Consider the following 112,110-nt stretch of genomic DNA (forward strand, 5'->3'; position numbering starts at 1 on the left):
ACAGTAGAGACAGAGATCACCCACCTTCTGCAGAGTGAATCCAAATCTCTCTACTCAGAGCGACTACCTCTAAAGGAATCATGTGCTTCTTTGCACGGTGCTTCTCATATGCGTGAGCCTTTGCTGATTTTTATTAAGTGTACAGTCTAAACTCCTTTGTGTTTGGGGGAAATCATGGAGAGACATATGCCCTAGTTTGAGCAAAATGGGTTAGGACATGGAGAAGACGATTTTAAGGTGACAGAGCAAGGAGAGTTGGCATAGGTCACATATGACCACCAGAACACGTTGGTAGAACATGGAAAAGTGCTTTGGGGAAGCCTAGAAATTATTAGGTGAAGAGTACTCAGTAGAAGAGTAGAAAAGGGATAGGGACTTAGCTATTTTTATCCATATATTAAAAAGAATTGTTGCATCAGGAAAGCCACAAAGGTCTCAGAAACGTAGGTCACGTGTAATTTCTATCAACACATAATGAATGAGACCAAGGGCAATGTAGTCTCTGACTGTCAGAGGTGTTGAGAATGTGGCTGAAACCTTCCAGGGAAAAGGAGAAAGGGAGAAGTCTAGAGGGTAGACCAAGACTACTTCCAAAATCATCTTGAACTTTTACAAAAGACTATAATTCATCCCTGTGCTCTTAGAAGAAATAGTGGTAGTATGTTCCAAAAAAAAAAAAAAAAAAAGATTCCATTTTGTACAAATATGAGAGAACAGAAAAGTTTTATTATAATAACAATAAGCAAACAATTCAACTGGGTGGGATAGCAGTTAGTTTCCCAAGAAAAGGAGAGAACTGGTTATTCAGCAAATTGGTTGGTGTTGGTCAAAGAGTTTCTACAGATACATCTGAATATACCAAACATTGTTCTCTTATCTGTTGAATCTCTATCTTTCACTCTTTCTCGCATTTCACATAGTTGAGTTCTGAAAGATCTATCTTCCAGACAACTCTGTTCGTCAATGGGCAGATGATAAGGAACAATTGAGTCCTTCTGTAAAATTGTAAGTAAACAAATTTCCATTCATCTACAAAGAATTCTATAAACATCTCCATCTATAAGCTTAACTAATGCAAAGAATTGATCTTTCTCATAAACTATAAGGTTAAGATGATCACTGTGATTCTGAGGGTAAAATAAGTGAGACGAAACCACAGGGGGAGATTACCTACCAATCTAGAAAGAATCTAGAGGAGAAACATTTACTAGGGATAAACAGAGAAAGCTTGGGGTCATTTTCTTTGGTCTCCTGCATTCCTTCTCTCTGTGTCTCTGAGAAAGAATTCACAATTAGGGAGCATCAATACGTTGTGCTTTGGAGTTTCACAGATTGAGAGTTTGTCCCTCCCCTGTTAAATCAATCGACATATACCAATTCCCAGCAGTGAGCTTTACTCTCCTTAGTCCTGAGAGTCTGAGAGACAGAAAAACGAGAATGCTCTGACTTACATGGGGCAGGGCCAGCTGAAAATATGCAGGAAGTATAGACACATTTTCATGAAGTTGGATCTTAATGTTTAATCCTTGAACAGAGAGAAAACCAAAGAAACAATCTTCAACAGGGCTAAGATGAATTCAAGTATCCCGCTCTGATTCTCAACTTCGTGTCTGGCATTTTGCTGCCTTGCAGCACAGAAAGCCTCCCTTTCTGCCAACTCCCTCCTCATTTGCATCCCTTGCTTTTGCTGTTCTAGTTCATCCTCCAGCATTCTGATTTTCTCTTCGTACTCCTGTCTTATCTGCGCTTTCTGTCTCTCTAGCTCTGCTCTGTAATTTTCTTGTATCACTAGGATTTGTTTCTGAATCTCCTCCTCGACCTTCTGATACATGTTGTTCGTGAAGCACCTGCCTTTGCACTCTGCGACCACACGCTGAACCAGGACCAGCAGCTGCTGCCTCTGGTCCTCCTGCTCAGCTCCCGTCGCCCTGTTGTTGAACACACAGTAGCGGTCTCCGAACTTGTCCATCAGCTCTCGAATGACTTCTGGAGCTTCCTTTAAGTAATCACGGAAATCGGTGCCTTCCAAGTCATCTTTCCGGGTGAATAAGAGAATCATGTGTTTCCTAGCTCTCTCTCCAAACATTTCCAGGACCTTTTCCGTGGCTCTCTGCTCTTCCGGCGTGTATCGGCCCAGTGGGATGACGAGGAGGAGAGCATGAGGCCCTGGGGAGGTCAGGGCCATGCAGCGAGCAATCTCCTTGCAAGTGTCAGCATCCTGTACCTCTGTGTCAAAGATGCCTGGCGTATCCACAACGACGACTTCCCTCCCGTTCCAGGTGCTGTCTCCTTTCTTACAGGACCTGGTGATGGATACTGCAGAAAAGCCCGAAGGAAACACTTTCTTTCCGAGGATGCTGTTTCCTGTTGCACTTTTTCCTGCCCCAGTCTTACCCACTAAGACGAGTCTCAGTTGTGAATCTCTGGGGTCTTGGTTTCCAAGCCCTGGCACAACAGGAAACAAAAGCCGTAGTGTTAGAAGGAACTTCAACCGTCTCCCCTGCAAGGCTCCTGCCCACTGGTGCCCTTCTCTGTTGCCTGCTAGGGTCCTCCGCACTCAAGGGATGTCTATAGAAAGCCCTCTGGGCTCGTGTTCCTCTTGCAGTCTTTGGGGACTGCCCAGGTACTTTTCAGCATCCCCCCTGAGCTTCTTACTGTGACCTTGTGTAGGTAAGTAGCCCACAGAGGAGGAAACAAAATGGTTAAGAGAACTCTGAGCTGCTACTGGTAGCTGTTCTTCATAAGATAACATAGGAAGTAACACAAAATTGACGTTGCGTATTTTACTTCCTAGGAAAGTTCGAAGTTAATAATCAGAGCAGCAGAGCACAGCAACTGAAACCTTAAGTAACATACCAAGTCATCTGATAGCTCTTTCCGTGTTTGTATTCAGCAGGTCTCTGCATATCTCTTTAACGTGTCTATAAAGTCAAAGTCTGCCCGATTTGTTAGGCATAGACCCAGGACCGGCGGGAAGAGAAATGGCAATCACGTTTGAGAGGCTGTTTTCCCGAGAAGACAGACCCTGCCAGCCAGCCCTTGAATGTAAGACTGATTCCTGCGTGAGGAATCCTGTGTTATAACTACCTATTTCTGCTTTGAGACAATCCATACATTATCCCGCTTACACCCTTATAGACACTGTTACAAACTCCAATTCGTTTTCAGAGCTATCATCCCCAGTCACCCAGTTCCTCAGGCTAAAAATCTAGGCATCACCCTTGACTCCTCTCTTTCCCCTTCTTCCCATATCCAACCCATCACCAGGTTCTCTTGGCTCCAAATCCGTTCGCTTCTCTCTATTTTGAAGATCATCATACTAGCCCAAGTTACATCCCCGTCCATGCCTCAGTGGTCTCCTAACTGGTCTCTCTACTTCCGCTTTGGCCCTTTCAGTCTATTCCGTAAAGTGGAATACTCTTTTAAAAATATCAATCAAACAGAAGAGGGAAATTGCAGAACCTCCCACTCTGGCTTCCACAAAATCTGTAGTTCATCCCCATCTCCCACACACTTTATGGTGAAGTTTTTGCTGATCCCTGGATCCCTAAGGCAGAGTTTCTCACATTTGATAACCAGAATCCTGGGGTGAAGGAAGTAAATTTCCCAAAGCTGAGAACACTGGATACGGATGGCTAAGATTACCTACGGAAAAATGTGGATGGGAGTTCAGACTTAGCATCACAATGGAAGATTCCAACCTAAGGATATCCTGAGGGCATTGGTTGACCTTAGAGACAGGACGTAGGAAAATCATGGCTGGCGAGATAAAAAGGCCCCAAGGCCCAGTGCCAACACTGCAACAATTGGCCAGTGTTGACAGCAAATGGACGGCGATCTACGATAGGTGGCAGACACAGCCATGAATTATTCCCTCTCTGTACTCATGCCTCTTGGGAATGTGGATTTGCAGCTACTCTCATCAAGAGGCTGGGTCCGTTTCTCCAACCCTTGAATCTGACTGGGCCACGTGACTTGCTTTGGACAGTAAGATCGTGAAAACATGATCAGGCAGAGACTCCAAAAGTGCTGACTTACTGTAGTTTGCCTTCTCTTCCTGCTTTCGGAACCTTACAACTGCCCTGGACTAGCCTACTAGATGAGGGACACAAGGGCCTGTTATCCCTGTCCCCCTGGTCTGCCCAAGAGCTTGCTGACTACCAGACATGTCCATGAGGCTACCCAAGATTATCCAGTTGCATCCTGAACCACCAGCCTACCACACATGCATGAGTGAGTCTGGCTGAGATTAGCCAAGTTGATCCAGACCCAAAGACTGCCCAACTGACCCAGAAAACCAAGAGCCAGCTAAACGGTTGATGTTTTAGGCTCCTAAATTGTGGGGTGGTTTGCTAAACCAGCAGAAGCTCAAACGATATAATCAATGTCTATGGGTAAGGGAGTAGAGGCAGGGTTATGTGAGGAATGGCGTGATCAGTCTGTTGAATTTGTTGGTTATAGTGAGGCCACCAGCAGCAGGGAATTTAAGGAACTGAATGAGGAATTAATTACATCCACGTTCCTCCTTCCCAATCCTCTCTTGGGCTGAAGAGAGGGGCAGAGAAACAATCAGGGAGGCTACAGCCCACTGTTCTGGTGTGTCCACGCTGTAGGAAGTAGCACATAAGAAACCTCACCAAGTCCGGATCAATCAGGGTATTCTAACTCTCTTCCTCTTAGCTGTTTAGCTACATCACAAGAAGAAGGCGTAGAGGGTCAAGAGAAATGAGAGAGCAGAGTAAACGAAGGGAAAATAAGAAATGTGGTTGAAAATGTTTTGCTCTTGTGCAGAGGGGGGCTGACTGACGGGACAGGAGAGACCCAGCCCTCCTCCCCCAAGCCTGGCCGGCCTAGCCCCGAGCAGTCTCTCACCATGGCTGGTCCTGGAGTTGCTGGGGTAAAGGGCTGCCATTGTAGTTTGAATTCCTGGAAATAAAGAAAAACAACTATGTCATTTCAGGTAAATGGAGAGTAACTGGAAACTGGAAATGTCAACCTCATGTAACCAACAGTTTCTTTTTCTTTTCATAAACTTGCTTGCTACTCGATTTCTCAATACTTCTCCATTCTCTGTTTTCAGTCTCACTTTCAGATTGTTCATTTTTCTTTACACAAATGTAAGTGCTTCAGGGCCTTCCTCGGCACTGGTTCTGGGTGCCCTCGCCCACTCTATTCAGTGAATTATTGCTTTGAATGCCATTTGTACGCAGCCTGCAGCCTAGACCCTTCTCAGAGTTCCAAACCTTCAAATCCCCATTCAACTTGTCCAGTTGGCAACCTTATGGGCATCTCACAGAGAACTCAGACAAAATGGAGCCCTTGACCTCCATCCCCAGCCTGGTCCCCATTTCAGTAAACGGCACCCCCAAATGGCTCATGCAGAATCTTGGGGTCACATCCACAACACTTCCTTCCTCACTTGCTCATCGGTCTGTCACCAAATCCTATTGATTTTACTTCCAAAAAATGCAAAACTCTCCATTTCTCCACATCTCCATGTTAATCCAACCCACTGTCATTTGACTGTAAAGGTAATAGGCTCCCAACTGATACTGCATCTTCAATCCCTTCTCCACTCAATAATCAGACAGCTTTTTAAAACTGAAATTTGATTTTTTTTTCCTTGCTTAAATTCCCTAATGGATTCCTTTTGCTTTTTATTGTTCAAATAGTTGAAAACCCTTGGAATGGTCCAAAAGGCCCTGCATGATCAATTACTCTCTCTCTCTCTTTCAAAAGACTTGAGCCATACTGGTCTCCTCAATGTCCCCTGAATCCTCTAAGCTCCCTCCAGCTCCTAGACCTTTGGGGAATATTTCCCCCTCCCTGGAGCACTCCCACACCCATCCAATGCCCAGCTCATTTCTGCTCAGCCCTGAGGCCACAGTGTTCTGTTATTTCTCCAGAGAGGGCTTCTCCATCCCCATCACCAACCAACAAGTTAGCTCTGGTGTGGAGTTTGTGCTAGCCACACTCCAAGGGTTTCTACAGAATACGTACCACAATAGGAAGTTGTTCGTCTGATTTTTTTACTGTCTCCTCGTAGACTGTAAGCTTTGTGATGGTGAACCGTCTGTGTCTTGTCTGCCCCGTTATTCCCTAGGGACAAGCACAATGTTGGACAAAGCATGGATCTCAATAAGTATTTGTTAAATAAATGAATTGACTAAAACAAATCCCCCTGATTCTTGCCTCCTCTCTGATTGAGCTTTACGTCCAGCCTAATCTGGCTTGTGAAAAAGATTATCCTTTCCTTATTTTTTAAAAACTTAATTAATTTATTTTGCATTGGATCTTCATCGCTGTGCGGGGGCTTTCTCTAGTTGCGGCGAGCGGGGGCTACTCTTCATTGCAGTGCGTGGGCTTCTCACTGCAGGGGCTTCGCTTGTTGCGGAGCACAGGCTCTAGGCACGTGTGCTGCGGTAGTTGTGGCACGTGGGCTCAGTAGTTGTGGCTCATGGGCTCTAGAGCTCAGGTCTTGTAGTGGTGACACACGGGCTTAGTTGCTCCATGGCGTGTGGGATCTTCCCGGACCAATGATTGAACCTGTGTCCCCTGCATTGGCAGGCAGATGCTTAACCACTGTGCCGCCAGGGAAGTCCCCTATCCTTTCCTTATTAACAACACCTAGCATCCTTGAAACACGGTAATACGTTTTAAAGGTTTTCTTTCATTGCTACCTACTAACGTTGGGCAACAGAGAAAGCCATTTGAAGAACTCTTAGCAGATCAGATTTTAAGTAGGACAGGCTGAAATGCTAGTTGTTAAAGAAAGCATGTCTGATAGGAAGCCAACAAATACAAATTTCAAACACTGTTAGAAAGACAGGCACTTCCTCTGAAAGTGGATTAGGAATAAGAAGTAGGAAACAGCTTCTTGTAAACTGGGAGGAGAAATCACAGAATTTTTAAAAAATCAGCTTTGGTCACATAGTTGATGTTGGTGATTGATTTCAGGAGAAGGAGTAAGATACCAGAACTAGGAAAACAAAAGGTTTGGGGTGTTTCTTAAACACCATTAAGAATGGTGTTTCCATTCAGTCTGTGGACTTTCTCTTCAGCATTCTTTAATGCTGTTCTCTTTCTCCTAAATCTGATGTAAAATCAGAGGTCTGAACTTCTCTCCATACTGACACTGGATGGCTGAATTCTCCTCCTACTGCCTAAGGAAGAAGCACCCATGCATCCCCAGATTCTCCTGAACTGTAGATAGTAACATGGGCTGGCATTTCCCTCCTCCTATCTCCTAAAAGTTCCCCTTCCCCAACTCTGGGTGAAGTCCACGGCGGGACAGTTCCTGAGGAGGAAGGTCCAAAGGGGCAGCTCTGAGCAGATCATTAACTAGGTAAGACAGTCTTGGATCCTGACCGTGTGCTGGCTTTGTGACACGGGGCTGCTGACTGCGCCTCTTACATCTCCTAGTGCTCTTTTCACCACCAGCTCCGCACACAGCTAATTCTGTCTGCTCAGCCAACACAAACCGTGAAAGCTTCAACTTTACTTATAAATTCTATCAATGGTGAAAACAATCATTTTTTTCATACAAGTATCCTCTGAGCAGTGACTGCTGAAAGAGTTATCAATTTGTAGAGCTCAGCCTTCAAAACAGATTACTGCCTAAAATCAGCAAAGATGGGAAGCAGGAACCAATGAGAAATATATTCTGAGAGCAAGTTTGCAGGGAGTTTTAAGATATAGATCCAGAAGTCCCCCCTCCACCAAATCACACATTTCCCTCCCTCTCTTTCCACCCCCACAAACACCCCTATTCCCTTACCTAAAAAAATTCTGGGTCCTGCTCCCTCCTCTGACTTTGAAAGCAATGCTAAACCAGGAGGTGACACTAAGCTATCAAGAAGCAAGAGGAGAGAGGAAGTGAGGGGAGGAGCTGTCCAAACTTGCTCATGCAAGAGACCTGCCCACCTTATCACCTAGCAGCACCAGAACTTCCTGCAATGATGAGATTGTTTTGTGTGACTCCGTTTGGTAGCCCTGAGCCACATGGGCTATTGAGCTCATGAAATGTGATGAGTGTGATTGAATTTTTAATTTTATTCCATTTTGATTAATTTAAAGTTAAATAGTCACATCTGCCTAGTTGCTACCATATCAGACCATGCAAAGACTCTATAGGGAGGGAAGAAATATGGGTCATGCTGTGAAGTTTGAGAAAAAACCACTGGGTCAAAACCAGAGAGTTGCCACTCAGAGTGTGGCCAAGACGGTGGAGTAGGAAAACCCTGAGCTCACCTCTTCCTATGGGCACACCAAAATTACAGCTATTTAGAAAGCAATTATGACCTAAAAACTAGTAGAAAAGATTTCTCACAACTAAAGATATAAAGAAGGAACCACAAGACAGATAGGAAGAGGTATAGTCAAGGCCCACACACCTAGGTAGGTGACACATAAATGGGAAGATAATTACAATTACAAAGGTTCTCCCCAAGGAGCAAGGGGTCTGGGCCCCACTTCAGGCTCCAGAGCCTGGGGGATCCTGCACCAGAATGACGAGCCCCCAAAATATCTGACTTTTACGGCCAGAGGGGCTTGCACGTGGGAGAGCAAGAAGGCTGTGGGAAACAGAGACCCCATTCTTAAAGGGCACGGACAAAATCTCCATGCTCTGAGACCCAGCATAGAAGCAGTAATTTCAAAGGAGCCTGGGGCAGACTCACTGGCTGATCCTGGAGAGCCTCCCAGAGAGGCAGGAGGCAAGGAGGACTCCCCTAGCGACGTAGACTCTGGCAGCAGCTGTTTTGGGGAGTTTACTCTATGACAAGGACACCTGTCATAGAATGGAGTCTTCTCCATTCTTAGAGTCTTCCCTCTAGCCTATTCCTGCCAGGGGCTTACCTGCCCACCAGCCAATTGGCACCAGTCCCAGAGCCTCCCAAGCCAAACAGCCAGCCATGAGAGGACTCAATGCCATTCACCAGGAAACTGGCACCAGCCCTGCACACTCAGGCAGCCACCCCAAACCTGGGCCCATCCACCAGTGGGCCAGCACCAGCCCTGGAGCACCACAGGTCCCACAGCCAGCTGCACCGAATGCCAGCCCCACCCAGCAGCAGGCCAGCAGCCAGAGCACAAGCCAGGGCCTGGCAGCCAACGGGGCCAGAAAAACCTACAAAGGATCTACACAGCAAGGTTCTGGTTCAGATTTAATGGAGAGATCAAAAGCTTTACAGACACGTAAAAGGGAAAAGAGTTCAGCACCACCAAACCAGCTTTATAACACATGTTAAAGGAACTTCTCTAGGAGAAAAAGGAAAAGTCACCACTGGAAACCAGAAAATTACGAAACAGAAAATGCTCATTGGTAAAGGCAAACATAAAGGTGGGAAATCATCTACGCACGAAGCTCGTGGGAAGGTTAAAAGAGAAGAGCGGTAGAATAATTTATATCCACAGTAAGCACTTAAGGGACACACAAAGCAATTAGATGTCAAATATGATGTCAAAAACAGTAATGAGAGGAGGAGAGTGCAAAAGCAGGGATTTAAAAATGCGTTGGAAATTAAGAGATCAGCAACTTAAAACAATCATATATATATATATATATATATATATATATATATACACCTCATGGTAACCACAAACCAAATATCTATTATAGATACACACACACAAACACACACACACACACACACACACACACACACACACACACACGGAAAAAGGAAAAGAGAAAAAAGAAAAAGGAATCCAAACATAACACTAAAGATCGTAATCAGATCACAAGAGAAGAGACAAAAGCAAAAGAAATTTATAAAAACACCTACAAAAACAACACACAAACAATTAAAAAAATGGCAGTCAGAACATACATATCAATAATTACCTAAAATGTAAATGCACTCAATGCTCCCATCAAAAGACACAGAGTGGCTGAATGGATACAAAAATAAGACCCATATATATACTGTCTACAAGAGACTCATGTCAGATATAAGGACACACACCAACTGAAAGTGAGGGGATGGAGTCCCTCCCATCAGGAAGCTTGCACAAGCCTCTTAGATAGACTCATCCACCAAAGGGCAGACAACAGAAGCAAGAAGAACTACAATCCGCCAGCCTGTGGAACAAAAACCACATTCACAGAGATACAGACAAGATGAAGAGGCACAGGACTATGTCCCAGATGAAGGAACAAGATAAAACCCCAGGAAAACAACTAAATGAAGTGGAGATAGGCAACCTTCCAGACAAAGAATTCAGAATAATGATAGTGAAGATGATCAAGGACCTCAGAAAAAGAATGGAGGCAAGGATTGAGAAGATGCAAGAAATGTTTAACAAAGACATAGGAGAATTAAAGAACAAACAAACAGAGATGAACAATACAGTAACTGAAATGAAAAGTACACTAGAAGGAATCAGTAGCAGAATAACTGAGGCAGAAGAACGGATAAATGACCTGGAAGACAGAATGGTGGAAATCACTGCTGCAGAACAGAATAAAGAACAAAGAAAGGAAAGAAATGAAGACGGCCTAAGAGACCTCTGGAACAATATTAAACATGCCAACATTCACATTATAGGGGTCCCAGAAGGAGAAGACACAGAGAAAGGATCCGAGAAAATATTTGAAGATTATCATTGAAAAGTTCCTTAACATGGGAGAGGAAATAGCTAGCCAAGTCCAGGAAGCACAGAGAGTCCCAGGCAGGATGAACACAAGGAGAAACACTCAGAGACACTTAGTCACCAAACTGACAAAAATTAAAGACAAAGAAAAATTATTAAAAGCAACAAGGGAAAGATGACAACACACAAGGGAACTCCCATAAGGTTAACAGCTGATTTGTCAGCAGAAACTCTGCAAGCTAGCAGGGAGTGGCACAATATATTTAAAGTTCATCAACCAAGATGAACACAAGAATTCTACAACCAAGAATACTCTACCCAGTGAGGATCTCATTCAGATTTGAAGGAGAAATCAGAAGCTTTACAGACAAGCAAAAGCTAAGAGAATTCAGCACCACCAAACCAGCTCTATAGCAAATGCTAAAGGAACTTCTCTAAGTGGGAAACACAAGAGAAGGAGAGGACCTACAAAAACAAACCCAAAACAATTAAGAAAATGGTAATAGGAACATACATATTGATAATTACCTTAAATATGAATGGATTAAATGCTCCAACCAAAAGACACAGACTGGATGAATGGATACAAAAACAAGACCTCTATATATGCTGTCTACAAGAGACCCACTTCAGACCTAGGGACACATACAGACTGAAAGTGAGGGGATGGAAAAAGATACTCCATGCAAATGGAAATCAAAAGAAAGCTAGAGTAGCAATACTCATATCAGATAAAATAGACTTTGAAATAAAGACTGTTACAAGAGACAAGGAAGGACACTACACAATGATCAAGGGATCAATCCAAGAAGAAGATATAACAATTATAAATATATATGCACCCAACATAGGAGCACCTCAATACATAAGGCAAATGCTAACAGCTATACAAGAGAAAATCGACAGTAACACAATAATAGTGGGGGACTTTAACACCCCACTTACACCAATGGACAGATCACCCAAACAGAAAATTAATAAGGAAACACAAGCTTTAAATGACAAAATAAACCAGATAGATTTAATTGACATTTCTAGGACATTCCATCAGAAAACAGCAGATTACACTTTCTTCTCAAGTGCACATGGAACATTCTCCAGGATAGATCACATATTGGGTCACATATGAAGTCTCAGTAAATTTAAGAAAACTGAAATTGTGTCAAGCATCCTTTCTGACCACAACACTATGAAATGACAAATAAATTACAGGGAAAAAAGAAACATAAAAAACACAAACACATGGAAACTAAACAGTATGCTACTAAATAACCAAGAGATCACTGAAGAAAACAAAGAGGAAATGAAAAAATACCTAGAGACAAATGACAATGCAAACATGACAATCCAAAACCTATGGGATTCAGCAAAAGCAGTTCTAAGAGGGAAGTTTCTAGCAATACAGTCCTACTTCAAGAAACAAGAAAAATATCAAATAAACAATCTAACCTTACACCTAAAAGGACTACAAAACCCAACGTTAGTTGAAGGAAGGAAACCATAAAGATCAGAGCAGAAATAAATGAAACAGAAAGAAAGAAAACAGTAGCAAAGATCAATGAAACTAAAACCTGGTCTTTGAGAAGATAAACAAAATTTATAAACCTTTAGCCAGATTCATCAAGAAAAGAGGGAGAGGACTCAAATCAATAAAATTAGAAATGAAAAAGGAGAAGTTACAACAGACACCGCAGAAATACAAAGCATCATAAGAGATTATTATAAGCAACTCTATGCCAATAAAATGGACAACCTGGAAGAAATGGACAAATTCTTAGAAAGCTATAACCTTCCAAGACTGAACCAGGAAGAAATAGAAAATATGAACAGACCAATCACAAGTAATGAAATTGAAACTGTGATTTAAAATCTTCCAACAAATAAAAGTGCAGGACCAGATGGCTTCACAGGTGAACTTTATCAAACATTTAGAGAAAAGCTAACACCTATCCTTCTCAAGCTCTTCCAAAAAATTGCAGAGGGAGGAACACCCCCAAACTCATTCTACAAGGCCACCATCACCCTGATACCAAAACCAGACAAAGATATCACAAAACAGAAAACTACAGGCCAATATCACTGATGAAAATAGAGGCAAAAATCCTCAACAAAATATTAGCAAACCAAAGCTAACAATAGATTGAAAGCATTATACACCATGATCAAGTGGGATATACCTCAGGATGCAAGGATTTTTCCATATCCACAAATAAATCAATGTGATACACCACACTGACAAACTGAAGAATAAAAACCATATGATCAACTCAATAAGTGCGGGAAAAGCTTTTGAGAAAATTCAACATCCATTTATGATAAAAACTCTCCAGAAAGTGGGCAGAGAGGGAACCTACCTCAACATAATAAAGGCCATATACAACAAACCCACAGCAAACATCATTTTCAATGTTGAAAAATTGAAAGCATTTCCTCTCAGATCAGGCACAAGACAAGGATGCCCACTATTGCCACTATTATTCTACATAGTTTTGGAAGTCCTAGCCAATACAATCAGAGAAGAAAAAGAAAGAAAAGGAATACAAATAGGAAAAGAAGTAAAACTGTCACTGTTGGCAGATGACGTGATACTATACATAGAATATCCTAAAGGTGCCACCTGAAAACTACTAGAGCTCATCAATGAATTTGGTAAAGTTTCAGGATTCAAAATGAATACACAGAAATCTCCTGCATTCCTATACACTAAAAACAAAAGATCAGAAAGACAAATCAAGGAGACAATCCCATTCACCACTGCAACAAAAAGTATAAAATACCGAGGAGTAAACCTACCTAAGGAGGTAAAAGACCTCTACTTAGAGAGCAATAAGACACCGATGAAAGAAGTGAAAGACGACACAGATGGAGAGATATACCATGTTCTTGGATTGGAAGAATCAATATTGTGAAAATGACTATACTACCCAAAGCAATCTACGTATTCAATGCAATCCCAATCAAATTACCAACGGCATTTTTTACAGAACTAGAACCAAAAATCTTAAAATTTGTATGGAAACACAAAAGAACCTGAAGAGTCAAAGTAATCTTGAGGGGAAAAAAAAAGAAAAAACGGAGCTGGAGGAATCTGACTCCCTGACATCAGACTTCAGACTATAAAGCTACAAGAAACAAGACCACATGGTACTGGCACAAAACAGAAATATAGATCAATGGAACAGGATAGAAAGCCCAGAGATAAACCCACACACCTGTGCTCAACTAATCTATGACAAAGGGGGCAAGGATATACAATGGAGAAAAGACAGTCTCTTCAATAAGTGGTGCTGGGAAAACTGGAGAGCTACATGTAAAAGAATGAAATTAGAACACTCCCTAACACCATACACAAAAATAAACTCAAAATGGATTAAAGACCTAAATGTAAGACTGGACACTATAAAACTCTTAGAGGAAAACGTAGGAAGAACACTCTTTGACGTAAATCACAGCAAGATCTTTTTTGAGCCACCTCCTAGACTAATGGAAATAAAAACGATAATAAAGAAAGGGGACCTAATGAAACTTAAAAGCTTTTGCACAGCAAAGGAAACTATAAACAAGACAAAAAGACAACTCTCAGAATGGGAGAAAATATTTGCAAATGACACAATGGGCAAAGGATTAATCTCCAAAATATATAAACGGCTCATGAAGCTCAATATCAACAAACCAAATTCAAAAATGGGCAGAAGACCTAAATAAAGACCTAAAGACCTTAATGTCTTTCTCCAAAGAAGACATACAAGTGGCCAAGAGGCACATGAAAAGCTGCTCAACATCACTAATTATCAGAGAAATGCAAATCAAAACCACAATGAGGTATCACCTCAGACCAGTTAGAATGGGCATCATCAGAAAATGTACAAACAATAAATGCTGGAGAGGGTGTGGAGAAAAGGGAAACCTCTTGCACTGTTGGTGGGAATGTAAGTTGATACAGTCACTATGGAGAACAGTATGGAGGTTCCGTAAAAAACTACAAATAGAATTATCACATGATCCAGCAATCCCACTACTGGGCATATACCCAGAGAAACCGTAATTCAATAAGACACACGCACCCCAATATACATTGCAACACTATTTACAATAGCCAGGTCATGGAAGCAACCTAAATGTCCATCAACAAACGAATGGATAAAGAAGATGTGGTACACATATGCAATGGAATATTATTCAGCCATAAAAAGGAACGAAATTGCGTCATTTGCAGAGACGTGGATGGACCTAGAGACTGTCATACAGAGTGAAGTAAGTCAGAAAGAGTAAAACAAATTTCGTATATTAAGGCATATATGTGGGATCTAGAAAAATGGTACTGATGAACTGGTTTGCAAGGCAGAGATGGAGACACGGATGTAGAGAACAAATGTATGTAAACTCAGGGGCGAAAGAGGGAGAGGGGGGCATGAATTGGGAGATTGGGATTGACATATATACACTAATATGTATAAAATAGATAACTAATAAGAACCTGCTGTATAGCACAGGGAACTCCACTTTGCTGTACTGTAGAAACTAACACAACATTGTAAAACAACTATACACCAATTAAAAAAAAAGAAAAGAAAGTGAGGGGATGGAAAAAGTCATTCCACACAAAGGGAAATCAACAGAAAGTCAGAGTGGCAATACTTATATCAGCTTAAATAGACTTTAAAGACTCTTACAAGAGACAAAGAAGGACAATACATAATGATCAAGGGATTGATCCAAGAAGAAGAAAAAATATTGCAAATATACATGGACCCAACATAGTAGCACCTAAATACATGAAGCAAATATTAATGACATAAAGGAAGAAATTGATAGTAACACAATAATAGTAGGGGACTTTAATCCCCCACTTATATCAATGGACAAGTCATCCAGACAGAAAATCAATGAGGAAACACTGGCCTTAAATGACACATTAGACCAGATGAACTCAATGACATATAGAAAGCATTCCATCCAAAAGCCACAGAATACACATTCTTTTCAAGTGCACATGGAACATTCCCTAGGTTAGATCACATGCTAGGCCACAAAACAAGCCCTGGTAAATTTAAGAAAACTGAAATCATATCAAGCATCATTTCTGACCACAATGCTATGAGACTAGAAATCAACTACAAGAAAAGAAACTAAAAAACTCAAATACGTGGAGGCTAAATGATAGTCTACTAAAAACCAATAGATCACTGAAGAAATCAAAGAGGAAATGAAAAGAATACCTAGAGACAAATGAAAATGAAAATATGGCAATCCCAAACCTATGAGACACAGCAAAAGCAGTTCTAAGAGGGAAGTTTATAATGATGCAAGCTCACCTTAGGAAACAAGAAAAATCACAAATAAACAAGTTCACCTCACAACTAAGGGAATTAAAGAAAGAAGAATAAACAAGACGTAAAGTTAGGAGAAGAAAAGAAATCATAAATATTAGAGCAGAAATAAATAAAATAGACTTAAAAAACTATAGAGTAGATCAATGAAACTAAACAATGGTTCTTTGAAAAGATAAAAAAAATTGATAAACCTTTAGCCAGAATCATCAAGAAAAAAAGGGAGAGGGCCCAAATCAATAAAATCAGACATGAAAAAGGAGAAGTTACAACTGACACCACAGAAATATAAAAGGTTACAAAGGATTATAAGAGACTACTATGAACAACAATATATGCCAATAAAATGAACAACAGAGAAGAAATGGAAAAATTCTTAGAAAGGTACAATCTCCAAAGACTGAACCAGGAAGAAATAGAAAATATGAACAGACCAATAACCAGTAATGAAACTGAAGGAGTTATTAAACGACTCCCAACAAACAAAAGTCCAGGACCAGACAGCTTCACAAGTGAATTCTACCAAACGTTTATGAAAGAGTTAACAGCTCTCCTTCTCAACTGTTTCAAAAAACTGCAGAGGGAGGAACACCCCCAAACTCATTCTATGAGGCCAGCATCACCCTGATACCAAAACCAGACAAAGATATCACAAAACAGAAAACCACAGGCCAATATCACTGATGAAAATAGATGCAAAAATCCTCAACAAAATATTAGCAAACCAAATCTAACAATACATTAAAAGGATCATACACCATGATCAAGTGGGATTTATCCCAGGATGCAAGAATTTTTCAACATCTGCAAATCAATCAGTGTGATATACCACATTAACAAACTGAAGAATACAAATCATACGATCATCTCAATAGATGCAGAAAAAGCTTTTGATAAAATTCAACATCCATTCGTAATAAAAAGTCTCCAGAAAGTGGACATAGAGGAAACATACTTCAACAAAATGAAGGCCATATATGACAAACCCACAGCTAACATCATACTCAACAGTGAAAAGCTGAAAGCATTTCCTCTACGATCAGGAACAAGACAAAGATGCCCACCTTCACCACTTTTATTCAACATAATTTTGGAAGTCCTAGCCACAGGAATCAGAGAAGAAAAAGAAATAAAAGGAATCCAAATCAGACAGGAAGAAGTAAAACTGTCACTGTTTGCAGATGACATGATACCATACATAGAAAATCTTAAAGACGCCACCAGAAAACTATTAGAGCTCATCAATGAATTCAGTAAAATTGCAGGATACAAAACTAATACACAGAAATCTGTTGCATTTCTATACACTAGCAATGAACTATCAAAAAGAGAAATTGAGAACACAATCCCATTTACCATTGCATCAAAAAGAATGAACTACCTAGGAATAAACCTACCTAAGGAGATAAAATACCTGTACTCTGAAAACTATAAGACACTGATGAAAGAAATTAAAGATGACACAAACAGAATGGAAGATAATACTGTGTTCTTGGATTGGAAGAATTAAGATTGTTAAAATGACCGTACTACCCAAGGCAATCTACAGATTCAATGCAATCCCTATCAAAATGTCAACGGCATTTTTTACAGAACTAGAACAAATAATTTTAAAATGTGTATGGAAACACAAAAGACCCAGAGAAGTGGAAACAATCTTTTTTTAAAATTCCTTTATTTATTTCTCTTTATTTATTTTTGGCTGCATTGGGTCTTTGTTGCTGTGTGCGGGCTTTCTCTAGTTGCAGCAAGCGGGGGCTACGCCCCATCCCCTGCCTTGGCAGGCAGATTCTTAACCACTGCACCACCAGGGAAGTCCAGCCAAAACAATCTTGAGAAAGACAGTTCTGGAGGAATTACTCTCCCTGACTTCAAACTATACTATTTAAAAAGCTACAGTAATGAAAACAATATGGTATTGGCACAAAAACAGACACATAGATTAATGAAACAGAACAGAGAGCCCAGAAATAAACCCATGCACATATGGTCAAAGGAGGCAAGAATATACAATGGGGAAAAGACGTTCTCTTCAATAAGTGGTGCTGGGAAAATTAAACAGCTACATGTAAAAGAGTGACATAAGGACATTTTCCAACACCATAGCCAAAAAGAAACTCAAATTGTGTTAAAGACCTAAATGTAAGACTGGATATCATATAATCCCTAGAGGAAGACATAAGCAGAACCCTCTTGACAGAAATCGCAGCTATATTTTTTTGCATCTGTCTCCTAAAGCAGAGGACATAGTATAAAAGCAAAAGTAAGCAAATGGGACCTAATTAAACTTCAAAGCTTTTGCACAGCAAAGGAAACCATCAACAAAACAAAAACACAACCTAGAGAATGGGAGAAAATATTTGCAAATGATATGACACATAAGGGACTAATGTTCAAAATATAGAAGCAGCTCATACAACTCGACATCAAAAACAAACAACTTGATTTAAAAACAGGTAGAAGACCTGAATACACAGTTTCCCAAAGCAGACAAACAGATAGCCAACAGGCACATGAGAAGATAGTCAACATCGTTAATCACCAGGGAAATGCAAATCAAAACCACAATGAGAGATCACCTCACACCTGTCAGAATGGCTATCATCAAAAAGAACACAAATTACAGAAGTTGGTGAAGATGCGGGGAAAAGGGACCCCTCCTGTACGTAACTTGGTGCAGCCATTGTGGAAAACAGTATGGAGGCCCCTCAACGCTAAAAATAGAAGTACCATGTGACCCCACAATTCCACTCCTGGGTATATATCTGAAAAAACAAAACAAAAACAAAAGCACTAATTTGAAAAGATACATGCACCCCGATGTTCACGGCAGCATTATCTACAATTGTCGAGACATGAACGCTACCTAAGTGTCCATCAACAGATGAATGGATTAAGAAAATGTGGTATATATATAGACACAATGCGATACTACTGAGCCATAAAAAGAAAGAAACTTTGCCATTTGCAAGAACATGGATGGACTTGGAGGGTATTATGCAAGTGAAATAAGTCAGAGAGAGAAAGACAAATACTGTGTGATGTCACTTATATGTGGACTCTAAAAACTACAACAAACTAGTGAATAGAACAAAAAAGAAATAGACTCACAGATACAGAGAACAAACTAGTGGTTACCAGTGGGGAGAGGGGCAATATAGAGGTAGGGGACTAAAAGGTACAAACTAGTAGGTATAAAATGAGATATAAGGATACATTGTACAAAACAGGGACTATAGCCAGTATTTTACAATAACTATAAATGGAGTATAACCTTTACATATTGTGAATCACTATATTGTACACCTGTAACTTATATAATAGTGTCCACTAACTATACTCCAATTAAAAGAAAACACAATGAGATATGAACTCACACCTGTTAGGATGACTACATCAAAAAGCCAAGAAATAACAAGTGTTGTGAGGATGTGGAGAAAAGGGAACCTTATGCATGTCGGTAGGAATATAAATTGGGGCAGCCACTGTGGAAAACCAAATGGAGGTTCCTCAAAAAAATTAAAAATAGAACTTCATACGATCCAGCCATCTCACGTCTGGGTATTTATCCAAAGAAAATGAAAACACTAACTAGTAGAGATATCTGCACCCCGATGTTCATTGCAGCATTATTTACAATAGTTAAGATATGGAGACAACCTAGGTGTCCACTGATGGTTGGAAGAATAAAGGAGATACACACACACACACAAATAGTATTCAGCCACAAGAAAGAAGAAAATCATGCCATTTGTGACAGCATGGATAGATCTCAGGGCATTAGGCTAAGTGAAATAAATCAGACAGAAAGACAAATAGTGTACAAACTCATTTATATGTGGAATCTAGACAAAGTAAAAGCCAGGCTCATAGATACAGAGAACAGCATGGTGGTTGCGAGAGGCGGGGGCTGAAGGTGGAAGTGGGAGAAGTGGGTGAAAGGGATCAAAAGGTAAAAATAAGTAAGTAAATAATAAGTAAATAAAATGAATACTCGTTGCACTGTGTATACACATATATAAGCTCATTACAGGCTCATATATAAGCTCACATATATACATCAATACCAAGCTTAGAAATATTGTTTAACTGATTATTGAATCTACTGAAAAAAAATGCATGAATTTTATTTTATGCAAATTAAAATTCAATAAAGCTGAAAACTGCTGCTTGTCTCGCACTGTTTCCTGGGATGCCTGTAACATGCTGTATATTATGTGTTGCAAAAAAGGTTTGACATTTTTGAGAAAGATATGTAGAAGCATTATCGGTTTTTATGTTGTCGGGAATTCCCATAACAGCAAAAGCTTCTGATAAATAAGTTATTACAGCATCAGCTTTTTCAGAAGATAATGGAGGTGCCCATGAAAAATGAGAGTAGGTATCTACAGAATGATGAATATATTTTAACTTTCCAAAACCAGGATATTGAGTTACATCCATTTGTCAGATAGCATTAGCAGATAAGCCTTTAGGGTTAACTCCAATATTCAAACAAGGTTGATTAATGGCAGCACATTGCAGGCATGTACGGAGAATAGTTTTTGCTTGTTTCCATGTAAGATTAAATTTATTTTTCAATCCTCTGGCATTAGTATGATATCTGTGATGTTCTGCTGTAGCTAATTGTACAGTACCCACTAAAGTATCAATAAAATCATTTCCAGCTACCAATGGGCCGGGTAAATGAGTATGAGCACGAGTATGAGTAATATAAAGTGGTGCAGTACGTAGTCTAAGTATCTGTTGTAGTTGCAAAAATAAAGAGTGCAGTTCTGATCCATCATTTGGGATAAAAGCGGTCTCAATATTTTTAACTGTAAATTCCACATACTGTGAGTCTGTAATTATATTAAGAGCAGTTGGATAATCTTGTAACAATAGTATTACAGCAAATAGTTCTGCTTTTTGAACTGAAACATATGGAGATTGTAATACCTTTTGATTATGACTGTTAGCATATCCTGCTCTTCCTGTTTTATTGGCATCAGTAAAAAAGGTTGGTCCTATAACAGGATCTGATTGAACTATTTTTGTCAAAATCTGATTAGTCTTTTTTTAAAAATTGTAAACGTTTATCAGAAGGATAATGATTATGTATTTTGTCTATATAATGAGCACAGGCCATTTGCCAGTTATCCTCCAGCTGAAAAAGAGTTTGTATTTTTTTGTTTGAAAAAGGGATTATAAGTTTATGTGGGTCCTGACCACATAATTGTCTTAATCGTAACCTACCTTTAATAATAACATCAGCTATTTTTTGTACATAAGATTGTAATGTTTTTTGAGCTTTATGAGCTAAAAATATCCAATTTCTGAGATTACTGTGTTGTTGTAGTAATCCAGTAGGGGAATGAGGAGTATGAAATACAGTAAGTCCTAAATGATCCAGAGATTCAATCCGATTCAACTGTGCATCATGTATATGTTTTTCTATCCATTTAAGTTCTTGTTCCGCCTGGGGAGAAAGTCCACGGTGACTATTCAATGCTGGATCGCCTTCCAAGGTGTGAAATAAATTTTGTAACTTATAAGTAGGAATTCCTAGGCTAGGATGTAACCAATTAATATCTCCTAGTAATTTTTGAAAATCATTTAATGTTACAAGAGAATCTCGTCTAATTTGTACTTTCTGAGGAATAATCTGAGTATTGGTTACAATTTGTCCAAGCTATTGCCAGGGAGCACATTTTTGAATTTTTTCAGGAGCTATCTGTAAACCCCATTCTTTAAATTTCAACTCTGCTTGTTGTAACATCTGCTGTAATGTTTGCTGATGGGGATGAGCAAATAGAATGTCATCCATATAATGGAGACTAAGTGCCTCAGGATACATGTGATGTAATTCCTCCAAAGGCTGATTAACAAAAAATTGGCACATAGTTGGACTATTTAACATCCCCTGAGGGAGAACTTTCCATTGAAATCTCTGAGCTGCATGTTCTTGATTTAAGGCTGGTACAGTAAATGCAAATCTTTCACAGTCTTGAGGTTGTAATGGTATAGTAAAAAACAGTCTTTCAAATCTATAATCATAAGTTCCCAATTGCGAGGGAGCATTGCAGCAGATGGAATTCCAGGTTGTAATGCCCCCATTGGTTGAATAATCTCATTAATTTTTCGTAAATCTGTCAACATTCTCCATTTTCCTGATTTTTTCTTGATTATAAAAACAGGTGAATTCCAAGGGCTAGTGGATACTTCAATATGTCCTGCTATTAATTGTTCTTGTACTAATTGGTGTAATGCTTGTAATTTTTCTTGAGTTAAGGACCACTGCTCTGTCCATATAGGGGTATCCTTCAACCATTTTAATGGTAATGCAAATTTTCGAGCAGTGGCCCCTATCCTAAATTTGGATATCCAAGCCCAGTATAATCTTTCCCTGTTTTAGTTACATGTTGCGGTTCAGTAGCATTGTTTTTATTTTCTTCCAATTTAGCCATCAAATTTTCCAACTTTGAAAGTATATCAGAAATCTCATTCTGTTGAGAAAGTGGCATTTCATTTTGTTTGCTAGCTTGCTCCTAACCTTTATCATCATCAGAAAAAGCCCCTTCATCACTGGAATCCGAAAAATCCTCTCCTGTCTCGGACACAAGGGGAGGAGGAGGCGGAGGAAGGTCCTCTATAGGAGACTCACGGGGCAGAGTACGAAAAGCAGCAGTGATCGGGAGCAGGATTCGGACGCTGAGGACGCGCCCCATATTTACTTTCAGTTTCAGATTATGATGGTTCCAGGGCAAGGGAAATTAATTTACAGAGAGACCAAACACGGACAGATATAAGGTCTCCATGCTGATGAGCTCTTCTTAAGGTTCGCATAACCTGTTTCCAAACTTTTAAACTCAACTGGTTATGACTAGTAGGTTGAAACCAGTAACAATATTTACGTACCAGCGCAAACAATTCATCAATTCATCAAAAGATTCTGGTTTCACTTTCACTCCTGAACTCCGTAATAACTGTTTCAGGAGTTTAATGTACTGAAATTCTACTGAATGGGAATTCCCCATTTCAGTTACTCTACTGTTGCCGAAGGTTTCGCTCTGAGCGGACCAATTTCCCCTTCGGTCCCGCCATCACGCGATTGCTTACCTTCAGGTCCCTGTTCGGGCGCCAAATGTTGCAGTTTATCTTATGACAGGGTTTCCGAAAGCAACCTCATCACTCGAGATGAACTGTGCCGAAGCACAGCAGTAGAGGGCTGCCTCTCGCTCAGGCAAAACAGCGCCGTCTGTCCTGCTGTGGTAGCTTTTATTTACGCATTATCTATGTTTACATCTTAAGACTTGTTTTCTTAACATTCCAGAAATGCCAAAGCAGCAACATAGGCTTCTATTGATTATACAAGCAACAGTGGGCTTTCTTGAAGACATGCCGTGCTACGCGTCCTTGAGCTCAGAAGCAGCACAAGGACATCTCCGTGTGTTCCCATCATTCTGATTATACTGAAGTAGCACAAGGACGTTTCCTTGTGCTCTGATTATACTGAGGTCATTTCATGGATCAGTGCCCAAAGTATCCAGGACTGCCTGCAGTCCTGGCTTATTCACCCGCCCTCGGTTTGCCGAGGGGTGCCAGCCCCTTGCCTTGCAGAGGGGCTCTGGCCTATGGGTCACGTCTCCTTTCCATGTCCTCAGTTATTTCACTACACTTTAAAAGCCTAAACTTTATAAAGAAAACTTAACAAGTCAATTTTTTATCATTGCCCATTTGGAAGTAATAGCAACTTGAAATTTGTCTTAGAATTTCTCTATTTCCGAGTTGTAAATGGCCACAAATAATTCTGTGTAAATATAAATATGTAAATGTTGCTCATTCTCTCTCATTACATTTTACTTCTATTTAACAGGAGATCAGGGATTTCAGCGTCCAGATAGCAAACTGGCCATATGCCAAGCTTTCTGGATAATGAACTGAGATCAATTATCGACCACAGACGTTCTCTTTCTGCAAACCCTAATAAAAACCAGGATGTCATAGACAATTAGGAGTATAAGTATCAGAGACAAGAGGTTTCAACAGACTTCTGGAAGGACGCATCGGAGCAGAACACCCACGGCCAACATGGCCCCAGAGAGGCTGTCCTGAGGTGCCCGCGGACGTTGACGGAAGCACCTCGGGGAGGTGGGCTTCAGAAATTTCCGCTCCAAGGGGATGGGGCTGTAGGGCTGAAAGCAGGGCATTCGTGGAAGAAGTGAGTATGAGACACATGATCCAGTCATCTCCTCACTTCCCCCTCATTCAGAACCTCACACTTCAAGGTCCCTCTTCCCGAGTGGGTAATTGAAGGAATCTCCCCTAAAGGTTAGAGCATCTCCAGAGAAAATCCTCTGCATTCTGGCATTTTGCATTCCCTCTACATAACAGCCTGTCCTGCAGTCACCTCAGGTGAAGCCTGCAGTCGGCACCCTCACTCAGACGTGGAACTTCCAGGTTTTCTAATGATTTATTCCAAACTACGAAGAGGCAGTCAGGGAGAGCTGCTGTTTGACGAAAAACTGCGATATGAGAGACAGTTGAAAGAGACAACGATAAACAGCAAAAATAACCCTACAGGGAGCCATACGCACAGGAAACAAAACCAGGAAAAGACTAACCGAACATAAAAATCAACTTCTCTTTCAGATATCTAGATTACTAATCCTCCCACTGAAATCAACTAACAATACTGAAAAATATTACACACATTTTCTTAAAAGCACAGGTGAGCAGGCAAGAAAATAACCTTTCTCAGACGCGGAACTAAGTGAAGGTAGGCAAGTGGAGCACAGCAGCTAGCTGTCACTCTGAGGATATTTCACCAGCCCTGGAGAATTTAAAGTCTGCTTCTCAAAACCACATTGACAACAAAGACTGAGAGTTCTTGCCGCCAGCACAACCTCACTAAGAGAATTTGTAAAGAGTGTGCTTGAGGCAAGAGGAAAGTAATCACAGATAGTAAATCAGAGGTTGAAAAGAAAGAAGAAAGAAAGAAGAAAGAAAGAAAGGAAGGAAGGAAGGAAGGAAGGAAAGAAAGAAGGAAGGAAAGACAAAGAAAGGGAGAGAAGATAATGGTAATAACTTCTAGGGCTTAAAAAGGAAAAAAATACACAACAATAATGCATAGATGGGGTGGAAGGTGGGAATGGAGTTTAAATGTTCTATAGTAATTTGTTGTATAAGAGGAAGGTTAAAATATAGATTCCTTTTAGACTTTGTTAAGAATATGTGTTGTATGAGGAATATAGCCAATATTTTGTAATTACTGTAAATGGCATGTAACCCTTAAAAATGGTATAAAAAATTTAAAAATTTTGAAAAAAGAATATGTGCTGTGGCCACTAAGAAAATTAGGAAGAGTGTATATAATTTCCAACTGAGTAGAAAACAAAATAGAATGTGAAAAGAAGAACCAAATAATCCAACTTAAGGCACAAAGAAGAAAGAAAAACTATGAAACAGGTTGGACAAGTGGAAAGCAAAAAATAAAATATTACAAATGCATCCAAATAGATCATAAATTATAACTACGATAAATACATCAAAGATTTCCGATCAAAAATAAATATTGTTTGGAGTGGATTGCAAAGGAAATCCAAATCTAAAACATGAAACTTGAGATAGGTTGAAAGCAGAAGTAGAGGCAAATACAGCAATCCGATTCTAAACAAACAAGAACAAAATATCAAATGAGATAGAATTTTCATTCAGTGTTTCTTGCGAGCCTGTTATGTGCCAAGCACTGTTTTAGGCAATAGCAAGGTAAAGATCCTTGCCCTCCGGGCCTTTCAGCGTTCCTTGAAGGGACAGAAAAGAAGCAAAAAAGGAATAGTGTGTGAATTATAAAATAAGTATAGAAGATGTTCACTTATGTAAGAAAAAACAATCAGGGAACATATGGTAAAGAGGACCAAGAGTGAGAAGGCAGGTTAAACGCCAACAGTGTGGAAAGGGAATACCTACAAAGTCCTATTCTGCAACATGGCAACTTGCTGATTGCAAATCTCAGAGAATGCAACCCAATCTAGGAAGAGTTTTGGATAATCGAGATGCTTTTTAACAAGAAGAGAGAAATTTGAGAACAATTGCCTTGGATATTCCATTTTTTATATTTGTTTATAAATATAGATGAGACTGATGTTTAAAAATATAAGTTGGTTTGCAACGTCCTCGGGATCTTCCCAGGTGTCATCTGAAACCCGACGGTGAGGCAGACCACCCCAGGTGGGCAGCCGGCAGGTTTAATAAGCAAGGAACTTACAAGGCTTGTCCTGAGCGGCCACGAGGAGAATAGCTCTCCACCCGTGTCTGCCAGAATCGTCAACCTTTATACAGAGGCCTTCAGTGGGTTCGGTCCTGTCTAGCATCCAGATGGTGTCAATTTCTACTCAAGGCTGTATCCTTGGGGAGGCTTCTGGGAGTGGGGAAGCCAAGCAGAACACACATACCAAGGACAGCGGAGTAGGTGGGGAGCCCCCAACTGGCTGGGTCTAGTTCTTAGGTCCAACTCTCAAGCCCCGTGACCCGCTCTCGCGATGTCACAGGCTCGCGGCTCGCGCAACGCGCCCTGGCGGTCAGCGAGGGCTTTCGCTAGCACGGAGGTGGCTCCTTTGGTAGCTCCCTGGCTGCATTGGTGGCAGATGTCACAGCAACAATACAGTCACATGCAAGAGAAAACGCAGGTAAAGACAATGATTCCCCAAATCAATGACCAACTTTTTCTACCAAGAACCTATGATCGGAACCACTGATTTACTAGGTGCCCAGGTAGGGGGGTCGGATCACTCAGGGGCTTCACTTGTGCCCTCATGTGACTCAGTAAAGATGATACATTAACAGTCTCATCAGTAGGAACACACTGCATTCTGTTCGGACAATGGCACGGGTGCCTCCTTGCCAGGCAGGGATCACGTCCAAGGCCATTCTAGTTTGGAGAGCAGCTTTTCTCAGAGAAATGTCAGCGTTCAGTAAGGACAGGCTTTGTTGGCTATCATTCAAGACTTGCTGGGTGAACTTACCAAGGGCTTCTCTGTGTGTATACCTTCCAGAAAGGATGCGATTTTGCCTCTATGTTCAACAAATTACCCTTCCAATGAACTTTTGGTCGTTCCTGGATTATACACGCAGCACTTTACAAATGATGGCTCTGTCTCAAACGTGCCTCCTTTGACCTTGGGGCTCATTACTCAACATCTCTGGAACCCCTTCTGCTGGAGTCATCTTTGAACTTAAAAGCCACAGTGGAAAACAAGTCTCTGATTTGTAGCTTCTTTTTTTTTTTTTTTTTGCGGTACACGGGCCTCTCTCTGCTGTGGCCTCTCCCGCTGCGGAGCACAGGCTCCAGACGCACAGGCTCAGCGGCCATGGCTCACGGGCCCAGCCTCTCCACAACATGTGGGATCTTCCTGGACCGGGGCACGAACCCGTGTCCCCTGCATCGGCAGGCGGACTCTCAACCACTGCGCCACCAGGGAAGCCCTGTAGTTTCTTTTTATTTTCAACCAGAAGCATGCTTTCAAGTTGGGTCATTGACCCTGTTCACCAGATTGAGACCCCGGCACAAGGTAAATCCGTTCTCCATAGGTCAAGTTGTGATCTCTAAGAACGGTCGGAACTTTGGCCACAGCTCACACCATAAACTTGCTGTGACAGTCTCCTATTCATAGCAGTGAGCCTTACTGCCTGTCCTCTCCCAAGGACGGGGAGACTCCATGGCACAGATTTTTAGCTGGTAAGGCTCCGCTCGGATTGACCGTGAGAAAATAAGGCTCAGGGCTCTTAGGGACACTTCCCCCCCTTCAGATATTGCAAGCCCTACTCCATCCCTCTGAATCCTTTGACTGTGTGGGATGTACACATAAGTACCCCTCTGGGAATGTGGTCATGTCAAATTTCTTTCCATAATCTGCACGAGCAGAGCGCTTCCCTGGACTCCTGCTACACCACTCACGGGAAGCACGCAGCGCCACTCTTACAGGAAGAGGATTGGCAAGATCTTGGCATTCTTCTCTAGCGTGATCTGCTCCATAGCAAAGAAGGTGACCTGTGGCTGAGCCTGTGATTAAATAAGACAGGCTTCACGAAGAAGGGAGGGCAAAGAAGGAAGACATTTACTCTTGTCTCCTACTGGCCCGTCAAACTGGGTCCATCAGTGCCTCATGAAGGAAGTCTTGGATAGCTTCTGCCCTAAGCGCAAACCCTCTCCGGTCTCTGTTAGTCCCATTTGTGTAATTACAACATCCAACCCAATAATCAAACTCGGAATTTCACTGCAGGGTAAAGCGTCTCCTTCCCCTGGCTGGTGCCTGCTTCCGCTGAAGGACCAGCAGTGTGCACAGGGCTTCTTCCAGATATCTCTCCCCACCCTGCCCTTCGCCACCTCCTCCCCCCGTCACTCGCCTTGGTTGTGACCCCTCGTGGGTTGGAGGAGAAGAGGAAAAACCATTGAAGACAAGGCAGGTGTAATCTGGCTTTGGGGGATGGAAGCACACTTCGTGGCTCTTTTCCTCATGGGGCCCCATTAATGACTCCTTGCAGAGTCTCCCTGGAAATCTGCAATCACAAGTCCGACTGATAGCCACCATCTCCCCCCAGCTGGTCACTTCAACTCCAGTTCCGAGCACGGGTGCGATCCCTGGTGGACTTCCGGGCAAGTCCCCTCAGCCTGCCTTTGGCTGGCTCCCTCCTGTGTGGCCCGCATTGACTTATGGGGAGCACATACTTTTGCCCCACAGTCAGTGAAAGTTATGGTTGCTTCCAATCAGCCTCTTCAGTCTTTACCCTCTGACAAACAGTAACGTCCTTTTGGATTATATTTCCCACAGGAGCACCCGACTCCAACGCTGAACTCCAGAGGACACAGGTCAGGTCCTCCCAGGAATCTCTTACCATACACCACTCATGTCCTCTGGCAGCATCAAAGCCCAAGGGGCCACCTTACTTGCTGGGAGGTGAGAGGGAAGTGTTGTCCTGTTGGGTAGGGCACGCAAGTGGAGTCCCCGTGGAGCCTCCCTTATTAAATCACACGGTTACACATAGATCCCTGTCTTTACCAGGGAGCCAATTACTCTCGAGATGAAGCCCAAAAGTTTGCCAATCCTAAAGGCTGTTGTTCTTATGATCAGAATGTCCTCTTTTCAAAAGCCCTTTCCTCTTGACCTCTTCAAATACCTACCGAATTAGTTGAAGAGCTAAACCTCACCTAACTGGTTTCCAGCTCCTTCCTTGGCAGGACCTGCCCAGATCTTCTAGTGTATGCCTTTGGAATGTGGGGGTGTTGGCAATACTGAGGACTCAGCTGAAATTCACATTTATGTTAATATCCTGTCACATTCACCCCAGGCCTCTCACATAACCTTCAGTCGAAAATTTCAATGTAGGACGTTTACATTGGACCCGCCCTTTGACGTCTGCTACTCAGCTTGTCACAAACCTAATTCAGTACTGTGACTCCTGAGTCTACCCCAATGATCTTATCTGCAGACCCTAACTTTCCTGTTTCTGAAGAGAAGCATGATTAATCATTCCAGGCACCCACATGGACACATCCTATACATCCTTCACAGGAGATTTCAAGCCCTGAATTCTTCCTCAAGTCTTCTTCTATGAATCCTACTTATATTCCCCAATTATGGGTCATGGCTCTCACATATTTCAACAATTAGGAATGATGCACACAAAAAATGCTGGAATTTCCAGAGACCTCAGAACTCAGAACCACCTTCAGAGAAAACTGGGATGTAAGGATTGTGAAGATAGTCGAGCGGGCAAGAATTCCTTCGACACGGGAGAAGGTAATGTCGATGATTTTTATTTGATTTACTCATTTCTCCTCTGGGCATGTCTTACCTTCCAAAGTGGAATATAAGCTGCATCGTCCATAGGCCCTAACGTACGCCTAGATACACACAAGTTAATTGAATTAATAATGCTTCTGCAAGTTGCTGAGAGAAAATGTCATTTAAACGGCTCTTAAATGAAAGTGTCAGGGCAGTGCATGAATCGTTCGCTCTCTAGAGATAATATTGCACTGATGAATCACTCACAAGGAACTACCTCTAAATACAAGAATTGTGGTATCGGGAATAGCAGTTTGGACCAGCGGTGTTATGTCACAACATATATTATGAATGTTTTCTCACAATGGGCTTTTCTTCCCTGCTGTCTTTACTCCATTCATAATATTTGTGATGAACCTTAGAATGAGCAGGTATCTGGGATCCTATTTTCTCCAGATTTGATCTCGAATCCCTGCCTCCCTAAATTTCACCAGTGCAGTAAATACTCTCAGTCACATTCATGGGGAAAGCAAAGGACAGCTGTAAAAATTCCAACAATTTGAGTTTGGGTTATCTGCCATCATTATAAATGATATAGAATCATCCCTCTAACTTCGAAGGTTTGCAATTATTTTAGCAAGACAGAACCTTTTATCTGCTCACTGCCAATGTCACAGTCCATGTGGGTAAACTTGTCCCAGAGATTTCAACAGTCAGGAGAGATTTTTCTGCTGGCAGAAAACACTAGAGGGAATTGAAAAACAACAACAACAAAAGTCAGGGGATGCTCTGAAAGAGAAAAAGAAGTAGGTATCATAAGATGTATCAATCAGGATTCCAGCAGAAAACAGATGGCTCAGTATAATGAAGTAGTTGGAGGAGAGCCTAGTGCAGGGGCTTCCTACAAGCTGTGGTTTGGAAATGACAAGGGAGAGGGCTAGTAACAGTGAGGAAATTACGTCCTTACCCTAAGGGGTGAACAAAAGCTGGAACCCAGAAGGAGAGCTGGGTAGAGAGCTTCCAGGGGAGGAGTTATGAGCTTCCGGCTTAGGGTTGCAGCTAGTGGGAGAGGCCCCTGCAGGGAGAGAGGCAGGAAAACAGATACCCTGACCCTGCTTTTCTATCCTCAAGAGCTCTCCTGCTTGGATTCCCCATTGGCAGAAACGGAGCAAAAGTCAGAGAGCGAGAGATCCCACTGATGTAGTCCATATAGATCAGCCTCCCAGGCAAAAAGCTAGAGTGAAAGAAGGGTGAACTGTGGATCTGCAGACGCAAGAAAAATATTTGGCACAGAAGAGATTTCTAAGGTACAGCAGGGACATTTAAAGTTAGGATGGTACCTTAAAAAAAGAGAGAGACAGAAAAAAAAAATCAGAGGATTTATCAACGTCCACATCTCCATGAACCACAGAGGAATGGTGCCAGAGAAGCCTGGTGCTTCACTAACAGAGTACCATAGATGTGGACTGACATAAGACACATTACCAGTGGGGCTGACACTGAACGTATGCAGGCTTTCTTATTTGAATCTTCCTAAATTGACTCTTTGAACTCTCTGAAATAGATCATTGCCTGCTTATGTCAATTTCATAACCTCTTACATTCACTGGCATTGTGTAGAAGGACAGCTGGGAGCCGGGTATCGTGGGGAATGTGCTGGGAAGATATTTCATTCTGGTTAGCTCTCACTGCGTAACAAACCATCCCCAAACTTAGTGGTTTAAAACATCAACAATCATTTATTTTTCTCATGAATCTGAAAGGTGGGCAGGACCCCGTGGGGATGGCTCATCTTTGCTCTTTGCGGCTCCATCCGTTGGCAACTGGAGAATGCACTTCGGTGTCACCTCGCTTCCATGACCGGCAAGCTGCTTCTGGCTGGCAGCTGAAATATCAGCCAGGGGAGTGGGCCAGTGACTTCAAGTCCTCTTCATGTGGGTGACTGGGGCTTCCTCACAACATGGTGGCCAAATTCCAAGGGCAAGCACCCCGAGACAGCAAGGAGACATTTTCCCTTTCTAACCTTGGAAGTCACATGGTGTTGCTTCAACCACCCAGAATTTATCGAAGCGGTCACAAAGTCCATCCAATTTCAAGGCAGGGGACATAGACCCATAACTCAATGGAAAGAGTAACAAGGTCAGGGTCTAAGAAGACGTCAGAAAGAAGATATGGTTTCAGTTTATGGGTTTAGTCCTCTTTGGGAAATGCAAACTGCCTATTAACAAGTTATAGTAAATTGAGAAGTAAAAATAAAATTGACACTACTTCCAAAACATTTGCCATATTTTTGAAAGCACATTTTTAATCTCCTTGAAAACAACTTGAAATATATTCTCCTTGGCTTCTTCCCTTATATTTTTCATTCGTTCATCATGCTTCTGCATTAGCAATTTTATTTGTTCCTCCTTTGCTTCCTGTGGTCTATGGGCATATTCCTTTTCTACTAGTTTAATTTCCTTTTCTAATTGATCAGTGTAGATTTTCTTCAAGACTTCCTCCTGCTTTCTCAGCTTTTCCTCTATGTCCTTGTATATGGCATCGGAAAAGTAAGCCCCCCGGTTGTTCTGCACCATCTTCTCTATCATCTCCACCAGCTCCCGCACCTGAGCTTCCTTCTCAGCCCAGTCTGTACTGTTGTTACTGAAGGTACAGCAGCGGTCTCCACACTCCTGGAGGATGCTTCGCAGGTTTACGTCCGCAGTCTGCAAAAAGTCGCTTAGGCTGCGGTCCTCCAGTTCCTCTTTGCGAGTGAACAAGACGATCATGTGCTTCATGGCTGGTTCCCCAAACATAGCCTTGATCAACGCCACGGTTTTCTGCTCTTCCTCCGTGTAGCGGCCCAGCTGCATGACCAAGATGATGGCGTGAGGTCCGGGGCAGGAGGCGAGGACACAGCGGCTGATTTCCTTGCAGGTGGTGTTCAGGCTCTCCTTGGTGTCGAAGAGCCCTGGGGTGTCAACAACGAGAAGGTCTCGCCCCTCCCACTTCCGGGATGCTTTCTGACAAGTTTTGGTAACAGCCTGGGCAGCAATCTTAGACTCGAATTCCTTTCTCCCGAGGATGGTGTTTGCTGTGGCACTTTTCCCATTTCCAGTCTTCCCGACCAGCACGATCCTCAGAGCATTGTCCTGGGCATCAGCCATGTTTATATCAAGAGGCCCTGGGGCTTAGGTACCCACAAGATCTTAAGAAAAAGAAGGAGAGGGAAAAAGGGTCAATCTGGGCAAGTTGGAACCATTCCCAACTCTTTTTTTCTTTCTTTTCCTCCCTGCAAATATGTAATATTCTATTACACATAAACAGCTCAATTGCTGTGGAAGAAATAACAAAGTACTTAAAGAGTATCCCCACAAAACAGTCATGTCCAGATGGTTTCACATGGAATTAACTGAAACCTTTAAAGAGCTGATAATCTCAGTGCTACTTAAACAATTCCTGATCACATAAAAAGGAAGGAAAACATTCAGCTCTTTCTATGAAGCAAGTGTAATGTTGATCCCAAAAGCTAACCACGATTTCACCAACAAATAAAGAGATACACGTCTCATGTGTGAGTATTGATTCAAATATCCTAAATAAATTATTAGACACTAAAAAGCAATACACGTTGATTAAGTACTACTGTTTCAGAAATACTAGGGTGGTTCAACATGAGGAAATTGATTGTTGCAACACATCCCATTAATAGGTTAAGAAGAAAAGGAACTAGGTGCAGAAAAGACATTTGGCCAAATTCAACACTAATTCATGTTCTTTTCTTTTAAATAAATTTATTTATGTATTTATTTATTTTTGGCTGCATTGGGTCTTTGTTGCTGCACACGGGCATTCTCTAGTTGCGGCGACCCGGGGCTATTCTTCATTGCAGTATGAGGGCTTCTCATTGCGGTGGCTTCTCTTGTTGCAGAACATGGGCTCTAGGCATGCGGGCTTCAGTAGTTGTGGCTCACGGGCTCTAGAGCGCAGGCTCAGTAGTTGTGGTGCACGGGCTTAATTGCTCCGCGGCATGTGGGATCTTCCCAGACCAGGGCTCGAACCCATGTTCCCTGCATTGGCAGGTGGATTCTTAACCACTGAGTCACCAGGGAAGCCCAACACTGATTCATGTTTAAATCATAAAATTTAAATGAATAGATACTTCTTTAACATGATTTTACATAAATATAAAAATTTTTTTCATCGCTTTTTTTTTCATGCAACTAAAATAGTTGATTATAAAGTTCATTTGGATGAAGACAAAAGAAAATTAGCCTTGGCAATCAAGAAAAGAAAAATGAGGGAAGACTAGCTCTACCAGATAGTAGAACATTATACTTTGTATAATTAAAGCAGTATGATGTTGGTGCATGGATAGAGAGAACAGTGAAACAAAAACAGAAAATTCAGGAGTAGACCAAACTGATCATACTATATTCATTTATATTCAATTCAGTTATATTATATTACATTTATATTCAATAAGGCAGCATCTCACATCAATGGGAAAAAAGATGGACTAATAAGCAACACTGAGATAACAAGACAGAAAAAGATAAAACTGCATCCACCTCCTGACGCCATTCAAATTCCAAATAGATCAGAAATTTAAATGTAAAAAAAAAATCCATATGATAATAGAAGAAACATGGATAAATCATTGTAACCTGGGGGTGGGAAAATATTTCTAAGATTTGAAATAGAGTAAGGAAAAAGACTCCTAAATTTGATTACATAAAAATCAAAAAGATAATGTGAGGCAAACAAACAAGTAAATAATCCTCCATACACAAATTAAAACACAAATGTCAACTTATATAAAAGAGGGGCAAGGGGCAATTTTCCTTTTACACCAAGAATATCTATACAGATGACCAACAACCACATGAAAAGATGCTCAGCATCACTAATTATTGAAGAAATGCAAATCAAAACTAAAATGATGTATCACCTCACAGCAGTCAGAATGGCCATGATCAAAAAGTCTACAAATAATAAATGCTGGAGGGCTTCCCTGGTGGCGCAGTGGTTGAGAGTCCGCCTGCCGATGCAGGGGACACGGGTTTGTGCCCCGGTCTGGGAAGATCCCACATGCCGCGGAGCGGCTGGGCCCGTGAGCCATGGCCGCTGAGCCTGCGCGTCCAGAGACTGTGCTCCGCAATGGGAGAGGCCACAACAGTGAGAGGCCCGCGTACCGCAAAATAAATAAATAAATAAATAAATAAATGCTGGAGAAAATGTGTAGAGAAGGGAACCTTCCTACACTGCTGGTAGGAATGTAATTTGGCGCAGCCGCTATGGAGAACGGTATGGCAGATCCACAAAAAACTGAAAATATTGTTACCATATGATCTAGCAATCCCACTCCTGGGCATATATCTGGACAAAACTCTAATTTGAAAAGATACATGCACCCCTATGTTCTTAGCAGCACCATTTACAATAGCCAAGACATGGAAACAATCTAAAAGTCCATTGACAGATGAATAGGTAAAGAAGATGTGGTACATATATACAATGGAATATTACTCAGCCATAAATAAAATGAAATAATGCCATTTGCAGCTACGTGGATGGGCCTAGAGATTATCATATTGAGAGAAGTAAGTCAGACAAAGAAAGGCAAATATTATACGATATCACTTACATGTGGAATCTAAAAAAAATACAAATAAACTTATTTACAAAACAGAAACAGACTCACAGACATAGAAAACAAACTTCTGATTACCAAAGGGGAAAGTGGCGGAAGAGGGATAAATTAGGAATATGGGATTTATGGATACATACCACTATATATAAAATACAAAAGCAACAAGGATTTACTGTATAGCACAGGGAACTATATTCAATATCTTGTAATAACCCATAATGCAAAAGAATCAGAAAAAATATATATATAACTGAATTACTTTGCTGTACACCTAAAACTAACACAGTATTGTAAATCAACTATAATTGAATTACAAAATAAAAAAAGAAAGCAAAGAATATCTAAAAGTAGAGAAACAAAAGACCAGCAACACGATAAAAAATGGAGAAAGAGATACAAATAAACAGTTCAAAGAAAAAAATGTAAATATCCCTTGAATATATTAAAAGAGACTAACATTCACTTGTAATAGAGAAAAATATATAAAAACATAGAAAAATTAAATTAATTATTTAATATTACACTAAGATACGATTTCTCACCTACAGGTTTGGGAAAATCCAAAAGTTTGCTGGCATAATATACTGGTAAAAGGTATAGGGGAGACAAGTGCTCTCCCACATGGCTAGTGCGAATGGAAAAGCAGTGTAAAACATCTAGAGGAGAGCTTCCCTGGTGGCGCAGAGGTTGAGAGTCCGCCTGCCGATGCAGGGGATGCGGGTTCGTGCCCCGGTACGGGAGGATCCCACATGCCGCGGAGCGGCTGGGCCCGTGAGCCATGGCCGCTGAGCCTGCGCATCCGGAACCTGTGCCCCGTAACGGGAGAGGCCACAACAGTGAGAGGCCCGCATACCGAAAAAAAAAAAAAAAAAAAAAAACATCTAGAGGAGAAGTCAGCAATATCTCGCAAAAGTACATGTGCATTTACCCTTTGATTATCAACCTCAATTTTGGGATTTATCCCAAAGGTACACTGACAAAAATACAGAAAAAAATTATGCAGAAGGCTGTTTACTGCACGACTACTTGAAACAGCAAAAGACCAAAAACCTATCAAATGCCCATCAGGACGGGCCTGGTTGAATAAACTAAGGTACATTCACACAGTGCAGTACTAGCCAACTAAAACAGAATGAGATCTATCTTTATGTCCAGCTATGGAGACATCTCCAGGATATATCATTAAGCAAAAAAAGCCAAGTGGTGAAAATAATGAACAGTTTACTATCATTTCTCTAACCAGGAGGACCGGAGCCTACATATATAAAATGTAATATATATATTTTTTCAATCATACGTAAAAGCAATGGCAGGATAATCTGAAAAGTAAGCAGACAAAAAAGCTACTTATATGGGGATGGAAAAAACAGGGTGGAGGGAAGCTGGGAATAGACGCTGGGAACTAGACTACTTTGGATATACTTAGATTTCATAGATTTGATCTTGAAAGCATGTATTATACAGCAAAAATTATATTTCAAAATACTAGTAAAAAGCAAATGAAACAAACTAGCCAGATTGTATTTTGTGTGGTGGATGAACCACAAAAAAATTGGTCCTAGAGACTTGACAATGCAGTAGTTTCTTTGTCCATCCCCAGTAGGATATAGTTAAGCAACGCCCCCCCCGCCCCAAAAAGAAAACCTGCAGAAAATTGTTTTCGGGAATCCTATTCTTAGTTGTGTGTATGTGCGTGTGTGTGTTTGTATAGTTTTGAAATCCATTGAAAAGGCATAAAAACAATGATGAGCCCAGCAACAATGAGCACCCTTAGTGCCAGATTGTAATCTTCAAACGCCATTTCCTACCAAAAATTTAGGGCTCTTAGGAGAAAGTATGGATTCCAGGTCTGGGCCAGGCAATGTAAGAGTTGAGCATAGACCATCTTGTCATACTAGACAGCAAGGATGCTATGAAAAAAATTACTAGGATCCCATCAAAAGGGCTTAAGAGCCAACTTGAAGACGATCCCCAACAGGACAAAGATGAGACAGTTTGAGCATCAGTAAGAATAATGATTTCAAGGGATTGAAATATATCAAATAAGTTAAAATCTATGTGTTCATAGCAATGTCATCTTCTTAGAAGAAGTCAGTTGTTCCCTTTGGAGTATGCTAGGAGTATGTCATTCTGAACGTTGACAAAGGGAAAGAACAAAGCATTTATCTTGTCTTTCTTATATAACTGTGCCTCGTGGAAATGAAAGGATTGTTGAGGGGAAGTTTCTTTTTATAGGTTTATTCCATCTATTAAATGAAGAAAGAATGATAGAATTAGAATATCATAATTTGTGACCCTTAAGGAAACATATACTCAAGGTAATCATTAATATCTGAGACAACCAAACATTATGTGCCTTCTGATTGACGTTAACAACTGCACCTGTGAAGTACTCCCACCAAAACACCAGCCAAACTTTAATCTGACCAAGCTTCTCCCTAAACAGGATGCACACAAAACACTGGAACTAGAAGAGCAGGTGACATTTTGGGGACGTAATCAGCAAAGTGTACACTTCCAATTCTGCTGGACAAAAGACCTCCCCTTTCTTAAAGAAATTTTATAGCAAGAAACAAGGAAGGTAGAAACCTATGTGTTAAGTTAAATTTAAGAGATATCAGTGAATTGCAATTTATGGACCTCATTTGGGCGCAACTTCAAACAATTTTTAAAATTATGAGACAATCAGGGCAATGTGAATATAACTGGTAATTTTCTAGAAATTCTCGTTGCTTTTTGAAGTCTGAGTCTGGTAATTTTTTTAAATGGTCTTTATCTTTCAGACATACATACTCAAATATTTACTGATAAAGTGACACAAGGTCTGACATTTGCTTCAAAGTAATCTGGGGTGGCTGGGGAGTGGTGAGTATATAAATGAAACAGGACTGGCATAAATGGATAATCGTTGAGGCTTGGTATAGGTACATGGAAGTTCCTTATATTATTCCCTCTATCTTTCAATAAGTTAAAAAAAATTCCACAATAAAAAAAATAACCTGGGTGTAGTGTAACCGCTACTGAATGTATACTGTATACCAAGCACCCTAATAAGTATGTTTTGTATATTACAGTCATCCCTCCATATCAGTGTGGAGGGGGGATTGATTCCAAGACCCCAACGTGTTCCAGAGTCTGCAGATGCTCAAATATCTCAGGTAAAATGACTAGTACCTTTGGCCTCCATATCAGGGCTTTCACATTGGCAGATTCCACCTACATTGGAGGGAAATTTCCATCCTGTTTTGTTGAATCTGCCAATGTAAAACCAGGGATATGGAGAGCTGAATGTGTATTTATTGAAAAAAAATCCACATGTAAGTGGACCCGCACAATTCAAATCCGTGTTGTTCAAGGGTCAACTGTGTCCCACTTACTCGCAAAAATAACCTGCAAGGAAGCTAACTTTATTACCTGAGTTTTTTAAATGAGGAGACTGATGTGGCTCAAGAATTCTGAGACACTTGCCCAAGGTCATTGTGCTAATAGGTGTTGAGCAGAGAGGGGTCCAGTTCAAAGTCTGTCTGACTACCATGCTCACTCTTAAGCACTGCACACTACGGCCTCTTCTTGTTCCTTCTCGGACCCGTCATTCTGTAGTCCACGTCAGGTCAGAGGCAGATCAGGGGAAGACAGTCCACACTGTTTCCCGAATGGTGAACTGGTTAGCAAGACTATAATTAGGGAAGGCAAGGAGGGGGTCTCACACACATGTTTTTTTAGCATAGCTAATCCTCTCTGCATAGCACCCGCTCCTCACCTCATATGCCACCCTATTAGGGACACAGCTTCTCTCTGTGAAGTGTCAGAAAGCATTCAAAGTGAATTCTGCATTTCCTGTGTCATTAGTGACCTGGGTAATCCCTGGAGAGTCACCATGCTCTCAGGGGTTCTGATTCTTTTTCAGTAAAATCAACAAGGACCTACTGTATAGCACAGGGAACTCTACTCAGTATTCTGTAATAACCTATATGGGAAAAGAATCTGAAAAAGAATGGATATACGTATATGTATAACGGAATCACTGCGCTGTATACCTGAAAGTTACACAACGTTGTAAATCAACTCTACTCCAATATAAAATAAAAATTAAATTAAAAAAAAGAAACAGGGGTTTAGACTGGGTGGCCTCTGAACTGCCTTCCAGCTCTGAAGACCTGCCTTGGGGACACTCATTTCCTACTAAGGGAAAACTCTGGGTTATCAAGTGGTACTCAATATCTATCACAACAGCGACTAGACAGACGGTGCAGTATTCAGCAAAAGTTTGTCATGTTAACTATGAGATGTATGGACATTATGCTCATAAACATCTTTCCTCCCCTCTCTCCCCTCCCCCACCAGCACTCTGGCAGCATCCTCCTTACTGCGTTGCTTGCTCACCACCTGGTCCCTTCTCACGCCGGAGCCCACCCCCACGCAGACTCCCTGCATCCTACTGCCCCTCTCAGCTCTATCCTCTGGGGCTCTTCTCAGCCAGGCTCACCTTTTGAAGGAGTTGATGAGTTGTCAAGTTTTCTCCAAAGAAACTGTTTGAGCCGGTGCTTTTGCTTTAACTATGAGGGGGAAATGTTTGCACCCTCTGAAACCTCTGATCCAGGAAGCAGATTGGGTGGGGCTAGTGAAGGAACTGTTTGCCTTTAAAGAGACAGAAATATTGCGCCGTAACTTGGTGGGTGCTTCAGCTTTGACAAGTTGAAAGCTTTTTCTCCGTGTGCCTGGTATCACACCAACATCTCCAAAGTTATACTTGTTGTTTGGGGTTATTGTGGTGGGTCCAAAAGGCCCTTAGTAAATGACCTAAATCTTGCCCGGAAAGCCAGTCACAGTGTCTGATCATCTCTCCTGGGTGCAGTGGGAGACTGCAGGGCTCTTCGGGGAAGAAAGAAGTCAGACACGTGGCTTGGTGTATCCTCGGGGTAGCGCCAGTCTATTGCTGGGTGGAGAGTAGAACTTGTAAGTGATGAACTTGAATATTTAGCTGAAGAGATTTCTAAGTACAGTGTGGAAGGTGCAGCCTGGTTTCTCCTTACTGCTTATAGTAAAATGCAAGAGGAAAGAGACTGGAGTGATGCAGCTACAAGCCAGGGAATGCCAGGGATTGCCAGCAACCACCAGCAGCTGGGAACACACAAGGGATGCGCTCCCCCTGGAGCCTTCAGAGAGCATGGCTTTGCCAACATTTTCAGTGTGAACTCCCAGAACTATGCAGCAATAAATGTCTCTGCTTTGAACCTTCATAGTTTGTAATAATCTGTTAGAGCAGCTCTAGGAATCTAGTCCATCACCTTTCTCTTTTCCTCTACCTTTTCCCCTGCCTGCTTTCTGTTCCTCCTAACGACCCAAAGACTCCCCTCCTGCGTTACATGGTCTGAGCAGTGCAAATTTACTAGAATGTGCTCTTCCGCATTCTCTACCCACACGTCTGGCCCAGATGGACCGTGGAAGTCTCAGTGATGGGAGAAGTTGTAGCTTTCTCAGGAGTTTAGCTTTGAAATTCTCTGGAGACTCTAGCTTTTGTCAACAATTTACACAACACTGTCAACTGAAAAAAGTGCACAACCGAAAAGTTGAGAATTCTGTTTTATTCAGCAGACTTTCTGAGGACCTGAGGCCCGGGAGGCAGCCTCTCAGCTAGCTCTGAGGGACCACTCCCAAGACATAAGAGAGGAGCCTGGTACTGGCATCTTTACAATCGACACGGCGCTTTTCTCCACCACAATCCAGTGTCAGTAGATCGGCTTCACTGTGTGCGAGTGAGTGGACGCAAGTTTGCTTCAGTAATAGAAATCGTCTGTCACATAAATGCTATTAAAAATGCATTTGCATAACTGTATTTTCTTTAATTTGCTTTTCTATATCAGTGAGAAGATTTTCAACAAAACTGAAATTTAAGAGTTCTGTGTTTTAGAACTTTAGGGTTTAATTTATCATGCCTTCAAAAGCTTGCCTACGGTAGGTACTCAGTAAAGACCCTCTTTTAAGTGCACAGGTTAGACCAAGAGCAAATCTCTATTGTCACTTTTATTAGCCCCTGAATATTAGTTCTTAGTTTTCCTTTATATTGTATGGTCCTAGGTAACACTATCAGTTTCCTTTAGTTTGTTTAATAAATATTTCCCGAGGGGCAGGTCTATAAGTCCTGTCTTATAATGCCACCCAGGGGAAGTAATCCCCAGTGAAACATGTCTATCCTACAATATAATTAAGCAAAAGAGATGTAACCATCTTATATAAAGCCTATTTACATATACCAATATTTATTAACTTTCATCTCAATGTTATGATTTTATACCTTTACCTTTAGTTTCCATTAGGAGGCAATCAATAGGTCTCCTCCTCTCTGCGCTCAGACCTAGGTGGCGGCAACATGGCTAAATGCACCAAGAAGGTCAGAATGGTGGGTAAATACGGGACCCATTATGGTGCCTCCCTCCGGAAAATGGTGAAGACAATTGAAATCAGCCAGCACGCCAAGTACACTTGCTCCTTCTGTGGCAAAACCAAGATGAAGAGACGAGCTGTGGGCATTTCGCACTGTGGTTCCCGCATGAAAACGGTAGCTGGTGGTGCCTGGACCTACGACACCACTTCTGCCGCCGCAGTAAAGTCAGCCGTCAGAAGACGGAAGGAACTGAAGGACCAGTAGAAGGGCCACCATTTGAAACATTGCTAGCCTACAATAAATGGGTTAATTTAGGTAACAACAGCAACAAAAACAAAAAACAAGGCTTGTTCTTACAGGGACTCCTAGAAGTTTTTGTTTTCTTTTTATCCCCAACCATTTAATCTATTTTGTATAACAGACTCTGGGTTCCCAGGGACTTCCCTGGTGGTGCAGTGGTTAAGAATCTGCCTGCCAACTCAAGGGACGCAGGTTCGAGCCCCGGTCCGGGAAGATCCCACATGCCGCGGAGCAGCTAAGCCCGTGCGCCACAACTACTGCACCGCGTGTGCCTAGAGCCCGCGCTCCACAACAAAAGAAGCCACCGCAATGAGAAGCCTGAGCACCGCAACGAAGAGCAGCCCCTGCTCACCACAACTAGAGAAAGCCCGCGCGCAGCAATGAAGAACCAATACAACCAAAAATTAATTAATTAAAAAAAAAAAAAGGCTCTGGGTCCCCAGAGAGGAGTTGAGCCAAGGGACCCAGGCCCTGTCGTCAATCTTTAAACTTGACTAACTGGCCTAACCGCTGCCTCAGGTAATTGTTGTTCAGGTATCTCAGTGTAATTTTCCTTCTGCCCTTTACATATATAGATTATTATAGCTATACATATTTATTTATTTTAAACTGGGATAAATAGAGTGGACTTGATTGGGGCCTTTTAATGTTGGGGACCAGTTGGGGGGACCTTTGGGACCATCCAACCTCAGGTCATGTTCTATCAAAACCTCTTCCTTTAATCTTATCAACATTCATTTTACTTACCCATTTTTAAATACCAGTGATAGGGATAGAGTAGGATAGTTGCACAGGTAGTTTTAGAAATCCCACTAGGGGATTATAGTTAGAGAGGGAACTTCAGGGAACTTTGGGAGACCACTCTAAGTTAAAGATCACTCAGGAAAGCTATTGGAACATCATGAAACAAAGCAGGCTTGCTTAACAATAAAGCCATATATAAAAGCACAAGATATTCAAGGTCAGCAAGATACTGATTCTTAGGACCAAGTGGAACGGAGCAGAACACAGAACCCTGAAGTGCCCCCCGTCCCCAACCAGACTGTAGCCATGACATGAGCTGCTCCATCTTGAGCAGTACTGAATCTAGGGGCACAATTCCAGGAACTGGCCTCAAGAGAATGGGATTAACATTATTGCTCATAATAATCTATATCTTTGTGGGCAGCCAAAGAATTGTAGCTTTTCTGCTCATATATGTAAACAGGCAACTAAAATTGTCAGCAAAGAAGTGCTACAGACCCATCATGTCAACATCTTCCACTCTGAGAAGATGGCATCCTATGTCAGCGTGAAGTTACAGGAGCTGAATCTTTGCCCCTAATCCCACAGAATGGAATGGTCTTTGACAGCGGGGAATTGAAAACAGCTTTTGCCACTTTCCTGTTTGCCCATTTCTGTTCCCCTCTAACCGTAAAATAACCTAATTATAGGAATGAGATCACTAGGCAATTTAACCTAACTCCTGACTTGCGCTCTCCTGAATGCACACCATGCCTCATCTAACCTGTTGATCCTTTTCCTAGATTAAATGAAGAATGAAGAATGAAGTGGTTAAGGAATGACCAGCTCTCTGCCCCCAATAGCCCCCTTGGCAATCCTGCAGGCAGATCACACAGGCAAGATAATATCTGAAGAGATGGGCTTCCCTGGTGGCACAGTGGTTGAGAATCTGCCTGCCAATGCAGGGGACACGGGTTCGAGCCCTGGTCTGGGAAGATCCCACATGCCGCGGAGCAACTAGGCCCGTGAGCCACAACTACTGAGCCTGCGCATCTGGAGCCTGTGCTCCGCAACAAGAGAGGCCGCAATAGTGAGAGGCCCACGCACTGCAATGAAGAGTGGCCCCCGCTTGCCACAACTAGAGAAAGCCCTCGCACAGAAACGAAGACCCAACACGGCCATAAATCAATCAATCAATAAAATCTAAAGAGAGAGCCAGCCAGCCTGCACGCAATGGAGAAGGATGCAGAATCCAACTTCTTGCTTTGATGATTCACTGAGATTCTTGTCCCCCATTTTTCCCTTTAAAAACTGTCATGGCTGAGCAGAGTCTTCAGAATTGGTTTCTGGACATGAGTCCACCTTCTCTCCAGATTGCCAGTTCTTCTGATTAAAACACTTTTCCTTTCTACTAACACTTGCCTTTTAAATTATTGACTTCTGAGCAGCTAGCAGCTGAACCTGGGTTTGGTAACACAAGGACAGTAATATTAAGGAAAGGTGACATTCCAAAGTACAAGACCCTCATTATACCGAAACCTGAGATGATTTAACGTATTTGAGTATATGTTACCACACTTCTGCTGATCTGAATAGCGCCAGGACATTCCTAGTTTGATCATACAGGGTCAAAAACTCCCCGCCCTACGTGAAAGAGGAGCTAATGATGTAAGCATGACATCTACTCAAAGAATGAGGAAGAAGGTGGTCTTCTCTCCCTCCCCACTTGTCCTTGGGTTATAAAAATGTAGCCCATTTAGTTCTCGGGGCAGAGCCCTCTTGCTTGCCTACTTGTAACCTTAGTGAGGGTCCTATATTAATAAATCTAGTTCTTACCTGTCACATTGCTTCTTGCTGAATTCCTTCTGCACCGAGACATGAAGAACCTGAGCTTCATTAAGTCCTGAGATGAGTTGTGCAGTTTCAGTTGGAAGATTGTGGGTTTGAGTCCCAATTGAGGTGTGTGGTTTCACCAATAAAATATCTGTTTATAATGAGAGCTTTCTAAAAATTTACCAATTTAGAAGTTTTTCCAATTTCAAAGATCCATCATCTGGCCATTAATGAGATATAATATTAATAGTGATTCAAACCAATAAGATGCAAGAGGCTTCCCCACAAGAGCGTGCAAAGGATGCCCCTGAAAGAGATCCAGAGGGTTTATTCCCCAAAATAGTCTAAGAAAGTACAGGCTGAGGCAACACATGTTAAGATGGCAAAAAAAACAAACAAAAACCCTGAAAGTTGACACAGCCACAAGACTGCTCAGAATCCGAGTCTATTTGATTGGCTGCTCAATGTGCACCTATGGGTACCTTTTGGATGGCAGAGACTGTAACAGGAAAGGGCCAATTCTCACTCCATGTTGGATCTGTTTCTTTGACTTTAGTCTTTGCTTTTCGTTGCTTTTGTGATTATAATCACACATAATGGCCTGCTTCAGGGAACCCTACCCACCTGTGAAGGGCTGCAAGACAGAAGAAATGAATACATGCCCTCCCCAAGCTGGCCATTCCAGGAGATGTTTTGCAAGACTGACGGCCCTTTTTACTTCATTTCCTCCCCACCTCTCCCTCTCTATTCTGCCTTTCTACTTTACTTCCCTCTCTGATTCTATAAAAGAAACTGGCATCCAGACCCCGATAAGATGGTTATTTTGAGACACTAGCCTGCCATCTTCTCAGTCTGCCGGCTCTCTGAAAAGTCATATTCCTGGCCTCGACACCTCGTCTCAGATTTATTGACCTGTCATGCAGCGAGCAGAGCGAGCTTGGACTCAGTAACAAGACCAAGTTTTCAAAACACAGTCGCACACACCGAAAAGCCCAAAGAAGATCAGGTAGAACATTTACATTTCAAAGGCACAGGAAGAGAAATGCCAGTCCCCCCTTGAAGGGCTTTTGTTTCTTTAAGAACAGAATACTGAAAAGATGTTTTTATTAAGCCGGCTTTTCTAATTCCACTGCATAGGTAATAAAAGAGCCCCATCTTAGCCATTTTAAGGGTGAGAGTTCCTTTAATTTCCAATTAAGTAGGTACTTATAAGTATGAGCTCTGTACATACATGAAGCTGGCTGGAGTTTTAGTCGGAGGTTGGCTTTCTGATGTCCCTCATTTTTGTCTGAGAGAATCTATTTCCCATTTTAAAGTTGAATTTATTGGGGATAAAATTTACTAGTGTCCTTTTATCCTGACAAATTCTTGCGAAGATAGGCAATTTGAGGAAAGGTGTCAGGTCAGCCTCTTACCTAACCATTCATCCTAGACCACTCAGTATCCTTCCAACTGAGCAAATCCCAGTGTTTTTCAACCAGGCTGCCCTAGTATCTTTCAACTAGAAGGGGTCACTCCCCAATATCTTTGAACTGGGGAGCCAGGTAAAGACACTGCCAAATAAAACTCAAGATCATCAATCAATAATTGGGAGACCCGAGAACCACGAGGGACTCACGCAAATTCGTCTGGACCCTCCGAGGAGGCAGATGGGCACAAGTGGCCTCTGTTGGTACCGAGGCTCTGGTTCCTCGTAGAATTCAGATGGAGAGAAATTTGCTCTGGGGCGCTTTGTGATTGGTTACCAAAACTGTCAACCGGAAAAAAAAAAAAAAAAAAACAACCTAAAAGTTGAGAATTCTGTTTTATCCGGTCGACTTTCTGAGCACTTCAAGCCCAGGAGGCAGCCTCTTGGCTGTGAGGGGATGGAGTAGGATGGTTGAGGATGGAGTAGGATGGTTACACAGGGAGGTTTAGAAATTCCACTAGGGGATTAAGGATGGAGAGGGAACGTTGGGAGACAACTGTAAGTTAACGATCACTCAAAAAAGCAATGAAAACATCATGGAACAAAGCAGGCTTGCTTAACAATAAAGTCATAAATAAAAGCACGAGATATGTCCCAGGCCATTAAGTGAAAAAATGAGGCCTGCATCCTGCTGGTCGACATAATGATCCTTAGGACATGTACCTCTGCACATACCAAGGACAGAAATATAAGGGAAAGGTGACATTCCAAAGGGGAAGACCCTCACTATATTGAAATCTGAGCTGATTTAACATATTTGAGTATATGTTACCACCCTTCTGCTGATTTGAAGAGCGCCATGACAGTCCCAGTTGGACCATATAGGGTCAAAAGCTCCCCCACCTGGTGCAAAGGAGGAGCTAATGATGTAAGCCTGCCATCTACTCAAAGAATGAGGAAGAAAGTGGTCTTCTCCCTCTCCCCACTTATCCACTGATGATAAAAATGTAGCCCACTTAGTTCTCGGGGCAGGCCCCTCTTGCCTCACCCTGTATCCTTCACAGGCATCCTATACTAATAAATCCACTCCTTACCCATCACTTTGTCCCTCACCGAATTATTTCTGTGCCAAGACATAAAGAACCTGAGCTTCATTAAGCTCTGAGATGAGTTGTGTGGTTTGACTCCCAACAGGTAAGAGAGGAGCCAGGATGTATAGGAATTTTGCAAAAAAAACCCAGGTAGTCAGAACTTGAAAAGATTACTGTTAACTCAAAAAAAAAAAATCAGACAACAAGTCAATGAATTGAGTGCTTTTCTCTATCTGGGAAGATGCAAGAGTCTGGCTCATGGAAATCATGCCTTTGATATGCACCTTAGCTGTCTAGGGCCAGTATCCTGCTCTCTCCCATCCTGAGTCCCCTCAGGGGACCCGGTTGGGGGTCTGCAGTGGCTGGGGGCGTGGCAGCAGGTGGCCTGTTTATCTCCATCCTGAGTTCCCTCAGACTCACCGTGGGGGTGGGGAGGGCAGTGGTAGGCGCTGCTCACCTGATGGCCGTGGTATCCATTGTTTGCTGATAGGGCAAGCAATATTTTTCTTTCACAACACCAAAATAAAAACCAAAAAATTGTTGTTTTTGTTTTAAAGAGAAGCTGAAGGAATCAAGGCCTGGGAGTGCCATTTAAGGTCTCCTCGGCTCCGGACGCGCAGGCTCAGCGGCCATGGCTCACGGGCCCAGCCGCTCCGCGGCATGTGGGATCTTCCCAGACCGGGGCACGAACCCACATCCCCTGCATCGGCAGGCGGACTCTCAACCACTGCGCCACCAGGGAAGCCCTAAGGTCTCCTAAACTCTTAAGGGGAACAGGCTGACTGCCAGGATATTATGAGCTCAGTGAGTTATACGACCACCTGCCTTACATCATGTCCCAGTCCCACCACCAAGAGCCCAGCCCACACTTTTACAGAATACCAAATTCACACAAAAGAATTGTTTTATCTAAAAAAATAAGAAGAGGAGGACATTATCCCTTAAAATAAGATAAAACAAGCTTTAATGCATTTAAAGGTATGGAGGGCTTCTCCCCAGGCTACACTGGCAGTGCGGGACTACCACCTCTGTCTGCGTGGTTTAACGGCATTCAGCATCCTCCTGTGAGCCCATGACACCTGTCTGGTTCCATGAGACGCCGTCGTACACTCTCATTTAGCACATGGGCACCAGGTCTCTCCATTAACATATGAAATGCAGACGGTGGAAACATAGGTGGGTCTTGATTCTGCCACTAGCGAGATCTATGGTTTGGGGGAGAAAAATATGACCCCTCTGAGCCCATCACCTTTACAGATGAGACGATAAGGAAGTATTATTGAAGTCAGGTGCCTATCGCGGAATTGTATCACACTCTAATATTTGGGCCTTGCCCAGCGAGAACAAATCCGCAGACTCTCCCACTGGCACGGGTCATGAACCCTGGCCTGCTTACCCTTACTGCTTCTCAGCTATCCGTTGGTTATAGTTACAAACTTCCAGCAGTGGCGCAGAAAAGGGAGACCACCATGTGGGGGGCACATTCCTGAGGCTCTCGGCTTCAGGGGTTTGGGATGCGGGACCCATATTGGTACAGGCCCTCCCTTCCCGGTGTTCTTGAGTTCCGAGGGTCACCAGAGCAATGGATGGTTACAGACAGTTACATAGATCAGTTTTATTGACCACTTGGCTCCAATAGCCAGAAAAGCAGTCAGCAAGGAAATGGGTTTTTCACCCACAGTTTTCTATTTCTCTCAGGAAACCCACAGTTCCCTTCCTTCTTTGCCTACTTAGATTTCTTAGTCCTACACCTCCAAAGCCCACAATGTCTGCTTAGAAATCCCCTGGATTCTTAGCCATTCCATGATCCTAGTGGTGGAAGAGCCCGAGTAGGAGAACAAGAGCTGGGAAAGAATGTAGAGGCTGCCATAGTCACCCGATAGCCTTCAATGACTTGCTTTCTTTCTGCCGTTTGTAATTTGGTTTGCGTGATTTCTGCTCTTATTTTCATTTCTTCTTTTTGGTTTCAATTTGACAGCTTTTGTTGCTTCCCTTCAATCCTCCTGTAAAGACATTGTTCTTCAGTGCTTTCTTACTAATGATGGGTGCTATAAATAAAACTTTTACAAGGGGTAAGGGAACCACTGCGACGTAAACCTCAGCATATCACAGTACAAACTTCTTGTTTTCCGTAAATCCCTAGATTTTCAAGAAGTGGGAGACAGGATGTTCTATTGTACTTTCGCTTGTGCAGAGAACAACCCACATCCTGCCTCAGCTGCAGCCATTTCCTGCTCGCATTTCCTCACCACCCTGTCTTATCCATCACTTGAAATTGTGGTCATAGCACAGGCTATGAAAGGCTAGGTTACGGGGTCCAGGTCCCCTCTTGGTACCTGCTGAGTGTTCAGAAGGGAGAGGAGAAAGGCTAGGCCAAAGAGAAATCTCACCATGGAAACTGCACTGAACTCTCCTTAGGATTCTTTTCAGACCCCTCCTCAGGCTGCCCTGGCCTGAGGATGAAGTTCAAGGGTTTTCCTGTGAGTCTCCAAACCCACAGCAGGGCCTCATTGAAAGCAGGTCCAGCAGTCAGCACTTTTGACTTTGACTGAACGAAACAAAATAAACTCTGATCTAGACTTGAATAGGTGTGTATGGGTGTTGCTGTCTTTCAAAATCCTGACAATGAAGTTCTCAAAGCCTAAGTAGCTAATAAACAGCTGAGCAGCCTCATTGCTTTTGACTGTTGCTTATCATGAAAAAAATATAACTTGAAAATGGTACTTAATGACTCATTTCTAAGCTTTGAGAGGCCGCACGTGACTATGTGGAAATATAAGGAGACACTAACATTTTTCTTATCCTCTGCAAGTAGAGCATGTTTGTATTTAGTGGAAAACCAAGGATTCCAGATAAAATAGCAATCTGGAAGACAATGGCAGCTGCCGCCTAGGTCCCTGTTAACTAATGTTCATTCAACTACAATAAAGAACAACAAGAAGGGGAAACTAAACTCCACAAAACCCATGCACTCAGCAGGAAGGAAGAAGAGCGGAGCTAGCGACATGGCCAAAGTTTAACTTAAACTAATGACAGGGTGTCCAACTCCAGAAAGCATTGTGGGGAGCCCTGCAAGCTTATTACTGGTGAAAAACCATAACCAGTGGAAATTCTTTTTAAAGAAAGCAAAGTCTCTAGACGTTGTCCTAAGATCATATAACAAGTGAATAGACATTTATTGAAAAAAAGTCTACTGAATCTGAGTAAGAACAGTGAGAGTCTGTATCGTGCTTGAGCCGTGACCCACTTTCTCCGTCCCCAACCCATCCTCAGCCCAGCTTGAAGGAAACTCCATTCTAGGCAGGGGTGGCCGAGAAGATGGGGCTCCCTCTCCCCTCAGCTACCCAGCAAGAATATAGTATAGTACCAACAGGGCCAGGCTGGCAACATTTCCCATCCCCTCCAACACTGAGCTGCAGAGACGAAAGTTCTGGTGAGTTCCGCCAGCAGTACCCTATTGCTCCTCTATCCATAGGGCAGACACTCTACCCTAGGCATGACAGGCCCCAACTGCCCACACTCCAGCTCCCTCTTAAGATGGAGGTTTCACGCTAGGAGAGGCAAGTTGAGAACTCCAGAGGCTACCATCCCCTGCTCTGGGCTTGGAGCTGTGCCTCCAAGATTTTGTTCAGGATGAAAAGAAGTTCATAATAACAGAAAACTCTAAAGCCCTCCCCAAAGGAAGCAATTATTTGAAATAGAGTGTGGGAAGTTCAAGTGAAAGCGTATTTCTGAAAATGATAAAGATTTTAGAGGAGACTGCAAGACGTACAGAGAAACAGAAAAGTGTGATCCTCGTACTGGAAAAAATCAGGCAACGAGAATTGCCTGTGAGAGGGCCCAGATGTTGGATTTGAAGACAGAGCTTCAAAGCAGCAATTATACATATATTTAACGAGCTGAAGGAATCACACTTAAAGAAATAAAGGAAGCTATGATGACAATATCTCATCAAATAGAGAATGTCAATAAAGAGATAGAAATTATTTTTTATAAAAGAACAAAATAGAAATTCTGAAGTTCAAAAGTAGGACTGAAATTTAAAAATTTACCACAAGGGCTTAATGACAGATTTGAACTGACAGTAGAAAGAATCAATGAATTTGAAAATATAACAATTATAAACATATGAACTTAGCAACTGAACCCTGAAACACATGAAGCAGAAAATGACAGCAATCAAGGCAAAATAGACTATTCAACAGTAATAGCTGTAGAGTCCAATACCTGACTAAGAATAATGCATCGGTCAACTAACCAGAAAGTCAAGAAAGAAATAGAAGATGTGGCCAACACTATAAATCAACTAGATCTAACACAAGATACTCCACCCAGCCACAGCAGAATACACATGCTTTTCAAGTGCGCAAGGAATATTCTCCTAAGTAGATCATTTACAAGGGCATAAAACAAGCCTCAATAAATTTAAGAGGCTTTAAATCGTACATAGTGTGTTCTCCAACCAAAATGGAGTAAAATTAGAAATCAATTAAAAAATTGAGAAATTCAGTAATATGTGGATATTAAACACCATCTTAAATAACCAATGAGTCAAAGAAAAAATCAAATGGGACATTATAAATACTTTGAGATGAATGAAAATGAAGAAACAACATAGCAAAATTTATAGAGCTAAAACAATGCTTAGAGGGAACTTTATAGTTGGAAATACCTATATTAAACAAAGAAGATCTCAAAACGATAATCTAATATTTCATAATAAAGCAGTAAGAAATTAAGAACAAACAGTGTAGAGCAGTCAGAAGAGGGATATAATAAAAGTTAGAGTGGAAATTAATGAACTAGAGAATATTAAAACAATATAGAAAATCAACAAAACCAAAACTTGATTCTTTGAAAAGATCAACAAATTGACAAATCTCTAGGTAGTCTGGCCAAAAAAATAGGGAGGAAAATTAAATTACTAAAATCACGAATGAAAGAGGAAACACTGGTACTGAGCTTACAGAAATAAAACAATTACAAGGAAATATTATGAACAATTTATGCCCCCCAGATTAGGTAACTTAGATTAAATGGACAAATTCATAAGCGATCAAAACTGAATCAAGAAGAAATAGAAAGTCTGAATAGACCTATAACACTTAAAGAGATTCAATTACTAATAAAAAATATTACTACAAAAAACAAACAAACAAACAAAACACCCAGGCCCAAATGGCTTTAGTGATTAACTCTCCCAAACATCTAAGACGAGTTAATACCAATTCTTCACAATCTCTTCCAAAAAATAGAAGAGGACGAACACGTCTCAACTCACTCCATGATGCCAGTATTATACTGATATCAAACCGGAAAAAGACATCACAACAAAAGAAACTATATACCAATATGTCTTATGAATATAGAGGCAAAAATCCCAACAAAATACAAGCAAAGAGAATCCAGCAATATATAAAAAGGCGTGTACACCATGAACAAGTGGAACTTATCCCAGAAATTCAATATTGGTTTAAGATCAATTAATGTAGTAAGCCATATCAATAGTATAAGGAAAAATGATCATTTCAATAGATTTAGAAAAAGCATTTGAGAAAACTGAACACAGGTTCATAGTAAAAACACTCAACAAACTATGAAGAGAAGGAAAATTCGACAACCTTGTAAAAGACATCTGTGAAAATTCTGCAGCTAGTACCATACTTAATAATGGGAGACTGAAAGCTTTCCTGCTAAGATTAGATATAAGACAAGGATATCTGTTCTTGTCACTTCATTTCAACTTTGTTCCAGAGGTTCTAACTAGAGCAATTAGGTAAGAAAAGACACTGTTCAAAAACGAGGTGAAGAGGGATGCAAAGATGGTTCCATAGCCACAAATCAATCAATGTGATTCACCACGTTAACAACATAAAGAATAAAAACCATATGATCGGAACAGGCTAGAAAGCCCAGAGATAAACCCACGCACATATGGTCACCTTATCTGTGATAAAGGAGGCAAGAATATACAGTGGAGAAAAGACAGCCTCTTCATTAAGTGGTGCTGGGAAAACTGGACAGGTACATGTAAAAGTATGAAATTAGAGCACTCCCTAACACCATACACAAAAATAAACTCAAAATGGATTAAAGACCAAAATGTAAGGCCAGACACTATCAAACTCTTAGAGGAAAACATAGGCAGAACACTCTATGACATAAATCACAGCAAGATCCTTTTTGGCCCACCTCCTAGAGAAATGGAAATAAAAACAAAAATAAACAAATGGGACCTAATGAAACTTCAAAGCTTTTGCACAGCAAAGGAAACCATAAACAAGACGAAAAGACAACCCTCAGAATGGGAGAAAATATTTGTAAACAAAGCAACTGACAAAGGATTAATCTCCAAAATATACAAGAAGCTCTTGCAGCTCAATAACAAAGAAACAAACAACCCAATCCAAAAATGGGCAGAAGACCTAAATAGACATTTCTCCAAAGAAGATATACAGATTGCCAACAAACACATGAAAAAATGCTCAACATCATTAATCATTAGAGAAATGCAAATCAAAACTACAATGAGATATCATCTCACACCAGTCAGAATGGCCATCATCAAAAAATCTAGAAACAATAAATGCTGGAGAGGGTGTGGAGGAAAGGGAACCCTCTTGCACTGTTGGTGGGAATGTAAATTGATACAGCCACTGTGGAGAACAGTATGGAGGTTCCTTAAAAAACTACAAATAGAACTACCATACGACCCCAGCAATCCCACTACTGGGCATATACCCTGAGAAAACCATAATTCAGAAAGAGTCATGTACCAAAATGTTCATTGCAGCTCTATTTACAATAGCCAGGACATGGAAGCAACCTAAGTGTCCATCGACAGATGAATGGATAAAGAAGATGTGGCACATATATACAATGGAATATTACTCAGCCATAAAAAGAAATGAAATTGAGTTATTTGTAGTGAGGTGGATGGATCTAGAGTCCGTCATACAGAGTGAAGTAAGTCAGAAAGAGAAAAACAAATACCGTATGCTAACACATATATATGGAATCTAAGAAAAAAAGAAAAAAAAGGTCATGAAGAACCTAGGGGCAAGACGGGAATAAAGACACAGACCTACTAGAGAATGGACTTGAGGATATGGGGAGGGGGAAGGGTAAGCTGGGACAAAGTGAGAGAGTGGCATGGACATATATACACTACCAAACATAAAATAGATAGCTAGTGGGAAGCAGCAGCATAGCACAGGGAGATCAGCTTGGTGCTTTGTGACCACCTAGAGGGGTGGGATAGGGAGGGTGGGAGGGAGGGAGACGCAAGAGGGAAGAGGTATGGGAACATATGTATATGTATAACTGATTCACTTTGTTATAAAGCAGAAACTAACACACCATTGTAAAGCAATTATACTCCAATAAAGATGTTAAAAAAAGAAAACAAAAAAAACACCATATGATCATCTCAATAGATACAGAAAAAGCATTTGACAAAATTCAACATCATTTCATGATAAAATCTCTCAAGAAACTGGATACAAAGGTAACAAACCTCTAATAATAAAGGTCATATACAATAAGCCCAGAGCTATCATACTCAACAGTGGAAAGCTAGAAGCTTTTCCTATAAGATCAGGAAAAATACAAGAATGCCCACTCTCACCACTTCTATTCAATATAGTACTGGAAGTCCCAGGCAGAGCAATTAGCAAGAGAAAGAAATAAAAGACATCTAAATCAGAAAGGAAGAAGTAAAACTGTCTCTATTTTCAGATGACATGATCTTATATATAGAAAATTTTAAAGACTCCACTCAAAAAATGTGATAAGTAATAGGCAAATCCAATGAAGTTGTGGGATACAAAATCATATACAAAAATCAGTTGCATTTCTAAACACTAATAATGATTTATGAGAAAAAGAAATTAAGAAAATAATCCCATTTACAGTAGCATCAGAAAGAATTAAACACCTAGGAATAAATTTAAGAAAGGAGGTCAAAGACCTGCACATGAAAATTATAAGACATGGATAAAAGAAATTAAAAGACACAAATAAATGAAAATGTATTCATGCTCATGGATTGAAAGAATTAATATTGTTAAAATACTACCATACTACCCAAAAGTATCTGCAGATTCAATGCAGTTCCTATCAAAATTCCAACGGTGTTTTTCAGAAACAGAAAAAACAATCCTAAAATTTGTAAGGAAGCACAAAATATTTCAAATAGCCAAAGCGGTCAGAGAATGACAAATACTGTATGATATCACTTTTTTATGTGGAATTTTTAAAAGCCAAATTCATAGAAATTGAGAGTAGAATGGTGATTACCAGGGGCTGGGAAATGGGAGAAATGGGGAGATGTTGGTCAAAGAGTACAAACTTCCACGTAGAAGATGAGTAGGTCTGGGGATCCAATGCACAGCACAGTGATTATAGTGTAATTCTGTATTATCTACTTGAGAATTGCTAAGAGAGTAGATCTTACATGTTCTCACCACCAAAAAGAAATGGTAATTATGTGTCATGATGCAGGTGTTAGCTAATGTTATGGCAGTAATCATTCTGAAATATAAAAGTGTATCAAATCAACACATCATGCACTTTAAACACATACATTGTTATATGTCAATTATACCTCAATAAAGCTGGAGGGTATGGGCAGGGGGCAGAGTGGGGGGGGGGTGACCAGGTGGAGTTCAGTGGGAGTTGGGTTCTTCACTAAAGAGCTGGCAGGAATGGGTGAACATCACACCCCAGCCCATTAGCTTCAGATGAAGTTAATCCCCTCACTATATCCGTGGAAAGTCAGCTCCAGAAGGTTGAAGTGAGTTAGGCAAGATCACACGGTTTGTTAATAATCTAACCAGGTCCAGGGCATGTGTCACCAAAATACTTCTCTCCACACAATGATTGGCTATTTTACTCACCTTTCTCATGACCCTCCTAAGAGGAGAAACAGTCACTCGAGTTGGAGGTACTAACAGAGATGGCTAGGTTAAGCCCTGTATAAAGATTTTCTGTCTTCTGCCGGCTGTCCTATTTTTAATAGCTGGAAAAGCCCTCCTTTTCTTTCAGAATGAAGAGACTTTGCGTGTGATGTTCCTAGCAGGTAGGACCACTTTGGTGGCATTGTCCACTCTGAGGTTCACTCAGAGATTCCTCTCAAATTCCTGTCCTGGGGAAGGAAGGCCATTTTATTTTGTTTTTTAAAAATGCCTGAAAAGCAAAAGAAAACTGGAGATAAGATTGCTGGTCAAAGGTCAGAAACAAAACGAGTCCTCAGAAACCTAAAGTGCTCTTCCCCACTGAGGTTATAGACCCTGCCAGGGACAAGATGCTGGTGTCACAGGAACCTCTGGAAAACAGTACCATAGCCCAAAGCAGCGGGTGGGATTCGCAATGACAACATTGCACACCCACCACCTCACTGGCCAATGTTTCTGTCTCTTTAAGTCATCACCACTGGGCGCCCCCCTCCCTGAGCTTCCTGAACTCTGAGGTCTGAGAGGCACAGAGACTTCCTCCATGTGTGGAGAGGAAACCGCCCACTGCACCCACAGTCCGAGGGCAGGCGGTAGGTCAGGAGCTTCTTGGAGCCAGCGTTAGAGCCTGTTGCCAATCCTGCAGGAACGGTGAGCCCAAGGGAAAAGGAACCAGCCCGGAGCAGGACCTGTGGGGAACAGGAAGAGCTCTGCCTGTGTGAAGCTGGCTGAGTGAGCAGCTGCGTTCTAGTAAGTTTGTGAAAAGGGGGCAGGATCTAGAAACGGTAACTTCATGTGCCTCTAGGTTTGTAAGGTTGTTCTGAGTGTCAAACACAGTAAGTTCAGAAGAACAGGTAATCTTCTCGAGCTCTGCAGCGCACATGCTCTTCTTTGGGACTAAATTCTCTCTCCTTCCCTACTCCCTTAGTCCTTCTGCTAGAACTACCGCAGAAGGCAATGAACACTCCCCAAATGCATGTGCAGCAAATGCAAAAGATATTCCTGGGGACTTATAAGGGAAGCTAACCTCAGAACAAGTTACAAAGTGAAAATTCTGTATATATCTGAGCTGAACCCTCCTAAAACCTCCACTCTCCTTAGCGCTATCCACAATAGTGCAAGAGACAGCTAAGGTTGTGAACTTGGTCCTCAACCCTTGCCCTACATGATCACTTGAACATCTGCTCCCCACCCCAAACTGGGCTCTGTGGGCTGCTCTGGTGTCAATTAAGGGAGTTTGTTGATTTCTAGACACAAAATAAGGAATCACATTATGTGATTTAGCCCTGGGGTAAACTTTACAGAAGCTTTGGGGGGGTGGGGTGATGGGGGTGGGGTGGGTAACGGAGTGGGGGGGGCAGCGGCAGGAGCGTTACTGCAGAGACACCCACAGCTTTGGCTTGAGCTCTAGGCAAACCTACCATCTGAGTCCTTTGGCCAGAGACAGGTTACTCAGCCAGCCTCTCCCTTTGCTTTTGCTTCGTTGTTGGTGCCAATAGGGGGAGAACACAGTTACCTGTAGGAACCAGGTGGGTGACCTGAAGAGGTAGAATTTGAAATGGACGTTGAAACACAGACAGGACTCAGGCAGAAATGTGCGGTGGGATGAATGGTCCTAGGAATGAATGCACAAGGTGGGTTGGAAAAGGCCCTGAAATCTGCTGTTTGTGGAGGGGCTGACTGGGGAGGGGATTAGGTGGGAATGAGGCTGGAGTAGACTGAGGGGAGACTGTGCTGTCGTGTTCAGGCGCTCGTGTGATCAGGCAAACTTGACCACAGAACGTTTAATTGTATTAAATAATGTTGGAGTGGGTATTCTACTTCAAAAAGCCTCAGGTTTGAGGCAAGAACATAAAGAGCTGGAGGGGAGCATCCCAGTCTCTCCAGCACACAGATTATATTTAGACTTATTTATTTACTTACTTTTTACTGAAGTATAATTGGCTTACAATATTATATTACTTTCGGGTATACAACATAGTGATTCTGCATTTTTATACTTATGCTCCATATAAAGTTAATATAAAATATTAATTAACTATATTCCCTGTGCTGTGCATTACATTGGTGTATCTTAGTTATTTTATACCCAGTAGTTTGTACCTCTTAATCCCCTTCCCCATCTTGCCCCTTCCCCCACCCCTCTCCCCAATGGTAAACACTAGTTTATTCTCTGTGTTTGTGAGTCTATTTCTGTTTTGTTATATTCCTCTGTTTGCTTTATTTTAAATTCCACATATAAGTGGAAACATACAGCATTTGTCTTTCTCTGTCTGACTTACTTCACTAAGCATAATCCCCTACAGGTCCATCTATGTTGTTGCAGATGGAAAGATTTCATTCTTTTTTATCTTTTTCATTCTTTTTTTATGAGTAATATTCCATTATATCTACCTGTCTGTATATATATGACACCTTCTTCATTCATCTGTTGATGGGCACTTAGGTTGCTTCCATACCTCGGTTATTATCAATAATGCTGCTATGAACATCAGGGTGCACACGTCTTTTTGAATTCGTGTTTTCGTTTTCTTCGGATATATACCCAGGAATGAATTGCTGGATGATATGGTAGTTCTCTTTTTAATTTTTTGAGGAACCTTCATACTGTTTTCCACCGTGGCTGTACCAATTGACATTCCTGCTATCAGTGTACTAGGGTCCCCTTTCTCTACATCCTCGTCAACAACACCAGTTGTTTCTTGTTTTCGGATGACACCATTCTGACAGGGGTGCTCCGTGCTTCCTGTACCTGATATCTGTTTCCCTTTTCAGGTTGGGAAAGTTTTCAATTACAATTTCACCACATACATTTTCTACCCCTTTCTCTCTCTTTTTCTGGGACCTCTATCATGTGAATGTTAGCACACTTGACCTTTTCCCAGAGGTCCCATAAACTCTCCTCGTTTTTTTAAATGTGTTTTTGTTTTTGCTGTACTGATTGGATGATTTCCACTAGTCTGTCTTCTGTGTTCTTCTACATCGCCTAATCTGCTCTTAATTCCTTCTAGCGAATTTTTCATTTCAGTTATCGTATTCTTCAGCTCTGACTGGTTTTTGCATTTTCTAATTCTCTGCCGAAGTTCCCACTGTGTTCATCTGTTGTTTACCCAAGTTCAGTTAGCATTTTTATTACTATTGCTTTGGACTCTTTGGCAGGTAAATTATTATCTCTGTTTCATTAGGGGTTTTTTCCTGGGGTTTTATCTTGTTCTTTCATTTAAAACATATCCCTTTGTTTTCTCATGTTGTTTGACTTTCTCTGTGTGTCTCTATGAAATTAGGTGAAACGGTTACCTGTCCAGGTCTCAAAGGCATGTCCTTGTGGGTAGCAACCCTTTGCAGTGTGCCTGTCACCAGTGGCTTTGGTGGGAGAGCTGGATCTGAAGTGAGCGGGGACTGCTTCTTCTCCCACAGTGTGCTGGCGGCCACCACCTTGGTGGGAAGCAAGGCTGGAGGCAGAGGGCTAGAGCCAGAGCCAGGTGCCAGCCAGGGCTTCTCCTCGGCTCAGGGCTAGTTGTTAGCCTATTGTGGAAGGAGTCAAGGACCAAGGGGCTGGGCAGGAGTCCTAAGGGAGTTGGGCTTCCCCCAGATGTGATGACAGTCTTCACCTTGGCTGGGGGTGTGGCCAGGGCCTGAGAGCCTGAGGCTGCACTTCTGAGCTGCCTCTGCTTTTTCCTCAGTGTGTACCCCTTGGTTAGAGGCAGGATAGAGAGCCAGAGGGGTTGGAGCCACACACCGGAGCTCTCTCTGCTCCTTCCCTGGTGCACACATGCCCACTGGCAATGGCAGCCTCGGCCTTTGTGGGGGGCAGTGCTGGAGCAGTAGGGGCTGGAATGGGAGCCTGGAGAGGGCTGGGAGGTGCTCTGGGGCAGTCCCGGCAGGCTGGCCAGAGCACCAGGCAGTCTTCAATGTACTGCCTCTGCACTGGGACTGAGAGCAAGCATGCTTGTGCTCTTCAAGACCAGAGTGTCAGGTTCTTACAGCCCTCCAGTAAGCCCTACTGATTTTCAAACCAGCTAAGGGGGCTCATCTTCCCAGTGTCAAGCCCAGGCCTGCGGTGCCTAGTATGTGGCTCAAACTCCCCACTCCCCAGGGAGGATCCCCAAGCCTGGGATAGCCCCTTCCACTTCTAGGTCCCCACTAGGGACTCAGGTCCCAACTAGATTGCGTCTCCTCCCCTGTACCAGACTCCACGTGGTCCTTTCTTTACAGCCTTGATTGTGGAAAAGCCATTTTGCTAGTCTTCAGGTCATTCTCAGAGAGAGTTGCTCTATACGTAGCTGTAGCTTGGATGTGTTCATGGCGGCAGGTGAGCTCGGGGTCTCCCTCCTCCACCTCCTGGATCCCACCTCCTAGACGTATTAGGACGAGCCAAATTTTGTGGTTTTCTGAGCACAGAGTCAGGAGCTTTCCAGGTCAGCTTGGGAAATATGTCTGTTTTCTGATTTCCAAAACCAAAATTCCAAGTTTCTTCTTGTTTCCCAGGCCAACAACCCTAAGGTAGGTCTTAAGTCAGTGAGCAAACTTTCTTGTTCTCAGGGTTTGACAAACCCCCCACCCCACCCCCAGATGCTGAACCTCCAGGGAAAACTTATTTTCTACAACTTACGTCACTGACATAGAATTACCTGGGAAAATGAACATCAAAAGCTTATTCATTGACATAGAGTAAGTGTTGTCATCTCCCCTCTGCTCTGTGCATTTCGAGGCCCTGAAAAGACAGCACAAGCTCACCAGGTGTTCTCATAGTATCGTCCCAACCACAGACCGAGCTCTTCCACTGTCTTCCCTAAATTCTGATGCTCGGAGAGGGCAGGAACTATGACATTTTCACTGTGGTGTCACCAGCATTTGGGGCTTTGCCTGACACCTAGTAGGTAGTTTTACCTACGAATGAATAATGAACGAGTGAGCGAATGAAAAAATAAATAACTTGTGTTGGGGACACTTTCAGGGAATCATGAGAGGACAGAAGACAGCAAGAGATGAAGAAAACGCCTATGGTAAGAACATGCCTCACAACGCGTGTTTGCCCCCAGGTATGAGCTCTGGGTAGTAAGGGGGATGGGCTAACTCAACACCGAACAGAGAGAAGCCCCAGAGGTTTCTCGATGCTGGGATGAAACAGCAAAGAGCCCTGGGGCTGGCATTTGACCTAGATCTCTGCCCCTGACCTGCTGTGAGATATTGAGTTCTTTGACTAACCTGCACCTCCGTCCCTAAGGTAAAATGAATAAACCTCCTCTGATCTCCACAGAAGGGGGTGTAGAGGGAATCCAACTATATACTAGAGGGAACATGACTCACCAGGTAGATGGTGTTAGGGAACAAGGATGGAGGGCTAACCAGGTATCTTATTAGGCAGCAGGTCTAAGAGAGAGGAGAGGATGAGGAGGGAAAGAGGGAGGGGAGAAGAGATGGTCTCATCTTATCCTCCCAACAGCCCTGTGAGGACGGCGCTACATTAATGATCCCATTTGTGCAGGAGAGGTTTAGCACTTAGATTAAGCATCTTCCCAGGGTTACACTGCTGGCAGGGGGTGGGGCTGTGATTCAAACCCAGGGTGTGGGACAGCAGACAGCCCTCGTGGCCAGGCCCACTGGCCCTCCTGCCTATCTTCAGTAAGAGGGTATCTGGGGAAGTAAGGCAGAGGCCACTGAAGTTGTCCAATAGGGAGCAGCTCTGCGCAGTGTGGATGACAGGTCATGTCACACGAAGTAATGGCCTGTATCATACAGGGATGTCCTCTACAGAAACGTTCACCGGGTGCTGGTGCACCTACAGGTGTATGTGTGACGCCAAAGAGGGAAGAAGTAGACGGGTAGAGATCCCCCGGAGTTCACAGATCTCCGACCAGGGCACTCGGTAAAGGTTTGGTCCGAAAAGCAGAAGTCGAAGCACTCTGTTCTCCTTTGTTCAAAGGCATCCAGGGGACCCGGGTGCCAGGATATGTGCTTTCAGGTTCGGGAGCTTACAGATCATTGGTGCTCACAGGTTTAGAAGCCCGCGAGTCTGCCCTGCAGGAGCCCAGGCTGCGGCTCCTCCTGGCCGGGAGGTCAGGGACTGGGAAAAGCGCCACGGGAAACAGCATCCTGGGCCAGAAGCGCTTCCTCTCCAGGCTCGGGGCGACGTCGGTGACCCGGACCTGCGCCACGGGCAGCTTCAGGTGGGCCAAGTGGGACGTGGAAATCATTGACACCCCGGACCTCTTCAGCTCCAAAGTCTCCCAGACAGACCCGGGCTGCGCGGAGAGAGGCCGCTGCTACCTGCTCTCGGCGCCGGGGCCCCACGCCCTGCTCCTGGTGACCCAGCTGGGCCGCTTCACGGCCCAGGACCAGCAGGCCTGGAGTGGGGTGAAGGCGCTGTTCGGGGACGGCATCGTGACGCGCACCATCGTGGTCTTCACCCGCGAGGAAGACCTGGCTGGGGGCTCGCTGCAGCATTACGTGCGCGACACCGAGAACCGCGCGCTCAGGGAGCTGGTGGGCGAGTGTGGGGACCGATTCTGCGCCTTCGACAACCGAGCCGCCGGCGGGAAGCGGGAGGCGCAGGTGATGGCGCTGATGGGGCTGGTGGAGGAGCTGGTGAGGCACCACGGCGGCGCTCCCTACACCAACGACCTGTACAGCCTGGCGCAGGCCCTGGGGGGCGCGGACCCCGCGGAGAGGCTGCGCAGGGTGGCGGAGCGAGTGGCCTTCTGCGAGCAGAGGCGGCGGGAGCGCTGGCCGCTGACCTGGCTGTGGCGGTGGCCCAAGGCGCGGGGGAACTGGCGTAAGCTGGGCGCGTGCACCCTAATGGGCGCCCTGGTCCTGCTCTACCTGCTCTGCAGGCACCGGCCAGAGGCCGTGACAGGGTGATATTCAGTCTTGCAGGTAACCTGGCAAGAAAGGAACTGAACACTTGGGTCTGAAGGGGGATTTCAAAGGAATCAGAGTTTTCAAGAGTTTCATATTTCCTCCAGTAAACAGTTTTAAAATAAAGTTGTGCAATTTTAAAACGTCCTTAAAACGTAGTTAGCTTGATGTTTCGGTCCTCTCTTGAAAAATAGTGGAATGACTGGTGATTTTTAGTAGAAAATGGGTTCATAGCAAAGGGAAAACAGCTATTTTTATTTTGAGCTTGTGTTTGTTTGTTTAGACACTGCCTTCCTCCCTTTGGACCGCTATTTAAAAAAAAAACCCAAAAAACACAGATTGCATGGCTTAGAAACAGCAGACATTTATTTCTCACACTTCTGGAGGCTGGAAGTCCAAAATCACGGTCCGGTTGGAGGGAGAGCCCTCTCTGAGATTGCAGACTGCCAGCTTCTGGCTGTGTCCTCACCTGGATGGAAGGGGCACTTTGGCAAGGGCACTAATCCCAATCATGAGGAATCTACCCTCATGACCTAATAACCTCCCGATGACCCCATCTCCTAATACCATCCTCTCCAGATTAGGTTTTCAACATGTAAATGCTGGGGAGGGGGACACAAACATTCAGAGCATAGCCTGCACTCTCTCTTCTTGATGTTTTCTGGTTCTTATGGGTAGATATCTCCCTTCAGTGATCCTTGTAATTTTTTTTTTTTTTTTTTTTTTTTTCGGTACGCAGGCGTCTCACTGTTGTGGCCTCTCCGGTTGCGGAGCACAGGCTCCGGACGCGCAGGCTCAGCGGCCATGGCTCATGGGCCCAGCCGCTCCGCGGCATGTGGGATCTTCCCGGACCGGGGCACGAACCCGTGTCCCCTGCATCGGCAGGCGGACTCTCAACCACTGCGCCACCAGGGAAGCCCCTGATCCTTGTAAATTTTTATTATCATCAAGGAAAGAGATGTCACAGTCATACATATTAATGTTTACTTCTGATACATCGGTTTATTTACCAGTACAATGGCTTAGTACCAAGAAGTTAAATGTAACTACACTGAAAATAACACAGTTTCCAACTTTCTAGCATGTATTATGGTTCATGTCTGTCCAAAATGAAGTAAGATTTGGGGAAAATAACATGCAATGTCTTCAATGTAGTCATCTATCTGGATTTTTAAATAATAATAATAATAAAGCGCCTGTCTCAAAATGGAGAAGAGAGGGGTGGCAGGGTCATCGGCAGAGAGCCACAGAGCACCGGAGGTTAGGTGTGGCTGTACCGTGGGGTTTTTACAGGGGATGGGCCAACCCACATAAGTCTGTGAATGCCAGCCTTACGTTGTGTAAGCAAACGCTAGGATCTGTTTATTTCCATATTTCTGAATGTGACAGAACACTTTAAAGGAAGTCTTTCTATCAGCCATGTGCTAGTTAGGAGGTGTGGATACAGGAGGAGGCAGATATCCCAATACTACCAGGGCTCAGGGGTGCTAAGGGCCAGGAGGTTGTGCGCAGGCATCCTAGGGCCATCCCAGCTCCACGTGGAGAAGGGGCCTATGCGCATGCACTTCGATGGCACCTCGGGTTAAAGGCCTGCAGAGACTCAGGATGACTATGGGCTTAGAGTGGCCTGCAGTTGGGTGGGGGGGTACCTGAGGGCCATAGTAGTGGGGCAGGGAGTTGGGCTCTGTGAAGCCTGGCTGGAAAAAAGTCCATTATCAATTCCTGCCTTCAGCGTCGTGCTGGGCCCATGCAGGAACTCTCAGCCATGGAGGCACTCTTTCCACACCCTGAGGGCCCCAGGAAGGGGACGACGTAGCGGAGACCGCCTGTGTCCGCAGCTTGCCCATCCAGGGCCACGTGCGCATGAGCGTGCGTTGTAAGCCAAAGACTTCGCTTACCATGGGGTTGATTGTAACCTGCTTGTTCTTTCAGCTTTCGTTTTCTCACGTCAGGGTGTCCACATATGCCCTCCAGTTTCTGTCATTGCTTATTATTTTTGTCTTGTTTGTAAATGGACATGTGATTTTTAAAATAAATATGAGTGTTAGGATTGTAAAATTCTCATGCGGACTGTAGCATATAGAAATGTGTAGGATCAGAGGAAGGCTTGACATCCGTGGGTAAAACACCCTGCTTGGGGCATCACCAGGACCATTGTGGGGGACAGTGGAAAGAGCAGGAGATGTGCAGAGGGCTTGTGTGACAGAGCCGGTCCCCTATGAACTTGCTCCAGGACCTTGGGCACAAGGGGATTCAGCTTTTCTTGAGATGTATATATTAATATTAATCCTTATAGCTTTCATGTATGATGAAGTAACATGAGTGAAAGCACTTTGTAGGTTAAATTCCATAAGAATATAGTACAGAAACAAAAAGTCTAAGAAGAAACTTCTCATAATAATAATCCTCATAAATAAATCTCATACTTATAAATACATAAATTTCACACTCATGAATACTCCGCATTTATTCTTCATAATAATAACTACTCCACATTATTCTATATATAGAGTTGGGAGCTAGCGGTAATATAAGGTCGGCATGATTAGTCATCAAATATATTTACAAAGTGCAGTCAAAGTTGTATTTGTTCTCTAAAATATTGCTAGTTTCTAATCCTTAGATTTAGAACTATGCAACATGACTCATAAGTAAATGGAAGACACGATTTTTAGTTTTTAAAATGTAATTTAGGGACTTCCCTGGCGGTCCAGTGGTTAAAACTCCACGCTTCCACTGCAGAGGGCACGGGTTCCATCCCTGGTCGGGAACGAAGATCCCGCGTGATGCGCGGGCAGCCAAAAAAATTTAAAATATATACAATTTAATGTTACACATGTAATACAAGATAGATCATAAAACAAAATAATATAAGACTGATCATAAAATAGAAAACAGAAGCTGTAGAGAGAACACTATAATATAATAACAATTTATTGCCTTAATATTTTATGATGAAAAATACCTCATGAGGTATGAAGGGTAATTATCATTAACAGCCTTTTATTTGAAGAGGAAAGTAATGTACTGAGAGTCAAGTGATTTTCTAAGGGCAAAACGTGGCAAATCAGAACTGGAACTTATTTTTCCTTATTGTCCTATAGGAAGAGTTTCCTGAACCAGACACAGGGTCAAAATGCTATAACTTCTCAAAAACTGTCTATTTGAGTGAATATATATATATATACATATATATATCTCTACTACTTACATGTACTCTCATTTTCTTTCCTTTTTTTCCTCACCTTTTCTTTTATCTCTTCAAGAATAAAAATTCATTGATCGTGTGCTGATGAAGTTTCTTTCATATTTCCATGCCCTGCTGCCTGGATCAACTGTCATTTTATCTAAAGAGGTTCATATTTGACTTACTTCTGAGAGTTGTTTTTGGTCATGATGAGTTTTTCTTTTTTTTTTTAATTAATTAATTTATATGTTTGGCTGCACTGGGTCTTCGTTGCTGCGCATGGGCTTTCTCTAGTTGCGGTGAGAGGGGGCTACTCTTTGTTGCAGTGCGCGGGCTTCTCATTGCAGTGGCTTCTCTTGTTGCGGAGCACGTGCTCTAGGCACGCGGTCTTCAGTAGATGTGGCTCACAGGCTCTAGAGCGCAGGCTCAGTAGTTGTGGCACACAGGCTTAGTTGCTCCATGGCATGTGGGATCTTCCTGACCCAGGGCTCGAACCCATCTCCCCTGCATCAGCAGGCGGATTCTTAACCACTACGCCACCAGGGAAGCCCCCAAGATGAGTTTGTCAAGCAGAAGATTTCAAACAATGCATACCCTCTTACGTAGTCTTGTACAATATTCAGTATTGTACAATATTCAATTCTTGTACAATATTCAATATTCATCACCTGGCTGGGCAGATGCCACTACGCCTTCCAGAGAATATCCTATGGGTTGAACTCCCTAGAAGAGGAATTCCTATAACTCCTTGGGGAAGCCAGAGCTAGACTATGACCCAAGACTCTTTTTTTCTGCCCCGGGAGCCTTTATCTGATAGTGGCAATGTTTGACTTTTCTTATACAACTGCATTTGCGCTTGCTTATTCCAGCAATAAAATATTTTGAGATTTTTTCTAAATTTGTCTTTTACCTCTTTTTTTTTTAAAAGTAGTTGTCTTCCAAAATGATGTAGTGTTTTGTTTTAATTATTATTTGGGGTCTTCATTATTTTTATACCTTACATTCAATCTCCTTCTCGGCCCATTTCTTATTTATTTTATATTTCCTTTCACTCTACACCATTAATTTTAGGCACTCCTTTTTACTTTGGAAATAGTGTTAAATCGTGTATATCCCTTGATTTACTACCTCTGAAAACACCTAAGATCTATTCTTCCACATGCTGGCGAAATAGCTCATGGATACGCTGAAGAGAACTGCTTACCACTCCTCAAACATCACACACACACCCCCAAGAAGAGACACCCAGCCCCAAGAAACAAAAGACAAGGGTAGTCACTTTCTGCCTCCCAGCCCTGGGGAGTTTCTGGAAAGGAGGAAGGCTCCATTCTAACCTGTTCCACATCTGGGCTCCAGCTTTTCACGAAGGTAGACAAGTCCTCCTTCCTGAAAAGCCAGTGATTCTTTCCTGTGCCAAAGAAAATAACTAATTTTCTCAGTAGATCTCTTTGTAGGTGCTTTCACAGGGAGACTCAGGTCAGCGTGGTCTGTGTTAGAGTGAGAGGTACTTGGACTCAACAGGAGAGATGAAACGTTGATCTTCCGGGAATGGTGGCCGGAGAGCACGACACGCCCGCGGAGGCAACAGGGCTCTTTAGCAACGGGGGAACTGGGGGGATTGGGGCCCGTGTTCTTCTCTTTCACGCTCCAAACATCACTTCTTTGCACACGTCTTACAGAGGAAATGGGAGTGGGCGAGGGGCTCGCGGGCTCCGACAGGAAGCATCCCATTGGGGGGAAGCACGCTCCGAACTCGCTGCTTTCCGGTTTCCGCAGCAGCAGTTTCGCCCCATCCGGAGGGGGTGTCCCCAACTGCGGGGACAGGGGGTGCACTCCGTCAGCCCCATTTTCCTTCTTGCCCTGCAGCCGTGCCCTGGAACCTTCGGCCGCGCGCTCGCGCCGACCCGCCGGCACCCAGCCCGCAGCGCCGCGCCTGGTAAGGGGAACCCGGCGGGGTCCCAGCGTCCTGGGTGGAGGCCAGGGAGGGGGGGCGCGTCCTGGAGGCCGCGGCTGAGTCAGGGCTACTGATTTCTCGTGGGATCTGACACCGGTTACCATGCTTCTGGGCTCTCCCATCAGTGAAACGGGGCGCCGATGGTGAGCGTTATGGGCAACCGCGGATTCCTAGCGGGAGGGAAGCGGCTTCGGGAACCGCTCACCCCGCGTTCACGGCCCACAGCTTTCCACAGCGTGGAGGTCTTTTCCGTCTAGTTGCCTACTTCTTAGCTCTTCTGACTTTCATAAGCTTCACGGGGTTTCATAAAGCTTCACTAAGATTCTCATCCCATTTGACAGATGAGAAAACTGAAACTCACCAGGTGCCCTAACTAGGTGGGGCGGACGTCTCAGTTTTAGCTCTTCACTTCCCCGTACCAGCCCCGCCCCATCCCTGACAAGCACCACGCCCCCTGAGGCCTGGGTACCGAGAGTCTATTCCTAGGGGTCCACAGGACAAGTTCGGGGTCATTATGTTCCCGCCCTCATTGAGCCACGTGCTCCAAACGGAACCTCTCAGTGAACATTGTTCCATTGATCTTCTGAAAACCAGCCCATTCTCCCCCAAATACCCACACTTTTCCTACAACACGATGTCGAACTCGACCGCATGGCAGACAGATTCCAGTGTGTACAGGAACCAACACTTTGCTAAAGCTCCTGTGAGAGCCGCGTTATGAAATCACAACGCTAAACTCTGACACAAGTGATACCAGGAAACAGCGGGAGGGGGCAGATGGGCGAAGGAGAATATGAATCAGGCAGACAGAAAATATTTTTATCTTTCCTAAAACAGCATGAGAGAGCCTGCTTTCCAATGGTTTGATAAAGTAAGGTGCCGTCAAGATAAAATCAGGTTCGTGTAGTGTACAAATCAGGAGGTACATTATATGCTCATTGGCTTCAACCTCCTACCTAAGCTACATCCTCCTGCTGCTCCTGTCAGATACTCTTATAATCTCTGCCCGCATGCTGCCCGCGACTCTCTCACGAATCCTGATCCCACCTGGGGGAAGATTAAAAGGGTTTTCCTTGTGGAGAAGAAATCTGCCTCCACTCGCGATTCTCCCTCTTCTGTCTACCATGTGATTGACACGTGTCACGTTCCTTCGAGTTCAGGATGTTTCCCGATCTTTTCCTAGGCTTGATTCTGTCCTTTTAATATTCTATGACTCATTTTAGCATCTCCATCAATATCCTTTCTGACTAGCCTCTGCACACTTTATTATTTGTTAATATCTGTCCAAAATAATCTACTCCTCTGTGGGACGTGTCTCCCCCGGCAGCCTGACCCACTCAGAAGACGGTTCAGGAGGACCGTGCGCGCCTCTGCTAATGTAACCTGAACTTTGACTGGCTTTTGTGAGGCCACAGAGCTCCATTTGGGTCACACTGATCATCAAGTCATGGGAAAACACTAGATTGCTTTAAACTGAAATACTTCCATTCCGAGCAACTTCTGGCCCTGCGATTTTACCTTTGAATAATCTTTTTTTTGCACTCAAGATTTTGCAATACAGTTCCCTTTGTTAGTTTTAGGGTAAGCTTCCAGCCTGCCTGCCTCAGTTTATGTCCTGACCATGGATGGCAGCATGGTATGTGGTGTTCCAAGAGGTTCATTGACTATATAATCTCTTCTCCATCCTGATAAATCTAGGAGAATACACAGGCAAAATGAGCCATGTTTTGGTCTTAGCTCCATGGAAGTTGTGTGATCGTGGGCAGGTCAGTTGAGACTCAGTTTCCTAATATTTTAATAGAAATTTTAATACCTATCTTGATCACATCATAGGGAATTTAGGAGAACGATTCAAAGAATGGACATGAAAGAAACTTGAAAATTACAAACGGCTGCACAGAGGATTATTACCATGGTAAAGTTATCATCAACATTGTCACCACTGTCGTCATCGTCTTTACCACATCGATATATTGATTCCAATATATAGCAACTGCCGTCTGAAGTAGAAAAGATGTCAGAGGATTTGAGCAGTTTTAGCAAAAGCTGGAGTGTTATTGACCAGAGGCCAGGACAGCGTGTGGGAGAATGTGGTGAGGAAAATGCTCTTCTCTGGGCTTAAGGAAAGGAAAGTGGTGCAGAAGGAGAAGGAAAGGAAGGAAGGAAGTTGCCTTAATAAATTCTGAGCATGTGACAAGGGCTGGTTTCCCTAATGAGGGCCATTTCTAGTCTTCCCTCCTGAGTGAACAGAAGCATGTGAAAGAGGCAGAAATAACAGAATCGACCTGAATAGCAAATGAACTATGAAAACCGTTTTGAATTCAATGTTAATCAATAAACTGCACCTTTAAACCAATTAAGACATCCTAAGATACGCCCATCAGGGTGACCAAAAAATTAAAAGTCTAATATCACCAAGCGTAGGTGAAGATTTGGGGGGATTCTCACCCATGGCTGCTGCCAGTATGACTTAGCACAAGCTTCTTGGAGTCGTATTTGGCAGTACCTTGTCAGGTGGAAACTACATATCCCAGAGAAATCGTCCATGTGCACAAGGAGACGTGTAGGGGGATTCTTCTGCAGCGTGGTTTGTAGTAGCAACCACATATTTTGGCACACCAAGTGTTTGTTAATAAAATTGAGTTGGATAAAATGCTACATAAATAATGTCACTGACATAAAAGATTAAAATGCCAAAAAGTACTATATATTACCTATACATACATGTGTATCTCAGAATATTGGTTGCCTCTGAAGGGAAGAGGGAGAATGAGACGGGTTGGGGGGAGTCAAAAAATAAATAAATGGAACTATATGTGTAATGCTTTAACTTTTTCAGTCAAACCAAACAGCAGCAGTGAAAATGCCAAAATACTTAGATCTGTTCACTGCAAGTAGTGGGCATTTGTTTCATTACTCTGTGTATTTCTCCCCTTAAAATGTTTGCTTCAGAACTGCATAATCTTTAAAACTGAATAAATAAAATATAGTCTCAGAGATCATCTTAATTATAGTGGCACATTGCATGCTTGCCTTTTCTAATGCATGCTCACCTTTTCTAGCACCAAGAAGAACGACACAATATTATGTCTCATCTGAATGAAACATTTATCCCCATAGTTTTGCCAATTTCTGGGTATATCTACTGGAAAAATTTTTAAGTGGTTATTGGGAGACCCACAAGGGAAGACATGTGGTTTAAAACTGAGCAGGAAATGAATTTACCTTGAATTTGTCCTGAATGTTGACTCTGTCCCTCAGTCATGGCACCAGCTTCTCTCCACCAGCTGCTCAGAGGGGAGGGAGGGTGGTGGCCGTGCTCGTCCGTCTTCTACCTCATCCTCTCATGTCCGTCCTCACAGGAGCCCTGGATCCCCAATTCCACACTCCCATTGGAAGGTACATTGTACTTTCCTCCTTGCCACTGGGATATCCATCTGGTTCAAAGAGTTTCTGGGGCTGGAAATGGCCAGTACTTCAAACAAGCCAATGTCATTTACAGCAAGGCAATTTTTATTCTCTAGTCTAGCAAGTTTGCTTACTTTGATTCCAATAATAATAGTAATAATAACACAATAAACAAAATCCTGCTTCTCATTCCACAGAAGAAGACTTTCTTTATTTCATGCCTTTTCAGGTAGAGGGGAGATAATCAACTGACTTGTTTTCAAACATTTCATGCTTTCCTATAGGATGAGGGAAAAGCAGGAGTTCATTGTGTTAATATAACCTAGCATCACCTGGCTTGCTTAAAGTTATATATGGATATTTGAAAGTAAAATATAAGTTAGAAAATTAGCGATTGAAACGGCTCATCTAAGGATAATTATTCTTGGCTGTCTGAATTGGAGGTGTTCTCAGGCCTTACCAAGTCCCATATGGACACCTGCTTTTTATTCCTTTCCTTTTTTTATTCCAGAAGAGAATGGAAGGGCTTCAGAGGAGCAGATACGGGACTATGGCTGAAGGTAAGAAAGCCTCCAAATTCTCAAGAGCTCTAGGCATCAGGGAAGAGTCACTGTTTTCTCTCCTCCTTTCCCTCACCTCAAACACAGTGACAGAAAAGAAACCCAGTTATTTTCCACTGCAGAAGAAAAGGCAGCTATCATGTTCTTATCTTCCCCACCATCATCACAGCACACACACCCGAGTGTGAAGCTCTCCCCTGTGCTGTGATGTATGGGAAATGAGGAAATGAAACTTCAAGTCAGAGGTCAGGGGACTTGGAAACGAACTGTGAAAATGATATCCTTCCCTGCCTGCACTCAACTGAAAAGAGGAAAAGTTCCCCATAAAGATTTAGTAAATCGTGTTTGCTAAAAAAAAAATCCAGGATACTTAAGAAAGGGAAGAACCAACACAGGGTAAAAGGAATAACAATAACAGATTTTAGGAGACTAAAATGAACTTAATTCATTTGAGCTCCTAAGAACTCCAGAAATCCTCGGATTCTCACTCTCTTCATCCCTTGAAGATTTTAGCTCTTGATGCAGGGTCACCCTCGACAACACCACTTTTGTTCTAATTTCCTGTCATTCTATCAGCCAAATTGACGATCTTTCCAACGCACGTATTTCTTATACATGATGGTCTTATCATCTCTTCCTCAGCCACCGATCCAGGGTCATCTGTCAGACTGTTGCGGTCTCACACACACCTGCGAACTTCCCTCAGAGAGGAATCAGAACCAAGACAGAACACCAATATCCAGTGCAAATCCAAAGTAGATTAGTGATAGGCGTTTATTACGCACAAAAGCGCAAACCGATCGGGGCCTCACCAAAAGCAGGGTGAGACCCCGAGTCTTGTACGGGTGTGGTTTTTATATCCCAGGGTAACAGGATGTTCGTTCTAATTTTGAACTATTGGGTCGGCCATCCGGAACCCAGCGTCTTCCTGTTCACATTATGCTGGCAAGAAAAGCTCAATTTCACAGCAGCCAAGTCAGGCGGTTAGCAATAAAAGCAGTTACGGTGCAAACAGTTTTAAACCAAAACATTCCATCATTAATTCCAAGTATTACAATCGAAACTGTATGTTCTGGGACAGCGTGTCCCGTCACAAGACTCCGTCCTTGACTTTAACGACAAGCCTTCTGTAGGCTCACATCCAAACATCCAACTCCCCACCCAAAAAGAGGAAACCCAGGGACATTCAGCTGGTCCTCGGTGGTAGGTCACTGGAGCTCTTGACATCTGAGACTTCCTTTACCCCCAAGGTTCAGATGAATGTGATTGGCAGCCTGTGTGCCTGGGAATTAATTGGTGGGCGAAAGAGAGGTGATCATAGTTTCTCACTGATGACTTCTCATCCTCCACCTCTTTCTAATCTCACGTTTATTTAGCATGAAACTGGGCTAAGCAGCATCCCTGGAAAAGCTCAGGGACCAGCTTTCTGAAAGCTGTGTTTTCCCTGGTCCTGAGGAAGCCCCTGGTGCATCCTTCACAGTGTAGCGGTTCTTACTCCTGGCTATGCGTCCAAGTTCGGGCTCCCAGTGTGGGCTTCCTGCCATTCAAGAGTCGCCTCAAGTTGTCTGCAAACATTTGTATGTATTTAAATATCACTGTTTGGCAGGGAGAGAGGTCCATAGCTTTCATGAGATACCATGAAAGGTCCGTGACCTAAAAATCTTAAGAATCACTAACTTTACCAACAAGGACCTACTGTATAGCACAGGGGACTCTGCTCAATATTCTGAAATGACCTAAATGAGAAAAGAGTTTGAAAAAGAATAGATACACGTATATGTATAGCGTAATCATTTTGCTGCACACCTGAAGCTAAGACAACATTGTTAATAAACTAAACTCCAACATAAAATAAAAATTTTTTCAATCAATGACTTAGTAAAACACGAAAAACTCTTTTTTTTTTTTTTTTATAGGCGGGATAGAACATAAGCTGTTTGCAACCTCGTCCTCATTGCGGATCATCCTGGTGGGCAAAACAGGCAGCGGGAAGAGCGCCACCGGGAACAGCGTCCTCTGCCAGCCAGTGTTTGAGTCCAGGCTGGCGGCCCAGTCGGTGACCAGGAAGTGTCAGGGCGCAACGGGCACGTGGGATGGGAGGAGCGTCCTGGTGGTGGACACGCCCCCCATGTTTGAGGCAAGGGCCCAGGACCAAGAGGCGTACGAGAACATCGGGGACTGCTACCTGCTCTCGGCCCCGGGGCCTCACGTGCTGCTGCTGGTGACCCAGCTGGGGCGCTTCACAGAGCAGGACGTGGTGGCCGTGACCAGGGTGAAGGAGGTCTTTGGGGTGAGAGCCCTGAGACACACGGTCATCCTCTTCACCCACAAGGAGGACTTAGCGGACGAATCCTTGCGTGACTACGTAGCAAACACAGACAACGTCAGGCTGAGGGGCCTGGTCCGGGAGTGCGGGCACAGGTACTGCGCCTTCAGCAACCGGGCCTCCGGGGACGAGCAGAGGAAGCAGCTGGCCGAGCTGATGGCCGTGGTCGAGGGGCTGGAGAGGGAGCTCCAGGGCGCCTACCTCAGCAACGACCTCTTCTTTGATGCACAGCGGCTCCAGCAGGGCGGGGGCGACCCCCATGGAGAAGGTCACGTGCGCTACCTGGCCAAGGTGCGGTCGCATATTGCAAAGCAAAAGCAAGACCTGAGAGAGGCCCAGAGAAACCGCGCCTTCAAGGCGCTCCTGCGAGTAAAACACTGGATCGTTTCTCACATCAGAATATTTGCTGTTTTTGTTATATGCTTTTTGAGTTTGCTTGCCATTTTAATTAGCTTGTGTAGCACTCGCGAATGCTGAGCATTTTCAGATGATACCTGCCATCAGCTTCCATTTTTTCAGAGTCAGTATCTTTGTCTATGTTGATAAGGAACTTTATTTGCTTTTCGTGTAGTTTCACTTTCAATTTCCCTTCCTTGCACCAGACACACCATCCATTTTCTTCAGTTGCTTTATATTGTCTATCCACCTGACCCATCCATAGATCAGTCCAGAACAGGCTGTTGTCCAATGTCTGGAAACAGTTCTTTTACACAGGCATACCTCGGAAACATCGCAGGTTTGGTTCCAGACCACCACAACGAAGTGACTATCAAAAGTATCACACCAAGTTCTTGGTTTCCCCGTGCACATAAAAGTTATGTTTATGCTACACTGTAGTCTATTTAGGGTGCAGTAGCATTTTGTCCAAAAAACAACGTATATACCTGAGTCTAAAATTACTTTACTGCTAACCATCATCTGAGCCTTCAGTGAGTCATAATCTTTTTGCTGGTGGAGGGTCTTCCTCCATGGTGACGGCTGCTGACGTTTGGGGCAGCTGTGACAATTCCTTAAGATAAGACAGCAGTGGAGTTTGCCACATCAATTGACTCTTCCTTTCACAAATGATTTCTCTGTTGCACACAATGCCATCTGATAGCATTTTATCCACCGTAGAACTTCTTTCTACGAATGGGTAGAAAGAAGAATTGGAATCAGTCCTCTCAAGCTCTGCTGTTGCTTTATCAATTAAATTTACGTAATATTCTAAATCCTTTGTTGTCACTTCAACAATGTTCACAGCACCTTCACCAGGAGTAGATTCCATCGCAAGAAACCTCTGTCTTTGCTCATTCATAAGAAGCAACTCCTTATCTGTTAAAGTTTTATCATGGGGTTACAGCAATTCAATCACATCTTCAGTCTCCACCTCTAATTCTAGTTCTCTTGCTGTTTCCACCACATCTGCAGTTACTTCTCCACTAAAGTGTTGAGCCCCTCAAAGTCGCCCATGAGGTTTGGAATCAGCTTCTTCCAAACTCTTGTTAATATTGATGTTTTGACATCTTCCCATGAATCATGAATAGTCTTAAGGGCTTCTAGAATGGTGAGTCCTTTCCAGAAGTTTTTCAATTAACTTTGCCCAGATCCATCAAAGGAATCACTATCGATGGCAGCTATAGCTTTACGAAGTGTATTTCCTAAATAATAATACTTGAAAGTCAAAATTACTCCTTGATCCATGGGCTACAGAATGGATGAAATCTCAAACTGCTTAGAACTGCTTTTACGGCATCCCATAGGTTTTGGGTCATTGTGTTGTCGTTGTCATTTGTTTCTATGTATTTCTTTATTTCTTCTTTGATTTCTTCAGTGATCTCTTGCTTATTTAATAGGGCGCTGTTTAGCCTCCATGTATGTATGGCTTTTACAGCTTTTTTCCTGTAATTGATTTCCAGTCTCATAATATTGTGGTCAGAAAAGATGCTTGATACGATTTCAATTTTCTTAAACTTTCCAAGCCTTGATTTGTGACCCAAGATGTGATCTATGCTGGAGAAAGTTCCACGTGCACTTGAGGAGAAAGTGTATTTTGCCACTTTGGGGTGGAATGTTCTATAAATATCAATTAAATCTATCCGGTCTGTTGTGTCATTTAAAGCTTGTGTTTCCTTATTTATTTTCATTTTGGATGATCTGTCCGTGGGTGTAAGTGGGGTGTTAAAGTCCCCTGCTATTATTGTGTTACTGTCGGTTTCCCCTTTCATGGTTGTTAGCATTTGCCTTGTGTATTGAGGTGTTCCTCTGTTGGGTGCATAAACATTTATAATTGTTATATCTTCTTCTTGGATTGATCCCTTGATCATTATGTAGTGTCCTTCTTTATCTCTTGTAACAGTCTTTATTTTAAAGTCTTTTTTATCTGATACAAATATTGCTACTCCAGCTTTCTTTTGATTTCCATTCGCATGGAATGTCTTTTTCTATCCCTTCACTTTCAGTCTGTATGTGTCCTTAAGTCTGAAGTGGGTCTCTTGTAGACAGCATATACATGGGTCTTGTTTTTGTATCCATTCAGCCAGGCTGTGTCTTTTGGTTGGGACATTTTTTTTTTTTTTTTTTTTTTTTGTGGTACGCGGGCCTCTCACTGCTGTGGCCTCTCCCGTTGTGGAGCACAGGCTCCGGACGCACAGGCTCAGCAGCCATGGCTCACGGGCCCAGCCGCTCCGTGGCATGTGGGGTCTTCCCGGATCGGGGCATGAACCCGTGTCCCCTGCATCGGCAGGCGGACTCTCAACCGCTGCGCCACCAGGGAAGCCCTGGTTGGGACATTTAATCCATTTACATTCAAGGTTATTATCAATATGTTTGTTCCTATTACCATTTTCTTAATTGTTTTGGGTTTGTTTTTGTGGGTCTTTTTCTTCTTTTGTGTTTCCTGCCTAGAGAAGTTCCTTTAGCATTTATTGTAAAGCTGGTTTGGTGGTGCTGAATTCTCTTAGCTTTCGCTTGTCTGAAACGCTTTTGATTTCTCCATTGAATCTGAATGAGATCCTTGCTGGGTAGAGTAATCTTGGTTGTAGGTTTTTCTCTTTCATCACTTTAAGTATATCCTGCCACTCCCTCTGGCCTGCAGAGTTTCTGCTGAAAGATCAGCTGATAATCTTATGGGGATTCCTTTGTGTGTTTTGTTGTTGTTGTTTTTCCCTTGCTGCTTTTAATATTTTTTCTTTGAATTTAATTTTTGTTAGTTTGATTAATATGTGTTTTGATGTGTTTCTCCTAGGTTTTACCCTGTATGGGACTCTCTGTACCTCCTGGACTTGGGTGACTATTTCCTTTCCCAGGTTAGGGAAGTTTTCTACTATAATCTCTTCAAATATTTTCTCAGACCCTTCCTTTTTCTCTTCTTCTGGGACCCTTATAATTCAGTCAGAACACACACATTTATCAATTAAGTTCACTGTCCTATATGGGTGCAGTTCGTGGCACCCCTAATCAATTATAACAGTAACCTCAAAGACAACTGATCACAGATCACTGTGATGGAAGGGGGCATGGGGAAGTCATTCTGGCTTATACGTGATTTAACTTGAACTTTATGCGAGCTAGAACAGCCTGTTTTGTGGCGTATTAAATGTACATTGTACATCTGCTTTAACCATTAAAGAAAAGAATGCATTTAAAAATCACAATGGAGGGAATTTCCTGGTGGTCCAGTGGTTAGGGCTCTGCACTTCCACTGCAGGGGGCATGGGTTCAATCCCTGGTCGGACAACTAAGATTCCACAGGCTGCACAGTGCAGCCAACAAATAAATAAAAATAAAAATAAAAATGGAATAACTGTGGTTCAGGTATTCAAAATGGAGCCGGGTGGCTATCGTGGATGTGGTTTCAGACACACTCTTGCATCACTGAGAACTTGAATCTGCTGAAATGTATCAAACTCAAGGATACCACCAGCTGTTCTCAAAATATATCTGCTAGCCACTGCCAGCTGCATCTTTATGGCTTCAAGGTCCCCCATGTAACTATGAAACCATTTTGGTCCCCAACCAAACCTTGCTTAACAAGCACCTTTACTTCTTGCCAGCTCCAATTATAATTCTTGACAAACAATTATGTAATTTTACGATTCTTGCCTTGATAAGCCCCCCATTTTGTAGTAGCAGAACACAATTTGGAGCAGAACACAATTCAAATGCTTTTGGATCTGTGTCTCCCAGGCTATAGTTCTCAATTTGGCTCAGATAAAACTCTTTTCTATTCCTATTGTAGACTGTTTATGGATTGCTCCCATCAACACCATAACAAATACAATAATATTGAAAAAAGTTATAAATATTGTGAGAATTACCAAAATGTGACACAGAATGAGCAAACACTATTGGAAAAGCGGCACTGATAGACCCGCTCCACGCAGAGTGGCCACGAATCTTCAATTTGTAAAAACCACAATATCTGCAAAGCACAATACAAAGAGATCTGCCTGCATATCTTTCTCTAGTTTTCTGCTTGTTAATGGAAAAAGGTAAATAATAATACGAGTTACTCCATCATAGCCCAAACCAGAAGACTCCTCCCTCATTTCCTCTTTATGCCAAGTATTAATTGAAGACACTAGACATTTGTACTATTGATTTCCCCACATTCTGAATTTTGCTGCTTACATCGTTATGATGTCATTTAACGTGTTCCTCTGCCTCACCATTTTTGCAAACTGGAAGTTAGTTGTGGTTAGTTTGATCAGACAGATCAGAATAAAGTTCAATTTTTTTTACAGTGTTACTTAGAGATGATAGTTTATATTTCCATAGGGGGTACTCAACGTCTGGTTTTCCCTCTTTTTATGTTACCACTCATTGGTGATCATTGTGTAGATCCATTATTTTAATAGGTATTAAAAATGGTGATATCCTGGGCTTCCCTGGTGGTGCAGTGGTTGAAAGTCTGCCTGCCGATGCAGGGGACACGGGTTCGTGCCCCGGTCTGGGAAGATCCCACGTGCCTTGGAGCGGCTGGGCCCGTGAGCCATGGCCGCCGAGCCTGTGCGTCCGGAGCCTGTGCTCCGCAACGGGAGAGGCCACAGCAGTGAGAGGCCCACATACCAAAAAAAAAAAAAAAAAAAGGTGATATCCTATTCTAAAATTTCTTTTTAATTAAGTAGCTAGAATATTTCTATTAGGATATTCTTTCCTTCTTCATGTATTTAGTAACCTGAAGTGTAGTTTATGCAGGAAAGACAAGATAAATGCTTGATAAGCACCAGGATATATTACAAATGAATAAATGATTTAAATGTTAGCAAAAAGGAAAATTTTAAAGTCCTAGAAGGAAACAGAAAAGTGTTCCACTACATGTAATCTGTACATGTGGAAGGTCTTTCTAATGGTGACTCAAAACCCAGAACACACAGATAAATTTATTGATTAATTTGCCTATATAATAGTGATATATATCTACATTACAAAAGTAAAATTTGGGGGACTTCCCTGGTGGCGCAGTGGTTAAGAATCCACCTGCCAATGCAGGGGACACAGGTTCAATCCCTGGTCCGTGAAGATCCCACATGCCGTGGAGCAACTAAGCCCGTGCACCACAACTACTGAGCCTGAGCTCTAGGGCCCGCATGTGGCAACTACTGAGCCCACGTGCTGCAACTACTGAAGCTCGCACACCTGGAGCCCGTGCTCTGCAACAAGAGAAGCCACCGCAATGAGAAGCCCGCACACCACAACGAAGAGTAGCCCCCGCTCGCTGCAACTAGAGAAAGCCCGCGTGCAGCAACGAAGACCCAACACAGCTAAAAAGAAATAAATAAATTTAAAATGTTAAAAAGAACATTTTTTAAAGTAAAATTTGAATGACAAGCTAGAAAATAGTATTTGTAACTCATCTAATAGGCAAATGTCTAGCCTCTCTAACATGCAGAGTTCCTAGGAAATTGAAAAATAAAAAACCAACAACCCATTGTAAAAATGGACAAAACAATATAAAGAGAATCAACAGAAAAACAAATATATTAAACATATGAAAATAGGCTTAATGCCACTCACATGGAAAGAAGGGCATATCAAACAATTCTTCGATGTGATTTCTCTCCTATTTGGTTTTCAAAACTCGAAAGTATGAGACAAACAGGTGCCTTCGTACTTCATTAGTGAAAATACAAAACTGCATAACACGTGTGTAGGGAAATATAGCAAAGAATGCAATATTATTTCAAATAGCAAAGGTTGGAACAATCCCCAAAGGGCCATCGACTGAGACATGTGAAAAAATAACCCCCTGCATAACTACACAAAAGACTACTATGCAGCTGTATAAAATGAATAAGCCAGAACTCTAGATACTGATATGGGAAGATCTCCATGACATATTGTTACATGAAAAGAACAAGATGTGGAGCTGTAAAAATAGTACACCACTTTTTACGTTTAAAAAGGAGAATAAATTAAGAATATATACTCAGATATGCTTATATTTGCAGAAAGAAACAGTGTAAGTATACACAAGAAATAAAGTGATTAATTTTAGAGAACTGTGGGAGAATCAGGTGGACAAGGTAGAACCCAAATCTCTTAATATATGCTTTTCCATAATTTTTTATTATGGTAAAAAACACGTAACATGACATACACCCTCTTAACAGATTTTTCAGGGTATAGTACGATATTGTTAACTATAAGAACAAGGTTGTGCAGACCTCTAGAACTTTAGGTATGAGAGCAGGCTGCCCCAATAACCAGAGGTTATTATTATACCTACATAAGATTATTCATACGGAGTTTGATTCTCAGATTGAACCTCAAGACTTTTACTATCTGTTTTATTTTAACTCACAGATGTAGGAAAAAAACATGGATTTTTCAGAAACTATCACCCATTAAAACCTTAAGTCTAACACAAACATCAGAAGCCCTAGAAATCATTAAAAGATTTTTGTACTGGAAGGAATTAAGTAGTTGGTAGCTGGATTAATTCCTTAGTTCATTCATTTTTTTAAGAAAGGAACATATTATAATGTAAACAGTTGAAATCAGAGCACATTTTTTTTTTTGCGGTACGCGGGCCTCTCACTGTCGTGGCCTCTCCCGTTGCGGAGCACAGGCTCCGGACGCGCAGGCTCAGCGGCCATGGCGCACGGGCGCAGCCGCTCCGCGGCACGTGGGATCCTCCCGGACCGGGGCACGAACCCGTGTCCCCTGCATCGGCAGGCGGACTCTCAACCACCGCGCCACCAGGGAAGCCCCAGAACACATTTTGAGGAAGACAAATGAGACTGAAATATTTCGATAAGTTCTTGCAGTGCCTAGGCCACCAAACATGACCCCTGACAGCCTTAGAGAAACCTGAGCTTGCAATGCCGTTGGCTTTGTGCAAAACCATTTTTGAAAATATTTGAATCCGAATGTTACCTTGATTTTTCTCTTTGCTTTTCTCTTGTAACTAAACATGTCTTACTTCCCTAAGGACAGATGGGTGCCTCAGACAGACTTTACCCACGTTCACGTGCTTAGAAAGACAAAATAGTAAGCGTGTTAGTAAAATTTGAACTACTATTCACATTCCAGATGTTACTGTTTAGATTCAGAGCGTCAATGAGCCCCTTCTTCCCTCCACAGCTTTGACTCATAGCCATGCATACAAAGAACTGGCAGCGCAGCCCCGCAGCTCCTGTCTTCCTAGCAGCACTGCCTGGGCCTCCAGAGGCAAGAGGCTATGGCAGGAGCTGATGACCCTCAGAATGTCTGATCTGACAGAGGAATTTCTACCTTCCCTGAAGCAGACAACTTTTTCAAATGGGTGGGGACCATCCATGGCACAGCTGGCCAGTATATGAAGACCTGAGGTATATGCTCTCCCTGGAGTTTCCCAGGGGCTATGTGTCCACCACAGTGATGGTCCTCAAACCCTGCTACCACCCCATCGGGGACACACAGGGTAACGTCTGTCTGAACATCCTGAAGGACAAGTGGTCCATCCTGTATGACGTCAGGACCATTCTGCTCTCCATGCAGAGCCTGCTAGGAGAACCCGACACCTATAGCCCTTTGAACATATGCTGGCAACCTCTGGAAAAACCCCGCAGCCTTTAAAAAATATCTGCAAGAAACCTACTCAAAGCAGGTCTCCAGCCAAGAACCCTGACCCAGCTGTCTGGCTGCTCTCCTTGTATTGTCTTTTTGATATTTTCCTTAGATGGTCTGTCCTTTCCTTGATTTCTGTATAGGACTATGTATCTGAAACTGTGCTGTTGAGGATAGGTTGGGACCTGGGACGCTTTACCAAAGTGCTTGCACTTGGCCCTGGACAAACAGCTACTGCAGCAACAGCGTACAAAGAAACTATAAGGAAGTAAAAATAACTGCACGCATGTGCAGTCGAAGTCGGGGCAATTATGAACAATACGATACACTTCTGAGTAGGGTACTGGCATGATCCCTGCACACAGCATCACCGGGGGGAGGGCAGACCACCTAAGCCACCCCTCCAGCCCGACCCACTGATCTGCCTCTACCCTCACCACACTTAAGGGACCAGCATGCCTTCCTCGGAGAGTGAGCAAGGGCACCTGTTTCTTGTTCACACTCCCTCCTGCTGTAGCACGAGTCCCAATAAAACTTTGCCTGAGTTTCTCATCTGGCTTCTTATCAGTTTCTATTGATTAAAGTGTCCAAGGACCTGGGTTGGTAACAGTGTCATCTTTGTTTTGTTTCTGTTTTTTTTGTTTGTTTGTTGTTGTTGTTTTGCTTTGTTTTGCTGTCTTTTGAGATGATTTTTTTTTAATTTTATTTATTTTTTATACAGCAGGTTCTCATTAGTTATCTATTTTATACATATTAGTGTATATATGTCAATCCCAATCTCCCAATTCATTGTTTCTGCTTTTTAATTTTAAGTTTCTGGTTGAGCCCTTGTGATGAATATATTAAATCAATACATTTTGGATTTGGAAAAAAAAAAAAAGACGAGTCAACTGGGCCAACTATCACCTTTTCATCCAAAGCACAGAGTCCCCTAGTGCTGGGGTGAAGAAGTGCAGCAGGAATCAACGGTCATAACGGCATTTCGCAAACCACCTCCCTGAATGGGAGAGGGCTGGTCCAGAGCTGGTCTAACAAACATCCAGATCATGTGAGACTCAGAAGAGTAAACCTGAGGAGGAGAGACTAACCTGAGTCTGCCAGAAACAGATCTTCTCTGGTCAACTTAAAGCATGGAAACAGGGAGCACCAAGCAGACTGCACATGGGCACAGGGGGACCCAGGAACACAAGAGAGGGGATGTGGAGCCTGCTTCCTGATCTGAGGCAAAGAAACTGTTGCAGAAACTCAGACTCTGTTCACCCGTGCCGAATAGAAACGCGGAGACAGGGTTTTGGGTGACGTAGAAAAGAGTAGCTTTTATTGCTTTGCCAGGCAAAGGGCGCCACAGTGGGCTAATGCCCTCAAGACTGTGTGACCCACCCTGGAGGGGGTAGTGAGGAGTTATAGTGTTCAAGGAGCAGGTGTGATCGGCTCATGGACAATTCTCGGATTGGTGAAGTTTCAAGCATCGTCAACTTTCTGGTTCCAACCAGTCTGGGGTCCATGTGCTTGTGGTCAGCAGTTTTCATCTGGTGGGTCAGCTTCCTGTACAAACAACTTAGGAATGTGTGTCAGGACTTTATCTATGTCTTTCAGGGAACTGGGAGTTCCGTGATTCTGCAATGTGGCAGCATTATAGTCTAAATTGTTACCAGTTCCCCAGCCCAACAGCTATTGTCTCTACATCTTCACATTTCCCAATCATTCACTCTTGAGTCAGCATTTTGCTTCAAAAGACAAGGACTTTTGTACACGGTTTCAAAACACCAGTCCAATGTCTGGATCAGTGGATGTCAGGCTTTCCCCCAAGTTCTTCCCCCTAAATTACTCCTCATTCTATGACAAGGAGTGAATACTCTTCCCAGGGAGTGGAATTTAAATACGTATTTCTCTCCTTTGGAAACTGAGGTGCAAGCAATTCTCTCTGAAAAGACTAGGGGGTTCTTGGAAAGCTGTTCTTTGAACAGTCCCTCTCAGAACCCAGCTGCCATGCTATGAGAAGCTCAAACTGTATGAAAGACCACACACATGTGGGCCCTAGGGTAACATCCCAGGCATCACTGACCAGCCATGTGAGTGATGCCTCTTGTACATTGCAGCTCCATTGAGATCCCAGATAACTGCAACTCCAGCCAACGTCACATGGAGCAGAACCAGCTCCTGTCAATCCACAGATTCTTGAAAGATAATAAAACGTTGGAAATGTTATAAATAAATTATGACTATATTAGATTATATATTACATATAAATTTAGTTGGCAAAAAAGATCAATGCTTTTGTATTATCCCCAGGACCTCAACCGTACAATCGGATGTGTATGTTCCCGAAAATAAGGGTACGCCTTATTTTATTAGAGTAAATCTGCACCTGACTTTGGTGGATATCATGAAACTTCAGCCACAAAAGTGTCTACAGCCAATAAAAATTCAGAGCTATAGAATGTAAAACTACTGCTGTGCTGCTAATAGCTAGCACAGATGTTGACAAAACAACAGTTTCCAACTGTGGATAACAAACATCCTTCTACACTGCAACAAATGAAGCAAGTGCAGTAAAGCAACTACCAAAACACGACCCCATTTATGATGAGTTTGACCTTCTAGCCAAACTCTTGTCAAAGCAAAAATGTGCTTGTTGCCACTTGCTATGTGATTGTAAATCTCACTTTGGAACCGGTTTTGTAATGCAGTCTAGTGAAAGCTTTCATACAGCCATTAGTACTAGATGGGTTTGGAAATCAAGGAGACAAAGGGAGGTGCGAGGTGTAAAGAAAGATATTTTCAAACCAGTGGCCTGTACTTTACAGACGCTGCAGATGAGGAGGGGCACAATGTAACTGCCTTCTACCAGCTTTGTTTTGCATAGGCACAACCTGTAATCAAATGCAGAAATACAGCCGCTTTCTTAGCAAACATTTTCTTAGTATTTCCAGTGGAATCAGTAATTTACAAAGCAGTTCTAAGTGAAGTACCCAGTGAAGAGCTTGGAATGACTTTTAGAAATTCAGCTCTAAGAAACAAACAAGTACTCTTCTCAAGCTGCATGAGAAACCACCCCAGAATATGAAACCACAAAGGCAAAATAACGAGCCATTATCATAAACAGCCCCTACAAAATAAAGAAGAATGAGGCCGAAAGCTGCAAAACAGGAAGCACATCGCAAAATATCTTCTCTCAGTCAACATCGTGAGACCCTGAGATAGAGGGGGAAAAAGCAGGAACCTGGAGAAGAAACTGAAAGTGTTACCGACCAGGGTTCTTGACCTTCCCCAGTCAATAGAAATTGACCAGAGGCCGGAAGAGAAATTCAGGCAAGGCTTTATCGGGGCCCCTGCTGCAGCAGGGGGGAGGGGGGGAACAGACAGCAGGTTCCCTTGCTTGCTCGCTCCCCGAAGGGGGGCAAGCTTGTTTCTTATATGGGGTGAGGGTAGGAATGTGTCTGGGGGTCGGGCCAGAGGGGTGGCTTAGATGTTTTGCCCACCCCTCTGGTGGCGTTGAGTGCAGGGGGCATGCACAGTGGCCTGCTTTTGCTCCCAACACCCTGTTTTTGCTCCAGGCTCTTCAAAAGTGGCAGTTGTGGGTTTTTTGGTGTTTTGTTTTTTTGGGGGGTCTCTTTGTATCCTTTGGGTCCAGAATTTGCCCCAACTGGGCATGCACGCAGTTATTTTTAGTCCTATATAGTTTCTTTGTATTTTGTAGCTTGAGGAGAGGTGTGTCCAGGTGCAATGTTTGCAGCATTGTAGCAAAGGGTCTCAGGTCCCAGCAGAAGGTCTCAGGTCCCAGCCTGTCTCAAAAGCAATCAAACAACTTGAAACAACAGGCAGCAAACAGAAAAAAACAAAAAAAAAAACAGTTGGAGAAAATTCAAAAAGAGACAGACCTTCTCCAGGAGCTAGAAGATTTAGAATTGAGTCTTTTAAATATTCATAGAAAACAAGTTGGATACCAGAAATAAGTACAAATATATCTTCTTGTTAAACCTCATGGAGTACCTCAAATATTCTTTGGCCCACATTTGATGTTCATCTTAGTTTATTTAATATTCTGAATACACGGGAAATGTTTCAATGTTTGTTCAATTGATTTTTCCAACCTTTCAATATAATGTGGGAAGGATGAGGAGTAAGGTTTTTTTTTTTTTTGCTGTACGCGGGCCTCTCACTGTTGTGGCCTCTCCCGCCCCGGAGCACAGGCCCGGGACGCACAGGCTCAGCGGCCATGGCTCACCGGCACAGCCGCTCCGCAGCATGTGGGATCTTCCCGGACCGGGGCATGGACCCGTGTCCCCTGCATCAGCAGGCAGACTCTCAACCACTGCGCCACCAGGGAAGCCCATGGGTTTTTTTCCTATATTGAGTTGTATGATTTCTTTATGTATTTTGAGTAATAACCCCTTATCAGGCATATCATTTACAAATATCTTCTCCCATTAAGTAAGTTGTCTTTTTGTTTTGTCGATGGTTTCCTTAGCTGTGCAAAAGTTTTTAAGTTTAATTAGGCCCCGTTCGTTTATTTTTGCTTTGTTTCCCTTGCCTGAGGAGACAGATCCAAAAAAACATTACTAAGACTATGTCAGAGTGTTCTGCCTATGTTTTCTTCTACAATTTTTATGGTTTCCAGTACTACATTTAGACACTTCATCCATTTTCAGTTTGTTTTTGTATACAGTTTGAGAAAATGTTCTAATTTCATTCTTTTACATGTAACTGTCCAGTTTTCCCAATGCCACTTATTGAAGAGACTGCTTTTCCCCCATTGGATATTCTTGCCTCTTTTGTTTTGGATTAATTGACCATATGTGCGTGGGTTTATTTTTTGGCCCTCTCATCTGTTCCATTGATCTATGTGTCTGTTTTTGTGCCAGTACCATACTGTTTTGGTTACTGCGGCTTTGCAATATAGTCTGAAGTCAGGAAACGTGATACCTCCAGCTTTGTTCTTTTTTCTCAGGATCTTATCTTGTAGGGTAGCTCTGCAAGTAATAAATTCTTTCCACTTCTCTTTATCTGGGGATGTTTTAAATTTCTTCTTAATTTTTGAAGAACAGTTTTGCTACATAAAGAATGTGGGGTTGATAGTCTTTTCTTTCAGCATTTTGAATATACCATCCTATGGACCACTGGCTTCTATGGTTTCTGATGAGAAATCAGATGTTAATCTTGTTGAGGATCCCTTGTATGTTATGAGTCACTTCTCTCTTGCTGTTTTTAAGATTCTTTGTCTTTGTCTTTTGTAGTTTGATTATAATGGGTGTGGGTCTCTTTGAATTTATCCTACTTAAAGTTCATTGAGTTTCTTAGATGTGTACATTAATGGTTTTCATCAAATTTTGGAAGTTCACAGCCATTATTTCTTCAAATATTCTTCCTGCCTCTTTCTTCTCTCCTCTGGCAATGTACATCACATTGCTCAGCCCACACATTCCCCACCTCATGCAGGTCCAGTGTCACCTGTTCAATCATGGGTAGCACTCTGGGATTTGTTCCTGCCTTCAAGCTGAAGGGAAGCTCTGGGAAGAGGCACAGAATGTCTTCTAGACTTCATTCTTCCCAGGTACCTGGCTCTAACACTGGTTACATCTGTTTGTCCTTGCTGTAATGACATGCTCAGAGTAGAAGATTCCTGAACTGGCAGAGGCCTAGTGAAGTGACTGTCACCCAGTTTAAAGGTCTTCAGGCATCAAAGATGCAAAAACTTCACCAGAGTCAAGGGATTTAAACATTTTCATTTCCTCTCCATGGAAGCATGCTCTTCCCCCAAGTCAGAAAAATAGAAATCAGAAGGAGGAGGTGAATTCATAATATAATTCATCTTTATTATTTCACTCAACTGAATATATTTATACACACTTACCAGAATTTGTCATATTAAGGGTTATGCAGAGTACAAAAGTATTAAGGGTGACAGTCCATGCTCTTATAAATGGGTTAATCTTGAGGTAACCTGATACTTTGAAATTTTTAAAAAAGCAGATGATGACATAGATCATGTCCTCAAAGCATGTGTAAAGCGGTTAATATTGAAAACATCTGACCTTACATCTAACTGGGAGAAGATTCCATAGTTCTCATATGTCACCCACACCAGGCAGCTCTCAATATAACCTGCTTAGCCGTGAGTAGGACACCACCATCTTGGAACCGTAAGAAGCAACCTTAAGTATGGAGGCTGCATGCCGATGGGTGGGGGCAGAAAGGCAGAAGGAAGCTGGAACGTTGATGCCACACTGGTCTCAGACTGCCTACTCCTGGACTTCTTAATGTAAGACACTATAAACCCCTAATGTGTTTAAGCCATTATTATTTGACCTCTTGGAGTTTTTTGGGATTTTTTGGGTTTTTTTTTTTAGCGGTACGTGGGCCTCTCACTGTTGCGGCTTCTCCCGTTGCGGAGCACAGGCTCCAGACACGCAGGCCCAGCGGCCATGGCTCACGGGCCCAGCCGCCCTGCGGCATGTGGGATCCTCCCGGGCTGGGGCACGAACCCGTGTCCCCTGCATCGGCAGGCGGACTCACAACCACTGCACCACCAGGGAAGCCCCTCTTTGAGTTTTAACCTAATTCCTAAGCCTCAGGGACAAGGAGGGTGGGGGAGAGAGGGAAAAAGAAAGGGAAAGAGAGAGAGAAGTATAAAGGAGTTCTCAATAACTTTTTCTAGAGGAAATCTAGAATTTTACTTAGAATTTTAAATTTTTGCAAGATCGTCTAATCTTGGCAATTTTACCATGCTTCTAATTTTTGTTCTAGTCTATTTCACTGTGAATGATTGGCAATAAAATCTTTTGATACTTCACAGACTCCTGTTCATTTCCTCAGGGACAGCAAAGGAAGGTAGACTAGGTCCCACTTTCCATTCCAGCTTGGACTGGGGAAAGAAGGAGTAGCCATCATGTGCAGAAAGGAAGGCCCTGAGTGCTGCCGCAGTGGAGATGGAGAGCTCAGGGCACCTGGCAAGCAGTGCTGGGCATCAGAGAGGCCCACAGGAGTCCAGCTTCTCCATTCTGCCACACCCAGGAGTTGACCGGACATTGTCTTACCTTCATGTATCTGAATCCTCTGGTTCTTGTGTGACTCTCTGTATTCTGACCCCAGGCTGGCCTTGGCCTCAGTCCCAGTGTCTGTCCTGACTCTGATCTGTCTACACAGATGAAGTGATTCTTGTGACTTGATTCTGATCCTTAATATCAGCCTAATTAATCTCTGAAGCCCTTGCTCAGATTTCCCCACCTTATTTTTTCTTTCTCCTTTATTATCCCCTACTACCAGCCCCAGCCTGACAATTTATTTACCTACAAAAGCTGAAGCACCACAGTGTGATATGCATTCACCTCTCAAGCCCTCAAAGTCATGGACCCTCTTCCCATCCCACCAGTCCTACCATGCCCCCCTCCCCCCCGGCCATGCTTGTAGCCTGAGGGTATCTCTAACTTCAAGAGACCTCAGGCATTTCAGCTTGCTATAGCAACTTACCTTTTAAATTATTTAGTAATGTGGGGCTTCCTACACTAACTTACCCTTTAAGTTATTTAGTAATTTTATAGTAACGTACTTTTTAAATTATTCAGTAATTTTAGGGGCTGAAAATTTTTCATTGTTTTGCCTACATTCCCCCATGGATGGCGATATTCATGCTCTCCACGGCACTTTATCAGGTTAGTAACCTCTGACAAAAGCTCTCTTGCCTGCTCTTCCCTGGCTTGGCCAGTTTCTCTGTTATTAAAAGCACAATATCTCCCCTTACATTTTTCAATTATGTCCCTAAGATAGCTGTTATTTGTGTTTTTCACATAATCTTCAAGCTTCCCAGTCTCTAAGTCTTCCTTCCGGGTAAACAGCACAATCGTGTATTTCATAACTTCCTCTCCAAAGATGGTCTTTAATTCCGCCACTGCCTTTTTGTCCTCTCGCGTGATCCGTCCTAGCTGTAATACCAGGACCAGAACCGTACTCCCTTCTTTATAGTAGGACAAACAGCGTTTGACCTGCTCATCGACCTGGGATGGATCCCCTTCAGCTCCAGACACCAGGCAGGGCAGGGGAGTGTCCACAACCACAACATCCTGCCCATCCCACACCCTCCAGCCGCTCTGGCATGTCTTGGTGACCAGCTGTGCTCCCAGCTGAGATAGGAACTCCGGCCTCCCGAGGATGGTGTTCCCACTGGCACTCTTCCCAGTTCCGCTCCTCCCCACGAGGATAATGCGCAGGGACTCTGCAGAAGAGAAAGCAGGAAAGATTCGTGACCATGGGCTGATCTGGCTACAACTTTCATCTCAAGACTACTGCCATTAATTACAGCAGAGGAGGCTCAGAAAGTTCCACCCCCAAGCACTGGCACAGCCTGTCACAATTACACAGTCTGGGGCTTCCCTGGTGGCGCAGTGGTTGAGAGTCCGCCTGCCGATGCAGGGGACGCGGGTTCGTGCCCCGGTCCGGGAGGATCCCACGTGCCACGGAGAGGCTGGGCCCGTGAGCCATGGCCGCTGAGCCTGCGCGTCCGGAGCCTGTGCTCCGCACCGGGAGAGGCCACGACAGTGAGAGGCCCGCGTACCAAAAAAAAAAAAAAAAAAAATTTCCCTATAAATGAGATGATAGATGCAGAAAGATCTTGCAATATGTATTACTGGGGTTTTCCTTATGACTTTGCACTTGTACTGTGATCTCTCTCTTCCGTTCAGGTCTCACAGTTCTCGATTGTGAGTTTTTACCAAGTTACTGATATCTGCCTCAAAACAAAGAGAGGAAAGCCCATCCCACGTTCTTCCTTCTGGGAGAAATTACTCAATTGCTTATCCTGAACCCACAATCTCATAGTTAAACATACAGGATTTAAAAATAGATTAAGTCCCTCTTCCATGCCCTCGGACAGTGTGGTTCTCACCCCCTCTGCAATCTGGTCTAAACTCCCCATCCCACATCCAGAGGTGTGAGCCCTCATCTCCATCAAGACCACGCCCCTTTGTCCTCTCACAAGTAGACGCTCAGTTCTGCCTCCTTGCTTCCAGTTGCTAGTGTACTCTCTGGAGCGCTGTACTCAGCCATGCAAACTCTACCCATTCTCCAAAGCCTGTTTCAAATCGTGCTTCCTCCACACAGCCCCTCCCGACTTTCCCACATGTCTGTGCTTTTAGGAGGCTGCCCAGCACCTGGCTCCCCATTAAGAATGTGAAAGGGCACAACAAACAGATACGCCCCTTTTGGTCTGATGTTCTTCCCAGGTGAGGATCTTTGAAGCAGAAGAGAATGGGATGAGTAGAATGGGAAGAATCTCAGCTCAGGTCAATAGAATTTGTAGCACTGAGTGGACTACAAGGGGGCTTCTGCTTAAGCAGTAGGTAAGGCAGTGTGGCTGGACTAATAAAGCCCACCTAGTGCCATGTGGGGCATGACCATCATGAGGATTCAGGCTCCCTGTCCTTGTCCGGTCAAAACAGCCCCCCTTCTCCAACAGAGGGAAGAGTAAAGGACCAAGAGAGTAAACAAAGAGGTCAAGAAAGGCGGAGGGCAGGGAGGAAAGGAAGAGGCGGGGGGTGGGGGAAGGGGAGGAAGAAGGGAAGGGTAAAACCAAGGAACCAGGACTGTCTCAGCACCAGCACTGAGCGCTAAGCCCCGGGCAACAGATACGCTGTGGGGAAGACAAGAGACCGGAAAAGGCCAACTCCTTCCCTCAAGATGCTCACCACCCAGTTGAAGAGATGGGAGAAAAGTCAGGAGAAGATTATAGACCAGGTCAGGACAGTGCACGCACAGGTACATACATTTAGTAAAATTTGAGACAGAAAGGAGAAAGAGTCGGCCAACAGAAGAGACCTGTCCTTTGGACCTCCGCGATGCCCTTCAGAAAACAAAGTTCCTGCACATTTATATCTATTTTTAAGTATGCAGAAAAGGTTTTCTAGACAGCGTTTACCTTTCCCCCTGAAGGTGCACGGCTTGCCCCCATGCTGCTGCACCACGCTCACAATGTTTTGCAGGAGCTCGTCCACCTGGCACTGTTCCTGTTCTCCCGTTGCGCTATAGTTGAAGATGCTGCGCCGGTTTTTACATTCCTCGATGAGCTTGTAGAGACTTTTAGCTCTGATTTTTAAGAACGTATCTAGATCCTGAGTCCCTAGATCTTCTTTCCTGGTGAGGAGAACAATCATGTACTGAGTGACGTTATCTCCAAAAATTCTGCGGATGGTACTCAGCACCATGAGATCTCTCTCATTGAAAGAGCCCAGTGGGGTCACCAGCAGGAAGGCATGGGGACCTGGAAAGGTGTTGTTCAAAAGGTCTTGTTCAACATCCTTTGCAGATGAGAGGTCTGGAGTGTCAATGATCAAAACTTTCCTCCCTCTCCAGGTTCTGCTCTCGGACTTACACCTCTGGGTTACTGGCTTTTCGCTGTATTGGGTCTCAAAGACCCGCCTCCCCAGAAGGCTGTTTCCGGCTGTGCTTTTTCCCACACCATGCTTCCCCACGAGCAGGACCTTCAGTGCTGACGGCTCGTGGTTCGGCTCACATCCTGTAGCCTGGTGATGCTCCACCCCTGGCCCTGGGACAAAAGGACAGATTCAGAGTCTCTTCTTACATTTGAATACAGAGATGTGGATGGGTTTTAGGATTTCTCATACATCTCTTTTGAGATTTTAGAAATCTCTTGTCAGATTTTATAGAGAATGGCAGTGGTCCTCTGAACCAGTAGAACTCTAGACCCAGTCAGAAGCTACCCATCAAAGTGAAAGCCATGAAAAGGGCCATGAACAACTTAAGAGAGGTGTAAAGGGCGTCAGATTTCCCAGGAACATGAAAATGTTGAACTTGGCCTTCACTGGTCATGAGCCTCAGGAGCTCTCTTATTTTGCTGCCAAAGTTAACTACTGGGGTGTGAAGCTCATGGGCTAAGGCAGAACTGGGGAGAATGAGTTTAAAATGCATCGTAGTGGGGGGCTTCCCCGGTGGTCCAGTGGTTGGGACTCTGTGCTTCCACGGCAGGGGGCACGGGTTCGATCCCTGGTCAGGGAACCGGGAGTCCCACATGCCGTGAAGGGCGGCCAATCCAAATAAAAAAATAATAATTCAATTTTTTAAAACTTAAATAAAAAAATGCATCTCAGGGGTATGTTCATAAAATAGAATACAACTCGGCAAGTTAACAAAAAAGTGATGTACTGACATGCAGCCTGGATGGATCGCCAAAACATGCTAAGTGAAAGGACCCAGACACAAAACCACATGCTACAATGATGTCATTATCTGAAGTTGAAGAACACACAAAATTAATCCATGTTGATAGAAGCCTGGAGAGCGGTTCCCTTTGGAGAGGGACAGTAAGAACTTCTAAGGTGATGGAAATGTCCCCTATCTTTATCTAGATGACGTCACATATGTGTAGATACGTAAACAACCCTTGAGTTGTACACGTAAGGTTTGTGCATCTCACTCTATGTAAATTATACCTCAGTAAATTACTGTAATAACCTGCAGCACAAAACTGTCTCTCCACACATACACTGTCCCCACCACTTCTCCCATGATCCCAAGTCAATACCAGACCCACTGGGCACATGACAGAGCCCACAGTTACGAGGATAGTCACCGAGTCTGTATCACCCAGGGCGCTATCAGAGCGGATGATACTCGGCGTCTGAGCCCCAAGTCTGGGAAGGGGAAAGAACACAGCATTTAAAGAAAGCAGCTGAAATGCTAGTGACACCATGTCCGTGTTATGCTGCCTTGGGAGGGTTTCTACTTCCCCCCAAATCACTTCACACAAGCCCACATCCCATAAAAAGTCTTCGCCAACACCCTCGTTCTGAGATGCTCCTTGGTCCCCATGATGTGCTATGTTCCCTCACTGCCACAAGTCATTCCACCCAGTTTTGTTCAGTAACAGGAATATTCCTGGGGGTCTTGGCTGACGGGCATCCACAGAATTTTAACTCCCTACTGCTGTCTAAGTTCACGTGTTTCTGGCTAAATTTACTCAACTGTAAAACGAAAATAACACCGTCTTTATAGGATTGTTTTTAAGGGCTATATTGTGAGGTTATGGGGATTATATATTATATGCTACTAGGATTGAATAATTTATATTTTATATATATATATATATATATATCTCCCAGCATATAATGTCAGTTGCAATAATTATCGTTAAAATTTTAATTATTATTTTGGGAAGTCCTACAAGGACAGAGATCTCATCTACCTTATTCACTACGAAATATTCAGTTCTTGCACAGAGCTGGCCCAGAAATAACCCAAAAGTCCAACAACAAAGAGATGGGTGAATCTGTCACGTATGCGCGTACCATGGACCACATTACGTCCACCGAACAGAACAAGGTAGATCTACGTGTATTGACGTGTGCAGTGTGCACGAGGCACCATTAACGGCAATCGTCACACAGACACTGAGCTCCATCACTGAATTCTGCAGGTGTTATTCTGTTTAGTGTTATCCATGAAGAAGTGATTTCTGCCTCCCGGTAGGAGTCCAAAATTGGGTAGTGCTGGGTCCCAGGCTGGGGAGAAGAGGCTGAGTCAGGAAAGAAGCTGCAAGGGACAAGCCCAGCTCTGTAACATTTCAGGGAAGGCCGGGGACACCCGCACGGGTGCCGCACCTACTCACAAGTGTTAGCAGTTCCCTGGGAGACAGACTGTGGGCACCAATCTGAGCCAGAGCTCCAGGGCGCATTTTTGTTCTGACTTATCTAGATAATTTTTCCACTTCATTTTGATGCATGATGCATTCAAAAGAATACAGATACGAGCTTAACATTTTTTTAAGAATTATCTTACCATGTGGACGGTCCTCCCTCTGAGACGTAGCTTCATTCACACAATCCTACAAAGAAAATAAAGAGGAATATGATGCACACAGACCTAAAATCTCAGCTTTTCACAAAGTAAAGGAACGGAGACACGAGTATATAATTCAGAGTAATTCGATGATTAGGATGTGGTCAAATGAACGTCATGGTCATGGTCATGGTCATGGTCGCTGCTGGCACGTGTAGTCCTGTCCATGATGAAGCTGACCTTGAGACCCCGCTGCTGCTGCAACGGATTTCCCAGAAGTAAGAAGGTGGGTTTTGTTCTCAGAGGAGGAGCCCCACAAATGCCATCTAACCAGGCATTGTTCCTGAAGCGCTTTCTAACTTTACTTCTCCGCAGCCGCCAATAGTAACAGTAATTCTTTCCAGTGTCTCCCAGAGTTCCTGCTATTCCTGGAGAAAATCCAGACGCTTAAGAAAAGCTTCTGGACTCCCTGGAAGAAGAAACTAGTCAAGTGATGGACGTGCGGTGCATTTGAGGGACAGGGGAAGGGAGGAGATTGGAAATCAAGCTCCCCATGTATCTCCAATGTCTTCTTCCCTTACTGCACCCCCAGTATAGAGATGAAGCTTCTTCAAACGTGAGATCCAGTAAAATTTGGAACGTTCCCCATCCACATGGGCAAATGGAGACAATGAAAGATGAAGAGCTAAACACATAATTAACATCCCCTTCACCTGCCTGGGGAAGCCTCACTCCCAACATTTAAATTGGCATGAAATCAGAAGTTTTAAAATCAACTAAAATATCAATCTGGCTATCGTGTGTGAAATGGATGGGGGTGGGGAGGGTAAGGCACAAGAATAAGTGAGGGGAAAATTGTTATGCAAATATGTGTCAAATAGTACCGGCAAGAAAAGAGGTTGCCCTGGACCAGATGGTGGTAGTGGAGACAGAGAGAAGCAGGCGGATTCCAGGTGCCTTAATCACACAAGACGATGATCTCCTGGAAGTCAGATGCAAGCTGGCCGTGGTATCAAAACTGACATCTGGGCTTAGGTTTGAACAGCATGATGGGCAGGACAGCCATTGACAGAGCTGAGAGGAAAACTGAAGTCTCAGAGATTCAAGAGGGAAAAACAAAAGTCTGGACGTGTTAACCCTGAGATTCTTTAAGAGAGCGATGTCAGATAGCAATTGGATGGACAAAGGAGTCAGAACTCAAGAGGAAAGACCTGGACTGGAGTTACTAATTTGGAAACTGTTCGCAACAGATGAAGCTCAAAGCTGTAAAAATGTGGAATCACCTGAGGACACAAGTATAGAGAAGGGAGGAAGGGCGAGAACAAAGCCCTGAAGATGCCAGCTGTCGGGTCATTAGAGGAGGACTCAGCACTCTCTGGAGTAGCAAGTGAGGACGAAGAAACAAGAAGAGGATAGTTTTACTGAAGCCAAGGGAAGAGAGGGTCTAATGAGTCATTTATGTGTCCGATACTATGAGGGGTAAAGTCAGATAAGCTCTTAAATATATCCATTAATTTGCCAATAAAGTATAATACTCAAAGTAGCCTCATCTTTCCAGTTTACAGATAAATATCCCTTTAAACAGAGCCTCTGCAACATTTCACTTATTTGTGCCTTTATCCCGCTAGCTCCAACAACAGAGACCCTTGGAGACCTTCACAAGAATCCTCACCTGGAATCCACTGTCTTCATTTCTGAAGTTCACCCAGTATGGTCCTTGGTTCTCATCCACCAAACACTGGACCTTGCAGAGGAGGTCCTTCACCTGGGCGTCCCGCTCATTCTCACTTGCCTTGTTGTTGAAAGCGCAGTATCGGCCGCCACAGTTTTGAACCAAGTCCCTAACAGACTCGTCACTTTCAATGTAATCTTCCAGCAAGCCATCCATCAAATCGTCCTTCCAAGTAAAGACTATAATGGCGTGCTTCCTGGCTTTAGCTCCGAACACCTTCTGGATGCCTTTGATTGTTTCTCTGTCCTCCTCCTTATAATGGCCGATGGGAATTACCAGAAGCAAGGCGTCGAGGCTGGGAGCTGAGAGCTCCAGGCAGCGTTCAATGTAGCCTCCCTTGTCATTGGCACAAGCTATTGAGGAGAAAAGGTCAGGGGTGTCGATGACCACAACCTCCCTCCCCTGCGTGGCCCCACTCTCTCTCTGGCACGTTTTAGTCACCATCTGCTCACTGAACCTGGACTTGAACACAGCTTTGCCCAGAATGGTGTTTCCTGTGGCACTTTTCCCTGAGCCATGTTTCCCTAAAAGAAGAAGCCTCAGTTCCGACATGGAGCAGTCTGGCTCTGGCTCTCTCTCCTGACACAGGTTTCCACTGGTTCTGTTGGGATAAAAAGCAACACAACAATGTTCAACTCACAAACAGAGTGGATAGAGGAACAACAAGAAAGTACCTTCTGGGCTTCCCTGGTGGCACAGTGGTTGAGAGTCCGCCTGCCGATGCAGGGGACACGGGTTCGTGCCCCGGTCCGGGAAGATCCCACGTGCCGCGGAGCGGCTGGGCCCGTAAGCCATGGCCGCTGGGACTGCGCGTCCGGAGCCTGTGCTCCGCAACGGGAAAGGCCACAGCAGTGAGAGGCCCAAGTACCGCAAAAAAAAAAAAAAAAAAGAATTACCATATGACATAGCAATCCCACTACTGGGCATATACACAGAGAAGACCATAATTCAAAAAGACATGCACCCCAATGTTCATTGAAGCACTATTTTCAATAGCCAGGTCATGGATGCAACCTAAATGCCCATCGACAGACGAACGGATAAAGAAGATGTGGTACATATATACAATGGAATATTACTCAGCCATAAAAAGGAATGAAATTGGGTCATTTGTAGAGACGTGGATGGACCTAGAGACTGTCATCCAGAGTGAAGTAAGTCAGAAAGAGAAAAACAAATATCGTATATTAACGCATATATGTGGAATCTAGAAAAATGGTACAGATGAACCGGTTTGCAGGGCAGAAATAGAGACACAGATGTAGAGAACGAATGTATGGACACAAAGCGGGGAAGGGTGTGGTGGTGGGATGAATTGGGAGATTGGGATTGACATATATACACTAATACGTATAAAATAGGTAACTAATAAGAACCTGCTGTATAAAAAAATAAATAAAATAAAATTCAAGAATTTTTTAAAAACCTCAAAAAATGAAAGAAAGAAAGCTTTCTCCAGAACTTTTGTGAGACTCTAAGGCAGCCTCCACCTTCTTCCCAGGATAGAGCCCAAGGGGGACGAGGCTTCAGGCACCCAAGCAAAGCTTCCAGTGATGTAGGGATTCGTCCCACGTCAGGGGCAGTTCAGGTGCACAGAAAAAGGTGGTCAGAGAAGCTTCCGGAGCCCGGCCTGGAGAGAACTCAGTCCCAGCCCGGCAGGAGGAAGGAAGAGAGTTCATGGGTGAAAGCCCAGGAGGCTTAAATTTAGATAAAATCAGAAAGAGTGTTTTTGGCAAACACTGACCACTTTCAATGATCAGTTAATGGAATCCTGATGGTGCAAGGGTTGGGAAATATCGCGAGAGTGAATGTGGAAAATCAGTGTCCAAACGGCCAGCTTCCCTGCCCGCTTCTGCTCAAGGAGGCAGGCAGCTCCTGCTGACTTCCCCGGGGTGAGGGGGGGAGTTTGCTTTGTGTCACAGTCGTGAAGTCAGGGGATGCCGGAGGAGCGGACCTACCCCCCTTTTTCTTCCAGGCCTTCATCTCAGCCCTGGGTGGGGCGAGCAACCCCCTCCCAGACCCGCCTCTTCCTAGGAAGGCTGCGCACAGACACGACTCCCCGGGGAGGGGGATGACCTCTGTGTCCCCCCCCCCAGGCTGGGGAGACCTGCGAAGGGGCGGGAAGAACACCCCAGAGCCCCTGAAATCAAGCCTTCCAGGTGGCTGTCTCCCCTCCCTGCGTCGGCCGCCTTTCCCATCCTCATGTTCACGTGTCCAGCACAGAAACCGCCACCACGCACACACGTACCTCGGTCCTGTCCCCTGAGCTGTCACAGTCTCAGAACCTCCAGGTTCCGCGTGCCTCCGTCTCTGCAGCGCTCGGCTGGGTGAAGCGGCTACTCTATGCCCTCAGAGGATGGAGCAGCGGCGCGGGGAGAGGAAAGCAGGGTCTGGACCAGCTTCGCAGGGTCAGGATCTTCCTGACACAGTGTTTCGGAGGAGGAAGAGGTTTTTAGAAATAGGTGTCCAACGCAGTCGGAGGGGAAGTTCAGAAGTGATGCCGGATCACAGGGCGAGAACGTCTGGGTCACGGCCGTCTGAGCCAGGAAGGGACCGCGCCCATCTACCCGGCGCGGCGCGGTCAAAGGCTGGTGGGAGGTGGAGGGCGGAGGCTCCGCTGGGGCTGAGGGGACCCGGGCTGAGCCCCAGCCGAGCTTCGGAAATGTCCCTCGAGAAGGATCGCTGTGCCGACACAGGCGGCCGTGCGGAAAACAATCGGGGGCCTTTCAAGGCTTTGCGCGAGCTGGCGGTGGGGGGAGGGCCCGGAGCCCGGAGCAGGTGTTTCTGCCCCAGCAGGTCCCAGCCCTCACCGCTCAGCCCTGCCCTTTCCCGAGATTGGGGTGAAAACCGAAAGACATAGTTTACCTTCTCCCACCAACTCCTCGCCCTCCGTCTGCCCTGCAGCAGCCCGTACAGCTTCCTGTAACAGCTCCTCTCCTGCCTTCCAGAGGGCTCTCCCCGAACGCCCCCTCCGGATAAACTCGGGGCCTCGGACAAACGCTGCTTCCCAGGAGAAAGTGTTCTTTCCCGGAGCTAGACAAACATTTGAAATGCTAGAACGTTGATGCTTTCCAAGAGTTCATAAAACGAAACCCTATTGTGAGCCGTAAGCGTTCAAAGCTTCCTTCTAGAGAAGGAAGTGAAACACAGAAAAAGACCTTATTTTATTTTATTGTGCTAAAAAATAAAACAACCACACATGTAACATTGCCCATCTGAGCCATCTTTAAAGGTACGGCTCAGCAGCTTCAGGTGCCTTCTCGACATCGTGCCGAGAGAGTTCCAGAACGATTCCATCCCACAGCCTGGAGCTCCGGCCCCATTAGATGCCAATACTGCTCCCCCCTCCCCAGCCCCTGGTAACCACCGTCTACTTTCCGCGTCTATGATTTAGATACTCCCTGTGACTGGAATCAGACAGTATTTGTCCTACGTGACTGGCTTTTTCCACTTAGCTTAATGTCCTCCGTGTGAGAGGACTTTCAGTCACGGTGCAGAGGCCCTTGAGCTCACACTGTCACTCCAGGCTGGGTCTGTGAATGGTCTGACGTGGGGCTGAGGCTTCCAGAGACCCCATGGAAGGAGGAGCAGTGGGGGCTGGACTGGGCTTTGAGGGGCTGCCGTGTCTCCTGGGGTCCCCCTCCCCTCTGGTCTTCAAGTTCAGTCTGCTGCCACCGCTACCAAGGGCTGGGGTGACACGGCTACACCTTGGAGGGGAAACCAAAAGAGGTCTCCCATGCCCCCACCCTCTTAGTAAGGAGGACCAGGTCCAGGAAGAATTCCCCACCCTCCCTGGGGCACTAGATCAATTCACATAAGATCAACACATCAAAACCATCAGACAGGGTCTTCCCGGGTGGCGCAGTGGTTGAGAATCTGCCTGCTGATTCAGGGAACACGGGTTCGAGCCCTGGTCCAGGAAGATCCCACGTGCCGCGGAGCAATTAGGCCCGTGAGCCACAACTACTGAGCCTGCACGTCTGGAGCCTGTGCTCCGCAACAAGAGAGGCCGCGACAGTGAGAGGCCCGCGCACCGCCATGAAGAGTGGCCCCCGCTCGCCACAACTAGAGAAAGCCCTCGCACAGAAACGAAGACCCAACACAGCCAAAAAAAATTAATTAATATTAATTAATTTTAAAAAACAGCCATCAGACAGAAGCCACATGGCCAGTCAGTCATCCCAGCTGTGTCACTCCCAGAAGTGGAGGTCAGGTGAAGCCAGGGTCACAGGCCTGGCGGGATACCATATCCCCAAAACAGAGAACACAGTAAACTGAGATCAAGAAAAGCTCCCTCTTTCTTAGATGAAATATGAAGCTTTGGGCAGCACTCTGAATAAAACCAAAGCCTCAGGTAACTCCTCGATGAATCAGCAGGTGAGTATTCGCTGCGTCAACGATTTTGCAAAATGACCCTCAGCACATCAGCTTTTGGAGAACGGACTTCTGTGGGGCCCGGATCTGGGGAAGGATGGGGCTTTCCTGCCCTCTACTGGCTGTGTGGGTAATGACAAGGGCAGCAAAAGCACTCCCCAGGTGGCTCTTGCAAGGACTCTGCAGGTAAGACACCCCTCTTTCCCCTTCCCCTCCCCTCTTTCCCCTTCTCCTCTGAGACTCTCAAAGGGGGCGGGATTTCCAGAAAGTACATATGTAACATGTGTACTTCCTCCTGGAAGGCACAAGTTATGCGAACAAGGAGGAAGCTACCAGGACCCAGCACTGTATCAGACACAGAGGTTCAGAGACTCTCCAGACACATCCCTGGCTCAAGGAGCTCAATCAAATGACGGGAAGAGAGACTAAAGCTGTGGATATGAAAAGTGTACATGCGCTGCCATGGAAGCGTGTTCAGGAGGCCATGGGAGCAAAGAGGAAGGCTGTCAACTCCGCAAGATGGAGTAACAACCAAGTGGGAAGCAAACTTCTCAACAAACCCATAAACCAGCCCTTTACTGTGCCAGGGACTTTAATGGAGGAGATTAGCAGGCACAGTAGAGGCAGAAGCTACACAGGGGAGCTTAAGCCTTCCCCGCAGTCTTGAAGGGCAGGTAGAAATTTCCCTGGGAAGGACACTCAGGCAGAGGGAGAGTGGCAAATGCCACAGGCAGTCAGAGTGATGAGAGCAGCTTGGGCACGTGGAGGAAATGGAGTCAGGCTGCAGGACCACCGAGAGGCTACTGCAATCGTCCAAGCTAGAAACAAGGACATGAACGAAAATAGTGACAGTGAAAATGGACGTGGAAAAAGGAACAGATTTATGATAGATTTAGGAGCTAGAAACAGCACAAGAATAAAAAAGAGTCATTCAGGGTTGCTTTTACAAGTGTTCCAAGTTGTCACATCAAAGGGAGTGCTACTCACAACATAGACATTCCTTATTTCAAAAAAAAAATTTTTATAGGTTGTTTTATTTCCAAGATAGGACATGTGTGCTTACTACAATTTTGACAGATGGCAGTAAAAGTGTCTTGTAACTAAATTTGTACATGTTGACAGTTTTCAGATGTAATTAAAACGTCTTATTCAAACAGACTCCTTGTTTGTTACAATATTTATTATTAAGAAATAATATGCAGCCCTGAACCAAGATGGCGGAGTAGAAGGACGTGCTCTCACTCTCTCTTGCGAGAACACCAGAATCACAACTAGCTGCTGGACAATCATCAACAGGAAGACAATGGAACTCACCAAAAAAGATACCCCACATCCAAAGACAAAGGAGAAGCCACAATGAGACGGCAGGAGGGGCACAATCACAGTAAAATCAAATCCCATAACTGCTGGGTGGGTGACTCACAGACTGGAGAACACTTATACCACAGAAGTCCACCCACTGGAGTGAAGGTTCTGAGCCCCATGTCAGGCTTCCCAACCTGGGGGTCCAGCAACGGGAGGAGGAATTCCTAGAGAATCAGACTTCGAAGGCTAGCGGGATTTGATTGCAGGACTTCAACAGGACTGGGGGAAACGGAGACTCCACTCTTGGAGGGCACACACAAAGTAGTGCGCACATCGGGACCCAGGGGAAGGAGCAGTGACCCCAGGGGAGACTGAACCAGACCTACCTGCTAGTGTTGGAGGGTCTCCTGCAGAGGCGGGGGGTGGCTGTGGCTCACCATGGGGACAAGGCCACTGGCAGCAGAAGTCCCGGGAAGTAGTCCTTGGCGTGAGCCCTCCCAGAGCCTGCCATTAGCCCCACCAAAGAGCCCAGATAGGCTCCAGTGTTGGGTTGCCTTGGGCCAAACAACCAACAGGGAGGAAACCCAGCCCCACGCATCAGCAGTCAAGCAGATTAAAGTTTTACTGAGCTCTGCCCACCAGAGCAACAGCCAGCTCTACCCACCACCAGTCCCTCCCATCAGGAAATTTGCACAAGCCTCTTAGATAGCCTCATCCACCAGAGGGCGGACAGCAGAAGCAAGAAGAACTACAATCCTGCAGCCTGTGGAACGAAAAACACATTCACAGAAAGACAGACAAGATGAAAAGGCAGAGGGCTATGTACCAGATGAAGGAACAACATAGAACCCCAGAAAAACAACTAAATGAAGTGGAGATAGGCAACCTTCCAGAAAAAGGATTCAGAATAATGATAGTGAAGATGATCCAGGACCTCGGAAAAGAATGGAGGCAAAGATCGAGAAGATGCAAGAAATGTTCAACAAAGACCTAGAAGGATTAAAGAACAAACAAACAGAGATGAACAGTACAATAACTGAGATGAAAACTACACTAGAAGGAATCATAGCAGAATAACTGAGGCAGAAGAATGGATAAATGACCTGGAAGACAGAATGGTGGAATTCACTGCTGCGGAACAGAATAAAGAAAAAAGAATGAAAAGAAATGAAGACAGCCTAGGAGACTTCTGGGACAACATTAAACGCAACAACATTCGCATTATAGGGGTTCCAAAAGGAGAAGAGAGAGAGAAAGGACCAGAGAAAATATTTCAAGAGATTATAGTTGAAAACTTCCCTAACATGGGAAAGGAAATAGCCACCCAAGTCCAGGAAGCGCAGAGAGTCCCATACATGATAAACCCAAGGAGTAACACGCCGAGACACATAGTCACCAAACTGACAAAAATTAAAGACAAAGAGAAATTATTGAAAGCCTCAAGGGAAAGATGACAAACAACATACAAGGGAACTCCATAAGGTTAACAGCTGATTTCTCAGCAGAAACTCTACAAGCCAGAACAGAGTGGCATGATATACTTAAAGTGATGAAAGGGAAGAACCTACAACCAAGATTACTCTACCCAGCAAGGATCTCATTCAGATTCGATGGAGGAATCAAAAGCTTTACAGACAAGCAAAAGCTAAGAGAATTCAGCATCACAAAACCAGCTCTACAACAAATGCTAAAGGAACTTCTCTAAGCGGGAAACACAAGAGGAGAAAAGGACCTAAAAAAACAAACCCAAAACGATTAAGAAAATGGTCATAGGAACATACATATAGATAATTACCTTAAATGTGAATGGATTAAATGCTCCAACCAAAAGACACAGGCTTGCTGAATGGATACAAAAACAAGACCCATATATATGTTGTCTACAAGAGACCCACTTCAGATCTAGGGACACATACAGACTGAAAGTGAGGGGATGGAAAACGATATTCCATGCAAATGGAAATCAAAAGAAAGCTGGGGGATTCCCTGGTGGCGCAGTGGTTGAGAGTCCACCTGCTGATGCAGGGGACACGGGTTTGTGCCCCGGTCAGGGAAGGTCCCACATGCCGCGGAGCGGCTGGGCCCGTGAGCCATGGCCGCTGAGCCTGCGCGTCCGGAGCCTGTGCTCCGCAACGGGAGAGGCCACAACAGTGAGAGGCCCGCGTACCGCAAAAAAAAAAAAAAAAGAAAAAAAAAGAAAGCTGGAGTAGCAATACTCATATCAGATTAAATAGACTTTAAAATAAAGAATGTTACAAGAGACAAGGAAGGGCACTACATAATGATCAAGGGATCAATCCAAGAAGAAGATATAACAATTATAAATATATATGCACCCGGGCTTCCCTGGTGGCACAGTGGTTGAGAGTCCGCCTGCCGATGCAGGGGACATGGGTTCACGCCCCGGCCCGGGAAGATCCCACATGCCGCGGAGCGGCTGGGCCCATGAGCCATGGCCGCTGAGCTTGCGTGTCCGGAGCCTGTGCTCCGCAATGGGAGAGGCCACAACAGTGAGAGGCCCGCGTACCGCAAAAAAAAAAAAAAAAAAAGACACATGCATCCCAATGTTCATTGCAGGACTATTTACAATAGCCAGGTCATGGAAGCAACCTAAATGCCCATTGACAGACGAATGGATAAAGAAGATGTGGTACATATATACAACGGAATATTACTCAGCCATTAAATTGGGTCATTTGTAGAGAGGTGGATGGATCTAGAGACTGTCATACAGAGGGAAGTAAGTCAGAAAGAGAAAAAGAAATATCATATATTAATGCATACATGTGGAACCTAGAAAAATGGTACAGATGAACCAGTTTGCAGGGCAGAAATTGAGACACAGATGTAGAGAACAAGCGTATGGACACCATGGGGGGAAAGCGGGGGGGGGTGTGGTATGATGAATTGGGCGATTGGAATTGACATGTATACACTGATGTGTATAAAATTGATGACTAATAAGAACCTGCTGTATAAAGGAAGAAATAAAGAAAAGAAATAATATGCCTATTTATTTATTTATTTTTGGCTGCCTTGGGTCTTCGTTGCTGCGTGTGGGCTTTCTCTAGTTGCAGAGAGCAGGGGCTACTGTTCATTGTGGTGCGCGGGCTTGTTGCAAAGCATGGCCTCTAGGTGGGCGGGCTTCAGTAGTTGTGGCTCGTGAGCTCTAGAGCACAGGCTCAGTAGTTGTGGCGCATGGGCTTAGTTGCTCTGCGGCATGTGGGATCTTCCCAGACCAGGGCTTAGCTGTGGGATGTCAGGGGTCACGGCACTTTCTAGTGGCCTTTGTGCAGCTGCGGCTGTGAGAGACTGGGGTTTTCCAGGAAGACAAGCGCCTCAGCTTGGGGACACTGAGTCTGAGGCACTAGAGGCAGGGCAGGCAGAGAAAGCCAAAAGGTCATGACTGATTCCTGTTTCCCATGTTATTCACGCCAACCCTCCCACTGAAAACAACTAAAACAAAACAGGATAAAGATGAGTATGTGTGTATAACTCAATCACTTTGCTATACAGCAGAAATTAACACAACATTGTAAATCAACTCTGTCTGAATAAAATAAACTAAAACAACAACAATAGCAACAGCTGCAGCAGACAAAGGCGACCAGGCCAGGAAGACTGTTCAAGACTCTGATAACAAGGGAGAGAGGCCAGAACTAAGACGGAACCCACCGCTGAAACACCAGGAAGGATGTTCAAGGCTGGGGTGAGCTGCTGGAAAAGTACTGGAGGACGTCAGAGGAGGTGTCAGTGTAACAAGGCCATGTGTGCTCACTGGAGCCCATCAAAGTCAGGCTTGACCCTCCCGGGGAGAAGGGAGATGGGGCGCTATCTCCCTTGGTGGTTACATTTCAAAGGGATGGACCGCTCCCACATCCTTGAGAAAGATAGATCTGGGTTGTAAAACTGGCAGGAGGCTTTTAAAAAGAGTTACATCTCAAAGGGGCAGAGAAAGAGTTTGCAATTACAAGTTTTCTGAAGTAAATGCTTCAAGGAAAGGGAGGTCAAGAGTCAGGAAGAGGGCCGTCTAAGGCTGTCAGGCGGAGGAGAACATGAACGTGCTGGGTGAAACGTGGCGCCGATCCATCAACACCACGCCTGCGCCTGCACCGCTGAGGGCGCCGAGGGGAGACACACAAACCTACTGGCGGAAATGACTTTACACTAGGATCACCACCCTCAACGGGCTCTAACAGGGCATCATCCCTCTGTGTTGTAGTCCATTCACCTCCCCCGCCCCCCAGCCCCATAACTCTCCTGCCTTCTCCTCTCCCATCTTTAAAAAAGAATATTCTCTCACCCCGCTTCCCCCTCCAGCTGCCATCTAACTTCTCTCCCCGTTCCGGCACATGATGCTGATGCAGGTGTCTAGACTCAGCGTCGCCTTGGGAAGAGGCGTCTCTCGGGGCTGTAGTCCCCTCGCTGGGTGGGAGGCCGGATGGTGAATGCCACGGGCTGCTGCTCCATCCGCAGGTGCTATCATCACATCTGGTAGGACTTTTCTACCACCTTGGTATTATTAGAAGGACATCTGTCCCTGCCACCCAGGCTGCTGGCTGGTGGGGAGGCAAGAGCAGGATTTTTAATGAGCAGAGGAAGGCGACATGGGTGCACCAGGAACAAGTGGGGCCAAAACACAAGTGAGAAGCCAGGGACTTCCCTGGTGGGGCAGTGGTTAAGAATCCGCCTGCCCACGCAGGGGACACGGGTTTGAGCCCTGGTCCGGGAAGATCCCACATGCCGCGGAGCAACTGAGCCCGTGCGCCACAACTACTGAGCCTGCGCTCTAGAGCCCGCAAGCCACAACTACTGAGCCCGCGTGCCACAACTACTGAGCCTGCACTCTAGAGCCCGTGCTCCACAAGAGGAGCCACCACAATGAGAAGCCTGCGCACCTCAATGACTGCTCACCGCCCGTGCGCAGCAACAAAGACCCAACGCAGCCAAAAATAAATTAATTAATTAAAAACAAAAAAAGAAACAGGTAAAAAGCCAGGAGCCAGAAGGGACCTCAGAGGCCGATTACTTCTTGCATCTTAAACCCAGGTGCTCCTGCTTCATTGGCTGAGGGCCAGCGCCTGGGCTCAGACAGACCACAGCCCAGCCATGGCCCACCTTCCAGAGCATTTTATTTATTTTTTTAATATTTATTTATTTGGCTGCGTCGAGTCTTAGTTGTGGCACACGGGATCTTCTTTGAGGCACGTGGGATCTTTCATTGCAGCGCATGAGCTTCTCTCTAGTTGCAGCATGCAGGCTGGAGAGCGAGTGGGGTTCAGTAGTTGCAGCACACGGGATCTTCTTTGTGCCACACGGGATGTTTCATCGCAACACATGGTCTTCTCTCTAGTTGCGGCATGCAGGCTCTAGAGCATGTGCACTCAATAGTTGTGGAGGGCGGGCTCTCTAGTTGCTTTTAGAAAGGGAGCGCTTGCCTGGGGAGGTACAGAAAATCCCGCGGGGTCCCAGCTGGCAACAGTGGAGCAGGTGTCTGGCCACTTCCTGCAGCTCTGGGCTTTCTCCAGAAGTGACGCCTTGGTCGCCAACTTGAGGGCATCACCCCTTCCTTGCAGTTGGAGGACCTGTGGATCCAAAACACTCCTCAGGCTCAGTGCCTCTCTGTCATCTCCCACCAAGGGGATCCTGGCTTTGGGCCCTAGCATCTTCCCCGCAACCTCCAATCCCACCCTGTCTGGAGCAGCCTTCCAGGCACACTTGGTCTGACTTTGCCCTTCTCTCCTCCTACTGCCCGGGGCCCAGAAACCCACTGGGCTGTGCCTGTTGCAAGAGTCTAGCTTGGGTGGACCCTATTTTGGGTTGGTTCGGGCATTTCCCCTGGGAGCCCAGCACTAGGCTCTCTCCACACCCACCTCCTGCATCCTCTCTCCATCTCCACACCCATCCTCCTGCATCCTCTCTCCATCTCCAGGACTACATTCTTTGCATCCTCTCTCGGTCTCCTCCACACCAGCCCTGTACGTGTTTTTACTTTTGTGCAATGAACTTACAGCACTTCCCTCAAACATCTTGTACATTGCCTTCAACCAAGATATACCTGTTACAGGTGAGGCCTCAGACCCAAACAGACTGGGGTCTTTCCGGCCCAACTGGACCCCCTCAGCTCCCCTGTTTCTGGATGGCACGGTGCCCACCACAGCTCACGGCCTTCCTCGGATCTCATCTGGCCCCAGGACGATTCCAGCCAGAAAGGAGGGATCCGGGCCTCACCAGGTGGGACTGCAGTATCTGGAAGGGGAAGATGAGGTGCGGGGGGCATTTCAGACTCAGCATCCCACCCAGTGGTGGGGGCTAACAGCTGGAAGGTGGCACCAGTAGAAGGGTTTCAGGCACTAAGTCCAACCCAAGGAAAAGTTGCCTCCATTCTATTCACTGTGGAAGCGAAGAAACGTCTGGAGCCCCAACTTCCATTTCTAAAATCCCTCAAATTAGAGAAACAGAAATTCCTCATTTTATTCTTCCAGCCTCGAGTGAAAGTTCTGGAGGGTTTATGGGGCCCTTTTAGAAGTCCTGGAAATCTCAACCCACTGACAATTCCATTTCCATATCCCTACCCAGGTTCAGAACCCTGGGGCCAGCCATGCCCCTCCGGGCCCGAGGGCCCCCCTGACTTTCCCCATCATGCAACCCCTCCACCTGCTGGGTGGGAAGCAGGTGGCCAGGAGGGGGTGGTGCCTGTGCTTAGCTGGGACGGAGGATTGAGGGGTGCAGCCTGGAAACGGACATCGAAGGAAGTGCTTTGGAAAGAGGGGGACGCATCATACTGAGTGAGGTGAGCCAGGCAGAGAAAGACAACTATCATATGATAGCAGTTACATGTGGAATCTAAAAGGATGCAAATGAACTTATTTACAAAATAGAAATAGACCCACAGACATAGTAAACCAACTTATGGTTACCAAAGGGGAAAGGTGGGGAGGGATATTTTGGGAGGATGGGATTAACATATACACACTACTATATATTAAATAGATACCCAATGAGGACCTACTGTCTAGCACAGGGAACTATACTTAATATTTTGTAATAACCTATAAGGGAAAAGAATCTGAAAAAGAATAGATATATGTGTATATATATGTGTGTGTGTGTGTGTGTGTGTGTGTGTGTGTGTGTGAATCACTGTGCTGTACACCTGAAACTAACATGGCATTGTAAATCAACTGTATTTCAATTTTTTTTAAGTTAGCAATAAACAACAAAAAAAGAAAGAGGGGGACGCTCACCAACAGGCACTTGTGCCTTACTTCAGGCAACCTTTGGAGTGCAGAGAACCAGACAATTCCTGTTAGGAGCCAGTTTCCCCAAGATCACAGCTAGAAGTGGCAGAGCTGGGATTCTAACCCAGTTTTAACACCAAGACCCATGCTCTTCCTACCACAGCCATTTCTGTCTAGTGGCCACTGAAAAGTCAGCTGAAGCCTCTTCAATCCAAATACCTGCTTCTACCAGTCCCATGGCATCACCCCCCGCCCCACCTTGTCCAGAAAGAAGACCCAGAGCGTGGAGCCCAGAACCTGTCTCTACTGGAAGTTGACATTAACGCTGCATTTCTTGATGTGATCCCTAGTCATTTCTAGTGTTCCTCAGAATTTTTCTAAATTAGGGCAAATACGGAAATTACTTCCAAAAATTCACTCACAGTATTGTTTCAGCTGGGCATCAGTCTCTGAAGTACTGGCAGGGGCTCAGTGTCCCCCACCTGCTCTCTTACTGTTCCAGAGGCACCGCGCTGCCCTCCCCCGCGGGATCAGAGCAGGAACATAGTCACTCTAAAGAACTGGGATTCTCTCAAAAATTATTTATGTCATTTTTCCTTTTAAAAACATTTAGTTCAAAAACAACAAAAAAGGGCCTCCCTGGTGGCGCAGTGGTTGAGAGTCCGCCTGCCGATGCGGGGGACACGGGTTCGTGCCCCGGTCCGGGAAGATCCCACATGCTGCGGAGCGGCTGGGCCCGTGAGCCATGGCCGCTGAGCCTGCGCACCCGGAGCATGTGCTCCGCAGCGGGAGAGGCCACGGCAGTGAGAGGCCCGTGTACCACACACACACAAAAAGAAAAACAACAACAAAGACCCTCAAAGCATTCCAACGTAGAATTAACATTCTAGAGGTCAAAAGTCGGTTCATACTCAACTATCTGATGCACAGCAAAGAGGTCTTTGCTGCAATTTTATTTCCTCAGTAGCATTTGGAAAACTTTTCAGATTTTCCAGTTAATCTATCCGTAAGTCAATCCGACCACAAAATGATTTGGCTCAGTTATCTAATGAGATCATCTTTCCCCATCTTGAAAGGACTAGTAGAATGACATTACCCCCTATGTAAATTAAGCAGGGCACCTTCTTAGCCCCTCCCCCTTCTCAGCCATCCTGATCTCTTGGACAAAAGGAAAGGGCTCAAAACCAACATTGCCAGTCAGCCTCAAACACCTCCTCTGCCCCAAAACATCCACAACACTCCCGTTTTTTCGGGAGTATTAAGAAGGGATCTTTCAAAAAGCCAGAAGGATTAGGCAAAAACATACCTCAACTGGTTATTAAGGAAGTTTTCCAACACACGACAATGGTAGACAGAGGCTCTAATGAGCCCGGTCCCCTCTCGCCCAGCTTCAAATCATCAACACACAGTCAACACTGTTTCATCTCTAACTGCACCTTCTCACGCCCATGCCCCAGACGATTCTGAAACAAATCCCAGAGAGCATTTCATTCCCTATGTATCTCTGAAAGCTAAAGATCCTTTTATTATGTAAGCATAATAACCTAATTGTAACTGAGAAAAAATTAACAATTCTGTATTATCGAGTATCCAATAAGTGTTCAAATTTCCTCAATAACATCTACATTTTATCAATATTTTTTATTGAAGTATAGTTGATTTACAATGTTGTGTTAATTTCTACTGTACAGCAACGTGATTCGGTTATACATATACACATTCTTTTTTCATATACTCTTTTCCATTATGATTTATCACAGGATATTAAATTTAGTTCCCTGTGCTCTACAGTAGGACCTTGTTGTTTATCCATTCTATATATAAAAGCTTGTATCTGCTAACCCCAACCTCCCACTCCATCCCTCCCCCAAGCCCCCTCCCCCTTGGCAACCACCAGTCTGTTCTCTATGTCTGTGATTCTGTTTCTGTTTCATAGATAGGTTCATTTGTATCATATTTTAGATTCCGCATGTAAGGGTAATATCTACATTTTAAAGATTTGCTTACAGATGAAAACAGCCCACAACTTTTCAGCTAGTGGTTGTTTTTCCTGCTCTTATTACGTGCTTCCTTCTCTCACATCCTGTGGTCGACTCAGCCAGCTGATGGAGTTGGCGTATCAACCCCTTTGGGGTCTACTCCCTTTTTAAAAGTCCCTCTAACACTTTCATGAGCAAACTTTCATTGCCGGCTTTTTGGCTCATTCTGTTTGGAAAGTTACTCTATGTTTTCTCCTTCTCCCTTCTGGAAACTCAGAAAAGAAACACGTGTTGAATTTCACTACCTCCAATTTTCTCCCCTGTATTAGCCATCAACCTTCACTTCATCTCTAAGGGGAC

The 112,110-nt window shown here is 44.0% G+C and overlaps 5 protein-coding genes and 1 pseudogene across 7 annotated transcripts; 3 read left to right on the plus strand and 3 right to left on the minus strand.

Moving 5' to 3' along the window:
- Window positions 1-706: 706 nt before the first annotated feature.
- On the minus strand, window positions 707-23,176 carry GIMAP4 (GTPase, IMAP family member 4). 2 transcript variants are annotated; one of them, XM_012537256.3, is made up of 4 exons: window positions 23,022-23,176; window positions 6,001-6,099; window positions 4,873-4,926; window positions 707-2,445 (listed from the first exon to the last, which is right to left on the minus strand). In XM_012537256.3, exons 3-4 carry the CDS (start codon window positions 4,910-4,912, stop codon window positions 1,520-1,522), a joined length of 966 nt encoding a protein of 321 aa, XP_012392710.1. In that variant the 5' UTR covers window positions 4,913-4,926; window positions 6,001-6,099; window positions 23,022-23,176; the 3' UTR covers window positions 707-1,519. The 2 variants fall into 2 exon arrangements, with proteins under 2 accessions (XP_012392710.1, XP_012392709.1); XM_012537255.3 differs by lacking the exon at window positions 23,022-23,176 and adding an exon at window positions 7,778-7,861.
- Window positions 23,177-31,405: 8,229 nt separating this feature from the next.
- On the minus strand, window positions 31,406-39,950 carry GIMAP7 (GTPase, IMAP family member 7). 2 transcript variants are annotated; one of them, XM_033408241.2, is made up of 2 exons: window positions 39,805-39,950; window positions 31,406-32,873 (listed from the first exon to the last, which is right to left on the minus strand). In XM_033408241.2, exon 2 carries the CDS (start codon window positions 32,830-32,832, stop codon window positions 31,951-31,953), a length of 882 nt encoding a protein of 293 aa, XP_033264132.1. In that variant the 5' UTR covers window positions 32,833-32,873; window positions 39,805-39,950; the 3' UTR covers window positions 31,406-31,950. The 2 variants fall into 2 exon arrangements, with proteins under 2 accessions (XP_033264132.1, XP_033264133.1); XM_033408242.2 differs by lacking the exon at window positions 39,805-39,950 and adding an exon at window positions 38,733-38,922.
- A 1,713-nt stretch (window positions 39,951-41,663) lies between these two features.
- Window positions 41,664-42,019, plus strand: LOC101279336 (60S ribosomal protein L37a-like). The gene has a single exon (XM_012537254.3). It carries the CDS (start codon window positions 41,689-41,691, stop codon window positions 41,965-41,967), a length of 279 nt encoding a protein of 92 aa, XP_012392708.2. The 5' UTR covers window positions 41,664-41,688; the 3' UTR covers window positions 41,968-42,019.
- Window positions 42,020-56,508: 14,489 nt separating this feature from the next.
- On the plus strand, window positions 56,509-77,744 carry LOC101273055 (uncharacterized). The gene is made up of 7 exons (XM_049714995.1): window positions 56,509-56,759; window positions 57,509-57,643; window positions 60,967-61,015; window positions 61,936-62,866; window positions 67,774-67,990; window positions 71,928-71,976; window positions 73,893-77,744. The coding sequence occupies exons 2-7, from the start codon at window positions 57,635-57,637 to the stop codon at window positions 74,777-74,779; spliced, it is 2,142 nt and encodes a 713-aa protein (XP_049570952.1). The 5' UTR covers window positions 56,509-56,759; window positions 57,509-57,634; the 3' UTR covers window positions 74,780-77,744.
- A 4,234-nt stretch (window positions 77,745-81,978) lies between these two features.
- LOC101284545 (ubiquitin-conjugating enzyme E2 C-like) lies at window positions 81,979-82,394 on the plus strand (annotated as a pseudogene).
- A 5,734-nt stretch (window positions 82,395-88,128) lies between these two features.
- GIMAP8 (GTPase, IMAP family member 8) lies at window positions 88,129-99,670 on the minus strand. The gene is made up of 5 exons (XM_004283672.4): window positions 99,100-99,670; window positions 96,792-97,452; window positions 95,120-95,165; window positions 92,244-92,870; window positions 88,129-90,545 (listed from the first exon to the last, which is right to left on the minus strand). The coding sequence occupies exons 2-5, from the start codon at window positions 97,401-97,403 to the stop codon at window positions 89,869-89,871; spliced, it is 1,962 nt and encodes a 653-aa protein (XP_004283720.1). The 5' UTR covers window positions 97,404-97,452; window positions 99,100-99,670; the 3' UTR covers window positions 88,129-89,868.
- Window positions 99,671-112,110: the final 12,440 nt, after the last annotated feature.

Source organism: Orcinus orca, chromosome 9, assembly GCF_937001465.1.
Source record: "Orcinus orca chromosome 9, mOrcOrc1.1, whole genome shotgun sequence".
Classification (NCBI taxonomy): domain Eukaryota; kingdom Metazoa; phylum Chordata; class Mammalia; order Artiodactyla; family Delphinidae; genus Orcinus; species Orcinus orca.

Bases quoted from the DNA above. Each gene is read 5' to 3' on its own strand.
- GIMAP4 (XM_012537256.3), bottom strand. From the start codon at position 4,912: ATGGCAGCCCTTTACCCCAGCAACTCCAGGACCAGCCATG. The intron at 2,446-4,872 runs GTGAGAGACTGC...CTGTTGTGCCAG, and splicing joins CAACTCCAGGACCAGCCATG to GGCTTGGAAACCAAGACCCC.
- GIMAP7 (XM_033408241.2), bottom strand. From the start codon at position 32,832: ATGGCTGATGCCCAGGACAATGCTCTGAGGATCGTGCTGGTCGGGAAG.
- LOC101273055 (XM_049714995.1), top strand. The intron at 62,867-67,773 runs GTGATATTCAGT...GGGCTCCGACAG, and splicing joins CGGCCAGAGGCCGTGACAGG to GAAGCATCCCATTGGGGGGA. The intron at 67,991-71,927 runs GTAAGGGGAACC...TTTTTATTCCAG, and splicing joins AGCCCGCAGCGCCGCGCCTG to AAGAGAATGGAAGGGCTTCA.
- GIMAP8 (XM_004283672.4), bottom strand. From the start codon at position 97,403: ATGTCGGAACTGAGGCTTCTTCTTTTAGGGAAACATGGCTCAGGGAAA. The intron at 95,166-96,791 runs GTGAGGATTCTT...TTTTCTTTGTAG, and splicing joins ATGAAGACAGTGGATTCCAG to GATTGTGTGAATGAAGCTAC. The intron at 90,546-92,243 runs GTAAACGCTGTC...TCTCTTCTGCAG, and splicing joins GTGCACCTTCAGGGGGAAAG to AGTCCCTGCGCATTATCCTC.
- LOC101279336 (XM_012537254.3), top strand. From the start codon at position 41,689: ATGGCTAAATGCACCAAGAAGGTCAGAATGGTGGGTAAATACGGGACC.